Consider the following 144179-nt stretch of genomic DNA (forward strand, 5'->3'; position numbering starts at 1 on the left):
CTGGTGAGAGGAGTTACAGAGTAAAGAAAGAAAGAAGGATCTGTGGTCTACAACTACAGGAATAAGCCTCTGGTCTGGAGACTGGGGTAGTCTACAGACAGGTCACTGACTAGCTCTCATGACATGACATACCTGAGGCTCAGATAAATCTATGAAGGCCTGTTTTAGGGTGACATTTAGTTCCCAGATAGAAAAGTTGTCTTGCTACTTTCCTGGGACTTTTGCATTAGAATTAAGGTAGAAAACAAAGAAGTAGAAAGAAAAGTAAGAAGTAGAAAGAAGAGCAGCCAGGGACAGAGACCTACCCAAGTTTGTCAGAACTTACCAAGCAGCCTTAACCACCTGAATTAGGAGATGGCTCAGGGCTGTAGTGCCTCATGCCTGTGGGACATGTGCAAAGTGTGTCAGGTCTAAACTATAAAGTTTTCAGACTCAGAGTTCAAAACAATCTTCCAACATAGCCTTTATTTACCAGGCGTTGCCAGCAAGCAACAGCATACTGGCAGCTCCAAAATTCACTTCAATATTCCCCTGGGCACTTGCTGAGTGCTACGTATCTGCTGGTCTCCACCGCTCTAATGACGGATTGTAAAGAAAACAGAGAGATTAAGGGGAGGGAGCCGTGAAGAGAGAAAGCAATGACTGAAGGTCAGGGCTATGCCCACAGGGAAAGACAGCCCGTGTGAAGGACTGTCACTTCAGTCTTTCTCACACCCCTTAGCTCTGCCTCTCGAGCCGACCCCGAGCCCACAAGGGGAGGCCACAGCCGCCGGGATGCCTCCGGGCAGCCCCACTCCATGTCCCTGAGGCGGCAGCGGGCCCGAGGCCGCGGCCACAGCGTCGAGGCCAGGGAACCACGGGCGGCTCCAAACTTGTGTAACAGGCTGTGAGAGGAACCCGGCTCTCCGCCGCGCCCCCGCTGCCTCCTCCCCTCGCCGGAGCCCGCCCGTCTCCGCTCCCCCTTGGCAGCCAATGGCACTGAGCGAGGTGGCTGCATGTGGTGGCGCCGACCCAGCGCCCGGGCTGGGAGGAGAGGAGGAGGCAGCAGGCGCTGCTGGTCGCTCGCTCCCGTTCCCCCGCTCCGGGCTCTCCTGACAGCGGCGGCCAGCCGCCCCCTCGGTCCCTCCGCCCCGCCGGTATCCGCAGCATGGACTCGGACTCCGGGGAGCTCAGCGAAGGCGAGCTGGTCTCACCAGCAGGTAAGTGGGGAGATGCTGCCTGCGGGACCGCTGCCGGCCAGCCCCCGGTGAGGCTGGGGCTGACTGAAGGAAGGGGTCTCCCGCCCCGCCGCCGCCGCCTCGGAGCACTTCGCACGGCAGCTGCCGCGCCGGGCTGAGGGGCTGCGCGCGGGGGAGACTACGCCGCCGTCCCGCTGTGGTGAGCGGGCGGCTGCCGCCCGGCACCAGCCCCGCCAGCCGCCCGGCCTCTCGGGAAGGCAGGGACCGGGTAGAGGCGAGCAGCCTCCCGCTGCCCCTCAACCCCACTTAGGAGGGGTCCGGCCCGGCTCCTCTTTGCCCCCGGCAGCCTCCTGCCCCGAGTAGGGGAGAGAGCTGCCCTGCAGCTCATGCAGTTCAGGCATGTCGTGCCAGGCGGTTGAATTAACAGCGTTGGCATCAATCTGATCCATTGTGCCTTATGTCCAGAGGCTGCAAATTTCCCTGGGTTTGGCTAGTTTCTTGCTGCCGCTGCGGGACTCCAGCAGTTAGCCTGTTTGCAGGAGGGGGGACTGCTCCTCAGAGACCAGGCATGCCGGGCCCCCAGGCCGCTCAGCTTCTGGTTTCAAGAGTCCTAACTTGTCACCAAAAAACCATAAAAATGCTGCTGTTCAGCTGCAGCCTGCATAGTTCTTAGATGAGACAGAAGGAGAAAATAAAAACAAACATCTCTCTGCCATTTCCAAATCTCCACATTCCTAAGTCCTACGCAAAACAGCAGCAAACCGTTGCTGGTGTGCTGTAATCAAAGGGTGTCCTGTGTAAGCAGTAAATGGGGCCAAACTTGCCTCAAGCCCTGTACGTATGGAAGTAAATTTGTGCTATCAGCACAGCTGGCCCACTGGCAACCAGCTCAGGGCCACCCTGTACCCCTTCACGCATACCTTCAGTCGGCGGCGTTACCACCATCGGGATGCGGGCTGCGGTGGTGTCACACGCAGCTGGTACACGACAGGCACTGGGCGAGGATGGGCGCAAGGTGCGGGAGGGACATGCGTGACCCCAGCTTCCCACAGGGGAAGTCACAGGTACCTTCTCTGAAGGCGTTTAACTGGCAGGAGACAAGCAAGCGTAACTGGAATAATGTCAGGAGCTGTCCTAGAGATCATTGTAAACACAGATAGAAAGTTACTGTGCTACACCATGAGATCATCTTTGAGAAAAATCTAAGCTAGACAGATCATGGTGAAGATGTCATTTTATCCCAGCTGTCATCTCCTCCTCCTCTTCCTCATCCCCTTCCAAAAGAAGGTTTCTACACCAAACATTCAAACATTTTAACCATTAAAAAAAAAAAAAAAATGTGCCAAATATTCTGTGAAACCTTTTAACTGTCCTATTAACACAGGAGTGGTAAACAATTGAAGGAAATCATGTAGGGAACCTGCTTTTAGCAAGGGGGGTGGACTCGATCTCCAGAGGGCCCTTCCAACCCCTACGATTCTGTGATAAAATAAATAGGTGTCATCTCGTCTAGCCTAACATAGGCTTCAGACCAATCCAGTTTTAACTACTAAAGGTGTTTATTCTTGACATTATTTTTTTTCTTACTCAAAATCTAAAGAAATAAGACTTTTAAGAGGTTGTATAACTCCTTATGTTCGTAGAGCTCAGTTATGCTGAAGGTACTAACAAAGACCACCAACAGTTGCACTTTTCATCCAAATATACAGAGCAGTGCACGGAGTGTAAATTACAAGCATTACATTTATAGAGAAATTAATGTGATATAGCTCTTGCCAACAACTTGCTCCTGTTGCAAATAGATTTTTCTTTTAAATAAATTAAAAATAACTATAGATTGCCATGCTTTTTATGTCATCACTTGCTAGCTGCCAAGAGCTGATGTTCATCGTTCTTCTCTACACCTTTTCCTTCCTTGTACTAAGAGAAGAAAAATTTGGTATTTTGACCATACATGGCACGTGCCAATGCAGTAGAATAAAACTGGAACGGAGTGAGAACTTAGTGGTTTTGTCTTAATGGGTTGCCATCAGTCTTTCCTACACTAAAGAATTATTACATGCTGTTTGTATCCCCCATCATCCTCTTCTGATTTTTTTTTTTTTTTGGATTTCATTTGGTCCCTTTTCTGTACTCTGCCATATGTGCAGTGCTGTATCTCTCTGGCCGTGGGTGTTCAGGCCTCCTGCTGTCAGTCACTGCTGCAGTCACAGAAACAGAGGGGCTGCAGCGTGGGTTTCAGTCACCACCTTGCTCAGGGAACTGTCATACCCCACAGACCCAGTGACCGGAGGCATTCTGCCTGCAGATTAATAGGGCAAGCAGAGAACCTTAGATAAATATTCAGGATGAAGTCCTAGTAATGGTCCGATTGTGGCCAGTGATTTTAGAACAGCTAGGGTTTTGTACTGAAAGTGACACATCAACTTGAACATCTAGCTTATTCTCCTTTACCAGCCTCCACACTTAAAGTACATAAAGCAGTGACTTCACCTTGCACAGCTATAAGCCTCTTATGGCCACTGCCCACTTTTCAAGTTGTCCAACTGTTCAAACCCAGCACGATAATTTCTCTCTAGGGCTTCACGATGCTAATGCAATACAGATGTTTAAAAGCACATCCCACTTAAGGGCTTGTGTTCCTCCTACAGTACGTACTGAGCCTTCTGCCCTGTCCTGCTGGAACAGCCCCTCTACCATTGCTGGGACTTGGGCAGCGTGAACAGGACAGGACAGCAAGGTTCCTTGCACACCCCCACCATCTGCCACACGTGCTTAGCTTCCAAGAGCCAGCTGGAGTCTTGCTCTGAGATCCCAGCAGCCTCATTTCCTTTAATAGCCCACTTAAAGCTGAGTCTCCAAGGAAGCAGAAGTATTTTTTCCTGTCTTCTGAATCTGTTGTCATGATAGCATCTTTATATTTCTTTGGTGCAAGCAAAAAGCTCCTTATATGTGAGTATCTTAAGATACTAGCTGTACTTAAAAACAACACAAAACCAAAAACCCCACACCTCAGCACACAAGAGCATCCAGCTCCACAACCTTGGCGTCCATCAGACCAGACTCCTCACACCCATCCATTACTGCTTTGTATTGAGTTGGCTGCATAGTCAAAGATTACATTTTTTCCCCCCCTCAAAAAATTATTCATGAGATAGACCCTACTAAAAAAAAAAAAAAAAAAAGCAAAATAAGAAAAAAAGTATATGCTTACTAGCACTACCTTTGGTGAAGTTTCTCAAATTTTATTCTGTGACAGTAGTGTTTCTTGTCCTAAAGATAAGCTTTCAGAATATGAATGAGTAATCCTAGAACAGAACATTGTTCACATTTTATGTCCACCTATTCAGAGGTGTGGGATTTCTTTTTTTCTTTTTTTTTTTTTTTTAAAAAAAAAAGTTCTTCAAAAGAGCAATGGATTTTTTTTCTAGTTCTTTCACAGGCACCCTACCACATGAAAGTATGATTCTCTGTGCCATCTTTTAGACTAGCATTTCACAAAAATCCAGGTCATCTCCAGCAGCAATCATTTAGCAGTGGCTTTGAGGATTCTGCATGCAAGAGAAAGGCAACAGACCTTCATTTGATGTGCATTGTCCTAGGTTCCTCAGCTAAAACAGGCAGGAATTCTGCCATATAGTTCTAATGCAATATTGCTTTAAGCCTTTCTACAAGCTACTAGGTCAGAACATAGGTTTCCATGCTTATTTAATGAACTATTATGCTACACTAGCATATGATATCTAGATGCTTAAGTGCCTGTATTGTCTCTGAAACAATATTGTTTATTTTTAATAAGTTTACCATATCCCAGAGAATAAACTGTTGCCGGGGCCTTCCTTCCCACTGAAGTCAAGAGAAATTTGGCCTAGGAAAGAGAGCAACTTGTGCTCCAAGTAGAAATCTAAATTGGTGATAGAATTTTTTTTGGAACATTAACACTGTGGAGCCTACAGGTTTGTGTGATGCCAGGGAGAACAAGATGAAAACAGCCTTATCACCAGCCTGGCATCCATGAAGACAGTGGGAGTTTTATATTCTTCAGCAGGGCCAAGATCTTCCCCTGTGACTCCTGGCACAAAAAGATTAACACATTTTAAATTTGATAAATTATCTGAACTCTACCCTGAGGAATAAATATGCTCGTAGTAAAAACAACAACAGATTTAAATATTATTTAATGCTGTAAAACCGCCACGACAGATGTGACTAATGTTTTTGGACCTGTAATATTATTTGATTCACAATGCTTAGCAAATAATGCTTTCTGGAAATTATTTATCATGGTATATAAACTGTCTGTACATTTGTGATACTAATCTTTTGAGCCTTTTGCATATTTTAACAGCATTTTACACAGCTAAATGCCATTGAAGTGCTAACATATTCTTGTAAATAGAAGATTAATTAGAAAGATATAAGGTATGTGGCACTATGCAAAAACTGTTGAAGACATTGCATAAGTGCAAGTAGGCATTTTGTAATTCTCTTCACAGTATCTTGCTGGTCTTTTTTTTTTTTTTTTTTTAAATCATGACAAAGTATACTTTGCCCGAGGGAATGCCTGTGTCTTTGAATAGGGAGAATTTTAAGAAAATGCTTCACTTTTTATGTAAAAGGTCCAAGTCACATATGCAAAAAAAATTAACTGGACTTTAGACAAGCAGGCAGAAGTGGTAGATAACAGCATGTTGTAAGTTTTAAAGCTAGAAAAAAAAATAAAATACTATTTTTAGTAGAAGCTACAGACTCTACTGAATGTTTCTGAATTAAGTACTTTCTACCAGCTAACAAAGGATTCTCCCTTCCCTTCTGCTGAAAAAGAAAAAAAGCTAGTTGAAAAGAGATGGACGGACTAGAACTAGCATGTCTGAGGGTCCCATACCCTAAACCCTCTTAAAGAGCTTGGATCAAACTGCCAACTAAGGCAAGCATAGCAGAGACACTCAGATACAAGACAGAGCAGGCAAGAGACACCTCAGGATCATAAGGCACTTCCTGCGAAAGAGCAGCAGCCAGGGCAGGCGCGTGGCCTGAGAGACTGACTGGGTAAGTTTTCTCGGACCATTCTACTCTTCCCTCCAGGAAAGACATGGGCTTTCTGGGATTTACATACAGACCCCTCCTTAGCAAAATGACTGTCAGACTGGGAGCCTTATCCAAATGAAAAAAAAAAAAAAAAAAAACCTTCAAAAGGCAAGACTCCACTCGTGCTGTGTTGGTAGTACAGACCATAAATAATCCTATTTTTGTTAAGCTGAATAGACAATTTGGTTGAGTAGGTCAACCTCTTCAGGCTTCTGTTTTTTAAAATCAAGTGGAAATACAAACTTCATGAAGCACTTCACTGAAACCAAAGGTCACCTGCTTGAGCATCTGTGGACCAGACTGCTAAGCAGCAGCCGTGGACAGCATATGAAATAATACCCTTTTTCAGTAGCTTTGATGTGCTCCAGTAGGGAATTTGTACCTTAAGAAAAACTCAACCTTCCTGCACTTATCAAAAATGAAAAACAAAGATCAAGATTTTCCTCCTACATTTGATAGGATGGCATATCGAACCATGTGGTCTCAGAAGGACCAGTCATCATGAAGCAGACTGACTCTCGGGCAGTGAGAACAGGCACATGAAGGATCTCATGTTATCTTACTGAATAAATATTTGAGATTCTTAATCAGATTTACTCACTTTCAAGGCAGAGCATGCTAGTGCCAAACACAAACAAATGGCAGACAAAAGCCAGCCACGACTTCACCAAATCAGAGAGCTCCTGTTTCTCAGGCACAGAGATAGACTTTACACTTAGATGAATATATGAAGGGCCCTAAACTGAGGTGTTCACACCTAAACATATGTTTCTAGCAGTCTGAACAGAAAGTCTCTACTTTGAAAAATAAAATAAGATTAGTGGATATGGACAAACCTTGGAGCAAACATTTGACGCTAGTTCATAGATGGGAATATGAAGCTTTACCCTGTCACAGCAGTCAGTGATTATTCCTGTCTGCCCTGCCAAAAGCCTGGAATGACAGTGAGTTCCATTTCATAGGACATTTTGGCAATAGCATATATGCTGTATAATGCTATATATATATATATATATATATGTCTCCTCAAAAATAACTCATACTTTGAAGAGATGTGTCTTTCATCTTTCTTTGCATCTACACCAAAGACTAAAAAGTCATGGCAGGAAGAGTAGGTCACTTTTTTTTTTTTGTAAAGAAAGAAAAAAGAACAAAGCTATAAGCCCTAGGTAAAAAGGAAGATGGTAGGCCAGGTGGATTCACAAGTACATCAGCCTAGGTGGGAGGGAGTTCTAAAGACCTGGCCTTCCTGAGAAGCCATTTTGCTGTTTGCATTTTACTCGGTATCACTTGGGGTGACAGGCCCTGCCAGGTCCTAGGAAAGCAGGTGAACCCTCTAACTTCCTAAAAGCACTTATTGTCTTTTCTAATAAGCTAAGCGAGGCCTGGCTGTGGACCCAAGCAGCGGTACACTAAACTGTTCATCTATTAATATATATTTTGTCACTGTTCCAGCCCGTGCCAGATAGACTCCCACAAAATGTCCTGGCATGAGATGGAAGATAACAATGGCCAGTATGAATTAAACAACATTTGCAGTGTGGGAAAGAATTCAGCTTGCATCCAGATGGCAGTACTCTGGTGTGTACAACAGGTTCTGTCCCAGTTTACTTACAGATGTAGACCCAGTGGTCAGAGCAGGCTGCAGCCTTTGCCATGACAGTGACTTCTGGTGCACCACTCGCAGGTGTCCAGGCTGGCGGGTTGCTTGTGGGTCTCTCTCAGAGCAACTGCCTTGGGTTAAGACCAGGGTTTGGAGCCTTGCCCAGTCAGAGTTGAGTTATTTGCCGTTTCCCTGCAGAAATCTCTTTGCCAGTTAGCTTTTGGGAAGGCATCTTATAAGCTGACAGAGGTTTAGTTCAAGGAGACCTATGGAAAGCTGGGACAAAATTGCTGCGGTAATTATGATTTGGGTCTCTGGTATAAAACTTCCTCTTGAGAAGCCAAACTGAGCTCAGGCCCTGCCTGGTAGCCAATGATTTTCTACTCTAGATTTTCTACTCTTTTTCCCTACCCTAGGTTTGATTAACATCTATTAACATAATAACAGATGGAAGATTATTTCAACCTATGATATGAAATAATCATTTTGCCATGAAGACATTCCTTTGGTCTTCTTACTGGTGCTGTTTAATATGAAATGTAATCTTCTGAAACACAAATAGTATAAATTAGCAGAACACCTCATTACCACCAAAAAACATTTTATTTCTGGCATTAATTTTGTTTATCCAAGCAGCTTGTGTTACAAGGAAAAAAAAAAACACACAAGTTTTCCTCTCTTTGAAGACATATATTAACACTATTACTTCGTCACTGTTTCCTCTCCAAATAGTTTTCCGTTTGTTTCTACAGCATTTAATTTATGTGGTGAAATCACTGACAGATGCAGGTCAAAGAATTGCACATTTCTTGGACTTTTGAAAGTGAGGTTCTTGGGGAGGTTATTTATTTTAAAGACAACCATCTTTCAGATGATGTTTCCAATAAAAACTTTGTACCACAGTGTTATGTCAGACAAATGTCAATGCTTTATGTTTGCTTGTGTTTAATTTTAAACTGTGTGTATTTGTGCACTATTTCTCCCTCACTCTTAAAACAGAGGGAAGTAGGCAAGAGGTATCAGGAATGACCTTTGTGGTCACTTCAAAGCAAGTTATAGTTGGTGTCGCACTATTTTGATACTCATTACTATTTTGATGCATCTTTTCTTTAAAAGCTTCTCCTAACAGTGGAGACTATTAACCATAGATGCAAAAATAACCAGTACAGTCATGACGTGCAGCTACTGGATTTCTTAGAAAATAAAGAATCAGTGAGGGGAAAATATTAGCTTGCATTACAGATTTAGGAATGGAATAAAAAGTTCACAAGCCTACATATATGTGAAGACTACTTCCATGAACTCTGTGGAGTGCCAGTATGCCCTTTCTTACCAACTTGGACTAATTGGTGCCCTTTAAATATACCAGGCACTATAACAGTAAAGAAGGAAATGAAGGAAATGTTTGTTCACCGATTGTATCCGTTCTCTATCAGAAGCCAGCTTCTACCGTGTAAATCTAGCCAGAGAGAACTCCTAGCCAGGCTCAGGCTTTTTCCTCATCTGTATTTGTTTGTGAAAGTGTATTTCCATGTCAGTTCTTAAAGGCTGATGTCAGGTATCACCCTGCATAAGAAGGAATGACATAGCACTTTGTATCCTCGGAGCCGATACATCTGAGATTTCACTCTTACCAGCCCCCTGCTTTCCCCAAGAAGAGACCAATATGTTCATCCAAAACAGTCACCGCTGGTATGTCTCCACAGAGTACTTCCTTTACAGAAATCATACAGAATTGAAGGAAAGCCAAGAACAAATCATCTTTTTTAAGGACAGATGAATACCAGTGTTCACCATAATTCCATGATTCAAACGTTAAATTTTGGATTGAATCAGATTCCTAAGGGCTTAGAGCAGTCCCAGCACTCAGTTTTTAATCAGCCAGTACCCTCCAGACCAGGGTACCTCTTGCAGCCCAGAGGGCTATTTCCAAATTGTGAACTAGGTTTCTTTTTAATGGGTTTTTATCTAGCCCAACAAGCTTAAAAGAAAGTTTTGCTGATTTTTGTCAGTGCTAAGTGTTTAAAAAAGTATTAAAGAAAAGCTAGAAAGTAGCTACTTTCAATGTTAAAGTTGCTACTTGCAATAGCTTGTACCAGTAAAAGGGGATGTTTTGACTACACTAACAACAGTGAATGGAACTGCTCCCTGGGAGGATATACAGGGCTTGAAATAAAGCTCAGTGCATGCAGCCTGCTGTGGCACACAGAAGGGAAGGAAGGTCAAAAGCCCCCTTACACCCTCCCTTTCACTGCCACATGCTACTGAAGAGGTTAAGTCCTTTGTACAAATGGAAAAACAACCTTTTGGATATTTTCTCCAACTTCTAACCTCTGGAATCTTTTTTGCTTTTCTTTTTGCACAACCTTGCCTCTTGAGCTAAGATTGTGTTCCTTCTCCAAATACCCACAACTTTCTAGCCTTACTGATCTCATTTCCCCTGTGCATCAGTCAATACACTACTTTCACAAACCTCAATTCCTCCAATCTCAATCCAATTCCTCATGCTTAACTCATTTCTTTTCAAACATTCTTGGATTTATGAGTTCTGCCACTATGAAATAGGACAAACACTGTTCCCTCCATGAAAGGGAAAACTGATGGGAGTAGGATATCGTCTTGTCTTAATTACAGGTATTAGAAACAGATCTGCCGTGCCAGAACTAACCTGCCTCCTCTGGAAAACAAACAACCCAGACAGTGGGCTTGCAAATGACATAGGCATCATCCTGATTAACAAGGCACATCAAGTAAAGGAAAGTTTGATCTTGAAATATTGGAGCAGATAAATAAGATATTTGCTAGAAAATGAGAATACAATAATACCTCCACAGGAAACAGCAGCTTCTCTCTTACTTCCAGAATGCATTCCTGAACACCTACTTGGAGAAACAGCACACTCTTACCGCATAAGATCAGATCACTGGGCTTGAACAGCAGGTCCAGGGGCAGAATTACATTTTTCTGCAGACAGCAGCCTGTGGCTGTCACTGATCAAATGAGGTCAAAGGAGGACACTGCTTTCTAGTGACATAGCTTAATTACAAGGAATAAAGGAAAGCAGAGCAAAACCCCTCCCATGTTTACCAACATATTCTCAAGTGTTTTAATGAAAAAGTTTGAATAAATAGATATTGTGAGAGGATTCAGAAGTTGCCTCCAGGAAGCAAGCAGAAACTTTCAGCAGCTGCTAAGAAGCAGTGAAGGTGAGAGATGCTTATGGAAGCAAAATTATTCTGCCATCGAGATGAGGAGAGTAAAGACAGACACAAGGGATGTATTAAGGAAAGGTGGTGTAGCAGGGAAGTTGCCAAAGCGGAGCAGGTTCACCAGAACACCAGAATAGTAGCTGCATCCACTTTTCCTCTCTACCACTGACCTGGCTGAGCTGAACCAAACTAGCATCAGCTGAATCTGCCCCTTGAAGGGCCAGCAGCCACCCTGACACCTAGTCTTTGCCTCCAGCAGAGAGGAGTCCCTCACTCTTACTTTGGAGACTGCCTTATCTTTGTGGTTTTCCTTTGCCTGAGACTGAGTTTGGAGTAGATGTGACTCCTGACAGGTTAGCAAAGTTTAGCATGCATGTACAGCACTGTCAAGCACAGAGACCAAGGAAGCTACTCCTTGTCTCCCACTCTTCCAACACAAGGGTGATTGGAAACAGGGTCCTTATCTTGCACCGGGGTCTCTCTCTGGATCACGTACCTCAAATGCCAGGACCCACCCTCATTTTTCCTCAGTCAGGAGCATCTTGCAAGTGACCTGCCAGCACAGAGGAGGATACCTGGTCCTACCCAGCAGGCAGGGAGAGCACAGCTCTGCCCTGGGGCAGCCCCACACAGCATCTCTTCCCTGTTTACATGTCCCAGCACAACAGAAAGGTTGCGAAATCATATCATGTATTCATATCTTCAGATCTGTGCAGCTTCGAAACTCCCTCAAGAACCATGTCCACACTTTCCCATCCATACACAGAAGACAAGTAACAGTTGCTCTGCCTTGCTTAGAGCTCTGTGTAATCACCTTCTGGATCTTCTCTCGGAAAATATTGCCTTAGCAACAGCTGAGCAGTACTAAGAGAGCTATGTGCAGGAAGGGAGTTTAGGGTGATTGGGAAACCACTGTTCTATGAAAATGTGAAAAATATTGAATAGACTAATTTCCTTGAAGTTACTGTAGTCAGTGACAAGGAAGTAAAAAGCTACACATGAAATACCTCTGGCTGTGCACCATGAAGTTTGACTAGACATACCAAATAACCAATGCAGGCAGCCATGACTATAGGACGGTTTTTTGATTATATACTCATCACTGAAACAGCTTTTCTACATTTATAGAGTTCCTTTTTCCTCATAGCCACATTTGAAGGAAATTCCGATAGCATATGAGCTGTTATACTAAACACTAGTTGTGGAATGTTTCATTTCTTCCCTCACTTCTACAGAAGCTAAAGCAGTAGTTATGTTTCCTAATAGGGTTTATAATTTAGGGACAGCTGACACCTCTTAGTCAGTTTATCAGTGACCAAAAGACAGTTCTGTTTGCTCATGTGTTATTAAAGAGGTTGAAAATGAATCCTTAAATAAGTACTTAGCTTGCTTTTAAAGCAATACCACTTCTTTACCATGAAAGTCATAAAAATACACATGACATCACAGAACTTAAAGATTCACAACTTTGGTTGTTGAAAGCTTTACAGCTATCTGCTTCGATTCATTTGGTTTGAAACTTGGCTTGGTCTAAAATTTTTTGAGGCTAAAAACATTTTTTTATGGACAGCATGCGACACAGTATAGCTAGGCCTTTTTTTTTTTGCCTCCCTTAGAGTAAGCAAAAGTGATTTTCTTCAACTACTGAAATGCTATATGTAGAAGAAAAACTAAATAATTCCAAGTCACGGGCTTCAATAGTTCTTTATTTTGCTTTTTACAATAAAGTCTAGAGAGGAATGCAGTAAACAATATAAAAGCAATCTCCTTCATAAAAATGCATACAGCATCAGAAGCAGCTTAGTAGTTAAAGAGAACAGTGATCTGCAAAATGGAAGCCATTCTTCTGTTGGTTCACATTTTTTCACTCTAATAATGATCATACCCTGGGAGATGCACATCAGTAAATCAGATGTTTAAGATAAGGTTTAAGTACTTTTTAACAAGTCATTAGACCTAAATAAGGGGTAGGTTCTTCATCTCTCAAGAGGTACAGTTGGAATAACAGCTCTGGGGAAGAAGAGAATGTTACAGACCATTTTTGTGCCATCAAAATTGTACCCTGCTGGTGGGGATTAATCTCTGCCTCCCCACTCTTGCCTCTGAGGAGCCTTATGGCTGGGAAGCTGCCTTCCTGGGCAGCTTCCAGGAACACACAACACTGCTGCTATGCCACAGAAGTCCTGCACCTTGACACTTTGCAACTATTTCTCAGGCCTTGAGAGACTGAACTCTGCCAGGAGTTAAAGTAGATTCTCGTGGTGAGTTGGGTTTTTTGTTTTGTTTTGTTTTTTGGTGGCATTGTTTTGTTTTTAGCAGATAAGTATTTATACACATGCAAACATATAATATAGGTATTTGAAATACCAAAGAAGTGGCCAGTTCCGCAATACCACAGTCTGCCACATACAGAGACATCACAGATGAAGCATTAGATGGCTATAGGTAAAGGGTGTAGGTGAGATACTCTCAGGATACACACAGATGTCAGATCTCAACAGTTGGGATGCTGATTTGCAGTTTACATAATTTAGAGTTGTTCTAGCGGAGTACACATTGATACACATGTGCAGAGTAACAGGAAAAAAAGGCAATATTTAAGAAACTCCACTGTCTTTCATATGGAAAGAGAAGAAAATATTTATGGCCAAGATTTCCTTTTTTGTTTTTTCATCATTAAAATTGTGGCAGGACTCCTTTCTTCATGTAACATCCCAGTAGGAGTGTGTACTAATGATACTATACTCACATTAAGCCTGGACTTTAAAAATATATTAACTGTTTGGCTACCAATTTTATGCATTGGTGGAGATAACTGTCATCTGTATATCTTCTAACACAAGATTTGCTGCTTTAGTTTTCTAAGTAACACTTTCCTGAATTTCAAAGTGAAAGGGATTTGAAATTTAAAGACATGTATTAACATACTGTAAAGATATCAGTATACTTTCCCTTTGAAAGGATATCATATGGGAGGTTGTGCATACGGATGATAAATTACTGGACTGACAGCAGGGTCTTAATCACACCCTTAGGGAAGTATTTCAGTTGCATCTTTCTCCTCCTATTTCTGGTCTGCTTCATCCATTTACCTTTATCCTTTTTAGGTCATAAATATTTTTTGTTATGAGTCTGTGCAGTAAGGATCCCAATGGTTTATTAAGAGCTAGTAAAAACTAATACCAATGCAGTTCATGGTCACTGCAAGTACATTTACAGGTATCTAATAAGAAAGCTTCAGTCCCTAAGAACACCTCTGAAGTTGACAACTTGAATATGAAAAAATACATATGCATTTGACACTGTCTTCCAGAAGTGTTTTATAAGAGGCTGCAGTTTGAGAATTAATTTCTTAACCACACTTGACTTTGTTATGTTAAGCAGAAGACTGCAATTTTACTTTTTTTTTTTTTTTCTCCAAACTAATGCTACGGCATGTCATGAGACAGTAAAGGAATGTTACAAACCAAAGTAGAAAAATCTTACTACATTTTTAGCAATTTAGCTAGAGAGAAAACACTCATGTTCTTCCTCAGCTTTCCATTGCTTCCTATTTAGACCATCTAGCTCTCTGGCAATGAAAGCATGTGTAGAATAAAAATAGCTCCAAATTGTGGGTTCCGTTGAGGAGTAGTGTTTCTCCTCCCCCTCCTAATACACGAGCCTCTTACTGAAATGAAGAAAGCCTTTCACCCAAAGAGAATTTACCAGAACAAAAGAAATCTGCCAAAATTAATGTGCTCATGACTGCTGGCATAATTTCCAGTATAATTCTTTCAAAATACAGGGTGGGATCAAGCACAAAAAAGAGATCACAATCAGCAGTGGTAGGATGTAGGCTTTCTTCCATGACTGCGATGCACACACCATGGTCTAAGTCCGTAGTTCCCCCGAGAAACCCACTCTAAGTCAGAGCAAGAACTGTTTCCCAGAGCACCTAGATTCATTCTATTTTCATAACCTGAGCTCCTCACAAACAGTGTTCTACCACAGTTTGAGTGGACTTCTCATATTAAACCCAAAGTCCACCTACAGCATAATAAAAGATGAAAGAAACTTCTCTGGCCTGCTGGTCTTGTCTCAGAGAAAGGAATGCATTATATGATTGATAACTTCTTTCAAGCTCACATTTCTCTGTAAAATAGATACTGAAACAATGCACAGTGATTCAAAGCCTAGTTCAGCAAGGGAAACAAAGATTTTCTACACCAAACCAAATTGTTATCCTCACTTTACTTTTTATATGAGCAGACAATAACTTTTACCAAAGATGTCCTAAACACCTCATTTTCAAAACTAGCAGCCTGTTAGAGACAAGCTCCAATCTTTCTGAAAAAAGCTCACTACTCCAGTTAGTATCTATGCAGATAGCCCACCAGTCCTGACAATAGCCAAGCAACCCTTGCTGGCTTTAACTTCAGAGCTTCTGAACCTTGTTGATTGATCAGTTGCCTGAATCACCAAATTGCAGGTGATTTTAACACAAACATTGATTTCCAAAACATAAATACAGACAGGTTATGTGCATAGGCTCATCAAGACACAGCTGAAAAGAGATTAAGGAAAACCACTTGATTCTTCTTTTCCCCTAAACCAACCCAGAGATTTCTCTCCTCCTCTGCAGCTAGCTTGAAAACGATACACTGTGTTAAACTATGAAATCAAGCGTGCATCCCTTGTATCTTATGCTATCAGGCCACATTCATATGAGTTTTTAAATACATAATCCATTCTGACCTCACTAGATTCAATTGAGATTGTTCCCCCTTCTCACTCCGAACACCACCTCAGGTATTACTGGTTCTTAGCTGATACAGAAGGCATTGCCCTATAGACTGCCTTCACCTGTCCAGAAGCTAATGTTCCTTCAGAAAGCCAGGTGCAGCCACCTTCTGTGCCAGCTGGCTTTGTAAGCAGAAAAAGAGCTCATCTAAGTCATCAGCAAACTATACCTGGAGGTCTGTCGATAATATCTTCTATTTGCGTATTATGTAGCCTTGAGCATAAGAGCCATTATTGACAGCTAGATGAACACGCACACACTTTTAAATGAGAGAAGCCTATCTTTCTATAGGTAGTTGTAAATGAAAGTTGCCCAGTGCCTAGAGGCACTTTGTGGGTGTAAATTACACCTTTAAAAAGAGGAATGTGTTTTTCTGCTCAATTAGAAGTACACCATCTATTCCAAGCCTAGAGACTGATTACATGTTGTTTTACAGCATAACACTACAGTGAGGCCAACAGGCAAATTAATACTGAGTGCAGTTGCTGAGGAGCAGATACACTTTCTGGCAAACCTGAGTGTGTCATTTTATACATTAAACATCTGTTTTGTCTTTTTTTATGATTATAATTTTCATCTTGCTACAACAAAACCATATATGGTAGGAAAAAGTTTTACAAAACAGAGCTGTTCCTGAAGTGACTCAAGCTGGATGGTCTGTTTAGTCTATCTCAGAAATCTGATTTTCAACAAAAAAAAGGAATGTTAGAACTTATGAATTATACGTAGTCTTACTCTTTTGTGACAGTGCTAGAAGTCTCCCCTAGAAAGGAGTCCTGTTGTGAATGCCAGCCTCATCCTGACCCATATGGGAAACACTTGGAACTCTTCAGCCTTCCTCCCACAGACTTTAGTTTCCATGCAAGTAAGGGAGGTGAGGTCTTGCAGGTGGTTGCTCAGCTGAACACTCCAGGGATCAGGCCTTGAGGTGTTCTGCTGAGTCTGTAACCAGGAATACCAAACCTTTAATTCAGTTTTTATGAAGTCAAAATTTGGCAAGGCCAAGAAGGCAGCCTCTCGTAAACTCTAGACTACAGAAGGAGAAAGACACAGGCTGTCCTAGGGAGAGAGGATGCCAAACCAAGTAGTCTTGCCTTCCTTTTACCTGCAAGCCACTCAATAGGTGCAAAAGATTTGGAACTTCTGAACACAAAGATTCTTAACCTTTATCATATGAGGGGACAAGGAGGAACATATTTATCCTCTCAAAGTCAGCAGGCTACAAAGTCAACATGGCTACACAAGAAGAGTACCATAATTGAAATACAATGCATGAACAAGACTACTACAGAAGGCAATTGGCATGATGTTCAGCTATTCAGCTGCCAGAAATAAACTAATCAAGCCTTGATGATACTCATTTGAATACTAGGGGGGTTAGACATTCATCTGCCTCTTAAATCAAAATAAAATACCTCAACAGAAAGCAATTAAAATATTACATGACAGTACTTCAGGGAGCATTTTAGCTTACAGTACCAGGGAACATTCTTTCAGTGAACACCACTCAAGCATGAAGCATGTACTTGTTTCTACTGGTTAGCAGAGCAGCTTCCTCTCTCTTACCTCTGCTTCCCCCACCACTGCTAAAGAGAACCTTCAGTTGAAAAAAAAATTAAAGTTAAAAAAAAAAAATCCTTCAAATACGTAATCAAAAAGTTTAGTGGATCTGTTACCACACATAATGTCTCCAGAGGTCACTCCTTGGTTCACGCAGGACTTTGCAGAATGCCCTTCTGGATGCTGCTATCAGTTTGTAACTAAAGAATTACAGCTTGAGGTTTTTGTATGTTTAGGTTGGCTTCTTTCAGCAAAAGCAACAGCTTACATAGTCAATCGGAGCCATTTGCAGTTCCATGAGATAATGAAACAGAGCTATACTGGCCACCCAAACACTAGCTCCACCTGTACCACTTGGCTTCTTCTTTTGACCCAAAAGCCAGAACAACATGGCCAGACCACAGAAATCCTATACACACGCACTGCTTCCCATAGTGCTGCAAAGTCACTCTGTTACAAACATTTTCAGGGCAGGCCCCAGTAGCCATTCTGGGCTGCACAGAACACACACCAAGTCAGACCAGGTTCCCCTCCGGCCCAGCACCAAACACGAGGACAGAAACAGCCCCAAGAACGTCATGTTTCCTGCACAGAAACACTCACACAGCCTCCAACAACTAAGAGACCCAAAACCTCCCAGCTTAGACACCACACCAGTAGCACTGAGGACTAAGCACACACCCACCTCACAAGTTGTGTATCCCAAGTGCAAGTCTTCCACAGCCACCTTCTCCTCCCCACTCCCACCCATCTCTTCTATTTCAAGCACCAAGTGCAGCTGCTCAGTGATGCCCTTGTTGTGCTGATGGGCAGCACCTTGTACTACGGTCGGCAGCAATCCCCTTTGGCCCAGACATCAACCTTGGATGGCCCCAGTGCAGAAAGAAAGCCCTATGGAAGATAAATGCCCACACTGCATACTGGCCTCACTGTTCTTCCCTCTTTCTGTGGCAGAAACTCTGTGAAATCGGAGTGCCAGCTATCAGACTGTTTTTTGAATTCTGTTAATGTTTTTGAAAACTAGTCACACCATCGTTTGTCTTGCAGTGTAAAATTACTTAATATATAAAATAAGTATCTTCAGAATACAGTAAAACAATTTAAGTGCTCAAAATACTTTATTAACATCATGAGGAAAGACATAGTTACTAATTTTGCTATTAGTAATTATTTTTTTCTTGTGTGGTACTGGAACAGGGCCTGACCTTGCAGTTTTACTTTGGTAAAACTCACATCAAGTGAGCAGTTAGTGATAGACAAGTCATTATCTGAGAAGAAAGCAGAAAAATATTTTTCTAATGAAATTTTACAAGTTTTCTGGAGTGACAAGTAGCTAGCAGATATTATCATCTCAGTGGAAATTAAATTCTTAAGTGCTATCTCGGACCGTACAAATCACACTGTTGGAGCCTGCAAGGGACATAGCAGTGGAGCAGGAAAATGGAAGTCTTAAATTAATTGACTACCACATTAGCAGGTAATCTAGGTGGAAGTTTTCAATGTGGAAATGATGCTGTTTGGGTCTCTCTTGCACATCTTTCACCGTATCTTTGCTGGTTGCTAAGAAACAGCAGCGTGCCGGCACAGCAATCAGTCCTCCTCCATTCTCAGTGGTGGTTAACTGGCCTCTGTGCAAAGCTGGCTTCCGAGCATGAGAGAAAAACTTTGTGTTTACATACAGAAAACAACTGAAGAACAGAAGGTTTGTGCTAAGTAAAATGTTCAAATGGCGTAAAGCTTTGGAAAGTTCACGTTTACCGGAATATTTTATAATACTTGTGTCTAACAAAGGAATCGTGATTAGCTGTGTCCCAAAATCTGTCCTTTTGCAAACCTTAATGAAAATTCTCAGCTTGAGTGTGAAATCCAGTGGCTACAAAGACAAAGATTATGTGACTGGTTAAATTAAAAAATAATGGGGGGTGTTCTCTGAGATGGATAGCAGATACAGCATAAAGAGGTTTACAGCTTAAGAGAAGTAAAAGATGTTGCTGGTATTTTTTTAAGAAAATTCGAAGGTATAGTTTTTGTATGGAAATAAATGAAGAATCTGGTACAAATTATGTGGGGATACAAATGTTTAGGTTACATAAATATACCTGTTTATCCTTGTCATCTGCATTTCTGATTTGTTTGAATAAATGTAAACATCATGGTATTGAACAGAAGCCTTAGCTTTTTCATTTGCTAGGAAATTTTCCGCTAGTGCTTTTGTTGTACATAGTTGTAATCAAAGGATTTTATCATTTGATTTCCAAGCATGAGGGATAACTTTGTATTTCGTTATGAAAGAAGAATGAACAAGTGCCTGCTATTTTAAAGCTCAGGACAGATTTCTCATCTTTCTAAAAAACTTGTGGCAGCAGCAGTACTACTTTTATACTAAGTCAAGTAAGGGAATTTTAAATACCTCAGAAACCAGTTGCCTTTAAAGATAACCATTAAGAAGACATATACAGTGAATCAGACTTTAGGGTCTATAACTGTAATACTGCAAAAAAATACTGAAACTTGTCTAATGAGATCCTGCTAGATCCTGCGAAGTGAATAGCTGCTTGTGGGCCAGACGGATTTCTGCCTGCAGCACCCACAATGGACTTCCTGGGTGTCTCTAATGGCATCTAAAAAGAGGGATAAAGAGTGTCAGACTGCTACTGTCCAGGGAGATTACCAAATGAGAAAAGTTAGATGTTGTACATGAATGCTTGTAAAGATAGATAACTTACTTTCTAAAGTGACTGTGGGGGAAGTCCAAAATACAGGTCGGAATCACTTCATCTTGGATGTTATCTAAGGACAATCCTATAGGAAATGTTTTAATTAGGACATCACCTTTCCAATATTTGAGAAATTGGAATGTAGAAGAGGCAGGTAGCTCTGATTCCAGCTATGATATCAAACAAGAAATCCTGCTGTGTACGATTTTGTATGATTTTCATAACTTCTGCTTGGGGGAGGAGGGAGGTCACTTGTTTATGTTTCATTTTTCTTTTCCTAATGGGGCTATTATGGAATGACATTTCTAACACAAATGCAGTGGACTTCTCAGTTCTCACTGAGCAGAGATTCAGATTATCTAGGTGCTAAGTGTTAACATTAATAGCTGGCTAGGTCTCCACTCTGTTAGATAGCCTTCATTTTAGTGGCTATCTACTAAAGCTAACATGCTGTGTGGTGACAGCTTTTTAAGCAGGATGCATTCTGCAACCAGAAATAAAAGCTATCTGTGGTCAGTATGCTTTGAGAGCTTTCAAATTATAAAAATGTAGAAAATGTTTTAAATCCTTATTCAAAAGTTATCATTCGTTGTCAGTCAAGCCTCTGTTTTCTTTCCTCTCCATAAAGGTACAAAGATTGATACATCTTGTAAGAAATCAATGATTATTTCATTTTACTACTGATTGGGATGTCAAAGGGCTTTTCGGATGTATTGTAAATAAACAGTTTGACAGAGGCCACATTGGCAGTGACCCAAAAAGAAGCCATGATAATTTTTGGAGCTGCTGAGTGCTATTTTGGAAGTGAGCTGAAAAACTAGCTGTTGTCAAAGCAGCAGAGGAAGGTAAAACCATACAATCAGTGGGATGGCTGCAGCCCTGATGTAGCAGAGAAAGATATGTTGCACAGGCCCAGCACATAATGAAATGAGTGAATTGAGCAGAACTGGGGTGAGAGGGGGATAAGGCTTTCCCTTCTCCCACTCCATCCTCTATCTTGTCCCAGCTGTGACCACGAAATTCATAGGGGTAAAAAAGGTTCTCTGTTAGACATGCTTCAGTAAGGACCTAAGGTCCATATGCTAGTAAGGGCTTAAGTTGGCCTTAAGCAATTTGAAGTTTTGCAGGGATTCTCTACATGTTCCATTACTGCCAGATAACACAGTATTAAAAATAAAAATTGAAAAAAAAAAAAAAAACAACAACCTTCAATTCTATCTATAAATGACTATTTGTGGTTGATCTTGGTTGGTAAGAGTGTTATGGAAACTTGCTGGCTTGTGAGACCGCAGTTTGAAAAAGTACAGTGGATGTTCCACAAAAATCCTTTTAAGGGCATGTGTTTAAAGTACATAGAGATGTATTTTAATTTCATTGCCTTGTGAATGTCATTGTGGAGATGTAGTGAGGTGTGGTGCAATTCAATGGAATGGTGGGTTTTGCTGCTGATCCTCAAACCTGTGCATCACTTGATTGTAAGGAATGTTATCTGAGGGACTGACAGCCCTAACCAAGCCTAATGTAGTGGCTTTAATGTATCTTTTGTGAGATTGATCTGTGAGCAAAACTAACTATGAGTCAGAGTAGCTCAGCTGCAATAATTATAGTCTCATCCACTGACTTAGTGCTAATTGGTGATACCTGACAGACCGCCTGTCTTCTGGCTTGCTCCTAAGCTCTTTTAGAGTAAGAACTACATTTGTGGGGAACAGCCACAGTTCTTGCCATCCACATGCAATATAACGGAAAAGTAGAGATGCTCTGCACATGATCAGGATCTATGCCCCTGCTCAGGGTGCATCCTTCACGACCATAATTCCATCAGTCTCTGCAAGGCCTACCAACTTACAATCTCCACACAGAAACAGTTGCATTTTTATGAAAGCATCAGTTCAGGTGGTAGTTCTGTGCCCAGAAAACTTGAGGTTCTGAAACCAACCTAAAAAGCACATGCTGAAAACAGTAGATTGTTCAGTGAGTGCCAACCCCGTAATATATGGTCCCACAGAACAGCATGAGGGGATAATTCCAGTCAGTAGGAACTGCAGTTTGGGTAAACCTGTGCGCTGCCTGCACGTCCAAGTACTGTTGAACATTGTTTCAGGGAAGTTCTCATAAAGGCTGGTGGAGATGTGGATGCATGACAAATGGATTTGGCTTCCTGAATCCACTGGCTAAAACTCCTACGTATGGTGCAAGCAACGATAGCCGCTGTTACAGCACATGAATTGTCGTAGCAGAAAGGGAGGAGCTGGCAGGACATACATACACTAGGCAAGGACTGCATTCCTGCATTCCCAGTGGCATTTTTTGGCAGGTCTCTGTGGTCCAGTGTTTCAGCTTTCAAAAGGAGCTTTTGGAAAAAAGGCTATGGAATAGCCACTCGGTTTCCAGACAGAAAGCAGCAGTTCAGACCCACCAACTGCAGATTCTTTTTAGAGAACAACCCCAGAAATGAGTCAGTGAAAAGCAAAGCACAAAATAAGCTGCTGTTTCAATACGGACAACTGAGAAATACACTTGTGGTGGGTTATTTCTGTCATTCTTGTACAAGAATTGTTTCCATCATTTTAAATCATTTTTCCAAGTAACACAATCTGGTTTCATTTTCCAGCTAAATGGAGGAGAAACCTTTAAGTCTTGAAAACAGTTGTCAGTAAATAGATGCAGCTAAGTAAACGTGCCAGGTACCCACGTAAGCCTGCTATCTACTCAAAAGTGCTGGAAAAGGGAAATAGTTATTTGAGGGGCAAACTTAAAATAGGCAAACCCAGCAATAAAGACAGGCCTTATGTACTCCAGAGGAGACAAACTCCTTCAGCTAGAACAAAGATCCCTGTAGCAGCAATGACTATAGCCAGCTATGGGAAGACTGATCTGCCAAGGAGTAAACACTCACATCCCAGTTCTCTACTGCAGTGATTTTCAATGTTTTGTTTCATTTTTGCAGATTACTTAACCCTTCTTCAGCTGAGAGCATTTACATAGTAAAATTAAGCCAATAATTGGCTACGATTTCTTAGTTACCTTTTTCACTGACACCTTGGAAAAGGTTCATGAGCTGCTCTGGTCTGGGTCTACTCAGGTCTACAGTCTAGGATTACCTAGATAAGTAACTTTCTATAATAGTCTTTACTGAGAAAATAAACCTAAACCTCTGTGGAGGGTTATGATTTTTTTATTTTTATTTTTTTACTCTGTAGAGAGCTGGTACAAGTGCTATATAGCACATAAGCTGTGGTGCATAGGTGATGTAAAACCTCTCTGTAAGCATCTGAACTTCATCCAATACAAGTGGGAATGGAAGTGCTTTGTGGTTTGATTTCTTTTTTTAATGTTTAGCACTTTTGTTTTTAATTAATTTGTCTTTATTCCCCTGCCAATAAATTAGGTCATGGAGTTACACCTATTTCCTTCCATAACTTAAGCAGCGTAGGTGCTACCACAGAGGTCAGTGTTTTCTGCACTGCTCTGTTTTCTGCAGTTTTTTGAACACAGTCATTATCAAGGGCTGAACAATGCAGATATAAATGCGCCATCAGAAGTTATAAGCTTTGAAGCTCTGTATAAGTGGTCCTAACTAAAAGAAAGAACTTAAGCATTACCAGCAGCAGTTACATGGACAAGAAAGAAACCTTTTATGTAGAGAGCACCTACAGAGAGACTCCTACTGATCACCACTGCATGAAAGAATACCAAAGAGGAGATGTGTGAGACTTCTGTTGTACAAGGTTAATACATTGTCTACTTGAATCATGAACAACAGAAGAACAAACACAGAACACTGAGAAGTTAATAAGGAAAAGTCAGTCCGATTTAATTGGAAAGCATCATTTGGCTAACTTCTTTAGTAATTGTTGGAAGCCATCCCAACTCTTTATATATTTAGAAGTGATGTAATTCAACTCATAAATAATTTCTTAATAAGCAACAGTTCTTCCAAAGTATGTGATTTAATCCTGCAGTACTTGAGAAATAGGACTTATATTTAGTGCTTCTGCCATTTAGAACATTTTATGACAACAATAATTTATCCATTGTTTATTTTAGAAGTAGGGTAACCCAATAAATGCATTTGGTATCCTATGAGGTGACAAAGGCTTTGGACAGTGGATAATAAATGCCGAAGCAATTACTACTGTCAGTCCTGTGATGGCACAGAGATGAAGTTATAATATGATTATGGAAATCTACAGAAGTGTTTGCAAGATTAGACACAGTTAAAAAGCGAAGTCTTTACACTGCTGAAAAACTAGCAAAATCTAATGGTACTATGTTCTAATTAAGAATGAAAAGTTTCCTGAGAAAATTTAAAATACACATGTGTATGTATATGTATGTACACATGCACAGCTTTGTGTGTGTGCCAAAAGGGCACTGAGTCCTCAAACCAAGGTCAATATCAGCTCTGTTAGTCTGAAGAGGAGCAAAGAGCTGGATTCCCAATTGCACGACATGAACTCACTTTTTCAGCCAAAATCTATGCAGCAAAGCTAATGCAAACAATAGGCACAGGAAGAAAGGGCTGTCTGACAGCCTGGGAGAATGACAAGAAATCCTATGGAATTCTGTCCAAAAGACATGCATTTCCAACAATATGTCAACCCTTCCACATTTTCAAAGTAGTTTAATAAGAAAGTTCCCTGCTTATATTAAAGCTAGAGATAGCCTGTAATTTATGAATTTCCCTCTGCTCAATTGAATAAGTAGTTACAGCCATAATGTATGTCCGGTTTCAAGTCCTTTTAGGTCCGGAGTAATTACCATTCTTCAGTGAATCTATTAAAAGTCTGATGAGGGCAGCACTCCCTCCCTTGCTATACAACTGTAGTGGTTTATCAGCAGAGATGCAAGCATGCCAGTTTACACCAGAGGACTTGGCTTCATATTTTAGGAAGAGCAAACAACAGTTTCAGAGGCTGGAACTGCACCTTGGGGCAGGAGAAAAAGGAAAAACTGCAAACGCATTTTGATTCAGGAGTTATGTTTTCCTACAACTTCAGTGCAAATTTCAGCAATGCTCTGACTCATCTTTGGGATATTAGTCAATATGACAATTAAACATTAGCTTGCATGAACAGAGTTACCTTTGTGCAGGCAAAAATTTAAGACGCATTTGGAAGATACGGGGGGAAAAAAAAACATTTTTTTAAATTCTATTTTACACTAAATTCTACTCATTTCACTCAGAGTAACCTATAAATGACAAAGCTATTTACATGAGTAAGTTTAAGCAGGGCTTGGCTGTGAAGTCCCTCGCTGTTAAAGCAGTATGTTTTGATTAGTTTCAACTTTCGGTTTAAAAAAGAAAACAAATAGTACTGAAAATCAGCGAGGTGCCAAGGCTGGCAACCCGGAGTCCCCTGAGCCGCCAGTCTTTCCAGTCAGGGCACTGCTACAGAGCAGGGTTTTAAGAGCTGTTCTCTGGCGCTGGATAAAGAAATGGCTTTTCATTCATTTTCTTCCCACTTCGGGGGGGTTAGTCAGGACTAATGGAGTACAGTACGTTCATTATTGTACCTGTTTGGAGAAGAAGGATTTTATATTTCCACGTGCAGGTAGCTTTGCTGGTGTTACTAACCTCTTGCAGTTAGTCAGGGCTGCAAAAACATCGCTCCTTGGTTTGCCCCGCTCACGCTCAGCTCATTCCATTCAGTTCTGCACATCTCAATTAGGGAAAGCACACCAAACTGCTTTACTCTGCAGAACTTGGTCATTAACAGCATGCTGCTGCCGAATGTTGCAAACTCTGCAATGAATCAGAGGATTTTTTTTCCACTGAGCGTTTTAAAGGCTCCACGCAGACATATCTTGACATAAGATTGAGTTGAGCATTGTCACTTCCCCAAGTAAACATCAAGTCTGAAACATTCAGGCAGCGGTGGCCATCTTAAGCTGTAACTCCAAAAATACAGCAAAAGTCAGCAACTAGAGGTAATAGACACTTTGGGAATTGTTATAATTACAAACGCTTTTGAGGGGAAAACCACACACTCTGTTTTGCATGAGAAAGAAAGATGAAGCTGTTAGAGGAAAGTGATGACCCTTCTGAATTCAGAGCTGTACTTCCTTGTTAACCCGAGGATGGAAGTTGCATCTATAAATCTGCTGTTTCCCATGCCAACATTTCCGTACAGGTTCCTTACCAGTAAAACAAAGCATTTCCCTACTGTGTCAGTGATCAAGGTACAAAAGTGTACCAAGAACCCCATTTGTTAAATTCTGTGCAGTCTTCCTATCTTATCTGAAGCAGCCAATGTATTAGTGCTTAAATGGCATAAGGAGGTCCTCATGAAAGATACCTTATTGACAAACCTCAAACTGCCCTGTATTTAGCTGCCAATTACCAAAAGCAGTCCCTGGCCACTTGAATTGACCTTGGCCCCTGGAGCAGTAGCACAGCCCACTCCTGTGGCCAGAAGAGCAGCAGCTGTGGTGTCAGAGTTGTAAGCCCACCTTGGAACTGTTTCCACCTCTGCACTACTGCTGCTCAGGTATCGAGTATCGCGGGATGAATCAAAGCTGAAGCAGGGGATTATGTGTATACTGAATAATTAATATTAAACAAGCAATCCAAAAGAACATTATTTTGTAGAAAGCCTGTGGGAAGAAGAAATCAATTTAGCTTGCATCTTTGCAGCTAAAGAAAATAAAGCAGGTATGTTTTGCAAAGGGGATGAATAAAACAAGAAATGCTTCTATTAATGCAATACAAAACGTCTATTCAACAAAGAGCAAGCTAATGCACTATGTGTTGTTCAGTACTGTCTAATCTTTCCTCATCCAAATAGGGATGGTTTTCGGTTTGTTTGCTTTCACGATTTTCCTGGTCAAACAAATATCTGTGTGGTCCTACAATCAAGTAGGAAAATAAAAAAAATCACATTGAACTCCCTACAAGATACCGAATTTCATAGAAATACACCTTTATTATTTGGATCATGCAAGACATTGTAAGAGGTCTCAACTAGCTTTGGCACTTTTTTTTTGGTAAAAAAGTCCATTTTTTTCTACAACAAAGAAAGAGGGGAGAAGATTACACAAGTAGGACTTTTAGAACAGAGTGTGATTACAGTCACTCATATTTAACCAAAACACATTAACTAGCATATGGGATAAGAATGACAGCCAAGAAATTACATAGAACTAAGAGTTCCAGAGATCTTATAAATCACGAGAGCTTGGTGGAATTACCTTATATTATTTCAAAACGTTGTTATTATGGTGTTGGGGTTGTTTTTTGGTTTGGTTTGGTTTGAAATCATCCACTGCAGACATTTCATCATTCCTATCTCTCAGGCAGTTTTCTCATTTGCTGCTGTTTTGGTGACCCATGCCTTCTGTCCCTTCGCCTTTAAAACTAAAGGAAGGACAACAACATTGAAAGTCACTCTTAATCCAGCTACTGATACAAGTAATTTATAGTCCTGTATTCCAGATTAATTGCATTATAATCTTATGAAAACAAGAAGGAAGAATGAGGCAAGAACAAGCACAGTAAAATTTAAGATTGTTCTGTTTGAGAAGTTGTCATAGTAAAAAGTAAACATAACTAAAGGAAACCAGAAAGTCCTTCTCTGTGTTTACTGATCCAGTCTCCAGTCTGGAGGATCAGAACCCAAAAATGCCAAAGACAAGCTTTTGGAATTCAGGACATTAATTCAGGCAGAAGCCACTGTGCAATGCATGGTTACCCTCTGGTAGCTGTGGGAAATTAGAATGATAACAACAAATATCTTGTACAGAGATGATATAGTCTAAGAAATATGGTGCAGTGAATCACAAACATAAACCACACACTGGTTGAAATGCCTCACCTTTAAATAGCAAGTTCCCTCTAAAAAAATTAGGGAAAAGCACCTGCTGGGTATTAAATCAGTCATGGATGAAAAGTGGTTGGAGTCAAGCCTGAGCACACCATGGAAAATAGGGAAGCATCCTTGGAAAAATAATCTCCCTATTATCATATATAATATCAGAATTTTACATAGCCACCTTAGGCTATTACCATTGACATGAGCAAGCACTATTTCATGAAAGACTGAATACAGCAAAACAATTCTGTTCTATGCAAAAGGAGGTGGAATGATGTTCTAAATCTCCTTGTTAGTTTGCAGCTGTAGAATCTACAGGTATTTCAGAAGCAGATCCTCAGAAGCATTTCATCCAGCAAGTGCTGCATGATATACAAAGAACCTTTGTAAAGAAAATAAGAACAAATATTATCTTTAAGCGTTTTGTTTTCTGTAGTTTATCTGAGCAGATATCTAGATAACTGTCTTATCACATCTTAGCCATTTATTTCCATTTTCCTAAAATTATCTTTATAAAGAAAATGAAGGAGAGCTACCTCCAGATGCATATAGTTTCATTGATTCTTATGTCAATAAATAGGACTACATAATGCTTGGGGAGCTGAGTTTTTGTTTTTAAATAAAGGTCCTTTACATGTAAATGCAAATAGGGTAACTTAATAACACAAGAATGCATTATAGGCCTATCTAAACATTCAGGTGTATATTTTTCCAGTATTGAAATTTGCCGAATTATTTTATGGCTTTGGTCTGTATTTTTTGTTTGTTTTAGTCTGTGTTAAAGCAGGCAGCCATAGAATTGCCAAGCAGCTCTGGAAGTTTCTGGACCATACTCATCACAATGTTAGTGAGATTTATCAGCCTGCATTTTTCCAGTGTACAAAGCAATGCAATTAATGCAGCTGTCCAGATTAAGAAAATCAGTGCTGCCCCAATTAAATTCTTGGAGTATCACATTTATAGATTTGCTATAAACAGCACTGATATTTACAGTTAACCAAAAGTCACTGGGTACATCCCAAGACAGTAACTGAAGGGCGATTTGTATCTTTTGTGCAAATTCCAGGGGAAAAAAAAAAGCATCGGCCAACTCTGAACACAAACATGGGCCAATACTTAAGCAAAGACAACTGACTTGGTTCTTTTTAACCCTCACCCCAAGTGACGCCGTTTGTCAGAAATCTCAAAAGCTCTAACGTGCTGCTTGGATTTCACTGTGTAAGTCTCTCACCATGTAAGAGAGCACATTCTGTCATTGAGCTTTATTTCTTTGATAAAAACTTGCCACAAGTTTTTTGCCACACGTATATTAAAGTCAAGTAAGTGTCAACTGATGCAACATTATGCCAGCACCACTGGGCTGTGCTTAATGAGAGTTCACATAGTGGGAGGGTAGTCTGAGAGGCTCATGGGGGTGCCCATTTGCTGTAAGAAAACGCGCACTTTAACATTTATCATCACATTAGGGCAGGCTGTTACAGGTAAAGCAGTGTGGAGAGCTTTGCATGCATTTTCTGTGTAAGATGGAGCGTTTAACATCTGGGGAAAGGACGTTGAAAAGCAGGTAATGGTAAATCGATTGCAGGCTTTTGGCTTGAGGAAAGGCCAGACAGCCCCCCCAGGGGATGGGGGAGCACCATCATGGCAGCAGCACCCCAACCAGCTGTGAGACACCTGTAGCTAGGGAAGGCATGATGTTTCCAGCAGTCAAAATGCAGGTGAAACAAGCTCACCCCAAAGGCAGAGATCCTCAGCAGCTCCACCAGGCTTGGAGAAAGAGAACAGACTGCTGCAAAAAGAGATCATCTGAGTAGATTTGGAAGGTGACTTGGAAGGTTGGGGGGGATAAAAATAAAGCATACTAGCTCTTGAGTTTAGCAGCAAATATAGCCGGCCTCACCTTAGTGGAGCTGAGATATACTTCTGCTCAGCGCTTTGCCATGGGAAGCCTCAAGTCTATTGCAGGGTGGGGAACAATAACATCATGCTAGCAGCGCAAATTAGCAATAATTAAAATGATGAAAAAACAAAAGGGCTTCTATTACACACCAACATTAAACCTGTAATGTTGAATATATAGTGTGCTATATCTGTATGAGCAGGGCAGCAAACTTCTTTTTTGGCCTGTGTCATCCTAGAAAGTTTCTTTAACTTTCCTAGCAATTGTCATTCATTTAAATGATACGCTATATTTCAGAATATCAGTCAACCTGATTACTCAATAGAGTTTATTTAAATGTTACTGCTAACATTTTATTCCCTATGAGCAATACAGAAATATTTATATAAGTGGAGCACAAGAGCTGGATTATTCTTTTCCAGGATTTGTGGTACAAACAGGAAACTCTTGAGATTTTTGGTATGAGAATTCATAGTGATGAATGACACCTATGTGGCCATTCCTTCTTAATGTTCCATTCACCATTTAAAAGCATACAAATATATCATTTGACTGAAGGCTCCTCAGGCAGTGATTGCTTTCTGCTCCTTGTTTATGTAATTAGATTTGCATGGCCTTGGATCACTCTATGACAACCGCAGGAACTACAAAGATGCTGTTTCAGGAAAAGCTGAAACCTGCAAAAGCACATGAACATGGTAGTCTTCTTTCTCTAGACAGGCAAATCATATGGATCCCTAGACCCTCCTGCTAAAAAGCATCAGGCCTTTTGTCAGAATTAGGACCCACATGGTCTGGCCTATTCTTACCTGACAGGAGTTCCCCTAGGCAGGGTGCCTGTACTCAGCAGTACAGAGCAGAACCATGAAATCCCCTCTTCAAGAAAGGCAGCAGTATTTTTCTTCATTGTAGAGAAAGTTGATTGTGAAACATGAAATTGGGCAGAATCCAGTTTGTTTCTACCAGCTGGGTGAGAGCTAAGAAGCAGGGCTTGCCCCACTTCTTCTGGCAGAATGAGCCCTGGAGGCAGCAGATTCTTAAGAGAACTGAGAAATGCCGGCTTAGGTCTCTAGGAAAGAAGGACTCGCCAAGTCCCGAAAGCAGAAGAAACCAAGTAGTATTTCCCTCAGATGACTTCTGGAATGTCTAAGGAAGCCCCACACTGGGTGGCCACTCTGAATGCCATACCTAATCCAGCAGAGACCAGGCAGGTCAAACATACTCAGCAGCTTTCTAGGCCAGCCTCAAGGAGGTGCCTACGCTTAGAATCACCCAGGAGGAAAAGCAGCTTGTCCTTGGCTCTTTAGTTTGTTTAGAAAGCCTTGGTTTCTATAGCATGCACTGGAGAATCTAAAGATTTTGGAGATTAGAAACGCAAAATACAAAAAATACCTTCAGAGGTAGCAGTTGTTTTGCTGGAATTAATTATTTGAGTAAGCACAAACACTTTAGCAGGACTGAGGAATTGTTATTCTACTTCTTAACCAGATACAAAGGCAGCAGCTCTGCTGGCATATGAAACAGCAAGATGAGAACAGCACAGGGGCTGTGCTACATTTTTCTCCTAATATTAAGCTGGGCCTGATTCAGGATATGTAGTCTCTCTAGAGACTGTTGTGATTGCTGTATTCGGAGGTAACATTCCTGCATGATACTGGGTATTCAGCAGGATGGTTTTAGTACACGTGTAGTTATCAGCACAAATAATCTCAGTACATGTGTACTCAGGCTCCACAGAACTGAAGTGTCATGAGGGACGGCATTCTGCATAGCTGTGTTTGTTAGAGGCTTGTCTGAGGATTTTCTTTGGGCAACATAATCAGTGGATTTTTCCCTCTGCAAATTCAACCTCAATTCCATATAGGTGCATTAACGTATGAGAATACATAGAAAGCATCACTGTTAATCATATTCCTCATCAGAATGAGACAGACCTCCTAAGAGCTGTCTTGACCATTTCAATACTTCTCTAACATCTTTCCCCTTTCTGCTTTCCTGAAATAAAGGGTTGCACTTACAGTGAACCTCTCCACCATGGGTGGTTACAGCTACTGCTGTTAAACTGTTATTAGAGTCTCCTTGATGACAGAGGAAGTGTCCCTGTTATCAGGATGTTCCTCCTGGCATGATGTTTTACAACATATAGACAATGAACAAATTAAAAGCATGAAAACAGATTACCACCATTGGCATTTATCCTCTAAAGGAGCTCTGACTGTAAGATACTATTTATGTTACTTGGGTCAGTTACATAGCTGTGAAAGTGTCAATGCCATGCTTATCACTTCAGTTTAAAGCTGTAACAAGAAAACCATTATCTGTAGTCTAGTTTCTCCTCCCACTTTTTCCAGTACAGCCTCAGGATTTTTCCTTCATTAGAATAAGACAAGACACTAGCTTTTGGTAGATATTATTCATGCAGATTTTGAACCAAGGAGGAACAGAATCAACATATAAATCCACCTTTTTGAGCATTGTATCCTTCCACAGAAAATAATCTTTTGCTCTTCTTATTGTTAGATTTGGCTTTATTTTCATTTGGGTATACTAAGGTTTTCATGGTGTAACAATTCATATCCTTTACATTAAAGAAAAGGCTGGGTAAAACTGGTCTTTCTTTATAACAGGATTTCAGAGAACAATTAGGAGAATTTAGCAGGTGGTCTAGTTCATGTGGATAGATACGTAACAGTATCCATTTCTATACGCACACCCCACAAGCCATCTCCTATTCCATTTCAGTGCTTTGTGCATCTTGACTGGGCACTTGACCCATGCTGTGGGTGAGCAGCACAGAGCAGATCACCCAGAGGACACATCGAAGTCCAGATCAGACTTCATCTAAAAGGAGAACAGGATTATAAATCACATCTGAGGCAGGCAGCATTGTGGGCTTTCTTCCTACCAGTAAGTCCCCAGACATTTGGGCAAAGACTTGTAAGAGATGGAGAGTGTGATGAATCCCAGCTGCATTGCATTGACCAGTATTAATTTTTCCTTCAGGCAGAAGTTTTCCATTCAGAATCTGGGTTGGCCATCTCCCCAGCAACTAGTCTTCTCTAGAGACAGTTTAAAAAGAAAAAAAAAAGTAAAGGATTCCACAAAGCCTAATATTCTGTAACAGTAAAAATACTTTTAAATAAAAAGAAAAAATGACCAGGCAAACAGTGGAGTATTGTTTTAAGCACTAAGTAAATGGAGAAACTTCTAGATCTGTGGTCCTTTTGGGAAAGAGAGTAAACAGTCATAGCAGCTTCTCTTTAAGCATTCATGTCTTTTGACTTTTCAATTTCAGCTCTTCTGTTGTTAAGAAATACTTTTCTAAAAGTTTCAGTCTAAAAACAAGACATTGATTTATCCCTGAGCTGACAGTATTGAAAGATTCAGTTTAGATCTTACTTTTAAAGGTATGCATAGTGCCGTATGTGGGCAGCTATTTCAGTATAACGTGCTTAATCTGGTCTCAGCTGAAGGAAAAAAAATAAACTAAAAGGAAAAGGAATTTACTCTTAGGCTTCTCAGCCAGGATAAGCAGAGGACTTTTTTTTTTAAATTGCAACACTATTGGCTCATTTGTCACTATACCACTGAACTGTCTCATTAAAGATGAACTTTATGCTATCAAGCCTGAGTAATGTAATGATGTAGCAAGCAGGTTTTGTTTCAGCACAGGGTAGAATTCTAAGTGAATCTTCAAACTTTCAGTACGGGGGAAAAAACACTTAAAATGAGTTAAAAGAAAGCAGACCAGCCACCAGTCAAGCACTGATATTATCAGTTCTTACTCAGAGAGGGTGGGTGCCCTCAGGTCTCACGGACTTGCAAAAGCAACATTCCCATCTGGCATTGCACCTTTGTTATAAAGCTACAGCACAGAACATTAGCTAATTGCTGCTGAGCAAAATAAAACTTTCTGCTTCAAATAGCAATGAAATTTCTCCGTGCAGTTTACGAGGGCAGAGCATGGGCTGATGTCTTGTAGCCTATTATGGTAAAGGTAGTATAAGGGTTTAAAGCATAGGTTAGAGTAACCAAGGCAAAGCACCCCATCCTGCAGGCACCGTGAGTGGTAAACTGGGCAAAAACCAAGAGAGGTTCTGCAACCAGGAGGGTCACTACAACAGTGAGCAGCCAATTAGCTCGGAGCACTTGTTCACCCTGAAAAAATCACATAGTTACAATAAAAAAAGCTGGAGAAGTTAAAGTCCTTTTCTCTCCCTGAATACTCCCAGACTAGGAATTAAGATTTTTGACTGCACTTATTAATACTTTAAGTATCTTTGCAAACCTAGGCCTTCACATTCTTGGAAGGAAAAGCTTTTATAAATACACAGACATAGGCAGCACCCACATACCTTGTAAGTGATGATGCTGAGACATACAAAATACTATCACTAAGCATGACTCAAGGTATAGGTTCAAAAGAGTATTTCTTTCTTAATTGACTTACACACCTGCTGAGTCTCTTCTAACAAAGCTATTTATTTTTTTTAAATAAAAAGCCACAGGAAAAACTTAACTTCAAGCTCCTTCATACCCCTAGCAAGTCTTAACACTTGCAGCAGGTTTACCATCCTTTGTTTTCTTTAATGATAGGTCTCATCATAAGATGTCTGTTCCAGCTGTATGACTCAGCAGTTCTAAATACATTATGATCAGCCTGGAGTGTCTGCTCCTATCTTGGGAAAGTTGCCTGCTATCTTCCCCTCATTTGACTTTCTTTATTTTAAGCAGAGTTTGGAAGCATGGCTGGAGCGAATTGTGAAAAAAATCAACAGTTTCTTTGGTGTTTTATTTAGAGAGCCACAGTATTTTCTCCCCAGATATACCACATCTATGCCATTATTTAATTTCCCTCTTGTCCATCACATTCCTAATTCAAAACCTAGTTATCAAGCAGTTGTGAAGGAAGTAAAACAACAGCATATGGTATTCACAAAAATGTCTTCCTCATTCTCCAGATACGCTGATGCCATTCACTCAAACCAACCCCAAGCTGAAGCAGCCTTTCCCCTGCTGCTTCCCTTGGCCTCTTCCCATTTATGCATGCACCATTGTTCAGTGTTCCTCCTGCCCATCTGGGGTTTGCATTGTGTCAGTGTCCTCAAAACATTTCAAGCAAACAGGACTGCCCAAATATCTTCAGTTTAAAAATAGTGAATTACATTTTGCCTCCAATTGCTCCCCTTACGTGGGACAAGGTGGGCTATTTTGGATGCCTCTGAGCAGCATGATGGAGGACGGTGACGAGAACCATATGCTGTGCAGAGCTGCTGCTTCAGTTCCGCAGGGACATGGTGCCATCGACGCACCTCCCTGGGGAGCCTGCTTGGTCAGCAGCTGCTTGGCACCTTCTGCAGTCACAGCCTATTGGGTTTTAATCAGTTATTCACTTTGACCTTGTTCAGACATACTTTTTCCCCCATTTTCTTGCAGCCTCATACCACACTACAGAGCAATGCCATCTTTGAGTTTCGCAGCATCCTTGGACCAGCCGTCCTTGGGGTCCTGATTGCTTGCTTTCTCACGGAATTTTGTACATCCCTAGAGCGTAGATGTAGTTATTTTTCATGCCATTCTTAATATATCAGAGTCAAAAATAGAATTACTCCATGTAAAAGGCAAGGGGGTTGTATCTCTGGAGAAGGAGCAGTTACTGCAACAAGAAACAGCTTCAAGCACAAAAATAAACCCTCAATTTTCTTCCTGAGCACATGAGAAATGGGGGAAAAGAAAAATCAGTGAACCAGAACCCAATAGCCTGTTTAATCACACATACTGCACAGAGGCCTCGTTTAATATTTAAAAATGATATTGCCAAGCCTTGCTCTCCTAACATATTACTATATTCCTACTGAGAATCAGTGGCTCCCGTGTGATAAAGAGACTGCTGGGGAAGGAATAAAAAGCATCTGAGCTACAGATGCTCTGCAAAGCCTACACCTCCTGTTAGCCAGGAGTTATGAGTGTGGTAATTACTGAATGCAAACACCACAAGATCCTAAATAACTCCATAGCCCTCATCTTCGCTCGCACTACCAGTGGAGGATATTAAAGAACACGCAGGAAAGAACCTAAAGTCATTCATGAAATCGGGCTGAGCTCCCTTAAGAGCCATTACGAGCACCACAGCATTCAGACATCAGAGCAGGGTGTAGCTGCTCCCAGGCTCCAAATCCTCGCCTACACCAGGAAAGCAGCCAGAGATTGAATCAGGAGGTTTGCTTCTGGGCCTCTGCAAGCAACTGCTCAAAGCAGAGACCCAAAAGGCATAAAGCACCTGCCACACTGCTCAATGCTCTCAGTCCTGGCTCCATTTCTTCTTTCCTCCTCTTGGAGGGGCAGGCTGTTTGTTTTGAAGAGACAAGTTGTCCCTGCACTCCAGCAGCAAGAATGACTGTGTATTGAACACAGAAAGCCTCGACAGCTTTAGGTGAAGTGATTCTGGCTCCTGCATCTCCCATGCTTGGATGACGCAGGCAGGTTTTCTATTCTTCAGTGCTTGCAATTTTAATTTTCCCCAAGTTTTTGCACAAAATGGAATCTGCCAGCCTGGAAACTGATCATGAAGTAGCACTGCAAGCAAGTTCTGCCAGTCATCTACAAGGAGTTGCCACAATAGTTGCATCTATGTAAAAAAAGGGTAGTTACAGATCTTGAAAGCTTTATCATGGATTATAAGAGTCTCAGTGGCAAATAGTACCTTCGCAAGAAGATCTTTTCTAGGTAATCATTACATGTGTGGAAGAATACGTTGGTCATATCCTTCTAAAGGAGTCTGGCATGTTTTTTTCCCCTTAACAAGAGAATTGTCTTACTGTTCCTTATATGTAAGATGTTCTCCCAAAGAACATGTCCTGTCTAAGCAGGAAGCAGTTTCTTAGCACATAAGAAGGAACTTATTACTGTCCTGTTATGAAAGTCACATGTCCTGACATTAAAACAAACTTAATTTTCTATAGCAATTACTTGTGTAATTAGACTTTTAAAAAATAAGGTAATTTCGTGATTAACAAAAAGTACATCATCTTTAAAAAGAAGAGGGTGTAGGAATCACAGGAAATGTGATGAATTGTGGGGAAGATGCAATTAAGCACAAAATATTTCAGAGACTGTAGTAAAATGCTGAGTTGATGCCCAGGATTTGCAGGATAGCATATATTTTAAAAAAAAAATCACAGTTTGAAGGTGAAAAAAATCCCCACTAATTCTAGATGTCCTCTACTGCCTGCACAGAGCTCTCTGCTGGTTTCCAAGCTCTCCATATCTACTGAGGAACCTGCTCTTGCGTTGTGAGTACATCAGCATGTTTCTCTTCTCTAAAAGGTTTTTGGTTAAAGTTACCATTTAAAGAAAAACATTGCCATTATAACCATAAATTATTTCCATCTCAAAATATAGGAATAGGATCAATGATAATTGATGATTGCCACTCCTCCTGCACAGCCAGACCTGAGCTACTCATATGCAGGGCTGGGGTTTCCCATTAAGAGCAGTTTCCCCCTACAGTCCCATTCCCTAAAGCTCAGCCCCAGCAAAGTCTTGGTTTGTTATGGCTCCATCTGCTGCAAATATCCCCCTTATCGAAGCTTGCTGTCAGTGTGCAAGTGTTTTGTCTTGCAGCATCAGCCAGAGTTAAACTTTGTTGAGTATGGATGTTCAGTCTCTTTGATGTATTTTGCACTTGCTATCAATGTCAGTAACATTGAAAGACTTTAAACCTGTTTATAAAATAGTGATTAGTTTATCAAAAACTTTCAGTTGTATAGCAAAGCTTAAACACCACTATTTTATTAGCACTCGTGGCAGTGAGACTTACTCATCTCTGCAATACCTGAGCATTTCCAGATAAGAAAAAGCTTGTCCATGGTCTGTGTGCAGCACCCTGAGGCTCACGCAAGACCTCTGCATTGCTTACACTTGCCAGAAGTCAGCCAGACATTCGCTGCCTTGGCACAGCTTCCCTGTGTGTCACCAAACAGGAGGTGCAAAGCTTAAACCGAGTGTTTGAAAATCAGTCCTCAAAGATACCAACACTGCAATTAGACATTAGCAGCCTGCTTTAGATCTTGGTTCTGATATATGTTATCAGATTAGCAAAATTAAGGATTTGGCAGCCATTCTCAGAGGTGTAACTTGGCTGCCCACATGCCTTGCTTGTCCTCTGCAATCTGCCCCCAAGAGACACCCCTGCAGCAGCATGGTCACTGCAGCATCCCTCCACTTGGGACACAGCACATGAGGATGGTCCTCACTGAGCCTTTTTGTCAGGGGTTGGCTCCTGCCTCACAAGCTATCAGGACATGACTGGGGCAAAACACCTCATTTGTCTGGAGACACAGCAGCTGTGCAGTCACAGCACCGCACCAGCTGCCACGTAGCCAGGGCAGCTCCTGAAAGCTGCCACACAAAGGCCCAGTTCCAGCCATAGGACAACACTGTTATCCAGACTCCCCTTGCCAGCTCCTACCTTTAGACACAGCAGCACAGACTGATTCACATCCAGCTTCTGGGGGGCAGCAGGAAAAGCACTTGGCCAGCCCCAGCGGATCAGGTGGAAGCAACAACTGAGCTGCTCCTCCCTGGCTGCAGCCAGGAGGCCAGGCAGAGGCACTGGCAGCAGCTCGGCTGCTCCATCTGCACGGCTCTTCACTGCTGAAAGAGTTCCTCAGCTCCTCTGCCAGGCACTGAAAGGCTCACTCCATTATGCAGCAACATTATATTAGTAAAGTATTTCAGCAGCTGGCTTGTGTTTTGAAAATAAGACTATCACTAGGCATCTCCAGTTCTGAGGTCCCCAGAAAGTGCTTTTTTTAGTGGAGTGATTGCTGCTTGCACAAAGCATAGTGTTCTCCCCCCCCCCCTTCCATTCAGTGACATTCCCTCTGTACAGGACTGTTGCTGCCATTTCAGCCTGACTTCAGAAGTTTGGATACTGGTATTTGGCCCCAGGGCTGTGTAATTATCACTCCTGAACCTCCCGTTCCCCTGCAGAAGTGAGCAGCCCTCTTATGCTCGTGGTAACCATTTAGAAGTGCTAAAAGTTTGAGTGCGCCGGGCCCCCTGTGCTTACACATGTTTAAATTGGTCCTCCCTGAAGGCTGATATATTCCATCTGGTCTATTGGATTTCTTGGCTTAAAGTTACTGGAAACACTGAATGTTTCTTCTACAGTGATCCCGTAGCTGTCCAAGAGCAATACACACACTTACAGCCAGCGAGCTGTACTAAAACACTGTGGGAGAAGTACTTCTACACTTTTTTCCCCTGCCTGGTCTTAGAGCTATTTTGAAATCCCAAGTTCCACCATTTGCTTTTTCTAACCTATCTTACAGTGCTAGTGATACATGAAGGATAATTACAATGCGCAAGTTTGCTGCTTCCTACTTCTAAATGTTTTATCTGATGGTTGCACACTGAGCAATAAGAGGTTTCTGTTATTTATTTTACATATTCTTCTTTCTAAAATAGCACTAGCTTGTTCTTGTGTTGTGTTCTTGTGTTAACAGGTTAATAAAACAGGTTAATAAAACTTCCTGCTCTTATTTTCCACAAGTTTTATTTATGCTCTGTAAACTATTTATGTCAAGAAAGAGACATTACAGGCAACCAGGCTATACTTAAACAAGCTGTCAGCAACAGCAGCAACATTTGATCAGCCATGTAGTTATCCACTGCTCATTTAACTCCCCGTAGGAGTGGTATAGAATCATCTAGGTTGGGAAAGCCTTTAAGATCATCATGTCCAGCCATCACCCTGGCCTACCAAGTCCCATCATTAAACCACACCCCTCAGTGCCACAACTCGTGATACAGCCTGCACAGTGCCATGGCTTACAATACCACTGCCTCGTTCATTCTCATCAGCACCTGCACTCCCCAGGCTCTGGGGCAGGTGTAGCACTATCTTAAGACACACAGATGCATTCAAACTGGGTCACATGAATCACTGAGGTCATGAACACAGCACATCCCTTTTGTGTACCATTCCCACAGCAATTTCCACAACACAGATCTCTCTTACAGCAGCAGACTCAGAGGGTATATCTGTCCTTTGGCTTAGTCCATCTCCCCCAGGCCCGAGCACTGCTAGCAGCTGAATGGATGCCCACATTTCCAGCAGCTTTGCTGACTCCTTGAAGCCTGCTTCTTGCTGCAGATGCTGCATTGCATTTGAAAATTGAGGATTCAGGAATATTAAAAATAATTCAGCCTCTTCATCATCTTTGTTTTCTTATGTACTTCCCTCTTGTTCAGTTCAAGGCACAGCTCTTTGCTAACTTAGAGGACAGCTGCAGCACAGAGGCAGGGACCTTTCCTGACCCTCTTCTCCCCCCAGCCCCTCAATGCCCTCAGCCCCCTCCTGCAGCTTATCGCAGCCCCACTCACCTCTGTGGGACACACGCAGGCACACCAGGTGCCCCACAAACATGCACTTCAACACAGACCCAAAAGCACAGCACACCACCCACTGCCAGAGGCTAGCAGTGTAACTCAGCATGGTATTATACTCCCAGTTTCAATGGGCAATAACACACACAGCTGTCATTGGCTTTAGCTGAGGTGGAGTCAGCGGCCAAGCTGATTGATGAACTGGCACAAGCTGCAGCAGGCACCGTAGTAACAGCTCCCAGTGTCCCACAAGCAAACTTAACTCCACAGGTGGGACAAAACCAGATAAATTGCTTCATATCCCCTTATCTTCAAAGCAAGCCTGTTAATACACTTAGCAGAAAATCTGCAGTTGGCAAACTCTACCAAATCTGAAGATCACCTCCTTCCCTGCAGATTTTTACCTGTGAACAAGCCCTCCCTCCAGAGCTCACAGCAATACATCTTTCAGCCTCTTGCCAGGGAGAAAATAGCCTGGCTGCAAGACTTTTTTAAGGCTTTGGCTAAGGGAGCTAAGTGAGAGTGAAATGGATTCATCTGCTCAGGGTAGTTGTTTCCACGTCCACGTCATTGCTTCCAGAAAGTCAGCCACACTCTCTCCCATGCTTGTACTGTCTCTGCTGTCGTGTATATACTGGGTGAATGGCTATTTACATGAAAATACAGTCGCTGAGCATTTAGTTCTAACCATTTGTACTTGGCACAGCCATCATTTTGAGAATATTACAGATGCTCTTGCCTTTTAATCTCAAAAACTCTGAAAATACTTATAAAACTCAGATAGCCCCTCTATAGAGTCACTGAACTCTTTCCACACTTCTGCTATTAGGCAAGCCTGTTATTAGGCAAGCCTGTTATTAAGTTTAGTGGATGGAAGGCATCCTTGTCCCGCTCGGCATTGCATGCAGGAGCTGGTCCCGGCCAGTTGAGTTGAGCACGGTGCTGACTGCGTGCCGCCAGGCCCTGCCATGCCGGCTGTGGGGAGCCCTCCGGTCACCCCGGCTGCCCCGGCCTGGCACCAGCCAGGGTTTGGTATCGCCGCTGTGGAAATACGGGTCTGGGGAGCTGCGTTTTCTGAAGGGTGGGAGATTGCTGTGGGATCGATCCCTTCGCATGGACTTCTGGAATAGCTTTTATCATATACGTCTCTTCAAATGGTTTAGAGATGAGTGCAAATCTGAAGGCAAAACCCATCCCTGCTTTAGTGAAAACTCAGGTGCCAGGATTTCTGTAACAGAGGCTAACCACTACCCAGCGAAGTGGCATGCTCAGGGGCTGCATTTTCTTCTTCAGGTTTGGTGTAATGTTCCTGAAAGCTAATGGCATCTATAACGCTGTTGCTGATCTGTTTTGCTACAAAACAGAAAACAGAAGTGCTGTCTGTGGGAGGCAAAGGCGTTTAAAGGGAAATGTGCTGCAGGAAGAAAAGTCTTCCAATGTAAACCTGTAGTCCACACAGAAGCTAGACCTTAATGGTGTGGCTAACCGCCTGTGGGCTTTGAGAGCCCGCTGGTGGCCAGGCCACTGCTGGCCCCCCCCATGGACGCCCTGGTGTCCGTGTGTGGGGCTGTGTGTGTGTGCGGGGCCTGGCCAGGCCCCCAGGCTCCGCTTCACCTCACGCCACAGCCCAGCAGCATGCCAGCACAGCTTTCATGCTGCGAGGGCCGAGCACGGAGGGACCCAGCCGGGCTGGCGGCTGGGGAATACAACACAGCGGCTGAATTGGCATGAATACCAGTCAAATTAATATTTAAAAGCTTACTGCAGTTATTTGCAGGTTCTGATCAAAACAGATACTGAACAACTGCATCCACTTGATTAATAGCAAACACTTGCTACAGAAACAGACACTAATACTAATCTTCCATTTTACTATGTTTAATGCACATAATTATTCATCACAGATACTATTTATATACCCCTGTACTGCAAAGTGAAAGAAAGCTTTTGTCTTGTTTTTTATCATTTTGAGATTAAATCCAAGTTTTTCTATTTCCTCCAGTCAGCAGATCAGGCCCACAATTTTCTCTCCAAATGACAGGCAATTCTTTTAAGCGTGTTGAATTATTTTTTCCAGGTTGTGGTTCAGCTGAAATTAAATGATACTCTTTTCTGTTGCTCAGTGGTACAGCTGTAGCACAGAGGGAAAGATGACAACTTTAACGTGACATTCTAGCGAATGTGGAAAACAGCTTTTAAACAGAGAACTTTAAATTCTTGGTGCTACTTACTGCTGCCTCATGCGACAATGTAGGAAGCACTGAGAGGGAAGGGAGGCTGGGGTGAGAGCACAGTAGCATGAGCAAAGGCCATATAGAATACTGTGATACAAGCACACATGTAGAGTGCAATACCCCAGGCTCTACCACAACGACTGACGAATCCCTGCTGCACAACTGAACTGCAGCACAGCTGCTGCGGGCATGCATTCATGCCCTGATGGCTGGAAGTAGCCTCATGAGCTCAGCCAAAAACCCACTCAGGCTCCAAAATCAAATCAGCACAGGAAGGTTTGATTTTATTCTTTTTAATCTCTTAGTGGTCCAGTTCCCCAGCAGCTGGCAAAGGGCACAATTTCTCCATTCCCCTCACATCAGACTGAGCTCCCCCAGCTACACACACACTCGTCACTATTTTGGTACAATGACAAAGTGCCCTTGGCTCCTACAGGGACTCCACTGCTGCGGTACTCAACTGGGTGATTATTTCATATGAAACGTTTCTGTTTCCTTTAGTTTGGCCACATAGGGTCGGTTAAAAAACGTTAAGGTGAAAAGCAGAGGAAGGTCAAATTAAGCTCTACCAGTATTTATAGAGCTTCGTTGGATAAAGTTCATTAACAGTAGCCACATGCTCCAAAGGAACTATGTGGTCAGGTTCTATCCTGAGTGGAACCTGCAAAGATAGGTAAAAGGGAGAAAAATCCAAGATATTTACGTTTATTTGACAACTGTCCAGCAAATAGCTGAGGTATTTTCATCTGGCAGGAACTGCATGCACTGAAGCACCAACGTTTTGCAAAAATCACAGCCTAGAGTTTTGTAAAGTGGTAACAAACTGGAACTGTGGCGATGAAAGCAAAAGAAATGCTCAGCTCCGATTTACTAGCCTTTATATGCCGCTGCTGTCTGACCACGGAGCAACAGTGTCTCCTAGTGGCCAAAAGAATAATGCTTTCAGGTTCACGTGTGTGTTTGCCGGTACTGTGCTTTGCTTCTCCGTGATAGCTTATTTACCTTCATAAGCACCTCTCACTGGATCTCTCTGCCAAGAAAGCTTTAACATTGAACTACGGAATAGAAAAGGCCTTGCTATTGAACCGGTGACTAGAAAAGAGGTGGCATAGGTATCCCCCACCACAACACCTTATTCATCACTTGGAAGCAAAAATCCTCAGTGACAAGACCTGCAAAATGGATGTCTGAAAGCCTGTGGATATACTTGGGAATTCAGTGTTGCAAATGTTCCTGTTACTGCAAATCATGACCATATGTAACAATCAATTAAATAAGCAACACCTCAGTTAAACATGAGTACTACTTTTCTTACCTGTTTGTGAAAATGATTCACCAAATAAAATTAACATTTTCTCTTTTCTCTGCTATCCCGAAACAGGTCCTGATTGTTTCAGTTCCAAGAATCTTGCACTGCAAGCCCAGAAAAAGATCCTGAGCAAAATGGCCACTAAAACCATGGCTAACATGCTAATCGATGACACAAGCAGTGAAATCTTTGATGAGCTGTACAAGGTAACAAAGGAACACACCAGAAACAAAAAGGAAGCCCATAAAATTATGAAAGACCTGATTAAAGTGGCAATAAAAATCGGGATCCTCTATCGAAATAATCAGTTCAACCAAGAAGAAATGGAAATTGTAGACAAGTTCAGGAAGAAGCTGAACCAAACTGCCATGACAATTGTCAGTTTCTATGAGGTAGAATACACTTTTGATAGGAATGTTCTTGCAGAACTTCTGAACGAGTGTAAAGACCTTGTGCATGAACTAGTAGATCGACACCTGACACCGAGATCCCATGGGCGTATCAACCACGTCTTCAATCATTTTGCAGATGTGGAATTTCTAACTGCCCTGTACAGTCTCGATGGGGATTGTCGGCCATACCTCAAAAAGATCTGCGATGGCATCAACAAACTACTCGATGAGAAGATCCTCTGAAACTACGCTCAGAAACAAGAAATCAACCAAAAACTTCTGTGTAGAACTGGCCACCCTTCATAAGCTGTGGTGAGCACGTGAGCTTCCTTTCTACCGTTCTTGCTACAGTCTCCAGCAGGAGCCTGAAGGTGCTCACTTGGCTCATAATGAAGTGGAACACCTAAATCAGAAAGCTATCAATGTTAATGTTTTGTTCACAGATAATTGAGTCTTCTCCAAGGAGTGGCGTGAACAAGGCTGCTGACGTATGTTGTTCAGAAATAGATTGCTATACATCATGATCTTACTAGCTTTGTGGTCAAGGCTGAGCATAGGAAAGAAAGTAAGCTCCAATGCATGGCTATGTAAAAATAGGTGATGGAAAAAGAGCAATGCATGGAATTTACCCCCAGGCTGCCCTTGGTGTGTATGTTTTAATTATTCCCACACTAATTGAAAAGGCTTAGACAGAAGGCTCTCATGGATTAAGCTCTCCTTTCAAAAGGATCAGGAATCAATATGAGAATGCATCTCTGATTTCACATGGTATTTAAGTCTACTGGGGATAACAAATAATACAAATTGAGTAGAAGTGGTAGAAAATTTAAAGAGCTGTTCCATGAAGCAATGTTCTCATTAGAGATTTTTGGTTTATACCTTCTAACAAGAGAAGATTTCATTTTAATTTTGAAAAGCAGCTCAGTGTTTCAAGCTCAAAGGTAATTAGAAAATTAGACAAAGTAGTACAACATTGGTTCTCCCTCTCTCAGATTTTGGGTATTTGGTAACATAGCTGAGTTTAGGCTGAAGGTTATGCTGCTCTTTGTGCTCTTACTGTTTTGCCTGGCAGAGCAAAACACTCTCTGCAAAGATTTTGAAATTGCACTTGTGAAGAAATCAGTGGCTCTATAAAGCAATGTTAACATCTCATATCCTCAAAAGATAACATTCAGCCTAGGTAAAATGGTTTACCATATCCATGATGTGAATTTGTGCCTACAGTAAAACAGAGTTGTGACAAAAAAAGGACCTCCATTTGCTATGCTTGCAGTGCCATCTTAGTGCAGAATATCCACAGCCCTCTTAAATCCAGTGACTCTGGTGAGCTTCATAAACAAGCTATTTGTTTTGTTTTTAAATGAAATATACAGATGTCTTGAAACCAAAAACATTTTGAAAAGAGATACTGGTTTCTTGAAAGTTTTGTTGGGATAAAGGGAGAACCAGAGCAGAGCAGATACTCCAGCTTGCTGCTTGCAGGATCTCACAGCTCAGATGATGGTGCTGCCTGTCCCTAAGTAGGGGGAGCATGGGCAGAAATCTCTCCTCTCCTTGCTTTCTGCATCTTATCCTGCAGACTCACCTCAGTCTGCTGAGGCTTCAATGCCACATAGCATCTCCTTTACTATGACACAGAGAGCAGACAATCCCATTACCTAGAGATAACACCTTTCATCTTTCATATATTATAATACAGAGACTTATGTACTTTAAAATTGACATAATGCAAGAAGCCATTCCTCTCTAAGGAAAACTTCCAAGGGGTATCACCCATTACTTCAAGATAACAAAAATTTATATTTTCCCATTAAACTCTTAAATAATGTGGTGGTAGAGAAAACTTTTCAAAATTTTATTTTCATTCTTCTGTCTTTCCTCATCACAGAATTACTGTAGCTCACCTCTTGCAAAAACAACTTTAACCATTCTACTGACTTTCATACAGCTAAGAATACACATACCTAGATCACGTATTCACTACTGTTTGGACAAGAAGCATTTTTATCTGTTCCCAGGAGAATGCATTTTGGAGCACAGGAGGAACACTAAAAATGGCAGCACGAGACATTACCAGAGCAGTTTGTAATGATGTAATTTTCCCTCATGTTTCCTTCAACCATAAAAGTATATTTAGTAGCAATTAAGGTAAACTGTTCTTTTGCAGCACAGCACAGTAATAGTGAATGAACTTTTGGGATGGAAAGTCTATTAAGATTTGCCTTACAAGGTTGCAAGTTGAGACATTTGCAGAGCCATATTTACATGCACCATTAGCTGCATTCTTTCTCAGAGCACGTACTTGTCAACTGATGCTTTTGAATAGTAGTTATTGTATCCAACACTCCTGTCCCAGTGCACGTCAGATTCTGCGTGTTTGTTTCTCTTGTGGCAAACAAATATAAGATGTTGTTTTTTAAAGCCAGACAAAAAGATTATTCAACATCAAAGATATCCAACAAGAAATGGATATCCTATATATGTGACTTCCTTTTTGTGCATTGCAAGTATCAATATTCAAAATCTGATATTTTAGACAGGCCAGCTGAACATCTGTCATTTACAAATCTGAGTAGCCTTAATGAAATAAAATGTTTTTGAGCATTTCTCATACTTGCCTATCTGGTATATTCATTGTTTACTTTTGTACTAGTAGTTTGGTATGTAACGACATTGCTAATGGGCAATGTCCAGGTCACTTTAAGTATATGATGTATTATCATATTTGTGGATTAAAGATGTGTGATTACTGTCCTTTTTCCTTTTGATTTTTTTTTTCTACCATCCAATGTGAACTCAAATTAAACAATAAGATGAAGGAATGGATGTAATCTAACTTTTGCTACCTTCAACTATTCAACCTAAAAGGTCTGCCTCCACCAAGAAAGATAGAAGGGTAATCATCATAGGCGACTCCCTTCTCAGGGGAACAGAGGGCCCAATTTGTTGGCCTGACCCTACCCGTAGGGAAGTCTGCTGCCTCCCTGGGGCCAGGGTCAGGGATGTTGCCAGAAAGTTTCCCAAGCTGGTTCGCCCCTCTGATTACTATCCTCTTTTGATAGTCCAAGCTGGCAGTGATAATATTGAAGAGAGAAGCCTGCAGGCTATCAAACGGGACTTTAGGGGACTGGAATGGTTAGTGGATGGAGCGGGAGTACAGGTGGTGTTTTCGTCCATCCCTACAGTGGCAGGGAGGGGTACAGAGAGGACACGGAAAGCCCACCTGATAAACACGTGGCTCAGAGGCTGGTGCCAACACAGAAATTTTGTTTTTTTTGACCATGGGGCACTTTACTCGGCACCCGGCCTGATGGCCGCAGACGGGTCCCACCTATCTCTAAGGGGAAAACGGATCCTAGCCCAGGAGCTGGCAGGGCTCATTGAGAGGGCTTTAAGCTAGGTAAGAAGGGGGATGGGGCTGAAATAAGACTTGTTAGAGGTGTGCCAGGGGGAACAATGGTATGGCCGGGGTAGAAGGCAATGGCCCAACTGAAGTGCATCTACACTAATGCACGCAGCATGGGTAACAAACAAGAGGAGCTGGAAGCCATTGTGCAGCAGGCAGGCTATGACTTGGTTGCCATCACGGAAACGTGGTGGGACCACTCTCATGGCTGGAGTGCTGCAATATCTGGCTATAGGCTCTTCAGAAGGGACAGGCAGCACAGAAGGGGTGGTGGTGTGGCTCTCTATATTAGAGAGTGTTTTGATGTTGTGGAACTTGAGGCTGGGAATGATAAGGTTGAGTCCCTATGGGTTAGGATCAGCGGGAAGGCCAACAAGGCAAGCATCCTGGTGGGGGTCTGTTATAGACCGCCAAATCAGGATGAGGAGACGGATGAGGAGTTCTACAGGCAGCTGGCAGAAGTTGCGAAATCGTCAGCGCTTGTTCTCGTGGGGGACTTCAACTTCCCAGACATATCCCGGAAGCACAACACAGCCCAGAGAAAGCAGTCTAGGAGGTTTCTGGAGAGCGTGGAAGATAGCTTCCTGACGCAGCTGGTTAGTGAGCCTACCAGGGGAGGTGCCCCGCTAGACCTTCTGTTCACAAACAGAGAAGGACTGGTGGGAGATGTGGTGGTCGGGAGCTGTCTTGGGCAGAGTGACCACGAAATGGTAGAGTTCTCTATTCTTGATGAAGTCAGGAAGGGGACCAGAAAAACCGCTGTCTTGGACTTCTGGAGGGCTGACTTTGAGCTGTTCAGGACACTGGTTGGCAGAGTCCCTTGGGAGGTGGTTCTGGAGGGCAGAGTAGTCCAGGAAGGCTGGGCACTCTTCAAGAAGGAAATTTTAATGGCTCAGGAGCGGTCTGTCCCCACGTGCCCAAAGACAAGCCGGCGCGGAAGAAGACTGGCCTGGCTGACCAGCGAGTTGTGGCTTGAGTTTAGGAGAAAAAAGAGGGTTTATAATCTTTGGAAAAGAGGGCGGGCCACTCAGGAGGACTATAAGGATGTTGCGAGGCTGCGCAGGGACAAAATTAGAAAGGCCAAAGCTCATCTGGAGCTCAATCTGGCTACTGCTGCTAAAGATAACAAAAAGTGTTTTTATAAATACATTAACACAAAAAGGAGGACTAAGGAGAATCTCCATCCTTTACTGGATGCGGGGGGAAACTTAGTTACAAGAGATGAGGAAAAGGCTGAGGTGCTTAATGCCTTCTTTGCCTCAGTCTTTAGTGGCAAAACCAGTTGTTCTCTGGATACCCAGTACCCTGAGGTGGTGGAAGGGGATGGGGAGCAGAATGTGGCCCTCATAATCCACGAGGAAATGGTTGGCGATCTGCTACAGCACTTGGATGTATGCAAGTCGATGGGGCCGGATGGGATCCACCTGAGGGTACTGAGGAAACTGGCGGAGGAGCTGGCTAAGCCGTTTTCCATCATTTATCGGCAGTCCTGGCTATCAGGGGAGGTCCCAGTCGACTGGCGGCTAGCAAACGTGATGCCCATCTACAAGAAGGGCCAGAGGGTAGACCCGGGGAACTATAGGCCTGTTAGTTTGACCTCAGTGCCAGGGAAGCTCATGGAGCAGATTATCTTGAGTGTCATCATGCGGCACTTACAGGGCAACCAGGCGATCAGGCCCAGTCAGCATGAGTTTATGAAAGGCAGGTCCTGCTTGACGAACCTGATCTCCTTCTATGACAAAGTGACACGCTTAGTGGATGAGGGAAAGGCTGTGGATGTGGTCTACCTTGATTTCAGTAAGGCTTTTGACACCGTTTCCCACAACATTCTCCTCAAGAAACTGGCTGCTCATGGCTTGGACTGGCGTACGCTTCGTTGGGTTAGAAACTGGCTGGAGAGCCGGGCCCAAAGAGTTGTGGTGAATGGAGTCAAATCCAGTTGGAGGCCGCTCACTAGTGGCGTCCCCCAGGGCTCAGTACTGGGGCCAGTCCTCTTCAATATCTTTATGGATGATCTGGATGAGGGGATCGAGTGCACCCTCAGTAAGTTTGCAGATGACACCAAGTTAGGTGCGTGTGTCGCTCTGCTCAAGGGTAGGAAGGCTCTGCAGGAGGATCTGGATAGGCTGGACCGATGGGCTGAGGCCAACTGTATGAAGTTCAACAAGGCCTAGTGCCGGGTCCTGCACCTGGGGCACAACAACCCCAAGCAGTGCTACAGGCTGGGAGATGAGTGGTTGGAAAGCTGCCTGGCAGAGAAGGACCTGGGAGTATTGGTTGATAGTCAACTGAATATGAGCCAGCAGTGTGCTCAGGTGGCCAAAAAGGCCAACAGCATCCTGGCTTGTATAAGAAGCACTGTGGCCAGCAGGGCTAGGGAAGTGATTGTCCCCCTGTACTCGGCTCTGGTGAGGCCGCACCTCCAGCACTGTGTTCAGTTTTGGGCCCTTCACTACACGAAGAACATGGAGGTGCTCAAGAGAGTCCAGAGAAGGGCAACGAAGCTGGTGAGGGGTCTGGAGAACAAGTCTTACGAGGAGCAGCTGAGGGAGCTGGGATTGTTCAGCCTGGAGAAGAGCAGGCTCAGGGGCGACCTTATCGCTCTCTACAGGTACCTTAAAGGAGGCTGTGGCGAGGTGGGGGTTGGTCTATTCTCCCACGTGCCTGGTGACAGGACGAGGGGGAATGGGCTAAAGTTGCACCAGGGGAGGTTTAGGTTGGATATTAGGAAGAACTTCTTTACTGAAAGGGTTGTTAGGCATTGGAATAGGCTGCCCAGGGAAGTGGTTGAGTCACCATCCCTGGAGGTCTTTAAAAGCCATTTAGACGTAGAGCTTAGTGATATGGTTTAGTGGAGGACTTGTTAGTGTTAAGTCAGAGGTTGGACTAGGTGATCTTGGAGGTCTCTTCCAACCTAGACAATTCTGTGATTCTGTCTTTTAAGGACAGGTTTTGTGAAAGTAAGAGGTAGGTATGCAGACAATTTACGTGTTTAAAAGAAAACTGTAAACTCCCGTTTCTGTTGCACCACATGCACACAACACAAACACGCATCAGCAACAAAGGAGAGTTCTGTTTTCCACCAAGTTCTTGAGCAGTTGACCGGAGGGCCAATGCTGGCTGTATGTGTTCTGCACTATGGTCAAGGGTTTTGGGTTCAGAACCCCCCGCACAAACCCCATGGAGGAAAGTGCACAAGCTTCTGCCTTCAGGGCCCTGGCTGTCCCCAGGCACAGCCTGAGCAGTGCCAAGATACTCTCACAGTCTGTGTCAAGGTCAGAGCAGTTGTAACACACCCTGATCTAGCTCTCTACCAAGCACCTTCTTGCAAGTTTTCCATTATTTATTTAGTTCCTGTTCAGCTGTGACTTCAGTTAGAAGACACATCCCTGACACCTTTCAAATCCCTACCCTAAACAAGGTAGATACTGGAACTTACCAGAATGTTTTAACAACAGCGATCATACATTCCTCTGTCCTTATTCCCAGAAAAGGCAAACAGTTTTGGCTGAAAGAGCAGATTTGCAAACAACTCACAGGGCAATTAGACCAGAAGCAATTAAAGAGTAGCACAAATAGAACTGCAAACTACCTTAAAAGGCAAGTTTAAGGCGACCTTAGTAAGTGGTACTTCAAGTACCACTGCTGGTAAAAACATTGCTCTCAGGTTAATTTTATTAATCATACCATGGCAGGACACAATATTCTCTGCTTCATCACTGTCAACTTTATTACAGAGAAAAACATGAAAACTCAAGAAACTCTCAAGAGTAACCACTTCTGGCATCCTAATGAAATTCTACACATACCACAGAGCAGTACATTGCACTGAACATGTAAACTCATTTGAGTTAGAAAGACATTCTCATAGGAAGGCATATAAAGTACTGATCCTGAAAAGAACCAAAAGGTAAAACACCATTACCTCTTACCACAGCAACAGGATTGCAGAAGCAAGTCTTAACTGGATGACTTCAGCAGATCTATTTTTACCTGCTATGATACAAGCAACACCACAAAAAGACAATACAGATTCTTACCACACAGAAAAGATAACACAGCTTTTTATGCTGGAGAAAAAAAAATTAATAGTACAAGATAACCATCTTCCCAATATTTAGAATCATCAGTCGGTGTCATTTCTGAGCTACTCACAAGTACAGAAGAACCTCTAGACAGTCCCATGCATTATGTAAGTTTATCCTCTTAGCTCCTTACATGATGAGAAGGGGTTTGGAATACCCAACAGAAAGTACTATGGAAGTGGGAGATTAGATACACGTTTAAGGAAAAACACTGCATCATACTGCCCTGCTGCACTTCCACCAATTTTCAGACCAAAATGTTTCATTAAAAATATTTGAAAATACTTTGGGAAAAGGAAGAAATCGATAAAAACAGGTAAAATACTGATCCCATATGAGAATTTATCTGTTGACTCCAAAACGGTCTGAACTCCAAGATGCCCATGGCACACAGCAGTAAAACAGTGGAGTCTCCTGCTACCTAGGGTTTTTATGCAAAACACCGTTCAACTGCCATTTCAGAAAGGTCAGTAGGCTCTGAACAGCTTCTAGATCCTTCTTGAAAGAGATATCCTTCATGCTAACAGGATTATGTGCTCTGTTCTTTCTAGTCTACTTCTACACATTTTATTTCATTTTCCCAGAAAATGTGTTAATCCTTCAAGACCTAATAAGCCACAAAGAAAAGAAACCAACACACACATTTCCTCTTAAAGTCTAAACAAACTCCCTGCCTATTTCACATCTCCCAACCCAAGAAATTCTAGACAAGTAGATTGCAACACTATTTTACCAAGACATGCACAGGGGATGAAGGTCAAGGCCAAAGCCCACTACTTAGTAAAATTGCAAACAAGATTCCACATGGCATTTTTGCCAGGAACTACTCTCAGACATTGTCTGAACCTATACATTCAGGTGTTAATACAGCTGCTAATTTAGGTGCTTGCTCCCTTACCAGTTTGCCCCTTCAGCCTTCCCTATAATAGATAAGTTACTCACTCTAGAAATCTCACTCTAGAAATCTCAGTCCTGTGTAGGAAAAACATTTGATTTTTCTCAAGTCTGAGGAATATAACTGTAAGGCAAAGTATGCAGAAAAAGGCATAGAAGGACAGATTGCAAGCTTTGAAACCTTAGCCAGGAACTTCAAAAAATGTTTAATGACTATCAAGCTTTTTTGTGTGTGTGGTTTTTGTTTGTTTTATTAAACTGAATTTTATTAAGCTACAAGAAATGTAAAGATGGTAATAGATTAAGAAAATTATGTGCTGGGCACTCTAGAAATAAAGACTAGCACAGGTACAAATCCTGCAAAACCCTTTATGTGATGTAAGCACAACATTTAGAACTGAATATTTACAGCTTAACGTACAGTATTCATACAGTGAAAAAGGTCATAGGATTTACATGAGTTACAGAAGGTTGTTTTTTTTTTCACTTTTTAAACAGTAGGACATTGAACAACTCCGTGCTGAAATGGTTTAAACGCATAAGGCCAGAAATAGATGCTTCCATTACAGTTCATATAATTACAAAAGTCTAATTGCATAACACAGGTCTGATTTACCAGCAGAGAAACAGTTTGCTGGAAGTTATTCTACTATAAATCAGTTTTCATTTATATAAACTGTCTCAAAGTAACAAGTAAACATTAAAGTATGCAGAACATTAAGTATATTTACAGGTTCAGTGCACTTCAGATTTCTCAACAAGGAGGTACTGAAACAGCAATAAAAAGTAGCTTTGATTATAATACTACAAGTGGCTTGACTTAAACAAAAAAGAAACCATCAGCGCACATTAACATTCTTATGGTGATTTCATGAACGTTTACCAAAACACTAGCAAACAATACTTTATTTTCCTTTACCACCAGTGCTTATTGGGTGAGAATCAATAAAACTGAAAGATAACAAAAGAATTTCCTTGTTAGCATTCAATTTCATGTTAGTATACATGAAGGAGACAATTCTATTGTAGAATCCACTTACACCACGTCTGTACTGTCTGCACAACCTTTCATGTTTTAAAATAAAAACATAAGCAATTATAAATATTTTAAAGTACTAAAGATCTCATTTAACGTCTAAATAAAGATTGCTGGATTTTCAAGACTGAAATTATTTCAGGAAGAAAAGGAGACAATCCAAACATTTATCATGATTGCTGGACTGATTTAGATCTCGTATGCCTTACTGCAGCTAGTAGACACACACACACACCACATCTGTCATTCTCAGTCATACTCAAGCTATTAATAATTAGAAAATAAAAATGAGAGTTCCCTCCACATAAATTTTCATGGACGGAGATACAAGCCAGATTAAATACACATGATTAAGACTGACAGGCAGTGAACATACCCACAAGCCAACTACCCCACCTCACTGCTCTCAGACTTGATCTACACAATACATCTCTGGACATACTCAAGATTCAGTGACTGCTGCAGAGCCCTGGAGAAACAGAGTGTGACTGAAACATGACGCAGGAAGAACTGCAGACAGGAAGTCACCTGAAGAGCCTCAGATCATACCCGAGGTGCTTCCATACAATTTCACATGCCTGCCTCCTACCAAGACCCTACTTAGATGTCAACACTTAAATGGGAAGCAAAGGTCATGAGGTGTTACTCAAATCTTATTTTTAAAGCATGATTTTGTTGCTATGTAAGTTACTTGCATCTTGTTAGGTGTCTTGTTGCCAGCAATGTTTAAAAACAATTTTAGACAAGTTCTCAAAACAATCAGGTGATCCTGGGAAGTGTTCAAGTCTGAGAACATAATAGATTTATTTTCTTTAAAGTTATATTTAAGTAGTTGCTATGAGAAATTAGAGTTGACATCTACAAAAGCTGCGTAATGAAAATAAATATTTTCAGTCATTTACAGTAAAATTAAGAAATGTACATTACACTCAAACAGGTAACAATACTTTAATGGATTACTCCTTAGTCACTGTACAGTCCTGAGCATGTTTTTGCAGGCATATGTTAGGTCATCATTCTTCCCCCACAAGTCCATATGACATATGCCATTTGGAAGAAAGTTTAATACTTCTGAAAAGCAGTATCTTAATTTAGCTTTGGTAATTATCAGTGCAACTATAGAAATCTTTCATTTGCTTTTCACAAACCAATTAAGTTAAGGCAGGCACTGTTGTTATTAGGATTCTTCCATCACCTTTTGACACTGATAGAGCAGACCATCTGGAAGAGCTGAACAAGGCGATCTGAACCACAAAGCCAGCATCCCTGAGTATGTACGACAGTGCAGCAGACAGGGCACGGATGGAAGCAGCTGGCATGCCAATATTCCCTCATTACCTTAAAACAACAGAGGTCACAGAAAAAAATGAAAGAACAATTAGATATAGCTATAGTATAATTCACAAAAACTATTTTTCTCGCAAACTTCTGTTCTCTTCTACTCTCATCCCTGTTCTTCATCACCAAAAATGTATGCCTCCTGCATGTAATTCCAGATTCATTTGTCGAATTGTTTCATTCCCACATTTTTGTCCTATCCAAAACTCTTCAGTGGAATAGTTTGCTCCCTTGTAAAATCTGTTGTTTGCTGTACACTTGTACTTTGCTATCAACCTTGACAAAGGTCTGAGTAAGGCCAATGAAGTCCTTAGGAGAGCATCCCTGCATTTACCATACACTCAGATGTTCACTGCCTTGAACTCTAAGGTACCTGCTTCCATATATTCATTTTCCTAGGAAAAATGGTTGTAAGCAACCTTACAGGTGTATTTTCACTCACCTATAATATCTACTATGTGGAGTTTCAGCTTCTGTTGCAGCATACTCAGAGCTGCTGAGAGGGAATCTTGAGAAGGCAACATTTTTATATTCTGTTTCACATCATTGGAAAGGGACAACCACAGCTTCCCGAAGTCTTCTGTAGTCATTTCCATTGGCCTAAAGTTCAGCACAAATCATAGTAAAATAAAAAATTCTTCAGAATAAATTTGGTCTCCTAAAAATAAATTCCATATCCAAAAGCAACTGAACAGAGCAAGCAACAAACAAATGCAGATTAGTTTAAGGAAACCGCTGCTCTTCCCAGCTTATTGTTAAAAAGTTTCTATTTTTTTTTAATTTAGAAATATAGAACAATTTATTCCTTGCTTTATATAAGTAAAAGACCAAAGTGAATGACCTTGAGATACCTGCCCAATGAAAAAGTTCATCTAGCAAATAGCCTACTGAAAATAAGACTTCTCCCCCCCATGCAAGAGTTGTCTACTTCCTCACGTAATGTATGGGACTCTGCAACTGAAATAAGTGATTTGAGTAGACACATTTATATTTTGCGGTATTTTAAAACAGCATGCCCTTCTTACCTTCCTGTTCATTTAGTTCTCAAAACCACATTCCATGTTTCAAGACTATTCCAACCTGCAGCTACAGTCAGCATTCCTTCTGGGTTTGTACTTCTTCCTGGACCACCACCACCCCCCTTTTTCTTTCTTTAAAGTATGAAAATAACAAATTACTATTATTATTAGCAGTAATTTCTGTTGGATTAAAATTAGTTGCTCAAGATGAAGCCTTGTATTTTCATAGTCAATACCCAAACCATCCTGCACTTGTCTAATACTTATTTGAATAGACACATTTTTTTTAAAAACTGCAGCTTATTTACCTGATGAAATCCAACAATGATAAAGTTACTGAAAATTCAAGGCAAGATTCCATCTCTGACTGGTAACTAATGGAGCCAGGAAGAATTCCCTGTGTACAGATTTTGTCCATCCAAACACATTTCTGGCAATGTTCCACACTCTGAGCTTCAATTACAGAGAACTGGTGGGCAGGACTCTCCAAAATCTGCATTTTCAAAAGGAACGTAGAATATTTCAGTACTGCTTGTCAAGTTGTGGAAAGGGCTAAGGTACAGCTATAAAACTGTGTAAGTGCTTTTTATTTCAATTGATTTTTCTTGGACTGCGGTGGCCAGCAAACAGAGCTACCGTTCCTCAGTTCTCATCAAGGATAATCATTAGCATCTACAAAAGCAATATGAGAATAAAAACTGAGGAAATTGATCTCTTCTTGCTATTTATTTGCCCCCCCCTTTTTTTTTTCTGAGTGATTGCTCTGAGAGGCAGAACCTGAATTCTGCAGTTCAGTCCCAAACTAAACTAATATAGAAGAGCAAGAAGCATTGCAACATACCCAAAGCAGCTTCAATTATGAAATAAAAGCAGAATGTTGAGAAATCATCCCCAATAACGAGGATAACTTCAAGGCTGCTCAACAGTCCTTGGCCTCTCCAAACAAACTAGCAACACAGACCACAACCATAGATACGTAGGATATTAAACAAATTACTAGGAAAAAAAACAAACACTAGATGTTCGTTTCCTATCAGTGCTATGGCAGACTTGATGTAAGCTAGAAATCAGAAGGAAAAAGGCTTCCTAACTGAGGAACTGCTAATTGGTTAACTCGATTATAAACTGAACATTTGACTTAATTCTTGTCCTGTTATCACTTGCTGAGTGTCTACAAAAGGTTTTTATAATTCTGTCCTTCTTCCAGTAAAATTCATGGAGTCATGCCAATATGTGTTTCTTAAACAGCTATTAAAAAGTTTCGTTTAAGGCAATCACATGCTTTTACCAGCTGTATTTAAATCCCAGATGTAGCTGATCTCAAAAATAAACTGACTCCTCTCCAACATCAACCACATGCGTAAGAACAAGAATAAAATATAACCAAGGTCTTTGAAAAGAAAACCAAAACTTCACAATTTTATGATGCAGTTTCTTCCTTCACATGTCTGCCTACCAGATAAATACAAATAATGACCACACGAGCCCAATAGCCACAGCAATAAAGTTAGTGATTTTTCTGGCAACTCAGGTCATACCATTCTGAGTGTTCCTGGTTAGACTTGCATTCAGTTTCAAACTGAAGGAAGAAACTGAATTCAGAACTGAAGAATCATACACATTTGTTATAGAGAAGCAAACAGTAGGAAATGAAATCAAAGTGAATAAGAAAACTGAGATGCTAAATCAAACGACATTTTAAGTTTAGTACTGAGACTTCTTTCATTACCCTTTAGGAGGTAAGTAATAGCCATAACACAGGTTTTAAGGCCATGTTTAGGGAAAAAGGCACATCTATTATATTAAACTAAATATGACACACTGAAATGCAAACAAAAGCAAAAAATTCCAAGTAAATTTGAAATAATGGAAACTAAGTTTCTTACCTGAAAGTGTTCTGCTTTTTCAAACACTAAGTTCACAGCATTAAGCGCAGAACCCTTTTTATTTGAAGCAAACACAGCGAGCAACAAAGAGTCGTCTTTCCACACCTTACATAAATACAGAGCTAAGGCATCACTCTGACAAAGTTCCACTACTTCGGAGTGAGGGAGCTCTTCTAGTTCTTTTGGTAAGGAAGGGACCGACAATGTTTTGTTGGCACTTTCACACAAAGCACTTGGAGAAGGCTGAAAAATTTCAATATTAGTATCAGCAAACAAAGACAACGGTGACAGCCTACTATCTGAAAGTCTGTCATCCAGCCCAGGCTTTTTAAGGGACTGAGGTGTTTCAAATGCTAAGTTATCTTCCACGGTATCTGAAGAACAGAGGGAAGGTTTTCTTAATCTTGTGTGTTTATTTCCCTCACAGTCTTCCTTGTTAACAGGCACTGTATCAAGTAAGGGACCAAAAGTTGAAGCATCACCGTTTTGGATGTCTGATGCCTCCTCACTGTTTTGGGTTTCATTTATCTTTGATTTTCTTTTGAACTTCTGAGTAGCCACATCCATTTTCCCCATCTGAAAAAGAAAAAAAATGGAGATGGAGGGAGCTTCCAGCAATACGCTGTGTAACTTAACAATGAAACAGAAGCAGCAAAGGCAAATAATGACCAACATATCAGTCCAGATGACAAATACAAACAGATTGCAAACATGTTAATGGATCTAGTAACAGCTTTTGTTAAATTTCTTAAGGGGTGTTGGATTAGCCTATAATGCAAGAATGATGCTAGGTTCTCCACAACAAATTGACAGTTCTTATTAAAAGCAGCTACAGGTAAACATTTTCTGGTTAAAACAATAAATAAATGCCAAAACGTGAGTGAAATAATTTGGTATTGCTAGTCTTATAAAGATTACTTAATGGTGAATTCTTCAATCTTTGACATTATTATCATACATAAATAAATAAGGCGTTGAAATAGGATGCCAATCTAGCTTTACAGCCAAATGACTGCCAGCAGCTCTGCACAATTGGGGTCAAAGAACAGTTGTTGGTGAAAATTGAAAACAAAACCTGAAGGTAAACAGAAGGAAGTTCTAGTCACTGAATGAGATCTACTTCAGAGGTTGTTTGGTCAAGTAGTATCCGACCAGTTTCACGTTCATAACAAGTTATCAGATTACAAAGCTCATTTCATACAGTTTTTCAATGACATGGATCATTCACCTAGCTTTCCAAAATGCTGATTTGATCTCTATTTGCATAAAAGTATTTTTAATTGTAAATAATGTTAAATACGAACTTCAGGCTGGTAAGTCACAGAAGAATCACTTACCAGGCTGACACCAGCATTTGATCCCAGCCCAACAAACAATGTCGATGCTAACTGCTGCTTTTCTTTTTCTTCCTCAGAGAGGCTGGAAACTTGATCAGACTGAGATGCAGGAGGATCAATCACCCGTTCTGCTAGTAAGTTGCCACAAGAAGCAGCCTGTGGCTCATCTGGTTTCCCAGCTTTGCTTTCTTTCTTTGGAAGATAGCCTTCTTTGCCCCACAACTTCCTTATTCCCTCAAGTTTCAGAGTATTTGTCCTAAAAAAAAAAAAAAAGCAAACGAAACAGGACTCAGGACTGTGTGAACATCATTTTCATAAAAGCATGCCAGCACTCTGCTCTAAACACCATCTGCAGGCTTGATATTCTGATATACACAGGGAGTAGTGGAACACAAATGCTTTTCTATCTGCATAAAGTTCTACGTTAGTAATGTCATTCATCACTTAAAGCATCCTGCAAATGCAAATACAAACTACGCTATAAAGTAAGCATAGATACCTTCAGACAGTAGTAGACTGCATTTGTCAAATTAGAGTTTCAGATTACTTTTATAACATGCTCGAATAACATTTTCGGAGTGAATACAAGCAACACAGTATCTGTATTTCTCTCCAGGAGAAAAACTATGGGAATCTCTAAGTATATCTTTAAATAGTTCCACTGCTGATTCTTTAAAAACAACGTAAGTTAGTGTTAATATAAGAGGCTGAAAGTTATGAGACTTAGAAAGTATTTCTTGTAAGATGTGTTCAAGTTCTTGTACAACCTAAACTCCAATAGAGGTAAATTCAGACACAGGCTAAGTGCTGCAACTCTTTCACCTAAAAGCCTCACTCATTTTTTTTTTTTTTTTTTACACAAGGTGATTGAAAAACTCAAGAAAGGTTCCACAGTTTTCTGTATGCCCATCTACCACGGTATAAATGATGTAACTATTTTTTATGGAACTACAAAGATAGAATTTATTTGTACTGTTCTAAAACTTAAGAGTATCTTACACGGCAAATCTTAGCCTTATTTTGATCTAAGCAGGTTTCCTTAAAAGGCACATTACTTTAAGCCCATAAAAAGCAAACGTGGCCTATAAAAAACTGAAAGAATCCAGAAAAAACACTTAATTTAATCATCAGTTAATCCTGTCTCAATTTTACTGCATTATCATTTAAGCTGTTGCTCATGAAGAACATGAAAAAACAGTTTAACTGTGTTAGCCTATTTTCTAGTTATTTCAGGGAAGATGCTATCCTACATTTCTTCTTACATGATAGAAGTTCCCAAGTTAAATTGTATTCTATAGTTCCATTTAATGAAGCAAAGAGGCAGCAAAGGCATATGATAATGACAAGGACATAAGTTTAAATGTACTTCATTTAAAATGAAAAGTAACTCACTCTTTATGCCCAGTCTCAGCACTGTTACCCGACGCATCAGACCCAAAAGATAAACCAGTGGGGGACTGTCTACCAGTGATGCCAGATGAGGACACACTTGAAGCAAATGATAATCCATAAGGTTCAAAATTCAGAGCTGCAAGACAGACAATATTTTAGAGTTATAGTAAGGCACGAAAAGGTAAGAAAAATTATTTTTTTTTTCTGAAAATTGATATGCTGTACATGTCTCAAGCTTCCCAGTCAGGATCCCATCCTCATTAAAAACAGATGTGTCCACTCTGAAGTAACTTCCATTTAGACACGAAAGGATGTATCTAAAAACACGCATTGATTTGGTAGCACTTAATTTTAAATTTTACCATTTTAATTACTACAATTATACAGAACAAGCGACTTTATGGAGTATCACTAAAACAACTGCCAATCCTTTCTATTTGTAGAGTGAAATACTGCACCAGATCTAAATAAATAAGCTTTTCTACTTGTTCATGCACCTACGTAACACATCTTTGAGTCCACAGCAGCATGTCCATATATCACCATCTGTTTTGCAAACATTCTTGACACCTTGGGTGATAACTTGCTTTCAATAAGACTGGAAAATCAGGATGCAAGACCACCCATCTTACCCATGCTTTACCAATCAAAATGTAGTCTGAATACCTTCTAAAAATTGTTTTGGACTATAACAATGACTGTTTATGTTAAGTTATGTAAGAAGCAGAGCACAGACTCTTTACTACAGCCCTGAAACTACTAATGGGTGCACAGTCCCTTTCTCTCATCTCCACTCGGCCCTACACTTTCTTCTTCCCAAATAAAGAAACAAGGCAGAACTGCTGCGCATCTGGGATGAGAGAGGTCTGCTGACAAAGGAGGAGACAATACTAAGTACTAAGGAAGTGTCCCGTTCCATAAAAAAGCAAGAAGGAATGGATATGAGGGGCTTTGTGATAATCAGCAGCTGTATTCAGGTTCAAACGCTACCAACCTGTAAAAATTGGTTAACTATAAAGAACATCAAAATAAACTTAGCAAAGTCACCTTCCAGAATATTTATGAGCATTCTTCCTAACCTCTATCTTACCTCCAAGATTTCTAAACCAGTGGAAGATGCTAATCAACACTTGTGATTACTGAGAAAAAACAGCAATCCAATCTAATTCTTACAATGCTTTCACTGCAAAAAGTAAGAACATTGAAAACACTGGACTGTAAAATGGAAGTTCTGCAGTCACCTTTTTCCTGAGAAAGCTTCTCCTCTTGTCTCTGGTGATGAGGCTTATATGGCGCTGCACCATGGCTAAGTCCCTCAACCACAAACCCATCCAGAAAAGATAAGGAAGCATCTACCTACGCAGAATTAAGAAAAATGAGAAAGCGATGAATATATTTCCTATACACAAGCCTGACGTTACCAGAAGAAAACTGTCTTATCAGCAAGATTAGGATCTTCTGTCTTACTTCCCATAACTACTAGTAAAGCTGCTGTATTCCTCAGGCCTATGAAAATGTTTTATGTACAGAAATTATTAAGCAACTCTGTTGAAAAAGATTTGTAACTTAAATTAGCTCTTCCAATATTGACTTTTTGTCTAAAAAAGAAAAAAGCACAGAGGGGAGTTTTCTCAAAATGGTTGACCCACCATTATATGAAAATATTGAAGTCAAAAAAAAAAAGAGACTTACTCTAAAACACCAGCAATATCAATACTATTTTCCATCATTCCAGTGCAAATATTACTAGTTTCTAAATGGGAAGCAAAGCCTTTTAATTAGAAAGCTGTACCATATCACTATAACAGGTCTACCTATTAAAAAAATCAATGTATGCAGTTGTAATTTTGTTAAAGCTACTTCAGCTTACTGAATACCATGTTCTGTACTGAATGACAGAGCCAAAGATTCATCACATCTGAAAAAGTATATTTCTCAAAACCCACTTTAAGGGGACTAAACACTGACACTAGTCAGAACTGTCAAATAATTCATTTTGAAAACACCTTCTGCCAAATACTTAACCCCCTAGAACTACAAATTAGTTCAGGAACAACACACACTGCAGCTATCTTACCGCCACATCATTGCAACTAGCATCAAACGGAAGCAAGTTTTTCATCAATACTTTGTCTTCACACAGATGCTTCAATTCAAAGGCATGTTGTCTCATGCAAGTATCTAGAGAGCTGCTGAATTCTTTGATTAGTTTGTCAATTGTTTTAGAGCAGGAGGTGCGTGATGCTATCTTGGTGACTGCAGCCATAATCCATGCTTTAGTGTCAGAGGTAACAAAAGTCTTCTTCAGCAAGCTGTGTAGCCTTGTCAAAATAATTTCTGGATCAACATCTGTAGCAAGGCTGGAATATTCTCCCAAAACCTATGCACAATGAACAGAGAAAATACACGCTTAAGACACAGCAGTGCATTGAGTTTTTAAGTTAGTATGTAGGAACAAATAGTAACACAAAATCCACCTCACATTCGAAAAAGTATCACAAATACTGAAATAACTAGTATCTCAGAACTTCCTATTCAAATAAAATGAAAGCAAGAGATCCCGTGTAAGGGGATACCTCTCTACCAGATTTGGACTCCTAGCATTTATTTATTTTTTAACATCTTTTTCACTTTAAAGCTGCCTACATTAAGTACCTGACACATAACAGTACAGCAGTCAGTACCACCATGCTGGCTCCAACTGCTCCAATTTGCTACTGGTTTAATCACTGGTATAGGAAGGTCGTAACTGCTTTCAGTAGCATCAGAAAAGCAATCTGAACATCCAACTGCATATCACGAAGGCATTCCAGTCCTACCGCAGAAAAACAGCTCTATCAAGCCTACACAATTGACTAAACTGTCTCCAAACTGCTTGAATGACACAAGGTCTTAAACATGTTCTAAATGATTTCTCTATCATGGCAAATGCTTGAGATGATCTTTGTGTTTATCTCTGTAGTTTCAAACTCTGAGTTTCTTGAAGATCAAATAACTGTTCAAAAAGAAAGCTAAACAGTGATTAGGCCCTTACAAAAAACGGTTTGTTCATACTGCAGCCTCTTCCTTGGACGGTAGCTGAATATTAAACAAGTGCCAAAGAATACTATCACAGGACTCAGACAGTTAACTACAAGGCTAAAACTGCTTTTCACAACCACATCTGGCCTAACTCTGATAAAGACAGAAAGGCTCTCAGCATGCAGGCAGATTAGGATGGCTGCTAAGCCATTCCAATAGTAAACTGCCTTGAAAGGGAGCACATCAGCTTTTTGATAAACTAGGACAAGCTAAATAGTTCTCATGCACCAGAAGAGGTCATTATATTTCAGTGTATTATCTCAACTTCAAGTAAAAATACAATAAGCATTACTAAAACAGTTAAGAACATTTATTAAAAACATCACCACCTTTGTCAGTTTGTTCGCATCTGTGTACTCAATTTTCACCATGTGTCTACCTTACCCAAATCATTACTTGTAGGAATTTCTGTGGATAGAGTGTATTTTCCTCTTCAAGTAATGTTAAATAAGACCGTACTGCATACGTCCGTAGCTGTTCATCTTCTTTTCTATCATCAAATCCTAGAGAGGAAAACAATGCATATTTTGCTTGAAATGCAAATGCCACCTGCATCAACTACTATGTCAAAGTGTATTTTAAGAGAGCAAGCCAGACAATTAAGTAACAGATATAATTCTTCAGAGCACTCGGTGAGTTACCTTCAGCCAAAAGCCTCAGAAAGTTGTTTGGGATGTCAGGATGCAAAGCATCACCTCCAACTGAAAACACTGCATTCATTGTTTGGATGAACCACCCATTGTCAGGGGCATACCTGTCCAGATGTTAAGGAATGAAGTGCTGAGGCATAACTTTTTTTTTTCCTTTTTAGTTTGGTAATAAATACATCTTAAGTTGTGAATGAATAAATAAACAACAGAGTGAAAAAGAATGGTTTAAGCAGACTTCACACAGTAGGGAGACATTCACACAAGGACTTAGTTCTGAAAACCTGCTCTATTTTATTTCAAGCTCACATTTGTCCCATGCTAGCTTTCTAGAACCTTTTTTTTTTTTTTTTTTTTTGAGTTTATCAAGTATTATTTGATCAATGATAGATGGGCTCTTCTCTTCAGCAGCATTTTGCTGTTGTTTTGCTGAAGAAAAATAAACATTTAGAAGTACTCCATAGAAAGCAATGTTGCTTTTTATATATTTAAAAATTGAACAGCCTTTGCTAACTCTGGAGGTTAAGAAACATTATTTTTGCCTAACCTCAAACAAATCCTGAAAATGCACACCACTGAATGGAAATTTTCAACAGTACAGAAAAATGAGTACAGCTTGTTTGTTTGCTGGCTGTTTTGTTTTTGTACTACTGTCTGTGCCATACAAATGGAACGGTAAGGTACTTCCCCACTATAAACAACTTAATACCCAAATATCAGACAAGAATACACACAGAGAATCAAGCAATGGCAAGTCTCACAGCAATACCCACCATATACCAAATGCCTAACCATCATTTATCTTTCATGCATAGTTGATCAATCTTTATTTCCATGAAAATGTTATCTTCAAATCTATAAACCAATGAAGAGTTATCTAGCAGGGAGATCATTCTCACAATTACAGAACAGCACTCAATATAGCAATGAGGCATGTCTCTATACAGTAGCACAGGACTTCCAAGTTTTAAATTACAAATACAACGTTTAAATACTAAACCCCAAAGCCAAAATGAAGAATTTTGAGTGCTATTACTCCCAGAGAAATACAACACTCTAGTCATTTTTATACAAATTTTCTTTTGCTTATTTTTTTGCATTTGAAAGAGTGGAAACCACAGATATAACAACTTGATTAAAAAGATCATGAAAGATGCTTTGAAAGGTACAAATGTAATGATTGGCTGAGCTCCGACTCAAGGCTTCTAAAAAATAAAAGGATATTTCTCAGCAAGTTCTGCTACTTTGCCAGCTAAGGTGATGATAGCGTATTCTTCCTTGCTTTCTCTTAAGTAGTCAAGCATCTTCTGAACTATGACAGTAACATTCTGTCCATTTGTAATTCTATAAAGAATCTCTAAAGTCTGAAAGAGAAAGCAAAAGATAGATTTCATTGATTCTGATTACTCAAAACAGTAATCAGGCAAAACAAAAACACCTTAGCACAATGCCAAATTGAGCAACTGTCTTTACTTGGCAAGTTTTAAATGAAGCATGCTTCTTACCTGCACAGTTTGTCTCAAGTACTGATAGAGCGAGCAGTTATAAACAATATCAATGTGACACAATATGCTTCTTACACTATTCGTTTTAGAAAACTTACCACCCATCTTATACAGTAACTTCATTGGTTGTTTTTTGAAAAATTCACTGACCTCCTTTTTAATAATAGGATCTGGGTGGTCCAGACATTCAATTATTGTCATCTGGTGCTGAAGTGCCAGATTAGGATCCTGCTGAATAACACAGGTCAGAGCCTTTAAACCTAGAATATAAGGAATTGAAAATTATATACAAGAATATGCACCATTATGGCAAAACTGAAAACTTGTTAATGAAATCATCCTTACCTAAGTATTTCAAATTAATTTTGGGTGACAAAACAAATTTTCCAATACACCTGGCAGCCTTTTCGAGTAGTTCAGATTTGGGGTGAATTGTATAAATTGTTTGGACACATTCAAACAAGATGGCTAGGGAAAAAGAAGCAAATAATATGTATTAAATAATTCTATTATGTAAAACTTAACAAGCAAACAGACATACACGCTAGTATGATAAAATTACAAGACTGAATGCAGTCCACTTAATATTTTAAAGCAGTCTTGTACCTTACTCAAGTGTCTACTTCCAAAGAGCTGAGTAACCCATAATTTCAGCTTTTAAGCAGATACTTTGTACACAAATACATTTCTTTTTTGCAAACAAATGATATTCTCACTGTACATACTCTGTTCAACTTAGAAATACACAGCTAACACTACAGTACAGATTTAATTACATATCCTAACAGCAGACATATTCCTTTTCTCATAATCCACTAACATAAAAGAGCAAATCATGGTTATTCTGGTTTTGGTGGCTGAAATATTGCCACACACATGCAGTGAAGCAAGAAGAGTTTGGCACACAATTTGTCATTACTCAAAAAAAAGAATGAACTGAGAACAAAGTAGAATATAAAATGGCATGGGGACCAGTTCAGGTGTATGTTGAATCAAAATTTTTTGCATAAAAGCAACACGCACCTCAACTTTTACTGGGTGTCTGAAGCCCACAGAAGAGATTAAATTCTTACAGAATCAAAAAAGAAAACAAAACTAATACAACATTTTAGTTACAGTGTACAAAAGCATTTGAATAATTTAAGTGATTACATATTTCCATCACTTTGCATTTGGATCTGCTTTAGCTCATTGACTCTAACAAGGAACTGCAGTGCTGAACTAAACTGCAGAGTACCTGCTTATGTAATAACAGGATGAAAGACCATCTCCTTTTATATATATATTTTAATATATTATAAAATATTTTAATTTAATACCTAAATATTACTATAATGATTGTTATATCTATTAATATTTCTTCAATCTTGTATTATAAGATAATGAAATTATTTAATATTGTTAAATTAATATTATTTGTGCTATGTATATGTATACACACATATACATATGCACAGACACTGATTAATTTGATTAGTCTTTGCCACTCCATGTACAACTTTGTCTTTAAAAGTTCTTCCAACCTTGAAGTCTCCTATAGTAGCTCAAGTGAGCAGACTGTGACAGTCTTTAGATTACGGATTTGAGGCAAAATATTTTTCAATAATTCATGATTTCTTAGTTACAGCAGTAAACCTAAATCATCACAAGAAGAGAAATGCTGTTCCTGAGTTTAAAAACTTTGCATAGCTGAGAAAAAGGTAGAAGTGAACTGAACGATGCACAAAAAAAATAACTAATCCAAGTTAACTGCCTACAACAAGCAAGAAACATACAATAACTAAGGACTTTGTGTAAAAAAGAATAATCAGTTATAATCTTCTTTGATCTGGTATCACTGAGTAATATTTTATAAAGTGTTGATTGCACATGAACAAGAGTTAAATATCTAAATTCTGTCACTGAATAAATCATGATAAAGTGCTCACTTTGGCACCTTAAGCACTTAGCACAAGTCTACAGTTTAACTTACTAACTCCAAGTGCAAACTGTCTGTATTATAAGGAAACATTCTTCCCAGTATCTCGTATGTTCTTGTCTCATCGAAGCAATAAACTGAATATACAGAACATATGACAGGTACTTTCTCACATATTATTTACTACATGACAATACTTTCCTCCCTACCCTCCTTTTTGGTGGAGCTTACATAATGTTCAGAAAATAGGTACAAAGCAGGCATTACACTAGATCTAGAGCTCTGGTCCACATTCCCCTTTTAAAGTCAGTTATAAAACATCTCAATTTCCTCTCCATCCCATCAGCATAGGTACTTTGGCATCACCTATGGAGCTTTCCTTTAACAATAAAATAACGGGATGGAGTTTTTTTGGTCCTTAATATACTGTGAAGCAGCTCTCAGGTGTAGGGCTCTAGAACATCGGATCTGGGTGCTTAGATGCACTAAGGTCTTGCAGAAGGGAAGGCAAAGAAAAATCCAAATAAATTACTCTGCTTCTTATTAGAAAACCTTAACAATGCAATTATTCCTTTTGATTTTGTTCTAGCAAAAAATACAGCTTTCCCTACAGAAAGGATAACGAAATGAACATAGTTTTAAGAAATTCTAAACTGTGTGCCAAAAACATCTTTTCACAGGCACTGCTATCACTGAATAAAAACATTTCCAGAATTAACTGTTGCTAGAGAAAAAGCCATACACAGCTGTAAAGAGCTGATGCTGTCACTTGCACACATACTGCCTTTCTTAGAGCAGAGAAAATATCAATGGTTGAAGATCTAAGTATTTCTAATAAACAGGACTGTGTCACTAGGATTTTTCTTTCACTATTTATTTCAACTTGGACAATGTTGAGAGCTTTCATGAAGAAGCTAATTTCCTGTATTTAAGGGCAAGGGCAACGCAAACATAAGATAAAGGCTTTTCAGTCAAGATGAATTCCCTCTAAATAAGTATGTTTTACTTCAGTAATAAGAAACTTTGCTGTTCAGAAATATATCACTTGTTCTACAATTTACTAGTCAAACACCTAAGAATACATTTGTTGTACATTAAGAACAATTAGATTTTTCAGAAGCGCTGCATATGTATTTAGTGCAATCAAGTACTCATTTTCAACCTTTCCAAATACTGGTAATTATATAAAAGACCCTCACCCACCATATGTAATATTATGATTTATTTCTGCTCTTCTTAAAGATTCATCCAGAACATCATACATCAATTCGCTTGTCCTGTTTAACAAGAAATATTTAAAATTCTTATTTGCAGCATGTGGTCTTAATTTCCAAACAGCCCAAACACCAATATTAAAATCTGCAATGCAAATTATTTGTATCCACAGATTCAGTTTAAGATGTTAGAACTCTATAAGCTATCTCTAAATGACATACAACGTTTGCAGCTTTCAAAAGAAACTTTTACCATACAACAAGAAAAACGCTTCCGTTTTACCATATCACAAGAAAAACAAAAGTGTTTGGGTAAAAAAAAAAAAAAAAACACAGGAAAAAAGATCACAGATAACTAGGCAATCCCGAAATTATACCATTTTTTAAATTATCTTTACTGTGGAACTTTACCCAGTTGTCTCATAACCTAGTAACATAATTTTCAGAAAATATATTTCAATAATATTCCTTAATTAATTGCATAGCCAATCCAGAAGCTGAGAAACTAATTTCTCTATTTAAAAAGTATCTTCTCAGTGGTTAATAATGAATTAATGCATAAAAAGTACAACTCTGAAATCCTTTTACAAAAAGACAGAAAGGTTGTCTATGAGATAGTGTTCGTAACTATATTCTTTGTGCATTCAGAGTATTAATTACAGAGAAAGACCTGGTTACCTTGGATCATCTTTTCCTAACAGCCCTAATATTCTTAAAAGCTGAATCTGTAACCATGGCGCTGGCACACTGTGATAGTTGAAGTCAATAGGAAGCTTGCCTCCCACTACCTGCTTCAGGATCATTACAAAACTCTCCGTCAAGTCCTTATATCCAGATGAGTTTTCCTACATAAGAAAGAAATACAATGCAAATACTTTAATATAGCAACTCAAAGTACAATATATAAATTGAATACAATCAAAGCGGCCAATATTTTATTTCTTTAAATCAAACTTCTACTCTCATCCCTGAACATCTACAAGCTCCTCATTTTAAAGCATTTGTTTCTTGCACTTTTGCAAAAAAAAAAAAAAAAAAAAAAAGAGTAAATTTAACTTCAAGGCAATGGAAAAAAAAATTACAGTCAAATTTCAGTGAATCCTTTAACATACTGCGGAAGTTAATCTTGGTCTCTAGCTAAGGATGCAAATGACACTGAGCATTTGGATTATGCAAGAAGTCAAGCTGTCAAACTAGACTGAGAGCTAGTGTGAACAAATACAACATATCCATGATCACGTAAGGTAACTTGTCTAACAAGTATATTTTTGTAGTAAGATTTTGCTAAAAAGCTTCTGTACAGTTTAGTGTGCTTCAAATAAAGAAACATATGAATAGCTGCTGGGTTCAGATGTGCTTCTAATTCTTTGCCTACCTTAATCATTTCAAGATAAATATGCAAAGAAGCAGCCATGACTCCAACATCCCTGTCACATAAGGCTTTCCGGAACTTATCATGAATATGCTGGACTTGGTTAGGAGCAATGAGATAGAATTTATATAAAGCTTGAACAGCCTTTCTTCGGATAATTTCCCTGAAGAGAAATGAGATTTACACAAAACAAAATCAAGATGTTGTGTCCTTTAAGTACTTTACTTAGCAAAACAACTTGCACTTCTTATTTCTACAGTAAACTTACTCATAGTATGTTATCCGCTAGGTATGAGATTATATAAATAATCAAATTAAGGTTATGCATATCTGCAAATATACTTTAACCAATAAGGTTATAGAAAGAACTTTATAAAAAGAACAAACAAGCAATGACAGGATCCCAGTCTGATTCTCCACTTACTCTACAAACACCTACATATATTTGTTAAAAGGACTCCAGCAGACAAGGTAAATTACATTTACCTATCAAAAGTGGTTATTAAAAGAAATAATACCTCTTCAGTGCTCAGTCAAGGGTGCAAATAAATGAGACAAGAATAAAAGAGAAACTAAGAGGAACAATTTCTGAAAGTAATGACAAGAAAGATCAAATCAGAGAAAAAACATCAGTTTACTAAAACCACCTACAAGCTTAAGCCATTCAACCTTACAAGGCCACTTGCAGTTGTGTAAATGAATACGTACTTCGAATGTTGGAGCTTGTCTTCTATTAAGGGAAGAACAGCTGGAATCATCTCCCGTGGAAAGATCTGGCTGACAACAGTTAATGCCATGCACACCTCTACAAGATTAGTGCTCTGTAAGTCCTATTACAAACATTGAAATAAGACAGTCATTCTTCATTTAGACTTCAATTTTGTACAGACATAGCCCAAACTTTTTGCAAGAAGGCTGGATCCAGCTCACCTACAGCAAGCATCCTGCTGCCAGCCATGATATTGTCTACTTGAAGTGTTATCTCTCACTGAGCTAACCAGGCTCTTTCCTACTTTTATACAGTAACAAGCAACTTCTCACACTCACGTTATAGAACTACATTCTTACTCTAAATTTATGTGAGATCAACAGAGAGCTACAATCAGCATTTGCTTACTGAAAGAGTTTGATGATCATAAAACTAAACTGAGTCCCCAGTTGGAGAAGCACATGAGTCACTTTACACTGAAGTTAACAGTATTCTCTCTAGTGCCTTCGATCTAGCCCAAACAATTTATAAAGAAAAGATGAGCAAGCTCAGTCATAGTACCAATTACATATTTTTACACTAAATTAAGACATTATCTATGCCCTAAAAAGAGAATGCAAATTACACATGACATTCTACAAATGAGGAAGAATTTAAAAATTCCCTATCTGTCCCAAATACAATTAAAAATAGTAGATGCAGCTCATTGTAACCTTACATCAAAGGAAGCAAGGATGGATTCATGAAATAGGATTAGAATTATTTTTCAAAACAAATTAAACATGTTTAAGATTTCCAGCTCACATCAGTATTTACTCCAGCCATTTGCCACGGTGAGGTTTTAGTGCTCGTTTTGGTTTAGCTCTTTGAGGACTCTTATTTCTCACTTCTTTCCATACCCCTACCAGTTTCAAAACAGATTTTTAAAGATTATAAAAAGTTTCCATCACAACAGCAAAACAAGTACCATTTTCAGTCTATAAGTTTCCGTGACTTCTACCTACTGTAACATCAAAGTAATCGCTACATATAAGGGATGTAAGTTACAATTGTTCCATGTACTAACACAGAAGATGACACCCATGAAATATTACTAGGTAATGGATTTTCAGTGTCACTCCAAAGCATATTTTCAGTTTCTCTCTATCAAAATTATCAAAATAACTTAAAGAAGCCAATGGATACTTTATGTCAACTAAAAGCAATTCATTCCAATATGTATGCATGGCTCCTTCTGGAGTTTAAAACTATAAGCAAAGTTTGATGGTATTTCTCCTGGGTAAAATTTAAGAAAATATGGATTCAATAAAAGGAATGCCAAGATTAAACAAAAAAGAGATATAACTAGTGAGTACACAGCTGAGATGCGTGGCTTAAAATGGAAGAATTGGTCCAAGGTTAGTTAACCTCCAAACCTTCAAAAGCACTGTACCTTCACAACTGTGTTGACAAGTAGAAGCAGCAGTTCATGATTTTCATGGAGAAATAAAGAAACAGCCAAATAACCTATAAAAGAAAGCAGCCTCCATTACTACTTACAATCGATAAGCAACTTCAAGATAGAAAACCTAAGCATGTCTGTAATACAAGAGTTAACTCAAAAAAAAAAAAAGTAGTTAAAAAGCCACTGATGGATGGCAGTAACTCATGTTTTAAGTACCAAGACTTCCTTTTCTTTCCAAGCAAACCTACTGTATTTAAGTTGCAGTAAAGCTCAATAAATAATGGCTAAGAAACCACTTGCTGTGAGAAATAAGATACTGTTAGGAGCTAGAGAGCAGTAAAGAACATCATGAGAAATCACTTTCTGCATAGTGAATGTCTCCTCTGCTGACAAAAGTATATTCCTAATCAAATGCACTTCCTTATATTTGTTTCTCTTTCTTCAAAAGATAAAGTTCAAATATAATTCTGCACTCCAAGTTGAACATAACATTATTTCACCACCCTATGCCAAAGTCTCCCTGGTTATTTATAAACAAAGAAGAAACAATTCCAAAATCCCAGAAGAGAAGCCTACCAGAAACCTTTTTCTTCAGAGAAAGAAAATCCTCTTCCTTTCAAACTAAGGGAGTTAAAGCAGGGACTAGGAGAGTGTGTCACCACTCAGACATATACTGTAATTATTTGTATTAGACGTGAATCTTAGTCAGGAAAGGCCTGGCTCTTTTAAGACGTAGAGATCAAAATGAACAACTTAAATTTTAGCGTCTGGACTATCAGACAATTGAACCTATCTGCTTGTGGAACTACACTTCATCAGTTTAGCAAACCTATAAAAATGTAGTTCACTTTCATTCATCGAGGCTAATACTGGGTAAGAGAATAACTTAATAATATCTTAATTGAATCAACTGACAACGGTTCCTTAAAGACCTTGGTATATGGCACCAAGAACAGACAAGGTCAACCTTATGTATCACACATAGCTGCAAAGCAAAATAAACAAACAAACCACATACACTCTTGATAACATCCTTTTGTCAGATCAAAGCTTAAGGGCTCTTCGTGTCTGGGGAACTTTAAGTCCCTTCATTTAAAAAAAAAAGTTGCTTCACCAAAACCTACTTAAAAGGAACCCTAGCATGGAAAGGTCTCAAACCGATTAAACTGATTAATAACAAGACACACTGGTTCTTGACACTTACAGAGGTCATATAAAGTTTTCTTCAAAACAGCTTACCACCTGCCCTCCCAGGTTTGGTGAAGATTGAAAATCTTAGTCACTACCAGAGCATCTGTGCACTGGCTTTCATTATTCGGGGAAAAAACAACTTTAAATCATCACTTGTAACGCATTTTCTCAGAAACTCCAATACTTGAGTGGATGATCCAGACGAAATTCAAACAAAGGATATCAAACAAGCATATCCCGCAAGACACTGCCTTCCTTCTGTGTATGCAGACATAGTATTGCTTGGAGTTAAACCATTTTCTCTGCAAACAAGAAGAAACGTCTTCACTAGGCAGTTGAACCAGCAACTGCAAGAAATTCTCCAGACGAGACAGGCTCACAGCTACTTCAAACAAAATCTAGTCGAAAATGTTTTATAGCCACGCAGGCAGGCAAGGAAATCAGCTCCATGAAAATTCAAAGAAATCTGAAATAGCCTTTCATACTTCCTCAAGAACTTCTAGACCTATGCTCTAAGGATCTCGCCATTTGACTCATTTCTTACAACTGTTTCTAAACTAAAGAATATTACAATCACCAAAACAGATAAAAATATTTCATTTATTGCTGTTAGCAAAGTGGCCTTAAGCTCATTACAAAAATTCTAAAGAAATATCTGCAAGTTAAATGCTGGGAAACCAGTACTGTGCTTGCGGTAATTGTCTGACATCAACAGTTTGTTCTAACTTTGTACTCTAATGCTCAAAACAAAGTCTGATCCTGACAGAAACTCGTATTCAGCTTGGATTTAGTTTTTAGCTGTGTTTCTTGGAAATTACTTGTTTATTAGTGCTGCATTTCAAAACACTGAAAGAACAACCAATGACTTAAAATATTTTCCCTTACCTTCCGTTCTAAAAGTTCACAAACTAGGGATTTAGTTATTTCAGAAAAAGGAAAGACTACAAAATGAAACCATGAAAGTAGAAGAACACTTTGAATAAGCTGTATTTTTACATGAGTTATAAGTTCTAAGAAACTTTAAGAACACTGAAAATACCACAGGGCTACAACCACATACACGTACCAACTCTTTTCTCCAAAAGATTTCCTTGCTGTGCAAGCTTGATTGCATGGATATATCCAAAGGAAGATTCATATCCCAGCATTTCACAATAGATGAGTCTCACCATACATTCTTTCATCAGTCGCTGAAATACCAAAAATAAATTATTGAAGGTTTCCAGTCAGCCTTGTTTCACGTTCTTCTTCACTGCTCTAATGGAGTGGAGGAGTTTGATGGCAATATATGCAGGTTCACAGACGTTTCCTATATATACATACACAAAACCAGGGTGTTTCTAATTTTTTTGTTGTTGTTATGAACATTCTTTTGTGAATCAATAATGATTTTTGACCACAACAGCAGAACTCTCCATATAGGTCCCTCAAAGTTGTTATCTAATTTTGATTACCATGCATATAATCAACACCAAATTATAACTTAAAAAATATTATGAAGTTATCTGAAGTGTTAGATATCACACTGTTAATGCAATCTTTAACCAGTCACTACACTGGCCTAGGATGGATTACCACTATATATGAGGTAAGACTATTTTTCCCTTCAAACCTGCACTAATTAACCCAAACCAGACATATACATCAAATTCTAGAACTCAGACGTGCGCAACAGCACATATGACAAAGAAGAGCTTCTTACATTGCAGAAGCTACTTATAAGAACAATGTCAGACTGCAGAGAACATTGATAGAAATACTTCATCACACGACTTTTTTCCTACATTATTTGAGAGCACATCTGAATGTGATATTGTCCCAATTTGTTAATAAAGAACAGAATGACAGTACCCTCACTATCTTAACCAGGCTCCAAATACACTGACATCTGTACTTTTTAATGGTGATGATTATGTGTCTATGCTGTAGATAATGTGTTCACTAGGCAAAAAGAGAGGGGTGCACTGTTTCCTTCACTTTGTGTCTGCTGCTCCTGCAGACTAACAGGACTTACAAGTGTAGTGGTGGGGGCAGAAACCATTGCTTTCAAACTGGCTATCTCCTGCTGGATTAGCTTTTCTTCTTCCTAGAAAAAGAAATTAATCCTACTTTAAACCTTGCATAATTTTGGAGGCGAGACGTGAAGTAAATAACGGTTATTCGTTTACGAGGATCTCACAGGCTGCTCAGCACCAGCGCACCCTCACCACCGAGGGCAGAGCCACGCTCCCTGCTGCAGGCACGGAGCACCGCTGCTGACACCCACCCATGTTCCACGTCCCGCCCCGCAGCCCCCCACGATGTGGGGGCACATCCACCGCCGGTCTCGGAGCCCACCCAGCCGCGGCCCCGGGGACCCGGAGCCTCTGTGGGGCGAGAGGGAAGGAGGAGGGAGGAAGGCCCCGGCGCGTACATGCTTGGAGGTGAGCGCCGTGATGCTCCTGATGAGGCTGCCGAGCCGCGAGGTAGCCGGCAGGCGGCCGGGGCCGGCGGCGGGGTGCTGCGGGCCCAGCAGGGCGGGCAGCGCGCTCAGCGTGCGCTCCACCACGTCGCTCATGGCGCCGCCCGCCGCGCCGCCCGGAAGTCAGGGGCCCGGCCCGCGACGAGGCCGCGCCCACCTCGGCGCCCGCTTCCGGGGCCGCCCCGCGGCGGGACACGGCACTGGGCCGCCAGGGGGCGCTGCGCCGTGAGCCGGGGTGGGAGGGGCCCGGTGGGCGGGGCTAGATTCTGGGCGGGGTGGCGGTGGGCGGGGCTCGCGGCCCCGGGGCCGTGAAGGGAGGCCCCGCCCCTTTTCCGTGGAAGGGGCTCGCCGTAACGAAATTCACCCTCCTTTTTGAAAAAACTTCTTTGAAAAACTTCTCGTTTTTGTCTCAGCCCAAAAGAGCTTTGATGGGGGCGGTGGTTGGATGGATTTTTCTTCTAGCAGTGGTGGGGGAGAAGCTGAGGTGGTCAAATTGCAAAGAAAAAATCTCTGGAGAAAAAAAAATGGAGAAAAAAGATTCTCCGTCCCCAAGACACGGCTGGTAAAGAAACCGTGAAGGTGGTGGGAGCCAGGGGCTGGCTTCCAGTCAGAAAAACATCCGAACAGGGGCAGGCTGAGGGCAGAAGCTTTAAAAGTGTTAAATTTGGCATTTCCAGGACGCCGAGTTAAAAGATTTATACTGGTAGTTTTTAAAGGTTTTCTTTGTTTTAAGAAATGCATTGGCTAAGAATATCTCAACTAAGAGTCACTCATGCAAAGACAGAATACTATCTCACAGAAGCTGAAAAACCTTCTAAGCCTTGAGGACCAAACCTGTAAGCGCAGCAAGTTGGGAGAATCACAGAATCACAGAATCGTCTAGGTTGGAAGAGACCTCCAAGATCACCTAGTCCAACCTCTGACTTAACACTAACAAGTCCTCCACTAAACCATATCACTAAGCTCTACATCTAAACGTCTTTTAAAGACCTCCAGGGATGGTGACTCAACAACTTCCCTGGGCAGTCCATTCCAATGCCTAACAACCCTTTCCGTAAAGAAGTTCTTCCTAATATCCAACCTAAACCACCCCTGGCGCAACTTTAGCCCATACCCCTCGTCCTGTCACCAGGCACGTGGGAGAATAGACCAACCCCCACCTCGCCACAGCCTCCTTTAAGGTACCTGTAGAGTGCAATAAGGTCGCCCCTGAGCCTCCTCTTCTCCAGGCTGAACAATCCCAGCTCCCTCAGCCGCTCCTCGTAAGACTTGTTCTCCAGACCCCTCACCAGCTTCGTTGCCCTTCTCTGGACTCTCTCAAGCACCTCCATGTAGTGAGGGGCCCAAAACTGAACACAGTGCTGGAGGTGCGGCCTCACCAGAGCCGAGTACAGGGGGACAATCACTTCCCTAGCCCTGCTGGCCACAGTGCTTCTTATACAAGCCAGGATGCTGTTGGCCTTTTTGGCCACCTGAGCACACTGCTGGCTCATATTCAGCCGACTATCAACCAATACTCCCAGGTCCTTCTCTGCCAGGCAGCTTTCCAACCACTCATCTCCCAGCCTGTAGCGCTGCTTGGGGTTGTTGTGCCCCAGGTGCAGGACCCAGCACTTGGCCTTGTTGAACTTCATACAGTTGACCTCAGCCCATCGGTCCAGCCTATCCAGATCCTCCTGCAGAGCCTTCCTACCCTTGAGCAGAGCGACACACGCACCTAACTTGGTGTCATCTGCAAACTTACTGAGGGTGCACTCGATCCCCTCATCCAGATCATCCATAAAGATATTGAAGAGGACTGGCCCCAGTACTGAGCCCTGGGGGACGCCACTAGTGAGCGGCCTCCAACTGGATTTCACTCCATTCACCACAACTCTTTGGGCCGGGCTCTCCAGCCAGTTTCTAACCCAACGAAGCGTACGCCAGTCCAAGCCAAGAGCAGCCAGTTTCTTGAGGAGAATGTTGTGGGAAACGGTGTCAAAAGCCTTACTGAAATCAAGGTAGACCACATCCACAGCCTTTCCCTCATCCACTAAGCGTGTCACTTTGTCATAGAAGGAGATCAGGTTCGTCAAGCAGGACCTGCCTTTCATAAACCCATGCTGACTGGGCCTGATCGCCTGGTTGCCCTGTAAGTGCCGCATGATGACACTCAAGATAATCTGCTCCATGAGCTTCCCTGGCACTGAGGTCAAACTAACAGGCCTATAGTTCCCCGGGTCTACCCTCTGGCCCTTCTTGTAGATGGGCATCACGTTTGCTAGCCGCCAGTCGACTGGGACCTCCCCTGATAGCCAGGACTGCCGATAAATGATGGAAAACGGCTTAGCCAGCTCCTCCGCCAGTTTCCTCAGTACCCTCAGGTGGATCCCATCCGGCCCCATCGACTTGCATACATCCAAGTGCTGTAGCAGATCGCCAACCATTTCCTCGTGGATTATGAGGGCCACATTCTGCTCCCCATCCCCTTCCACCACCTCAGGGTACTGGGTATCCAGAGAACAACTGGTTTTGCCACTAAAGACTGAGGCAAAGAAGGCATTAAGCACCTCAGCCTTTTCCTCATCTCTTGTAACTAAGTTTCCCCCCGCATCCAGTAAAGGATGGAGATTCTCCTTAGTCCTCCTTTTTGTGTTAATGTATTTATAAAAACACTTTTTGTTATCTTTAGCAGCAGTAGCCAGATTGAGCTCCAGATGAGTTTTGGCCTTTCTAATTTTGTCCCTCCGCAGCCTCGCAACATCCTTATAGTCCTCCTGAGTGGCCCGCCCTCTTTTCCAAAGATTATAAACCCTCTTTTTTCTCCTAAACTCAAGCCACAACTCGCTGGTCAGCCAGGCCAGTCTTCTTCCGCGCCGGCTTGTCTTTGGGCACGTGGGGACAGACCGCTCCTGAGCCATTAAAATTTCCTTCTTGAAGAGTGCCCAGCCTTCCTGGACTACTCTGCCCTCCAGAACCACCTCCCAAGGGACTCTGCCAACCAGTGTCTGAACAGCTCAAAGTCAGCCCTCCAGAAGTCCAAGACAGCGGTTTTTCTGGTCCCCTTCCTGACTTCATCAAGAATAGAGAACTCTACCATTTCGTGGTCACTCTGCCCAAGACAGCTCCCGACCACCACATCTCCCACCAGTCCTTCTCTGTTTGTGAACAGAAGGTCTAGCAGGGCACCTCCCCTGGTAGGCTCACTAACCAGCTGCGTCAGGAAGCTATCTTCCACGCTCTCCAGAAACCTCCTAGACTGCTTTCTCTGGGCTGTGTTGTGCTTCCGGGATATGTCTGGGAAGTTGAAGTCCCCCACGAGAACAAGCGCTGACGATTTCGCAACTTCTGCCAGCTGCCTGTAGAACTCCTCATCCGTCTCCTCATCCTGATTTGGCGGTCTATAACAGACCCCCACCAGGATGCTTGCCTTGTTGGCCTTCCCGCTGATCCTAACCCATAGGGACTCAACCTTATCATTCCCAGCCTCAAGTTCCACAACATCAAAACACTCTCTAATATAGAGAGCCACACCACCACCCCTTCTGTGCTGCCTGTCCCTTCTGAAGAGCCTATAGCCAGATATTGCAGCACTCCAGCCATGAGAGTGGTCCCACCACGTTTCCGTGATGGCAACCAAGTCATAGCCTGCCTGCTGCACAATGGCTTCCAGCTCCTCTTGTTTGTTACCCATGCTGCGTGCATTAGTGTAGATGCACTTCAGTTGGGCCATTGCCTTCTACCCCGGCCATACCATTGTTCCCCCTGGCACACCTCTAACAAGTCTTATTTCAGCCCCATCCCCCTTCTTACCTAGCTTAAAGCCCTCTCAATGAGCCCTGCCAGCTCCTGGGCTAGGATCCGTTTTCCCCTTAGAGATAGGTGGGACCCGTCTGCGGCCATCAGGCCGGGTGCCGAGTAAAGCGCCCCATGGTCAAAAAAAACAAAATTTCTGTGTTGGCACCAGCCTCTGAGCCACGTGTTTATCAGGTGGGCTTTCCGTGTCCTCTCTGTACCCCTCCCTGCCACTGTAGGGATGGACGAAAACACCACCTGTACTCCCGCTCCATCCACTAACCATTCCAGTCCCCTAAAGTCCCGTTTGATAGCCTGCAGGCTTCTCTCTTCAATATTATCACTGCCAGCTTGGACTATCAAAAGAGGATAGTAATCAGAGGGGCGAACCAGCTTGGGAAACTTTCTGGCAACATCCCTGACCCTGGCCCCAGGGAGGCAGCAGACTTCCCTACGGGTAGGGTCAAGCCGACAAATCGGGCCTTCTGTTCCCTTGAGAAGGGAGTCACCTACAACAATTACCCTTCTATCTTTCTTGGTGGAGGCAGTCTTGAGGCGTGGAGTCGACTTCCTCACCCTAGTCATCCTCCTGGGTAGACTTTCTACCTCCTCCTCACCCACCGGTCTCTCAAGCTCCAGGGCCTCAATTCTGTTGTGTAAGGGCACCTGGGAAGGTGAGGCCGGTAGGCGGGGGTGTTGCCTGCGAGGTTGAGCAGGGACCTGTCTCCATTCCTCCTCAACTCCTAGGTCCCCTCCCTCTGCCCGACAGCGACAGAACAGGGGGTCCACCCCCATTTGGGGTGTCTCACCCCGGTACCTCTCCTTCAGGCCTTGCAGGGATTTGCTCCACCAGTCTATCTCCCGCTCATACTTCCTGATGGCCCTCAACCTCTCCTCCTCCTCCTTGAGCTCTGCCACCAGGCGGACCAGGTCATCCACCTGCTCACACCTCACACACACAGTATCTCTGCCTCCCTCAGATGACAGCAACAGGCTCAGACACTCCCTGCATCCAGAGACCTGAACTGCCGCATTTTTGAGTGGGTAGACAGTCTGGGTGGTTACAGACTTTCTAGAGAGAGCTCTCTGCCTGGTGTAGACCATTGCAGCCTAGCTAGTGGTAGACAGCCGTCAGATGAGTTGTTCTTATGGGCGGGACACCCATATGATGGGCCGCCCTTCTGATGCGCCACGCCCTGTTCACCACGCACCTGGTCACTCGCGCTCCCTAGGGGCTGCTTTTGAATGTCAGGGTAGAGGGGCATTGCTGGCTCCGCCTACACCTCGTCAGCCTTCCTCGCGAGGGCTGCCGGGTCCTGGCAGCTCCCTAGGCTGCCTCGAGTGGCCTCGATGCTGGAAAAAAAGCCCTGCCCGCCTCTATCCCCCGCTCCGCTGCAGAATGCGTCTGCCCCAGAGCCGATCACCTTGGAGAAGCTGCAGGTAAAGGTGCTGGAGCTTGAACCAGTACTGTGATGTCCCCAGCTTGGCACTTAGCACCGCTTTAAGGCCTGGAGTCCTAATCACCTGAGATGGGATACAAATAAACACTTTCTGTAGGATGACTTTTAGCGTACAAGCCCTCAGGCTTCTGCATCATTAATTTCTCGTAGTGTTGATGATGGCATTGAAATGAAGAGGAATATTCATAGTGCACACATATGTGCAAAATACGTGACTTACTGTCAGATGGTTAGAGATATTTCTAATGCCTTGCATAAAGATTTCCCAGTACTTCTTTACTTCTTTTCCAACATTTTTTGTTTCCTTTTAGGCTACAGAATCTTTAGCTTATCGTTTAGCATAGTATGAGCTGAAGCAAAGAAAGCAAATTCACTGAAGTATGAGAATTTTACCATCTAGGCATCAACTTGGCAAGGTGAGGTTTTGTTGTTGTTAGGTTTTCTTCTGCTTTCATCTCCTTTCTGTTTTCATCAGCTAGATGAAAAACCTTGAAGTGTGGTTATAAAACAACTGTAAAAATAGCACTGAGAGCATTTCAGTTATTTTTCTAGGCTCTCTATCAACTGCCTTCACCACAGTAAAAAAGCACTCTAATTGCCATTCCTGTAAGTTCTCCTTGGCATCTGATAGGCAAGTGGTATTCTTCCTGGCTCATGAATCATTACTGGAAATACATAGTTCTAGAATAGAAAATGGATTGATTGTGCAGGAGCCAAAATAGACTCCAAAATAGAAGAACTTATGCTCTTCTCTGGATTGTCTCTGCACTGTGAAGAGGAGTGTGTAATAGTATATGATGTAAATGATGCCAAATGAAAACAGAGATGTAGTGAGAAACAAAGGCAGCACTTTCCCCCAGTCATTTTCTATGATGATTAAACATATTTTCTTGCAATTAGCAGAGATGATATGCTGTCACGTGTCATACAAGCTCCCCAGGGCACTAGTAAGGAGCACTGAGTCAAATGCACAAAAGCAGACCACGGCACTGCAGGTGCGCTCGGTGCCTGCCCGCTGCAGGCACGCCTGTGAGTGCCTTGTCCCTGTGTACGGTCTTTGTTGCCTGACTGAACATGGAGCTGATTTGTGCCTGAAAATTTAGGCTCGGCTTTCCTGGCATGCTTTCTCACCTACAGTTTCAAGAACTAGAGTGGCTACTGAAGTCTTACTCTTTTTCAGTAAGGGCAGGTTTTGAATTCCTTTCTCTCCCCCAACACTCCCAGCTCCTACAGAGTCCTCCATCAGTTCTTGTTAGAGAGGCTCGGCAAAGCTGGAAGTGATTTAGCTCCAGGGAAACAACAACCCGTATGGAATTAGGAAATAATATAGGAAAGATTTCACATTAATAGAAGCATTTATCATAGAAACATAGTTGTATGTAAAATGTTTTTGCATACAACTTTTTTTACGTACAACTTTTTTTACATACAACCATGCTTGAAAAGTTTTTGTCTAAAATATCCCTGGTACAGGCTCCAAGAATAGGAGCTATGCGATAGGTGAGGATTTGGGGGTTATCAGTGTATTACTGAAAGTTCTTTTCTCTGGATCTGTGGATCACTGGCAGATTAATTTTAAAAAGCAAGTCTGAAATAACCTAGAGCTTCCGATGTTATCATTATTTAATGTAAATGATATGAAAAGCGTAAGTATTAAGTATAGTGGTTGCTAACATGGGAAAATAAAGGAATTGCAGTATTTTCTGGTGCTTATGGTACAACTAATTATCATTCTCCTGGTTTATGTTTTTTCCCAGCTTATTATTATAATAATTTTTATATACTAGTAAGAAACTGAACAGTTAAGCTGTATTCTTGGTTTTCAGGTGTAAATGCACGGATCCTCTTAGTGCCTTCAAAGAGAGCTTTTGGCCAATATTTTTAGCAGCCTCAACACCAAGTATTGTGGCGCTCTGAGATTTCTTGAGGTAGAATGTTTTCAGCTGACCCCTGCATGTCTGCAGTTATGGCTACAAGATGAAAAGGCCTTTTTTTGAAGAAAACTGCCGTTGTTTAGCTCCCACTCAGGAAGCAGACCCTACAGTCCTGAAAAGCGATCCCCCAGCCCTTCGGGAACTCCCTCACGCCTCAGGGCGGCCCGACCCGGCCGCGGGGCTCACCCCGGTGCCCCGGGGCGCCGGGCGCGGGGCGGGACGCGCATGCGCGGCCGGCCGCGGGCCGCCCCCGGCCCCTCCCTGTCTCCCGGGGCGGCTCCGGCCGGCTGCTGCCGCTTCAGCACCGCGCCGCTGGACAGCGCCCGGGGGCGGGGCGGGGGGCGGGGCCTGGCGGCGAGGGGCGGGGCCTGGCGGGGCGGGCAGCGGAGCCCCCGGCAGCGGCCCCGGCCCCGAGCCGCGCTCGCCCTCCGCGGGCGCCGGGCAGCAGCAGCAGCAGCAGCACCAGCATCGACAGCAGCAGCGGCACCAGCACCAGCATCGACAGCAGCAGCGGCAGCAGCAGCAATAGCAGGGGCGGCAGCAGCGGCAGCAGCAGGATGTTCCTCAAGCTGGCCGTCGTGGTGCAGGTGCTGTCGCTGATGGCGAGCCGGGGGCACGGCTTCCCGAAGCCCGGGGGCAAAGGTAAGCCGCTCCGCTCTGCCGTCGTCCCCGAGCTGGGGGGAGTGTTTTGCAGGGGACGGGGAGAGGAAAGCCAAAACTTTCCTTCTGCTTGGCTACAGGCAGGTGGATCCTGTAGACATGATATTCCTGGCGCGAGGCGGTGGGTGGCTGAAGTTGCGATCTGATACCGGCTTCGGTGTCTGGTACTCGGCTGCAAGTGAGGAGAGCGGTGCTGGCACTGGGAGAGGCTCCGAGTTTGGCGTTCTGTTCCAAGCTATGTTCCACCACTCTGCAGCAGCCTTCAGGCCTCTCGCTCTCAGTCTCCCCTGGTATTCTGGGTGTCACGGATTCTTAATCTCTGGGCTGTGCCAATCCGATTATTGCTATTTCAGTCAATCTCTTACAGCGTTTTCCACCCGATTCATCTATGAGTTTTCTCATCAGAAAGGGGTTACTGAGCATCTGTATTTCTGTCTTTTACAGAACCTCTCCCTCTGCCCCAAATAATCGTGCTTTGTTTAAATATTTGACATTTAAAATCCCCATTCTCCTAGGAAAACTGATTTTATTTTTTTTATAAGAACTCGCAGTTAGCATCATATTTAAGACACCATGTTTTATGTGACAAAACTACCAATTAAGAAAAAATGTGTTGCCTCTTTGGAGTCACTTGCATCATGTAACTGAATATATGTGTGTGTATATTTTTAATTCTAGATAAAGCTATACACAACAGACAATTAAGTGTAGAAAGACCTTTGGAGGAACAGGTAGGTAAAATAAAAAAATATTTTAGATTTTTTTTTTGTTTGTATTTTCATAATATTTTCAGCATTCAAATGCAAGATACATGAATATCCTGATGGCTTAACAAATGACATAAAAAGGGATTCATCACTAAAGCAAATACTGATGTTCTTTAGGTACAAAATAAAGTTTCAATAATTTTAAATAAATTCTTTATAGGGTTTTACTGTCCAAGATCCCCAAAGCAGGTCATCAGCTCTGGCAGCTGACATGCGTGGAACCCCTTTGTGTTGAGATCCTAAGGGAGGGAGTACAGTGAGAGCTTAGGCTGAAGAAGGGAAACATCACTGGTATTTGTCCTTAAATGAAAAGTCTATTACAGCTTCTTGTAATGTCTGATTCTGATCAGAGAATGTGGTGGTAATGATGAAAAGTGCCAAGAGTTTACACATGTTCCAATTATTAAGGCAAACTTCATGCTAAGAACAAAGATCAGGGATTAAGGCTTTTGCTGGTAAATAAAGTAAGAGATAATACATTTTAGTGTATTTATTCTTTCTGCCTCTGTTTGTTGTTGATGTTGTTTTAATTTATTTTATTTTCATATATCAGATTGCTGAAGCTGAGGCAGACAAGAATAGGAAAATAGTTCCCACAGGTAAAACACCTCTTTCCTGGTTTTATAGTGTGTTGGTTTTTGTTTTTTGTTTTTTTTTTTCATAATGGCATTCAAAGAGGTAAAAAATTTTATATCATGTGATATATTTTCCAGAAAATAAGCCAGAGTTCAGGAATTATTCCTTTGCTGATGACTTGAATCTGCTAAAGTCAGTAGCAGAAAGAGAGAGGAATGAAAAAGAAAGGGAATCAATTAGAAGCTCTTTGTATGAACAGCAATTGGCCATTGATGATGCGGACTCCACCAAGAACCGCAGGGTTGTGGATGACTATGACTCTACTAAAAGTGGACTGGATTATAAATTCCAAGGTATTCTATAATCACCTTTAAGTAACACTTAGGTTAGACTTCTCTTGCAAACTGATTGTAATAATGGGTATTGCATTCATCACTAAACATGAGCTGTATTTGTTCCTGCAGTGCAATTTCGGTTATTTCCAGTTGTAGAAGCCTGTCATATTGCAATTAGGTTTTGAAACATAATACAAAAGAATTGCTACTGTTGATTATTACACTCATCTTCCATAGAAGGAAAATCCAACTGTAATTTGCATCATGTTTTTTAGAGCTTTAGATTTGATGAAAGAAAATGGGACATATTTTTAAATGAAAATGTGATTTATTCTGGTTTGAAAGGGAGAAGTACTTTTATAGAGAGATAAATCACATACATTTATTTCAATTGTTATGTCTGTTAGATAATTCTCCTTATCACATAGCTAAAAGAAAAGAAGTTACTGAAAGACAAAGAATACTTGCCTTTACTATAGGAGTTGTTAATTGACTTGTAGTTTGAGTCCTCTGAGAGCTGAAAGAAGAATTTAGCTCAGGATATTTTTAATTATATGAGAGTGTACTGATCACAGATCAAAGCTTACTCATAGTATTCACATTCTCAGTGGTCACAATGATATTATTTAACAAAAGTAATGATTACATAATTAAAACTTAATTTGATGAAATCCAAACAAGAATATAATACGCTGTTTGTTATGACATGTTTTATTCTAAGTAGCCATACAATGAAGGCAAATACCAGGAAGAGGTACATAAACAGATATGTGAACAATATTCTCTCACTCTTACAAATTTTTCTACGAGCAGAGTATGTTCCTGACATTTGTATCTGCTCTTACAAAAGAGCCTGTTATAAAGACATTTTTCATCTGTAGAAAATGGACACGAAGAATGTTTCATTGGGACTGATGCATGCAAAGTGCGTATCAAAGTATGTTCCTAATGTGTGTTTAAAAATACAGCTTTGTTCTGAAGAGAAAAAGATACAGGCAAACATTTTTTTGCAAGATGTCTAATCCAAATGAGTTAGGACAGTTAGCACACAGTTAAACTGTAATCCTTTAGATGATCCAGATGGCCTTCATCAATTAGATGGCACTCCTTTGACTGCTGAAGACATAGTTCAAAAAATTGCTACGAGAATCTATGAGGAAAATGATAGAGGAGTGTTTGACAAGATCGTTTCAAAACTTCTAAGTCTGGGGCTAGTAAGTATCTTGTTAATACTTCATTCAGCTGTGTTGTGGGTTGGTTTAATGCTCTTTTAGACAGTTTGGATGAACACTATGCCCAGTGAATGATGCTGACTTGAAAGAAAATTAATGAGATTCAGGCTCTAGGCAAGCTTCTTGACTCCTTTCTGCACATTAGTTTAGGTCTGCAACAACATTGCTGCTATTGTGATAGCTTTGCAACAAAACATGCCAAACTGTAGAGTGTTCCTGATGTGGAGAAAGCATTTGTGGATTGTGCTCCTCCATATAAGCCCTAATTTTTTCCTTTTAATTTCTCTTCTGATTCTCAAGTAGGTCTGTACTATTATCAATTAATTTTGGACATTTATGGAGAAAGGTCTGAGCTCATTCCTGGTCCACCTGCTAATTATAATAATCAGAGGACATATAATGATGCTGATTAGCTGAGGATACATTTCTCATTGTTGCTGAATTGTAACAAGATTGGGTTTTACTCTGTTCTCTGGATATCTCAATGGTTTTAGCTATTGCGATATGGAATCCTTATATTTTAGTATACTAGTCTTATCTTTTCTGCACTAGAATTTGCAATCAGCTATTGCATGCTGAATCCCACTGATTACAAAGGGAGGTGTGTGGGGACAGCTGCATAGTACACTTGTCATTCAAGTGACAGCTGTTACGAAGCAAAGAAAAAACATTTTGAAGATGCTGCAGAAAGCTATTGGCGTTTTTCCTCCCTATATTACTGTATTCTGTTGTAGTAGCTCATAGATATGTATGTTGTTGCAGAAAATGTGTGTGTGTATATATATATACGCAGTTACACTGCACTTGCGGTTCCATCTTTCAAGCTGGACCCCGTTGTGTTAAGCCCTACAGGGTTATATTTTCCTTTTGGCTACATTGGAGCTGAGGGGGGGGGGGGGGGTTATGCACACATATTTGATGTGTGTTTGCATGTGTTTTTTGTGTGTCCATCTCTCTCAATGTATACACACACACAAAACAGTGAATGTATTACACCCAATTTGTCTATGCTCAGCTTTGAAGCAAACAGGTTTGAAGCAAACTGTTTAAAAAGCTCAGGTTTCATATTGGCATTCATTCTAAGAAAACCACAATATTCTATAAGTACTCTGCACAAATATTTTAACAGATCACAGAGAGCCAGGCCTATACCCTAGAAGATGAAGTGGCAGAGGTTTTACAACAGCTAATTGCAAATGAAGCAAAGGATCGTGAGAAGGAGTCTGAAGATTTTGATTACCCTCCAAGCACAGCAGACAGTGATACAAAGGAAAAGCAACACGAAAAAGTGGTAATTTCTTAGCTAATAATTTTGACTCATTCAGTAAACAGTACAAGTAGACTGCTTCGCTTTAGGGAATAATTAGTTCAATCTGGAAAGTAAAGATGTTCTAAAAGTAATTCCATAAGACAGAAGAATGAATAGTGTATTATGTTGAATTTTAAGCTAGATTCCAAACTGAAATAACTTTGAAAAAACAGTCTAGTTTTCACTTGGTAGATAGGAAAATGTTGGTGTAAGATGATAATACTATTTATTGCTCAATTATCTCTATCGCCAAATGCAATGTGCTCATCGATTTATCTATTTTTATGTCTTTTGTGGAGACATCAAGCAAAACTGATCAGGATAGTTTCACTAATGGGGAAATTGATGATACACTGGATAACACGTGGTCATCATCCAATATCTTGGAAAGAAGAAATGAGCTGCCTTCTGAAGATAATTTTGAAGACCTGCAATACTTTCCAAACTTCTATGCACTATTAAGAAGTCTAAATTCAGGTGAGCTTATCGTGGGTGTACAGGAACATTTAGGGAAAAAGTAGAAAATTATACTCTTTGTTTGTTTTCTCCAACTCTTTTCCCCTCCATTCTGCACAGCTCCCGTAATTGCTTTAAAAATGTTCTCTAAGATGCATAGCATAAACTCATTTTATTTGTGAATATGACAAAACGTTGGGAAGAATGTCACTCAGAACTGCAAACAGTGTGACCTCTGTTGCCCATCCAATCTTGGGCCACACGATTTAGGAATCCTGAATTCTTTGCATTGTTGATGGGCATGATGAAAAACTGGAAAATTGTTTTCTCCAGAGGCCTTTCCTGTAACGTCCTTTTCTTCTAAGCCAACAGAGATACGAGCAAGCCACAGTAGAATCCTCACAGTGATGCTACCAGTAAATGAGTCAGAGCCTCTCAGCCTTTTCACAAACCACAGGTTTGCTGTTTATTGCAGTGAAAGCTCTGCACGTCTCTTCCTATTCCGGTGCTAGACATTACTGCCTTCCAATTAGTGAAAGCAAGATCATGGCATCTCGCCACAGCCCCTTTGTCAGCATGCTCTGCCACACACCCACTCTTACTCTCTGCAGCCAGCATGTCTTCAGCACAGTCAGCAATAATTTATTCTGTGGATTCCTTGTCCTGCAGGAGCCTTAATCTGTCCTCAAACTGTCCCCATAAGTACTTGAGTGGAGAACCAGAATGAAAAACCTGAGGGCATGTTTTGCTGAAATCCAGTCTAGAAACCTCATATTATTCTTGTTGTTCTTTTAATTTTCCCTTGATAGTTTTGAATGCTATTCCTTCTCCTTTTTCTATTCACAAAGCAGAACAGCATAAGGGGTTTAACAGGTAATCAAGCAAACAGAATCAGGTCCCACAAGGCACATCTCTGCCTTGTCTCCTGCTTTATCCTGTTCACCTGCCAACTTTTATCATGGTGGAGGAGAGGAGATTCAATTGCATTCTACAGATGTGTGTTAAATTGCAGAGAGCAATTTTAAAACCTGTTCAGTAGCTCTCCAAAGGGGCTGGCCCTCTGCCAAGGCTGGGAGTATGTTTTTGACCATCCCTGTCTGCAAGTGCACCTGGCTCTGTTGGGTCCTGTGACAACCAGGGATGCAGAAAGAGCCTGTGTAACTCTGTGGTGAGAGAGTTTCATGCTGCTAATGCAGAAATAGCAGTAATAGTGCTCAGCAGATAAATGCAGTGGAAAAAGAAAGCTAAGAATCATTGCTCACGAAGATATTCAGCGATACATATGGACAAGAAACATGGATTTTTATCATAAAAATCATTGTTTATGTCCTATTCTGGAGTCATGATCGTCCCAACCATGTAATATTATATTTTTTCCCAGTTCCTCAGTCATGGTCTTGTGCACTATAACAATCTCATTTGAGACACTTGCCAGTAAATCCAAAGGGTCTCTGAGCCATCTTCATGTTAAAGAGCCAGATCAATCCACTGAGTAGTTCACTGACAAATAAAAGAAAAAGATTGTAGAAGACTGTGCCTATATCTGCTCACTGCTTTTTGAACTTTGTCAAGTCACTTATCTCAGTGTGCTTAACTTTCCTATCCACAAAATGAAATTAATACAATTTTATTTCTATAACATAGAACTTCAAGACAAAAAGCTGTAAAGAAGAGACAAACCCCAAAGTTTTAAAGTATGTTCAGATGTACTCTGCAGGAGCAGTTTAAAGGGGAACATAAATAGGATTTCTGTTTGGTAATCCAGCACAGCCTTCCTTTTAGTGTTTTTGTTTTGTTTTGTTTTGTTTTTTTTAATGCATGAAGTTTCTGCAAACAGTTTGCAGAACTGAGTTTTCTGAATTGGCTGAAGTCTTTGACTACCGTTACTTTATACCCTCACACAGAGACAGAGATGAAAGAGAAAGAGACCTTGATAACCATAATGAAAACCCTGATTGATTTTGTGAAGATGATGGTTAAATATGGAACAATCACACCAGAAGAAGGAGTTTCCTATCTGGGTGAGAGTACATACTTTTTGCAACAATATTGTTTATTAATGCTATGTTCTTACTCTACCAACAGTAATAATTATATCATCATCTCCTTTGCTCTTATGAGCCTTGTTTCAGACTTCTTCATTCAAAATGTTAAAGCTGTACTTCTAAATGATTGATCATTCATTATAGCAATGTTGAAATCCATACTGCTTTAATATTTCCATGTAATGATGGAAAGGTTATTTATCAGATATGTATTTAGAGGTTTATTCCACCTTCACACTTGTGAAACGCAATTGATTTTAATTGGTGTTATGTCAGAGGAAGGTTAGCATTTCACTCAGTTATATTCAGGTGGATCAGGTGCCTGAATTTTCCAAAAGGAATCCAATACTTCAGCACCTCTAATGTGTAATCTGTAAATAGCTAGAATAGACAGGACCTAGTGCTATGGACCAAGTTTTACCAAGTAAAACTCTCTCCATCTATGGAAAGCATTACATGTGGGCACAGGAGTAGCTTTTGAAGCTGTCTTTCCTGGATCCATTTTAGAATCTGTAAAATTTTAAAATTTGTACGTTTTTTGTAATTTTTGTTTATGTAATTAGACTTTGTGAAATTGTTACAATTTCCTGAAGAGGGATTTTGGAACAGCTGGGCTTGGTTTGTCTTTGTTTTGTTTTCTCACCAACCTCTCTTTCTGTCTTTTGCAAAATTTTATAATAAATGTTGATAGCCTTTCTACTTAAACAAGCAGAGCTACAGAAGAAGGGTACATCTGCATAAGCGCTCTACAACTCTTTTATTTTTCTAAAGTATTTCTGTTCTAGGCTAGCCTGATAATTTTTTGTTTACAGCAGGGCAATTTCTCAGCTTAATAAATCAGCCTGTCACAGAGTTAGGACTGGCAATGATCTTTCATGACTTCTGTAGATTTGTTTGATATGAATGGTTGAAGGTACGTGATTGATGCTACTGTAACTGTATAGATTGATTACCAATTACTTGGCTGCAAAAAATCCAGTGACTCATGATTCACATTCAGTGCATGATTGTACCTCCCCTCTAAAGAATTCAATATATCTCTGACCAATATTGTCCCTTCATTTTCATTGAGAAGTCCTTGAGTTTTGGAAGATTTGGACATTTGATGCGATACCTGCCTTCCTGTGTGTTTAAGGAAAGATTCACATAATTACACGGTTGATTACAAATGCTGTGATTTCAGTGTCATTCTACAAATTAAGGTAACATGACTTGCGTAGATATTGTCCTCACTGATAGTGTTATGCCAAAACTTAATAGGTTAAATTCATCCCTGACGTAACGTTGCTCAGATAATGGAGTTACACTAGGGATGCATTTTTGCCTGCTAAAATTCAGGGCATTTATTCACATTGGCTTTACTTTGAATAAATAAATACCGTTACTGTGGAAACAAATTGCTATGATGACACAGTACAGAAGGCAGGGATTAGGTTAAGAATTTGAGAGGTCTGATTTAGTCCAGACCAAAAGTAAGGGTACCAATGTAGCCAGACTCTGCCTTGCAAATTAGTGATTTATGGAGAGGTAGATTTTGTACTCCATCAAAGCAACTTACTGTAGTGGAAAAAGCTTTCTTATAGGTCTCACATTGCTTCTGTGGTATTCTTTTTTTAGACTTGCTGTTGAGAAATGACTGTAAAACTGACCTTCATTTATTGAGTTAATATTCTCAAATATTCAAGATCAGCAAACAAAGGAGAAACTTAGCTTCTTGCAGCATCCATAACCATAGCAGCAGTTTTATTGCCACCTTTATTCAACTAAAAGTTACAATATAATAATATACCTAGTATTACGTGAATAGGTACAGTGTTGCTCAATGCAGTCTAGGCTACGGGAATGATGCACTGCTGTGTTCATTTGCAGCAGATGAAGCAATTAGAATAAATTTCTGTCAGAGAGAAGAGATAATTCCAAAAAAAAAAAAAAAAAGGCAGCTTTTAATTGTTCCTTCAGTCCAGAATTAGTGAGCAGATCCCATGCTACTTGGCAGAAATTACCTGCTGGGTCTGGGCAAATGGAAGTATACCCTTATTCTGTTTTATTACAGTAGGAAACTACACAAATTACTTTTCATCACTCTGTGCGTGAAGCCATGCGTAAGCTATGTCCCTGAATTATATATTCAAAATAATAAATCATTTACTGAATCAATTCACAAGCTTTTGTGCCTCTCACACAGAGACAGTAAATTTGAATTCATATACCAGTAACAGCTGGCTTGGGATTTGGAAACCACAGCATTATGTCATCATCATTGTATCCTACTCCAGGGGAAAATATCTTGCTGCTGCAGTGAATGATGTTGTTAGGTTTAGCTTTAAGTTACAAAAGATCTAGCTGCAGTGTGGTGCAAGAAAAGCACACAAGCATCCACATACAAATGCAAGGGAAAGGAAGTTCATGTCTTAATACACATATTCAGTATTATGTAAGACATATTTAGAAGCTTTTCATATGCTAAATAAAATCTGTAACACAAAACACAGAAAGCAAAAAAGCAATTTATCCAGTAAAAGTACTGCCTGTCTTTTTACAGTATGCGTTCAGAAGGTACAGCTCTGGAAGCATTAAAGAGAGGCTGTAACAAACCGATATAAGATGTGCGTTCAGTCAAAAAGCATCATATTTGATAATTGCCCTGCTGATGGAGGACTGCTGCTATCTTCTATCACTTTCTTAGCTATGGATGATGTATTTTGATGTACTGGGAGCAAATTCTTCAGTGGAATAAAAGCCCATGATACATTTCTAGACTGTTCAGAGGCTTTCAGAAATCCTTCTAGAAACCCTTTCTGCCCTCTAAAGACTGAAAGCTGCTTTAAAATCCCTTTTTGCAATGAAAAGAATGGACAAACGGTGGTACAGAAGTCATAAGGTAATCAGTCATAGGACATGGGACCACAGCTACACAAGTGGCTTGTGAATTAGATCCAACTGTGCTATCAATTTATTCACCTATGGGCTGCTTCTCAGGATCCAGAAAATGCTACCCAAATAGCTGAGCTCTTCTTGCTTTCCCCAGCCTGCTAGATGAACAGGCTGTTATCACTGCACAGGTTGAGCATTGGGAGGGAATTAGGACAGTTATTGAAACAATGATTGCTGTTGGCAAGGGTGCAGTGACAGAGTGGACTGAAAGAGCTGGAATCTCTCCACATAATGACCAGAAAGCAGCAAGAAGCTTTCAAAGAAGTTGTGACCGATTCAGCATAAATTATTTCATTATTCATGGCAGTCATACTGTTTCTGTTGCATAAATAGCTGAATTTCCCATGCAGAACTGAAAAGGACTATATCCTTCATGGTGCTGAGTGCCTTGAGGGAACAGTAAATGCTGTTCGAGCCATAGTAAAACTCACTTTGATATCAGCAGAGCAGAATAAGGAATGCATTGCAAACATCCTTACGCTGTTTGAATATTACTTTGTGATTAATATTGCACTTGTCTTCATTTTCCTTTTCTGTCTGATGAGTAGTGTCATGGTGAAGCTTCACTCTTACAGCTTCTCTGTCAGAACCATCAGTCATAGGGCAGATAAGTGTTAAGGAAACACTTCATCTACACTGCATAGCAAAGAGGATTTTTTGTGTGCTGAGTGAGTTTTCCTGCCCGTCAGTCTGTTTTCTAGCTAATTTTAAAATGAAAGCGTATCAGTCCACTACCATCCTAGTAAAAGCTCTGTTTATAGTAAATGCATAAAGAAAAATAATTTTGTAATACGCTGATGTTAATAATATTGTTGTCAGCTTAGAAGCAGAAACAATGGTTTCTGCCAGTTTGTTTAGATATATTTGTAAATCATCTCCCACTAATAAGACCAAAATAACAAGTGATTTTTAGAACTATTCAAGGAAATATTTGTAATTAGACACTAGTGGACCAAAACAAAAACAGAGCTTTCAGAAATGACAAACAAATTCTTAAGAGGCACCAATGGGTATGTCTGAATTCTCTTACACAGCACAGTGATTATATTCTGCTACTGTACTCTGCTTACAAGAGTAGGTTTGTAGCAAAGTTATCCATTGCCACCCCAAGCAAATGAAAGTTGTATTATCCAATGAACTGTTACCTTAGAAACGCAAATCAGTTATGTGAACATTGTATTCTTGTGTGTTCTCATTTATTGACTAGTGCACGTAGCACCAAATTTTACCATCAGTACTTCTTTATCTCACATCTATGTATAAGTTTCACCTTGATACTGTATATAATGCATATTTTATTACATCTTATGATTGAGGTTGGTGGGTTTTTTTCAGTTTCTAAATCAGAGCTTCTATGTCTTCCACAACTGAACGATATTGTTAAAGAGAAAGGCAAAGAAGTGGGAAGAAAATTAAGTTTAAGCATTCTGGAGATTTGTTCTCTCTGAGGGGGATCCCGCTTTTCACCTCCTTGTAGGAGAGCATTTAGCTTAGCGTAGCCAGTGTACAACACACGGCCCTCAGCAGAGTGGTTTGGGAGCAAAGCCCCCTTAAATTAGGAGGGAAAATAGAGAGATTGCTCCAGCTCATCAGTATGCAGTGTTTGAGTCACAGCCGCCTCCTTCCCTAGACCAAACCAAAGCCACCTCTCATCCGCCTCCCTTTGGCTCTGACTCACTGTCAGAATCCACTCTCTCCCCCGCGGCTGAGTAGGAGATTGTGTTGGTTAGAAATGGACACGAACAGATGTCTCTATTTACCTCTTCTACCCCCTTGTCATTTGTTTCCATGGGCAATTCAAAAGGAGACTACAAACTGCAGGACGCACTAGCGCTAGGGAGATGGTCCCTTGGTGAGCTATCGCCTAGGTATACACACAGTCATTACTTTGGTCCTTTTTTAAATGTTACTGTTGGGGCATTGTTTTACTTTCGTATTCTCTTTGAGCCAGACTGAGGCTGCATGACAAAATTCTAGGGGAAGCAGAACAGGCGCTAAGTCCCCTGTGCTGCTTTTACCATGCCCCTCTCTGCTAAGGAATATGGACTAGCTGTTCAGTTTCACGTTCATACTTGGTACCCTTCACAGCTCCACCTCTGATGAAGGCAGAGCGCTGCAATTTCTCCGGCGTAGGCCAGTGCATACTAGACACAATCTGGCCTTTTCCTAGGAGACAGGAGGATTCATTCGAATACTGTGACTAATCCCTGAAGTTCTCATCAGCACAGATGCTCCAGGCCAAAGGTCTGATCCTGATATTTGTTTAGCTACGCAAGAACAGGCACTGAGTCAAGAGTATGAGGCAAAGAGCAGATCACAGCACCGACTGGCATCATCTCTCCCCTACTCACTGTCTCCAAAAGCAAATGCTGCCTGATACAGACTGTGTGATTTCAAAAGGGGTCAGGGAAGGTGTGGCTAATCCAGTGCCAGGGGCTGCAAGTGGTATATAGACAGCACCATGAGGAATTTTTGTTCTTTCCTTCATTTTGAGCTGAAAGGTGAAGTGCACTGACTATTTCATACAGGAAACCATTCAGGCATACTTTCTTTTTCTTTTTTTTAAATGTCCTTTTTCTCAAAGACCTCTTTGTTTATACCATAGATTTTCTTCATCAGCATTAAAATCTTTAATCAATTCTAATCAAATTCTTTAATCAAATCTATCTGAATTTCCCTTTGGTGATTTTCCTTCTCCAGTATTACTTTATCATATGACTGATGCACACAGCTACCGGTGGGAGTTATTTAATTTTAGGCAGCTCTATTTTTTCTGAGATTTGCTTTGTATCTGATGAACTAAGGTGACACAGATGGCAGTACACTGCTTTAAGAAACTACACTGTTCTTAAGAAAATCAAGGACTCTCATACATCTGAACAGTAGAAATCAGGAGCATCTCAGATTAGGGCAGTGGGCCAAATACTGAGGAGCAGCAGTGATGATGTGAGGTGTATGTGAACAGTTAAATACAAGATGAATTTGCGTGGCAGTGAGATGAAAGAATGTGGAAAGAGTGTGCCAAGGTCTAGCAAGTCTAGCAAGTGTGCTGACCACAGACCCTGTTTCAGCTTTAAAGCTTTTCTTTCAGTAGCTTCATCCCATGCCTCATCCATTTCTGTCACATGGTACTCTGTGTTTGCACAAACACATGAATGTTTTTCTGCCCTCACCATTTTGATCATCTTCTATTTTCCCCCATTCGTACTCTCACTGCGTAGATAAAAAAATGGGTAGCGATGATATCAAAAGTCTACTAACCTCAGAGTAATTGAAAAGCAGAACCACCACTCACTACGGCGAGTCATTATGGGCATCACTTAAGGGTGACAACTTATGTGAGAGCATAGTATTTCCAGTATCCATAGGATCTAATTTTTTTCAGCTACCTTTCTGAGGGAGATTCAGTAGTTTTAGTATTATTGTTTGTTTCTCCCACCACATTACATGGCTATCAAATCACGTGTAGAGGTCTGTAAACTAAAAAGAATATATTACAGTTAATTCCTTTGCTTAATTGCCATCTAACCTTTAAATTTGCAGCTAGTTCTTGCAAATATTTTGCCTCTTCTTCCATTTCCCTTCACTGCCTCCTCTATGCTTTCCAACTGGATAGTTTGTGAGAAATCTCTGTTTCCTGGTGGCGTCTCTGTTGACAAATAAGGATATTGCCCAAATCCTGAAAATCTAGGTTTTGCATCCTACCAAATGGTTTGTGCTTCTAAAGAAAAGAGGGCAACACTTTCCTTTTTTTTTCTCACTGTATTTAATATCTACATTTATAAAAATACTTTCCTAATTTAGTACATCTCTGATGACAGCTGAGCACTTAGATCATAAGCTGTGATTTGAGATGATGATGTGGGTGTCAGGTGAAGAGGGTGTCACTGAACTTTCAAAACTAAACTCCATCCCACTCCTGCAGTAGAGGCGTCTGCATGCTGCTTTAATCCCAAACCTTTTTATGCTTATAAAATGCATTTTATCAAAATACTAAAAAATGTGTGCATAGGCTTTGTGGCAACCTCAGAATGAGAAAGGTATTAGGAAAAGATGGTACCACACAGCTCTAGGAGACCCGGAGTAATACAAAGGAAATGCCTCTAGAATATTGAAAGGATAAATCCAAGAAACAGACTGTGAGGCAGGGAATTAAATAAAGACAATTAAGGAGATTTGGCCAGAGCTTTGCTCACCTCAAAACATACCTATCTAATTTTGTTTTACTTTTTCAATTGCCTTTCATCTGATTGCCAAGTGATACTGCTGCTGTTTTATTTCAAATCACTCTGACCATCTTCCTGTAACCCATTTACAAGTGATGCCACTAGCTGGGGTTTGTCACCTGACACATCGTTTCTCATGGCAGCATTAGGCTTCAGACACACCATCATGACAAATCAGTCAAAAGGGGAGATTCAAAATGAAAATGCCATATCTTGACAGGTAAGGCAGTAAGTTGGAAAGGAACAGGAGATTTGCAGGGCAAATTTGTAAGGTTCAATGTACGAACATTTTTACCCTTTCTGTGTTTCTTAGCAATTCTTTAAGGAGCCATCATGGTATTTTATTTATGTGCTTTTTCTAGCATTTTACATGACTTATGGGTATAGTTTAAAAGGATTATTTAAGCTGACAAAGATCATAATTAATAAAGGAATATCCAGGACAAGTGAGTTCAGACTACATTGTAGAAAGCACCCATTTATGATTTGGTTGGGTTTCCTTTCAAAAGAATTGTGATTTTTGTTCCCATTTGCTGTAAATTCATTTGGAGGGGGGTCATCTGAGAGTCTACTTCTCTGATGCTTAGAAACCTCATTCTAATTAAATTTAGTCAGGGCCATTTGGTGCCATTTGCTTTTGTGTCAACATTATCATCCACATTCAACACCTCATTTCCCACTTCGATGTTTACCCCTTTCCATGTTTATGGAGGGCAATTTTATCTTCTACCAGCCTTCATTTTGTCAGGCTAACAAGGCAAGCTTTGCTCTTTTCTGATAAATACACGCCTCATTTCTCTTATCATTCTGACAGATTTCCTTCGGTTTAATAATTTTTTCATAATTAGGGGTCATCACCTTCAAAATGTGACATCAGTATTTGGTACACTAGCATTAAGATTTCCATGATTCTACCAGAAATACCTCACTGACACCTGCTAGGATTATATATTCTCTATAGCTACCTCTCACTCATACCTCACTGTCATCTTTGATAACTGAAATGCTGTATCTGGAGCTTTTTCCTCATTTGATTCTCCTAGATTGTAAGTTACAGCAGAGCCGTTTTCTTAGATTCACTATTATTATGTGACCTGAATGTCCTTTGAAACGTCCATCGCTGGTCACAGTTGAAGAAAATATACTGATCAGATGAACCACAGGCCTCACCCAGAACAGCAGCTTCTCATATTTCTGACTAGCAATGAGAAAGATTGAGATAGGAGGTAACTAACGGTCGAAGTCTGCTTTTCTCTACATTGGCGAAAATCAACAGGATATTGACAGTTCTCATTCCCTCATGTAAGCTAAAAAGACAATTTGCCCAAAGAATTAGGCAGGTGTGCTACTCCTGACAGAACAGTCACAAATGAACACTGATATGTCCTGGATTTTGTCACAGATGAAAAAAGGCCTTGCAAATTCTCTAGGGTCACCTACTGCAGGAGACAGAAGAACCCTGGGAGAATTACTAGCAGTCATCAGCAAAAAGCTATCCATCTGAAGCTGCTGTAGTGCGTGAACTCATTAAGTAAACTCATTTTTTAGCTATGCTTAAGACTGATTTTGGCTACCGTGATGGTCCTTTTTCCTCCCTTAATAAACAGCCTTTCTAGTAGGCCTTTGTGCAGAAGTTTAATGACGTGAAATCTCAGCGTCAGTCAATTTGACAAGGATAGAATGTGAAACTGCCTCCTGGGCACAATACAATTATGCAGATAAAAAAGTCTTTGCAGGACAATTTCCAAAAGTCCAGAAAACACCATGAATCTATCTATGGAGAAGGGTCCTTGTCAGGGTTCCATTACCAATTCCATTAAATACTCAAATGGTAATACTCAGAAACTAGTACATTAGTTTCTGCCTCTATAATAAGAACAAAGTCATTTAATTTGTAATATTTTTTTCACATAATATCTTTTTCCATGGATTTAAAGGGTGTAACCACAGTACATTCTCACAGAGTAAGATAAGCATTCTGCTTTTATGTGCTTCAGATTTTTGGATACCCAACTTGAAAAACTTCAGTTTCATAAGTGCTGGGAATTTGCATTTTCAGATGCAGTCAACAGGATCTATCGTTGTGCAGTGCCTGTAGAAATTGGGCCCAGGGCCTCTGAATGCCTACCCAAAATAGGAGCCCTCTTGAAAAATGAATGCTTCAGTGAGTCATTTGAGATCAAAGAGGAAGTTAGAAAGTGAGGCAAGGCAGAAACCAGATCTTCTGACTCCTGGTGTCTGGTTCTAATGATTAGATTATACTGCTCCTCAGAAAGCCAGCCGCCATAGGAGTGACCTATTTTACCAACATAGGTCACTTCCATTAGCTTGGTAGTTATTATTCTGTTGTTTTACTTAGTGCCATTTCAAATAAGTGGCCAGCTCCGTGGAAAGGTCATTGCCTTTCTGAACTTTTACTCTGTAAAAATTATGTTGCTAGGGAAACGATACCAGAAAAGTAATCAATTCTTGTTAGACCTCCCAGTCCTACATTCAGCTGCTTAGCTGCTGGCCGGGCACATCTCAGTTCAGGAGATGACTCACTCCATTAGTGTAACTCAGAGCAAACATTGCTCAGCCATGGCCTAACCACATTTGACAAGTACAAACATGTTTTGAAACAATACCAGCTGTTAAAGGCATTAATTCTGAAGGGGGGAAGATAAAAAGGTATAAATCCTCTTCAAGAAGAGTTGGGATTCTCTTGTAAAATTCTCTTTATTATATACGTAGGTGCACCAGATGATCCCATAAACATGAACAAGCTTACACTGCTAACACTTCTCTGTCACACTGAAAATACATCTGCTTATGAAATCTTGAGATTCACGTCGATGTACCATCCAGCCATCAGGATAGCTTCAGTACTTCTCCTGTAAAATGTAGTCCTTATTAAAAGACCTTTCATATAAACTTGTCCATATCTCTACTGTTGAAATAAGACTTTGAAAATAGAGTATAGTTGTTATTATACTCAGTTTGAATTTGGTAACAAAGCTTGGACCATTAGTGGCCAATATTGCTATACTATTATACTTCATATGCAGATGTAGCTGTTCAATTTATGTGGCTGGAGAACAACGCATACTGCCATGTTACTGCGCTTGACAAAGTAGTAATCTATATTAGTACTCGTATACTGAACTAAACCAACATTGTTAGCCAAATCAAAAGACTCAGAAACTGTAGAATTTCTAATTTGTAGAAGTAACCAAATAACAGAGGAGCACAAATCCTATTGCCTTCAGTAGTACCTGCTGGGTGTGGGTATATCAACTCTTAAACTCTTTTGGGACAGAGCATGAAAGGCAACTTAAGAATCAATGCGCTTACATATGTGTGGCATTTTAAGCATTTGAATACTCCTATGTATTTTAACATACTATTTTACACTTAAAATTAAGCCTGATTTAATAGATTTTGCTGGGATAAAGCCTAACATCAGTGACATTTTTGCATTTGCATGAATTAGTGAGGGAGAATGTATTCACTTGAATTTACAAAGGGTTTTTAAGTGAATATATTTAAATGGTTAACACCAGATTAACACTCTGTTTTCATTAAGATGTTTTTAATGAAGCACAGAGTTCTTAGCTGTGTAATCTTATCCAAAAAACTGTGCCTCTTGCAACAGAGAAATCCTTATATTCCTGCCAGAGTGCTAGTATGGTACTGATTCAGAATAAATAACAGAATCTTAAGCTCGGCTGAAAGGAATGTTTACAGTCTTTTCAATAAGCTCTGGATCAAGTGATAAGTGAGGCATCAATACCACCACTATAATACTAGCTCGTTTCTTCTCTTCATCAGTGTGTCTGATCCAGTTCGTAACCCAGCCCAGACCTGCTTAGGGCATAGGGCAAGGTCAAGATTCAAATTAAAATGATATGTACCAAACGAAAATAGTTTTACACTGACCCTCCCCCCCCCCAAAAAAAAAAAAAAGAAAAAAAAAGAAAAAAAAATATGTGATGGAGAATTGACAGATTGCAGTCAGGCAGGTTACCGATAAAAACTGCTTACATTTCAGTTTTATGTAAATAAGAAAATATAGATGATCCAGGCAGACAGGATTATGTTGTTTCTCATCAGATGGCAGGCGGAATTGCTTATGGTGATCTGCCATGAAGAGAAGTGTGCTTGCTGAAAAACTAATCTTTAGGTTTCAGTGCTGAGCATCTTTCTGATTGAAAAATTTGCTTTCTAGCTGATAGATAAAATGTTGGCCTAACATGTAAGACATTATCTAAAATATTTACTACCCTTACATTATCTATTTGAAGGCATAGGCGTCCATCAGTGCTGGTCAGTCTTTAAGCACTGCCTCCTAAAAGCACAAGATCAGGCAATTCCAAAATATCGGAAGTCAGGCAGGTGGGGCAGAAGGCTGGCCTGGCTGACCAGGGATCTTGTACTGGAGCTTAGGTGAAAAAAGAAAGTGTATGGCTGCTGGAAGGAGGGTCAGACAAGGAAGGAATACAGGGATGCTGTTCATGTTTGTAGGGAGAAAATTCATGTGGCCAAAGCCCAACTAGAGTTGAAGCTGGCCATGTCTGTGAGAGACAATAAAAAAGTTTTTTTTAGATATTTTAACAGAAAAAGAACCAAAGAAAACATAGGTCCGCTACTTGATGGGGAAGGTCTCCTCACAGACAATGACACAGGCAAAGCAGAGACGTTTAATGTCTTCTTCGCCTCTGTCTTCAACACTGATGATGGGCTTCGGGACCCTGGGTGCCCTGAGCTGGAGGACCATGACGGTGGGAATGACAAACTCCCAACCGACCCTGAACGTGTGCGGGATTTGCTGCTCCACCTGGATCCATACAAGTCCATGGGTCTGGATGGGATCCATCCTAGGGTGCTTAAAGAGCTGGCTGACATCATCGCGGGACCTCTCTCAATTATTTTTCAATGATCTTGGGAATCTGGAGAGGTCCCATTGGACTGGAAGCTGGCAAATGTTGTGCCAATTTTCAAGAAGGGCAAGAAAGAAGACCCTAGCAATTACAGGCCTGTCAGTCTCACGTCAGTGCATGGTAAAATTATGGAGAAGATGATCCTTGAAGTTATTGAAGCGCACCTGGGGGACAATGCAGTCATTGGTCCCAGCCAACATGGGTTCATGAGGGGTAGGTCCTGCCTAACAAATTTGATTTCCTTTTATGATAAGATCACCCATCTAGTTGATCAAGGGAAACCAGCTGATGTGATCTTTTTGGACTTCAGCAAAGCTGGTGACACAGTTTCACATAGGATCCTACTGGACAAAATGTCCAGCATACAGCTAAACAAAAACATCATACGATGGGTGAGCAATTGGCTGACGGGCAGGGCTCAAAGGGTTGTGGTTAATGGGGCCACATCTGGCTGGCGGATGGTCACTAGTGGGGTCCCTCAAGGCTCCATTTTAGGGCCAGTCCTCTTCAATGTTTTTATAAATGATTTGGATGTAGGACTAGAAGGTGTTTTGAGCAAACTTGCCGATGACACCAAAATTGGAGGAGTTGTGGACTTGGATGAGGGTGGAAAGGCCTTGCAGAGAGATCTGGACAGATTGGAGAGCTGGGCGATCACCAACCACATGAAGTTTAACAAAAGCAAGTGCCGGGTCCTGCACCTGGGACGGGGCAACCCTGGCTATACGTACAGACTGGGCGATGAGACGCTGGAGAGCAGCCCCGCAGAGAGGGATCTGGGGGCTGTGGTTGACAGCAAGTTGAACATGAGCCAGCAGTGTGCCCTGGCAGCCAGGAGGGCCAACCGTATCCAGGGACGCATCAAGCGCAGCATCACTAGTTGGTCGAGGGAAGTGATTGTACCACTCTACTCTGCGCTGGTGCGGCCTCACCTCGAGTACTGTGTGCAGTTCTGGGCACCACAGTACAAGAAGGACATTAAACTGTTGGAGAGTGTCCAGAGGAGGGCGACGAAGATGGTGAAGAGCCTAGAGGGGAAGACATATGAGGAGCGGCTGAGGGCACTGGGCCTGTTCAGCCTGGAGAAGAGGAGGCTGAGGGGGGACCTCATCACAGTCTACAACTTCCTCGCGAGGGGGAGCGGAGGAGCAGGGGACCTATTCTCGGTTATCACCAGTGATAGGACCCGCGGTAATGGTGTTAAGCTGAGGCAGGGGAAGTTTAGGCTGGACATCAGGAAGAGGTTCTTCACCGAGAGGGTGGTCGCACACTGGAACATGCTCACCAGTGAAGTAGTCACTGCACCAAGCCTGCCTGAATTTAAGAAGAGATTGGACTGTGCACTTAGTCACATGGTCTAAGATTTTGGGTAGACCTGTGCAGTGCCAGGAGTTGGACTTGATGATCCTTATGGGTCCCTTTCGACTCGGGATATTCTATGATTCTATGATTCTATGATTCTATGATTCTATTCTGCCACAGTTATCACATTTGATACTGAGTATTTCAGCTGTTTATATAAAGGGACCATTGACAATTCAAAACCAAGTCTTGCAAAAATATACAACCAACTAGTTGACATCTATCAAATTTTGGATCCATGTTTAACCAAACCTTGAAATAAAAAACAATAAAACAGAAGAAAATTCTGCACCATATCCATAACATGACTAAGAAAATTGTACGATGTATTTGTGGATATCTATTAAGCGTTGTAGCAAAGGAAGGGTTTTTTTCCCACATAGGGATACAATTATTGTATCTGAAAAATCCATCTTGATGAAAAGGTTGCTTTTAGTTTTAAATGAGATAAGAGTTCAACCCTAAAATTTGCATAGAAAATCATTTGCTAGACTTGTAGAGCTGTATACATTGCCACTGCTGTCTACTGCATTTTCAGATAGATGCTTGACCTCAGCAAATTAAAAAATATTTGTTTTTAATTAATTCAGTTTAAGTATATATTTAATCTAAATATCATTTAATACTTTTTTTTTTTTGCATTTATTTTCCAGTGAAACTGTACAAAATACGGACAGATAAGCAGTTTGGGAGAATATTGTCCTACCAGGATGAAGTACATATTTCATAGTCTTGTTGTGAAACCCTTCCATTGTTTTCACCAGAGTAAATTGCTACAGATACTGTTATCTATATTTTGTGACTTATACGATTTAAATAATTAGAACCTATATCCACGCTCTATCCACATTCTCTACTTTTACTCTATCTGTGCTTATTGGCCCTATTTGGTACTGCTATTACCATGACTTAGTATTTTTTTCTCACTTAAGATTGATCAAGATTTAGTGTTGATTCTGCATTAATTCTTCAGAGACGAGGATGAAGACAGTTCTTTTAGAATTCCACTCACCGCTCAAACTGGTGTTGTGGAGAATATAGTATAGATTCTGTATCATATCTGTTGAAGAATAACTAGAATTTGGTTTTGTTTTGCCTCGATTTCTAGAAAACCTAGATACAATGATAGCTGTGCAGACAAAGAAGAAGCTTGAGAATCCTTCCACTGAAACCAAAACAAAGCTACCAGCAGGTACTTATTCTATATTTATCTCACCTGGAAATCCATATTTAATAATAATAATTTTTAACCTATCCAGTTAAAGCAGGTCAATTGTATTAGACTTGTATTAGAAATGTATTAGAAGAGGGACTGCTAGCTAAAGATATTGGTCCCTCAAGGACCTGTAGCCAAAGCTTGCATGTCTAAATGTACAAGAAGAGATGAGTTTTTACTTAATTGGCCAGTATTTGAGAAGTATATTCACTTGACTGTCCTTTTCAGAGCAGTGCAAATGTTACTCATATACAACAGCAAGCCATTTGAATGCTTTTTAAGGCTTAGGTTAAAAAATCACCTTGTCAACTTTGGATCTGGTGAATGGCAAATTTCATATCCCCACCCCCCCCCTTTTTTTTTTCTGCACAAACAAACGTACACTTATAAACTACATATTGTTGTATTTTAATTACCTGTATTCAGCTACTGTTTGTAAGAGCAGAAACAGACATTCCTATTTCCAGGGGTCTGGGGTAGAGATGACCTTTAGAAACCAATTTGATACAGTCTCCAATGAGTTTCTTCCTCAGTCATCAGTCAAAATGTTTTACTTCTTAGAGATCATACTGACATAATTTAGAAGTGCTTTTGGAACACAGGATACGAAATTGCTCTTATTATTATTTCCTTAGACAAGAGTAGTGAAGAAGCAGACAGTACAAAGGAAGAAGCAGCTAAAATGGAAAAGGAATATGAAATCTCAAAGGACTCCACAAAAAATGAAGAACAAAATGCAGCAGGAAACAGTGAAGAGCCCAGAGGTACAAAATAGCCATTGCTTTTGCTACACACGAATGCCTTGAGTGATTAGAATCCTTTACTATGTTTGGTCTTATTTTTCCATTGTGCTAGCATAAATATATTCATTTTATATAGTTACTAGGAGTCAACACACAATAGTTTGATTCAGAAGCATATTTAATTATTTGCTTACTTTTAAACATATAGAAACCATAGCCCATGCTGAATAAGGCCATAACCCTTCACAGAGTTCGTAGCCCCTTTTGAGAGCAATATGAAAAGCATTGTAGTACAGTAGTGCAGAGAGATTTTGTTTCTTTGCATTTGTAGCTTTTCAGTAAAATCAGATCATCAAGTTATCAATGGTTACAGTACAGAGCTCCAGGCTCAGGCATATATTTTGACAGAGTTAGTTCCATAGTCTAGATGTACCTCCAGAGTAAGTTCTTGCTCCTGTACTCAAAAACCTTCATCATCATCAATTTATTGACCAGACTTGGTGAACTTCCTTAGGAAGAGATGTATAGAGAGAATATTTGTCAGTTAATGAATTCTAAACTTGCAAAGTAGTATGCATGTTAGGGCAGAAACCTTTCAGTGGGTTCTTATTGCTAAATATCCAGCATAAACATCTATGTTTTGTAGTTATTTGTTAAAAAAAAAAAGGCATACAATCTGCTTTGCACTGATGCTGTTTTAATCTAATCCGTTTTTGTATGCACGTTTTCACTGCAAGATGTTCAATAATGAATTGCAGTGATCAAGGCTACAGATTGTAGTTCATTGGTCAGCTGGTTCAGTCCTGTGGCCAGTACATTACAAACTATTAGCCAGTCACAGATAGGAGAAGATATTTTTTCCAACAGAGATTTTTTAAGTACAGAAGATAAAAAATAGCTCAGGAGGGTTGTCCAATTTCACAGTAAAGAAAAATTGTCTCAGTACCCATAGGATGTAATAAATAACATTTCCCTTGTCTGTTGAAGATCTGAAGATCTGAAATCTGTTCAACTTGGTTCAGGTTATTTTACTTTAACTTCCAAAAAAAATGTTCAGCCTTTTTAGACATTTAAATTAGATCAGTATTTAGTTGTCTCATTATAAAATACTCATTGCTCTTTCACAGAATAGCTTACTATAAAGCTAGCTTTGCAGTCTCAGCTCAAAATTTACAGTATATCTGATACTGTATCCACTTACTAAAGTATTAGCTTTCTACAAGAAAATCACATTAGTTGTTTTTTGTTGTTGTTGTTTTTTCTTTCCTGACAAATATAAGAACATTACATCAATAAAGCTCTAGACAAGAATTCAGAATCCATTACCTGGAATATTTCCCTAGGGGCTTTATTAGGTAATCCTGGAACTAATTCTGTCCTGTGTGCTTTCTGGTCCAAAAATAGCCATCACTTTAAAATTTCAGCTATAAAAAGGACATATAATGGTATTTTTAATGCTTTTAATGCTTTCTTTTTCTCAGTAAGTATAAGTAGCTATATTTCAGCTCGTCTTTTCAAAATATTCACAATCTTCTATCTGCTGTATGCTGTTAGTACTGATGAATAAGCTTTTTTGATATTTTGTACACGAGCAGATAGTCAATGCTTTCAGTGTTAGTTAAGTCGTTTCCTGCCATCTGAACAGCTTCATCTGTGCTGAACAGTTCTTATGATCAAAAAGCTACAGGTTGGCTTCAATTCACATACACAGTATCTGTGGATGCCACCGAAAGTTATGCACACAGATCCAAAAAATAATAATAAAATCCATGATTCTAACTTTGTGGATGACTAATCTTGTACAGATAAAACCTGCTAGCCATCTGTGGGAATTTTGACTGACTAAGGTTGACAAGACTCGGCTTTTAAACAGAAACTAAGAATAGTTTTAATCTTCCTTTGCAGTAACCACCTTTGCTCATTTAAACAAGCTGCATCAATCATTGATGTATATGCTCTCTCATCCTTTCCTCTAGGGAAAACTGAGGCATATTTGGAAGCAATCAGGAAGAACATAGAATGGCTAAAAAAAAACAACAAACAAGGTAACAAAGAAGGTATGAAGTAAACAGCCTGGACATTGGGATGGGTACCATATACATTACAAAGCATGTAATTTATATTCCATAACTTAACATTATGTTACAGGCTAAATAATAATAATATGAAACTGTGCTTGTCTGTATTATAGTGATAATGGGTGATGTTAGAGTTAAATAATACAGGCCATGTAAAAGTTAAATCAATGTATGAAAATAGCAAACTAAGGCAAAGTTATATAAACTGTCTCAAACAGCCATTGGCCATAAAACGCACGGTGACTAACCAGTTAGAAGTTAGTCATGTGCTGTCCAGATAGTCATGGTGGTCTGCCTGTCACCAGGTAATAGTAAGTCAATTTTGTCAAGTGCTTCATTTGTTAGTTCAACATACCTTTTAATTATGATTTTACACACAAGGTAAACATCTTTTTAGATGCCTGGATTTGTCTACCGATGTCACTAGCACTGTAATATATTGGATTACAGCCCAAACTACGCTAATGAGTTGTATCTCTCACATGTAAAGCTGTGTAGAAGGAGAGCAGTGACAGAAGGAGCTATACAGGGTATGCTCACCAGCTGCTCCACTATTTGACTCTTCCTTGGAGGCAGGACTACGTGAGAGCTGGAGGGAGGAATCTAACAGCAGCAGGATTTCTAGCTTATTTTTCACAGATCTTTATTTATCCATGTCATGTTTTCCTTCAAGATCTTATATAAAACCAGCTTCCTATCCCTTCTCTCTGCTATTGCCGGGGCTTCTGCTGTCAGCTGCTCTTTAAATGAAGGTTCCTAGCCAAGGGATCCATCCCTGGGGTATGAGTGGAGCCTGGCGAGAAGAGTCCTTCATGCACCAGCCAAGCAGAAGGGGATCTGAGATAAGATTAGCCCTGGGTAATCTAACCACCCACTCTGTGAGTTGAAGCATATATGAATTACATTTCAGAGACAAGTGCATGTCTGCAGCCCAACACATTAATTTTCCTATACAGAAACTCTGCAATGGGAAGGACTTTTTTTTTTCAAGCCTACAGTTATTTTTCCGATCTGAAAACTGTTTCGTCTCAATGGCAACAAATGAAGTTAGCAGCAGGCATACACATTTGCTCAAGAGTTTTCCTGACACTTCTAATAAACATTTCTATTTATTGGTGTACTCATTATAATAACTATATCTCAGTCACATGTGATTATTTCTCTGTATCACACATACTGACAGGGCAGCCCCTCACTCCTCTTCATAGTAACATTTCTTCTTGCACTACTGCAGCCTGCAAATGGCTGTGACTCCAGATCAATAGCATTTTATCTGCCTGGGAATGCATTAAGATGTACTGATGTTAATACTTCCAGAAAATGGATCCACTGTGTTACTGCTGAATGCATGTCTTTCTGTGTAGATGGATTTTCATTTACACTAAAATATCTGTCCTCTGGCCTTAAAGTCAGTGTAAGTTATAACAAAATTAGAATACAGTTCTTACTCTTCCCATACATTATTGTTATTGTACCTTTTCCTTACTTTTTATTTTTATAAAATGCTAATTCAGTTCTCCTGGGATGATGATAAAGGAAGTACGGTCAGAGTAAGGTTATCTAGCAGTGAATGCATTGTGTTGTGCTTCTTCAGTACAAGATTAGGTGTCATTTATGTGCTTATCAATTATTTCTCTACTTCCAGCTAGTACCTGGGAGTTAGCAGAAAAATGATTCACAAAGTAATTCATGTATTAAAATGACCAGTCTTCTCTACCCTTATTCATGGATTGTTTATTCACAGGATATACATGAAGAGGTTTAGGTTTGCTTCAGGAAATGTTTGTAGATCTTTAACTTCGGATGAATTTCACTGGAAGTTAGTATTCATTGAATGACTAATGACCTTGGAAATGTTCATTTGCAGTTTCACAGTTTAAAAATATAAATTGCCTTTTTAGGAGGCAAGTAATCTTCAGTGGTCTGGATGATTTAGAGAGAAACATGTAAAGGCCTAGATTTTGGCCTGACTGGCTTTTGTGTCCAGAATTTGTTTTGCATATACAGGAAGAACAGAAGTCTGTTCCTCTGACTGGCTTGATCTCCCAGACCTGGCTTCATCTCTGAAACCAATGCTAGTTTAAGACAAGCTCTCCTGTGTAAATAAACATCTCTCCCACTGCTAGGTGTAGGCTGCTGTGTATTCTATTACTTTTTAGTGTCCACAGAACACAACTGTGAGTCATTTAACTAATACATGCAAATAGCACGTTTGAATTTTTCACAGAATACTTAGGCAGTTTATAGTTTCATGATGCTAACGGTAGCCAATAAGGAACAAAAGTAAATTCTGTGATTAATGGTAGGATGCAATGGCAAATGGCAAGATTTGAATATGCAAACAAGATCTCACTTCATTTACTATAGCCATTTCACAGCTTAGTGTAATGCTGCAGCTGTTGTGGTGAATATAAATTGAAGCTGATATTTCTAATTCCTTGCGCAAATTAATAGGTTGTAAATAAGCATTAGAAATTAACAGACCGTTACCAAGTTCTAGGAAAAAAAAAAACTGAATTATACTGCCATGAGATATACAAATTAGCCAGAACTGGATAATATCTTAATGGTTATAATCTCATGTAGAATGTATTTGTTTAGAAATTAAGCCTTCACATCTCCATGTAATGATCAGAGAGTTGTAAATACTATTCTATTTTAAAAAATAAACCTAGGAATTTGAATGTGGTTAATGTGGATATTATATTATATTAATTTAGTATTTATCGTTCCATCCATTTTCATTCCATGGAATCTTTCACTGGAGACTCTCATTCTATCAACATGAATCAAATCTCACACCCATATTACTAAATGGCTATTTAATTCCCTATTACTGAGATAGGATGAAGAGACAAACTGGTTATATTCTCTTAAGTAATCCCAATAACAGACTGGAAATGAAATCCTGGCTTCAGTACAGCAAATGGTAAAATTAACTCAGATATGGACAGGACGTCCCTGCAGCAGTAGAGTGTTTTGAATATCTATTTTCTGTATTAGTCACTTGAGATTACCTTATACTGTTATAGAAAAGATCACAAGCATTAATTTGCTTCTTTAATATCTATCTACTTCTATCTGGTTTTGGTCACTTAGCTGTAAAAAGACAGAAAAATTATTTTCTGTTTTGTTAACAATGTGCAGTTTGAAAGAGTCCTTCCATTTATATATGATGGTATACATTGGACTACATTACAAAGTTAGTATTAATACCTCTTGAAGGTACTGTCCATGGAATAAGTCACTTCTACTGAAATTTTCAGGATGAATCTGTTTTTATGAGAGCTACTAATTAATTTAACCTAGTATGAAACCTTAAGACATTGATGTTATCCCGACTACTAACTTGTGATTCTAACAAATTAAGCTTTATATTTTATGCAGTAAATTATGTAACTGAAACATTTATGTGTTTATGTGGGAATATACTGGATCTATGCTTGGCAGAGTTAAAACTACACAATAGGTTACCTTTTTAAGTTATTTGAAAGATTGCTCTAAAGCAGAATTCTCTTCATGGAAAATAGTGATGTTTTCTATCATAGGAAAATGCTGTTTAATGCATATACTATGAATCATGCTGCATAGATGCAACCATCTATCAGAAAATGAGAAAGGATCTGTCTGCACTGTATTGCAGATTGACATACAAAGACTGTCAAAGACTACTTTGAGAGTAACACTGTCATAAAGACTACTCTGCAGTATTTTTCAAGTCAGGATACTATGTTCTGTATGAAGGTAAATAATTATATCATGTCCATTTACTTGCAGAAATTTGCTTTTCTGAGTTTTCTAAAAAGTCAATTTTTACTGCAGGTGTCTGTAATAAGTGTAAATTTTAGTGGGATTTTTATAGGAAACAGTCAATTTAATACTTTCATTTGAATCCATGACAATTGTGAAAATATTAGGGTTTTTAAAACAGCTTTTCCATGCAGACTAGGACACTGAATCTCTGGACCTGAAAATATTCTTACTTTAGCATTTACCAGCAAGCAATCAAGCACAACAGATGATTACTCTTGAATAGCAAAAGAACCAAGAGATGTAAGAAGACATTGTGTAGGTGTTTTTCTTTTTTTTTTCTTTTTTTTTTGTTTTTACAAGTTGCATTTATAGTGAACTCTCTCTTGTTGGATAAAATACATTTATTGGTAAACTTTGCAATGGCATTGCTTCTTAAGTGAAGCAATATAATGGCGATGACTCACTGTGTAAATGAATTCTTATTTTTCAGATTATGATCTTTCAAAGCTGAGAGATTTCATTGATCAGCAAGCTGATGCGTATGTGGACAAGGGCATCCTGGACAAAGAAGAGGCAGATGTAATTAAACGCATATATGGCAGCCTGTAAAAAGCTGATGGCTGCCAAACATGTAGAAAACTAGTATAGCTTCCCCTCCTCCCAGCTCAATGACTTATGATCTGTTATTTTGAGGATATCATTAGAAATGCTCTGTTTACATTGTACTGATAACTTTCTAGACAGAAAAGAGGAGCTGTAGTGCTTCGTGCACAGACTGCATACTGTATTTTCCTACACTCACAAATCAAACCTAAACTCCAAATTCTGACACTGAATTTCTATTTCACAGGGTAAATTATTATGTAATGTTCTCTTTGATTTATTTTTTGTGTTTGGTTTACTTTTGTAGATAAAAAAATCATTTCTGATGGACAGGTCTTTTAATGGTACACCTTTTTGCTCTCACTCCACTAGCTTTCTATAGATGCAACTATGTAAAGGGCATTATTAGAAAATAGTTCATAGTTCTCTAAATAAAATATTTGAAAATAATTTACCTATTAAAGTTTTCATTAATATTATTTTACATCCAGAAATGTTGTTTTAAATCCTAATATCATTTTTTCCTTGACCCTTTTTCTGTTCCTTTATGTAGTATTCTCTTACTTGAAGCATAGTGTCATTAGCTAACTGATATATCTTTAACACTACAACTGCCACCTTTCATATTAAAAAAGAGCTGTATTCCCCCTATTGTGGCTTCATTCAGCATGTATAAATGTTCTTTGGTACACCATTTTATGATTGTATGCATTAGTTGAATCCCTTATCTGAATAGCCTGATAATGAGTGTAAATAGCCATTACTTTCTTAGGGGGAAAAAAATAATTAAAGCCATTTTGCAGGGAAAGGAGAGCTTTCAACTGGAGATACTTTTAGGAACATGGGTCCTGTTTTTCAGAAAGACTTAACTTAAAAAACCTATCAGATCTCAGCATCCTTGAATATCAAGGCCATGGTCTGCTTACTGACTTTGCTCTGTGTTGAGCAATATAGTTTTGGAAAACTATTTTTGGCAAATATATGCTATCACTAGCCAATTACTTGGTACACAAAGGGTGAAAAAGGGAAACAAAAATGTCACCCTAATTCTTCTCTCTCACCTTACAGAGCTTATGAAGAATGGTTTAAGAGATCTTTTCATATTTAAGCGGATGGATGATTGTATGCATGAAGAACTCATGAAACAAGAGCAAAAGTAAAGACATTTTTTAAAAAGTAAATTCTAGACACAGTTCCTGAGATGCAGATCCCGAGACTTATCCCATGCAGCAGTCATTTGTCTAAATGAACTCCAGGAAAGTTCTCTTCTCTTTACTTACTGGTTCTTCATTGATCATTGAGGCTATCCCTCCTATGATTTAAAAAAAAAAAAAAAGGAAAGAAAGAAAGAAAAACGATACTTCCAAGATTGCTACAGTCAAAAAGTGTTAGCTGATGCAGAGATCAGTAACCATCTACCAGTGAAGGGAGACTTAAAGAGTACTGCTTGCATAGCACAAAGTTCTCTACGTGTTAAATGGTCAGATCATTTCCTTTCTTATTTCCTCAGCACATTTGGACACAAAGGTGGATGAGGAGATTTGAACAATATCTCTCAACCAACGGAAATAAACATTGGCATCCCTGCAAAACATAAGTTATCAACTGAACATTATCAACAGAACATTATTGGTAACAAATATTAAATAAATGTGATAGCAAAGAGGTGTAACAACATCTCTCTTTGAAAACTGATGATACATAAGCCAACGAATGCATCCAAAAATTACATCTTGATGTGGATCATTGAATTGCAATATCGATCTCTGACGGTGATATTTTTTCCTAAAGTCAAAAATAATACTCAGAAATTTAGTCAATGTAAACTTTTCTTTGAAAAACAGTCCCTTAGAAAAGCAAGAGAAAATAATTAGCAAAAAATAATTCATGTTATTTTGAATCATTGTATTTGTTTTCTTCTAAACCCTCTATTTTTTATTATTATTATCATTTGCTAATGTTCCCAAAGAACAGAATGTCTTCTTGTTCCTTTAGATCTCATTTTTTGTCTGAAACAGCTTGTGACTTACTTTCTTCTGTGACTATCACAATGAAAAAGTGGACTGTTTCCCAAATCTGGATTTACAAACAACATCAGGAGAAGAATAACTATTGACCTTCACAGTTGGGGAAGTGATAGTGATTTGAGATCTGCAATTTAAAAAAAAAAAAAAAAGACAAGGTTTCCTTCCCCAATGGCTACTTTGTAAAAAGCAAACTTTCTTCTCCTGTCAATATAATGAGTAGTATAATAATATTTTAAATTTTTGTTAGAAATTAGGTTCTCCCTTTGGCCTCTCAGGCATCTAAGCAGGAGCCTGGTACTAACGGAAATATATCATCAACCAGCAACCTGTGATTATAACAGTTTGTGTCCACAAAAAGATTGGTGCAATATTTTTTAATCTCTCCTTTTGCCAAATCACGTAACTTCAACAAAACATAGATGACATCATTTAGCAAAAATGTCCAATTCAGAGCATGCACATTCTTGGTCCTGTTCCATGCTTACCCTGCTCCTCTGTATCATCTATGGTACATATGTAGACATATTAGACCTACGTGATGTCTAGCTGACAACTGAGCAAGCCTTTTGATGGCTAGATAAGCAGTCTCAGCCATGGTTCTTCAATCAAGATTCACTTCCCATCCTGTCCAAACCCATTTAACATGTTATTTGAATTTTTCAAATACTGGTTTGATTGCTGGTACCTCAAATGAATGTCTATCATTTACATCACCTTTCAGAACTAGACAGTAAAAACACAGCCAGCCAGATGAATCACACTGTATTTCTGAAAGGTTTTGACTTATGCTAAATAAAATGCAGCTTAGTGACTTGAGTTTCAACCTGCAATACAGACCAGTCCTTATTTTGAAGGAACACTTGGAGCACATCGACACCAGACATCTGATGCCAGTGTATTTAGTACATAATTTGTAAATCTTATCCTGTCAGTACTTTTATTTTTCTTGTGAGAAAGGTATTTCAACACCTGCACAACTCTGGTTCTAAGACTACAAAAACCAGTTTCTATGTTGTTTGTATCTCTGCTGGATCTTTCAGAAAGCCTTCACTCTCAAAATTATCACTGAAAATGTAACAAGTACGATATATATGGTATTCACATTTTGGACTTTTCTATTAGACTATTGTTTCTGACACTATATTAAACACTTTACTACAAGCTATGATAGTACAAGGCTGCTTTTGTGTGTTAAGGAGAATGCATCTTTTCTTCCCGATGCCCGGCCTTTTGAGGAAGGCCTCAGCACGGAGCAATAGGAGTTCATCGCTGATGTCTGCAGGAAGGGGGAGGCTCCTCTCTGAAAACGTTAAGAGGAACTATAGCACCCAATAGCTGCAGGTTTGTCCACCACAGAATAGCTGTAAAACAAGGAATATAATCTCTACTGCGTGCTTTACTTCTGCCTAAAATTTCCTCATTGGTAAAAATGCGAAGAATAAAGTTGAAGTATGGGAAGAACAAAGGTGGAGTGAAAAACCAAATCTACAGGAAATATACAGGATGATGTATAAATAAAATATATAGGAAACACTGTCATTTTATTAAGTAATAATGTGATGGTGGGGATTAAGATATTAAGACATTAGTCACCTTGGAGTCTTAGGAACCTGTTGTTTATGGAGTAGAGAAACTCCATCTTGAATTACTCTTTCTGTATTACAGAAATACTATTTCCAGGCATCATTTTCTCTCAGCTTTTTTTTTTTTCTTTTTTTTTTTTTTTCTGTGGGATCAGCACCCAGCCAGAAGCCAGACAACTCGCCACTGCTGCTGAGAAGAGCCTGAGGGCTCGTCTGGGCCCAGCTGCGTGCTGGGCTCTGCAGGTCCCATGGCCTGCTGGGAGGCCCTGAGGACACAAAGAGAACTGCCTTCGGTGGTGTGGGAGTGCAAATAGAGGTTGAGGTCTTGTTTGGGTTTAGTTTAGCGCTGGGGGCTGAGCAGTGTGCCTTCAGGGTGCTCCAGGTGGGAAGAGAGCTCTGAAGAAGTGTCTTCATGGCTGCAAGACCTGTCCCTGTTGTGTGGCAGGCAAGGAGAGGAGCAGAGGAGGCCTGTCCTGGGCTGCGGCTGGCAAGGTAGGGCCTCCTGCAGGCAGCCTTTGTTGTGGTTAATGGTGGTGCTGAAATCCTCCCTGTGAGAATGTGCTTGTTTGGAACAGGGGAGATTAGGTAGGTGGCTCTGCTGAGCTACGTCCGTGGTCTTGCAATGGGTGCTGTGTTGAGTGCTGGTGCAGTTGGGCTTCCTGTGAGGAGAGGCTCTGTGGGTCCATCCTGAGGACTGCTGGCCTGAGCTGTGGGTCTTGATTGAAACCTGCCTGCGTGGCTGCTCCTGTCTGAGGAGAAAGGTGTGTGGCAGTGGGTTTCTGCCCGTCTCCTGTTCCTTCTGGCTGGCAGAGGAGCTGCTTCTAATATCCTTCTGTGTGGCTTTCCCAGTCAGGAAGACTACACGTGAATGGTGTCACTGATACCCTGTTGCCTTTTTCATGGAGGTCTTTCAGCCTGTGAGCATGGTAGTGCTCCTGGGAAGTGTGAGGTGAAGTACAGTTGTCGGTAGCTTGACTGGCCTCATATGGCTGCTGGAAACTGCTTGTGGTGCAAGGAAAGCTGTATTTCTGACCTGTTTAACGAAATATGCTAGTCCTTGGGGGCTGGATAAGTGGTATTAAAATTATAAATCTTCAGCAGGAAAAGCTTGATTTTTTTTTTTTTTTTTTTCTAAAAGGTTACAAAAACACATCTGGGCCTTAAGCTGGAATCTCTTTCAGAAAAGTTTCTTCTGGCTCTGGTAATGCCCTACTAGAATTAACTGAAAACAGTGGAAATTAGTATCTAAGCAATAGATGTAAATCCCCATTTTAAAAATACAGAAAGAGCTAAAACTAACTCAGCAGTCTCCACATGAACGAATGCTTTCTTTATTCTCAACTTTCCCTGCTTCTTGGGAATTTGTGTACCACTACACTGGATCAGAGCTGGAGACATCCTGAATGAGTCTCCTGGATTGAAATTCCTGCAAGCTCTAGGGACGTACTAATTCCTGCCTAGATTTGAACTTGTATTTCCAGGGCTTTTAGAGGCTTATTTCTAGTGTTAAATTTTGAAGCAATATTGAAAGCTAGTTACTGTGTTGCAGGAAGTTTTCTCTTCATTTGAGCAAGCAATAAACTATACAGGTGAACTGATGAACAGGTAACATCTGTCACAGCAGGGATGCAGCAATTCTTTACTGAAGAGTTTTGTGAAGCTTGTTAAATAATTGAGGAAAAAAAAAAAAACAAGGATGATTAACAAGAAGTTGCTCACATTAACTATAGGGTAAAGAATGAATGCAGTTTGCATTCAGCATTCCTGAGCTTCAGGTGAAATCAATTTGCGGACCTGAATGCTGACATCTTAGAATAGTGAAGGCTTACCAGTGTTTTTCATGAACTTTAATGAAAGGTTTTGGTTGACTGCACAAGTAGATCAATTAGTTTCTAGGAGTCTCACTATTGGTAAATATTTCTCAAACAGTAAACTCTTGGGTTAAGAAATGACTTCATGTGTTTAAGGGAAGAGGCAAGGGTAGAGCTTTGTATATAGTAAAGGAGCACATTTGCCTTAAAATTAACATCTAATAGTTCATGTAATTAGATAAATCTTCTTCACAAAAAAGTCTAGAACCAAGCTGACTTCATAATGAACAAACATTGAAATTTATTTATTAAATTAAAACCACACAATGTAACTGCACACAAGAACACACATCTGATATTTCAATGCTTTATCTTACAAAAGAAAAATCTCTTGCTGTAACGCTTCCCTTTTACTAGCCAATGTTTGTAGACAGTTCTTTAATAGTAAAGGCTTTAAGTAACGAAAACAAGCCAGACTCCCCTTCCTAGAAATAAAGGATGTTCTTATAACCACACAGCCAGGTACAGTTCAGAGGCAAGTTCTGCAGCCCTGAAGTAGACACAACTTCCACAGCGAGCTTGCCTGTGTCTGCGGAATAAGTAAACTTCCACTTATGGTTTTGTCATTTACAAGCAAACTTACTTAACATCTTAAATACTTAAAACAAATTTCACTTTAACAAGTATTTACAAAATCTTTACTAAAGATCAACATCCTGCGTAAAGGGTGACCTCAAGGATATATTGTTGCTACCATGCTACAGTTTGCACAGAAGGGGTATAAAGGCCATTGCTAGTTTTGGAAGGCTTCAACCCTTTGTTTGTATAGCATAAGGACATTAACCTATGGAAGGCAGAAGAGGTCATAATTTCAGTGCAATTACCCATTCATGACTTGTATAAAGTACATCATGATGATGAGTCCAAAAGACTTTTTTGAGTTATTGACCATTTAGTTCTGTAAGAACTGATTTCATGGAAAGTTTTCAGGCCATCGCATCTGTCTTCTAGTGGTGATATGAAGAAGTTGCATAGGGACCTTCCTCATTCTCCTCCTCTCTAGAAAGGAAATGATCATAATCATCAGATCAGGGACAGATATCATGCCTCAACGGTACAAACTTATTAAAATGTGAACAACCACTTTTCCTAACTGATCAAAATAGTTAAGAGTAATTTCCTAAGAAGAACACTGTTGTATACTACTGTTCATTATACATGCCTGGAATTCTCATTATTTTCAAGAACAGAAGGCTAAAAGTAAGTAAAGCTGTAAAGGTTCCACAACATCAGGATGTTTAGAGCTTACCTATTTGTGGTATTATTGATTTGGCACTATTATAAAGGATAAGCAAGTAGAGAGCATGCTGGAGTTCGATTGTTCTATCTATATCTATTCTATTCTCCCTTTTCTCTTCAAAAATAGTATTTCAATTCTACATTTGCTTAAAGCCTTTTGAGTGGCAGAGGATGCAGATGGGCAAATGAGGCAATAAGGGGAGCGATCCATCAGTTGTATCTGTATCTGTCTTGCTGCTGCAAGGATTTTCCCTGAGTAGATCTGTTAATATATACTCCCTGTGCATCACTCAATATTGAGACTGATCACTTGTATTTTCTTAGTGGGAAATAGGTGCCTACAAGCTCTAGTGTGATGACTGGATAAACCACAGTAGTATTGCTATTAAAAATCCTCAGGAAACATTGTCAAGTAAACAGTAAGCAGACTGATACCGCCCTTTTAAAAAAGTGTTCATATATAAAATGCAGTGCAGCAACTGGTACTAATATGAACATGTTAAGTACTACAAAGACTATCATTTTCTAGTAGTATGTCTTTAAGGATAGGTTCAGTAGCATAACTTGGAAGCTGCTGTCAATTCTAGCGTGTTGGTGAGGACTGAAAGACTTCAGTTGTTGTACTGTGAGCTTCAAAGGATTTATTATTCTTAATGCTGTACATGCCTGCATACAAAGGTACTGTTACTCAAATAACCTAATAATGGTACAGGGTATATTATGCATTTCAGTCATGTTCCAAATGCCATCATGCTGACTTCTTCCTGCTAACTTCTAAACACCATTAACTACTGCTTAAATTTTGTATACCCCCCTAGAATACAAACGGGGGAAAGCATGGAGTAACCAAGCAGCTGAGTAACTTGTTCTCATTTTCACAATCTTCCTCTTTTCCTGAGTAGTCCAGAAAAAAAAAATCTTAATCCAAAGGTATTTCTTGAATTGAAACAACTTGTCAAAAAATTAAACCTCCCAGAAAATAAAGTTTTGAGTTAAACTTGCAGTTATTGCAGGGATATGTGTGACAGCAGTACTAGAAAATTAGCCTATCAAAGTAGCAGAACAACTACAATCTAAGCTGTTCATACCTACTTCTCCTGTGAAATATGTACTTAAACTATGGGCTCACATGGCAGTCTTCAATACAGGGCAGAAGACTGGCATTTGGGTCACAGCCAACTTTTAGGGGTTTCTGTATGTGGTGGGATGTAAGAATTATGTAGTGGGTGACTGTGCTTGAAGCTAAGCAAAGCTGTGACTTGCTGTAATGTGCACAATAAACTTCTAACCAAGGCTCAGGAATGCTGCAGTTGGCAAGACAGCTTCTAGCATTCTGTCCCAGGCTGCAGCGCTTTGCTAAGCGAAGAGGTTGACATGTTACTCCAAACCAAGGTAATGGTCAGGAAGTACTACTACTGTAGATCTTCAGAGTTGTACATAGCAAGTACAGTTTATTCCATACAGTCTAAAACCAAGCCAAGCTTTATATGAAGTAAGATTACACAGTAGCTTTGGTCCATTGTCCACAAGCAGCAAAATAGCAGTGTGTATATGTTTAACGACTGAATCTACCTTTACTTTTAAGATGCTTAAAATAGTGAAGTGGTAAGTCACTGTAACATTCCCCTTGAGGCAGAGGGAAAGGTACAGCAAAGCATTACAGTGTTTTATAGTTCTGTCTCTTCCTGAATGCTGCTGCCACTTGGCCCAGCAGGATGCAAGCATAGAAAAATGCCTACTGCAAGCTATTGTATGCATCAGGCCACAATAACAAATGCTAATAACCGCCTTCATAAGACTGAGCACACTTGTGACTGAACAAGGAAATTTCAATCCAATCCTTAGATGCTTCTAGTACCCAAACTTAAACAAGGCAGCAATATGAGCTCAGCTTCTGGAAATGTGGGTCTCCACAGGTACTGTCCTTTATTGAGGTATCTCTTTTGTGAGCTGATGGCTAATGATGGTGAACAATTATTGGACAAATTAACTGAACTTGTTGAAGCATTTAAAACTTGTAACACCATATTCTTTCCTAGGCTCAGTTCTAGGCAACAAAGCTGGTGACAACATAAGGTTCTGTTCCAGTGCTGCATGCCATTTAATTATATTGCCTCATATAAGCACTGATGATTAGAGAGGCTCTATTCAATTACAAGGTTTTCAAAATCAGTCACTGAAAAATGCAATTGCAGAAAGGTGTGATCTGTTCCAGACGCATACATTTGGCCTTAAGTGTTCTAGCCTATCACGCTCTGAAATCCTAAGTACCCTACAAAGAGCTTGCATTAGATCTCTGGTGTTCTGTCTGGTATAATAAGCATCACTAAACTCAATTTCAGTTTCAGCATCCTAAAACATACCTAATAGCATTTTGGGCAAGATGAAGCACTAGCATTTTCTCAAGCTACTAACTTGTGTGCCGTGTGTGGAATAAAACTAGTATCTTCCATAATATGCAAATATTAGAGTTCTCTAAATATGCTACAAACAACTTGTGCATTTTTTGGCCTATTATAAAAATACTGTCCGAAACAAAAACAGGGCTTCCTGTCTCAGGCTGCTCACCTAGGGCTGTATCTTGAATAAATCTGTTTGCTGCAGGGATTCATTAGACAATGACTTCTTGGTCAGTGAAACTCCAGTAAAAGTAATAGTATGTGTAGGTCTAGATGTATTTTTCCATAAACTATCTAAGAGCAAAAGGCAGTTAGCACAAACTGAGTAGATCACATTCTACAATCTCTAGCACTTGTCTGCTTGCATGGCTATTGAAGCTTAACTTATCTAAATCTATACCTGTGTGCTCCTCACTCTTTTTACCTAACAGCGAGAGGCTTTTGTTGGGATGAAGTTAACTTCAGAAGTTAATATACTACATTCCTTTGAGAGCATTGAAAGGAGTAACTTCAAGAGTTATAATTAAAGAACAATTCACCATAAGCTGCCTTTGTAGCACAGGACTGTTGCTGACTCTGAAATAGATACCTGTACCTAAGACAGATACCAGGTAAATGTGATCAGAATTGGTGCATGTATGTGCATGCATTCTTGGTGACTTTAAGGCAGACCAAAGTAAAGAGCCATTTGAGATGTCATAACATCTGTCAGATCAGGCTGACAGGTATGGTGAGATGTTATGACTTCAAGTTTCGGAGCTGATTTAAAAAAACTGCAAGCAGAAGCAGATGTTCTTGGTAATGTGACTTGTCCTACTGCATTCCTTGTTCCTGGGAAGGAAACTTTGTAGTGGACCCTCGCTTCCTAAACTGTAGGTTAAGTAGTACAGGAAGTGGGTAGTAGTAGTGGTGTGCTGCCTGTGCAGTGTCATTTTCACCATATAAACTTTGCCACAGCATGAGCAGCGCCAAAGTGAATTTTCTTCTGCAAACTTTGTTGAAGGGATGTTAAAAACAATTGCCTTCCTCTGACAGGGACCGCAGTTCAATTTCACTCACCTTAACTTCTGGGTCAACACCTGCTCTAATGAATGGTAGATACACATCTAATGATCTGAGTCTCGTCAGCAGCGCATATTTTGATAGGAATGCTCTCCATGGTTTCAAATATAATAATGTAAATGAAAGAGTTTGAAGGAAGAGGGATTTGAGGTACAACAGCATTTTTCTTTCATGTGATCCAGGCAAAACAAAGTAAGTGTGCTAGCAAGATGTAACACTAAAAGCTGTCCAGCCTTCCCTGAGAGAGCAGCTCTAAATTGCTGCTGTTCTAGCAATGGGGAGCTGTATATGGAGTACAACAGATCCTTCAGTTGTCTTACAGGATATTTTTCCCAAATGAGGCTTATCCAACTGCTAAATCTGGTTTACTGTTTCCCTTCAAGTTTTTGTCTGTTGAACTTAGTTCAAGTTGATGAAATGACCCCTTTACCCTTTGAAAAAAAGGGACTATGCTCAACAGATTTGGTCCTGGAAGGTATCGGTATTTGAAGTGAACTGAGATGATGGAAGAAGCTTTGTATCAAACAACTTTCTGAAAGCAAAGTATGTATCTGCTGGCACAACCTCTTTCCAGCTCTCCGTGTGAAGAGAAGAGATGCGAGGTCCCTGCAGTCATACCAAACAGGGTTTGCTTAAATAGTGCTCACTTACATAGCGAGACGCTTTGGAGAATACTGGCCTTCTAGCTTTCATAGGATGCTATTGCAATTCTATGAACAACATACACTGAAGCAGCCTTTAACTGCCATGTCAGGGCATCTGCTAGTGGTGTACTGTAATTATATCTTGTGCATGATGATTGCATAGACTTGCTCTTGACAAAACTACAGCTGCTATCTGAGATATTCCACAGAGAGGGTCCAGCTTAGACTAAAAAGCCTTCAGGATGAAATTAAGATGCTTAATACTAAAAGTTGCATTTACCTGACACTGTCATCTTTTAGTTTTCTGGCTGCTTGTTTGGATAACTTAATCTGCAAGTCCAATCTCTGTAGAAAATCTTTGGCAGACAGTTCTTCTGGTGCAGTGGGCTGATTGTCAGGTTCTTGAGGACTGGGAGAAGAACTACTTTCTTCCTGAACTGTCACTGGGCCTTCTTCACAAGAAGGGGAGCTGTCAACAGTTTCATTCTCAGGAGACTCCAGTGAATTAAGTCCATTGAACAGTAATGGTTTCTCTGATATGACAGGAATATTCAGGGTTTTCCTCAGAAATATACAGTCATTAGTGAACAGTTTATTTGCCCTCTTTATTTGTTCCATCTGAAAAAGATAGGAAAAATGTAAATTATTAGGTTTTGGCAAAGTATAAAATGCCACCTTCCTGAAGTACTACAGTAACCTTTAGTTAGAATAAGACTATACTTTTGCAATGATTTCATTAAAGGATTTTTTTGCATTCAGAGACTTCAGAGCGGATAGTAAATCTTAGCCTTGTTAACTCAGTGTTCTAGCTTCTTCCTTGCATATAGACTTGATTTCATTGTATTGGTCTTCCCAGAAGTCTTGTACTAGCTGAAGATGCATTTCTTGAATAGTCTTCCAATCTCTATACAGGCTTACATGAATAACTTATGAAAAAAAAATTATATGGCAAAAGCACTGCTGGTTTGGTTTTCATTAGAGTAAGGCTCAGAACTGCTAGCAGCTGCTATAGCTAAACTACTTTAAAAAGCATGGATAAACAAGGGGTGATGGTTACCTTGAGCATCCTAGGACTTGCTGGTTTTGAATAGTGAGTACCACAAATGTTGAAAGAGCTGTATATGCTTCATCCATACTGCTCTCCTCTATCCACAGCTGATGTAATACACTCAGATTCAGCTGAAGTCCTGACTTTCAGTGAGGAGTCAGGCAGTGAAAGGGATGGGAGATTCTAAACAATTTCTGACACAGTTACACACACCACATGCTGCATGTGTCCAGTAGGCTGATTCTACAGCATGATTAACAAGCTGTTGTGTGTCATAATGCATGTTAACAGCTGCTGCATAACTTAAATACTACTTAGGCAACTTTTACCCACAATACTCCATAGCCTACTCATCAGCAAATGCTACCTCAGGACAGAAGCAAGAATTCATTAGATGCATCTCTCTCAGTACTAATGTATGAAGACCTGATTGTTCTGTACTTAATGCTATTTTTAATAGCATCTCAGGTTGTTCTACAAAGAAAAAGCCCCAGCTGCAGTTCATACTGCTTTCCTACTAAGAATATTAAGTTCTTACTCATCAAATTTTCTTCCAAGTCAGTAAGTTAATGGCATGGTTGGATTTAATAGCTGAGTAACATCGAGTGTCAGAAACTCTTCAAGTAAGAAAAGCTCATTACTGTCCCAGCTCCTGAAGACTGGAGACTATTTTTGGTGAACCTTACGTAGTTTAGAGCCTGTTTAAGTCTCCTCCCAAGCAGAGTACCATCTGAAGGCCAATAAGAAAGCTATGTGACTTAGTAACAAAATCAATAATGGCCATCAGGTGCAGGTTTAAATGTCTATTTTCAAAATTTCTGAAACTTAATGTCTTTCTTGATAGTTATCAAAATAATTTAAAATGCCAGCTGGAGCTCTTCTCAATTAAAAATACAATATAAGATGAAAAAATAGCTATTTCAACTCCAGTTCTCTTTATCAATGGGACTAGGAAGCTGGTTATTCAGTAGCTGATAAATAATGCACTGTACTGCTCTTCTCTATCCTACTGCACTGTAATTCTACCTCTGGTTAATTCTTCCTGGAATATCTTTTAAGTAAGCTGGTGGCATTCTGCACTAAGTAACAATGAAACAGGAAATATGTCTCTAAAGAATGTCCTGTGCAATCCTGAACATGTTACTTCATAGTGTGCACTATATTCTACTCTTTCTACAGCTCTTACTCATACATTCATAGGTGTATTGCCTAAGTAGCAGGCAGTTTACTTAGCGCTAGGAAAACTCAACTGATTTGTTAGCTGCAGACCTATAATAACAAATATTGCTCTTAATACTGTAACTGAAAATGCACTAATGCATAAACTGGTGCGGAATTCATCCAAACCACTTCCACCAACAGTGAAACAAGTAGTCCTCATCCTTCTCACCCACTAGAAGGGATACCTTTGTATGATGGATACAGTACTCTAAGTGAACCATAAATATGATACTAAACGTGTGAGCTATTAATTCCAGAGTTAATCTACCCAAGTGTTCAAAGAAGATCTAGTAAACATCATACAAGATCAATGATATTTGGGGGGAGAAGGGCAGCAGAAGCTGAGGCCAAACAAAGCACAGTGAACTCCCTCTGTTCAACGAGGTATTTTCATGCATCTTAAATTGCCTATACATATGTCAACTCAGGCACTGGACAAGGATGTCTTTTGCTACACAGTAATCCCCTCTGAGGAAAAGCACATGGGGGAGCTTCTAAAACTAGTAATGCTGGAAGTAATGGCAGCCTAAGATAATTCTGATGTTCCACAGTACAGCAACTCTCACTTTCAAATCAGTATACAGGACACAGGAAGCAAGTGTAATGGCTCCTTAGAGGAAGCCAGTCCTTGTCATTGTGTGAATGTGTAAGATTCTTCATTTTGTTTAAAGCAAACATGTCTGTATGCATTCATACCCTGGGCTGAAACCATCAAGGCATTAACAAATGACTAACTTGGTAGTACCCATAGGATAAACTGACATGGAATCTCCCTTTCTCAGTTTCAGTCTAGTGATGCAGCTCCCGTTCCTAAGCAGAATACTGGCAACACAGAATCAAACAACAAATGAGATCTTCAAAGCCAGCATTCATATTTTAAATGCATCAATAGCACAGCAAAAGTTTATTAATTTTGTTCACATAATGGGTTTATGGTTTGTAAGTTAAACACTTAAGACTGGTTAAGTTTATCTACAACTTTAATTTAGCTGAGACTGTAGAGTGTTTAGAAATGCCTTTTTTGAAACTATTTTGTAATTCGTGTATGTATTTTTCACTTGCTGCACAGTGCAAATACTTATGTTTTGTTCTTCTCTCAGAAGTGTAAATATTTAGGCCAGAGACTATCCATCATGGAAAGTGTTACCAAAATGTAGTAGTAATAAAAAAAAAAAAAGCAGCAAGGGTCACTTTGCTCTGCCTCAGTACTAAGAAAACCTTTATTTTAATGTAGACCACTGTAAATTCAAAATGCCACTAACTCTGTCAACAACACTTGGTTAAGCTACTTTCTATTTCTTCCCTTAAATATTCCTTTCACAATGAAGGCTGAATGCTGTTGAAGTTTGTTGAATCTGGAAGGCCTTAGTAGATCCTTCTGAGCCAGAGAAGGAAATGAAACCCGTTCCAGGCAGAATCTCCTAATTCAGGACTGCAATGTACCTCTTTCTCTGGAATGAGCCCAACTGGGAGGTGCTCTTTGCAGGGAGCGTGAAAGTGACATTCGCTGTGTTACCAGTGCCATGCTGCTGACTACGATCAATTGTTTGGCCCCCAGCGGTTCTGTATGTTGGGACTACTGAAGCTGCATTTAGACAGCTCAGCTGGTAGCTCAGTGAGCCCCAGATGAACTGGGACGACAATGTGAGGAGCGGTGTCAGAGCCTGCTGATAGACCAAGTGGCCTGTGCATGGAATGGGCTGGCCTGAGCCTCCCCGTGCTTTCACAGGAGTAAAGTCTCCTCTGCGTAGGGAGCAAAGCAGCACCGCTTCTTTAAGTCACCTCGGGCTGGCGGTGGTTGGCCGATGGGAGGATTGAGCCCTGAAGCTGCTGACAGATACTCTCCGGGTCACAGCTATGTGTCAATCTCGACACAAGGTGTCTTCTCCAGATAACCGTAACGGCCCCGTTCTTCACAGTCTGCAGCGAGCGTAGCGGTGGCTTGCCGTGTGAGCAAGGGCTGGCCGCCGCGCTGAGGTACGCAGCCCGCGGGGTGCGGGTGCTGCGGACACCGAAAGCAGCAGCAGCGGCGCGGCTTCACGGCGGCCTCGGGGCCCAGCTCCCCCGGCTGCCGCCCCGTCCCGCCGCGGCCTTACCGTGACGCCGTACTTGAGGGCGATGCCCTGCAGCGTGTCCCCGGCGCTGAGGCGGTGCTCCACGTAGCGCTCGGCCAGCGGCGCCGCCACGCTCGCCGTGCTGCCGTACGAGCGGGCCTTGGTGCGGGCCAGCCGCTGCGACAGCTCGGCCTCCGACTCCGGCCCGCCCGGCGGCTCCTCCCGCAGCGACTCGGCCATGCTCCCGTCGCCCCCTCAGCGCCCTGCGCCCCGCCGCCCCCCGGCCATGGCGCGGGGCCCGCGCCCCCCTCGGCCGCCGCCCGCCGGCCCGTTAACGGCGGCAGCGGCACGGGGCGGGCTGGCGGCCGGCCCGCCCTGAACTGCGCCGCGAGCCGCACGGCGCCTGCGCGGGGGCGGCTGAGGCGGGGCGGGAGCCGTGAGGGGAGCGGGGCGCCTGAGGGGAGGTGGGAGGGCGGCGGGGGGACCCGCGAGGGGCTGCGGGCTTCTGCCTGGTGTGAAGAGGCCCGGGGGGGCTCCGGGTTTTCTGTCAGTGCTCGTTACCTAGAAATCTGCACACAGAGCTTCTTTGGAAGCTGAGCCCTTATTAAGTAATAAGCTTCATAACAAATGGTATGGTCTGTATATATGGTGCTCATGTGCATGCACGCAGGGTACCAAAATACTAGGGCCACACATACACATGTGCAGGGTACCCAAATACCAGGACATGCCCTATGCAGCCCTCTCAGGGTGGCTGGACGAGAGCAGGGCTTCTGGACCAGCTGCCCTCCAGGCCTCAAGCCAGTGTGATGCTGGGAAGTGGTGGGTAACAAACACAGTGCTGCGTTTCTCTTCTGGAAGCTCCTAGAAAGACAGACCTGGCAAAACAAAAGATATGTAAGAGCTTAATTAGTTTGTGATAACATCAGCATTCCTTAGTGCAGTGTGTATCCACATAGTTACTTATGGGTATTTATGTCAGCTGACAATATCTAGTTGTGGCTTTTAAATGGGTTGTGTTCACTGACTGTATCGTAGTCCCTTGAAGGAATAAATACAGAAATGAACAAAAATGAATGATCTGACAGAGGCTGCTGTTTAATCTGGCCACCAGTTTCCATGCATGTGTCAAAGCTGCCCTGCGAGATGCACTGGTTACTGGTAAGAACTGACACAGCAGCACCTCACCGTCACATGAGAGAAGCCAGTGTGACAGTCCCAGAGTGTCTAAACAAACAACTGCAGGCAACACATGGATAGAGCAGAAATTGATTGCAAAAGTGCTTAGCTTTAATTTTTCTGCAGCTATAAAGCATGTTTGGGAAGTTGTAGGAGTTGTAGGCTACCTTGGGATATCCAATTGAGACTATACCGGCTCTGTAAAAAGCGCCAGATTAATTCTGAACTCTGTGCTTCCAATTGCTTCGGAAACTAGTCAGCCTGCTGACCTGCATCAGCTTTCAGCTGCGGCCCACCTAGCGGGAGAGCTGAAGAACTGCACGGCAGCCTTATTAAAAAACTCTGCTCTGGGCAGCCATGGCTCAGTCTCAGCCCCTGACAGCCGATCAGCGGAAGCTACGAACATCTGGATGCCTGCCCGGAGCTGGAATTACTCTGACCAGTTACTTCAGCTAAGCAGCGTTTAGCACAGGGGAGCTGCAATTCAATAAAATGAAAATGCCATGCGGTGTTTCTGATACAGTGAGTTGAATGTGTAATATCAGTTTGAAAATACATTGTATGAGTGTAGTAATATTAGCTATAATGTTATCTTAAACTCTATGTGGAGTGTGTGCAATACACTTTAAATCACTGTCACACCTGAGAGCAGCAGCAGCCCCTGCATTAATATATGGATACTATAGTTATTTTGATGCTGAAAGCTTTATTGTAGTAATAAAGCTTTTGAAGGATGGGTATGAGTGATTTTTTTTTTTCCTGGAGTTGCCAAACTGTGTTCTCTACATCAGCAATTCATAGAGATGTTTGTTTCTTACCCCTCAAATCCACAGTATAGCTGGGAGAACACTTGGATTTGAGATGTTGCCAAGATACTTGATTTGACTAGCTGTCTGCCTCTTCTCTAAATAAAGTGAATATCCTTGGAAGCAACAAGAAAAAGTTAAATATTTGAGCCAGAGCTTAAATTAGGAAGTCCATTTTTACCTGCAAGCATTTCTTATATGCATTGAAAACAAGTTACAGAAGAAACTAGAAGTGCCTTACTGATGACACTTTGTTTTTTAAGGAAGGAAAATGTTAGCAGTGAGAACAGGGTGTCTGTTCTACTGAGATGTCTTCATGTCTGTGACCTTCAGAAATTTGAGGGAAATATTAGCTTGCACAGGGCTTTTTGGTTTGGGGTTGTTAGCTGTCCCGTCTGTGGCTGAAGCTCACCAGCTTCCCAGTGTCATGCCAGCTGGGCCTGGAGTCAGTGCTGTAGTATGATTCTGCATTGTGCCTGTGCTGCCTATTTGTTGGGTTGCCCTGTCTGACTCCAGACAAGGTAACGAGTTCCTCTGGCAGGCTGCAGGTCTGCATTGATTACCCATCCCTAAAGGTCTGATGTAGGGTTACCAAAATCGACGCACTAGAAATAACTCCTGCTGTAGCTTTGGGATTCTCATTTCCCATAGTAATGTTCTCTCTACTGACCTCCAGATCAGCAGCTTACAGACATATCCGGGTAATTCCTGATGGATGGGGCTATGAGGCAATTAAAGCTTTAATTGCAGGGTTTAGTGCCTGGTCATGACCTCAGTTCAGCAAGGAAGTTTCTTGGCAGTACTGTCTGCTTCTTTCCTCCCTGTTCTCTTCTGCCCTTCCTGTTTCTGTGCTACAGCTTCTGCTGTCTGAGCTCCTAGTTTGAAGGAGCTGTACTTGCCCAAACCTGTTTCTTGCACTAATCAGTAATTCTTTAGGTAATGCTTGCACTGAAGTCACATAACTAGGGGCTGGACTTGCTGCTCTAATCAAGTTTATATGGGATGGAGGGGTTCACTCCTGAGTCATTCTGAGCCTGTCTGCAGACATCATTGCCTCTATTACTCATTTCATGTTTGGGAGGTTATTGCTGCAGCTATAGCGGTTGGAAACATAGTTTTTTAAATGAAAGCTTTCACTTTGGACACCTCAACTAAGTACTGTGGAGTGTCTGCCTGACATAAGAGTTTCTTAGAGTTAAATCTGTGGAGAAGTGAAAACCTCTTTTTGCTTTTTCCCTGGGGACATATTCAGACCTAGATAATGGGCCCTGCATTCTTGTATAAAATCAATGTACAGGAATTGCCTATGGACAAAATATGTTTAACTACTGCTTTGTAAGTATTGTAGCATTAGCTCAAAGGTAACTGGTAATGAGTAATGCATTCAATTAGGGACTTCTGTCTCCTCTTGTCTATCTAAATTAGCTCTGAGGATGAATTTTCAGTAGAGCTTCATGATGAAACTTTAAGTAACCAACAGTATTTAAGTGTATGCGGTCCATTAACTGTCAGTTAGCATTGGGTATGTAGCTGCCCTTTTATCTTTGAAAATCATCCATACCTAGGTCGGTAACTGCACAGTGGTTTTGATTTATTTACTGCAGGTTGTTGACCTATATAATGGTTCTAAAGGTTCAGGAACTAAAGGTTCTAAATGGTTCAGGAAGGTTCTAAAATAGAGATCAGTATCAACTGAGTCTAGCTAAGGCAGCCTATACAACTTAATGGCCAAGTAGAGAAGGCAATGCTTTTTAGCTAGGTAATCATTCTGTTAATGATCAGGTATTCATCAGCTGCTTTGTCAGTAAAGAAACCTTGGGCCAAATCTACATTTTGAAGGGTTAAATGAAATAGAGCATTATCTAACTTCATTTATGAAGCAAGCTCAGACATTACAACTTACAGTATTTGTACTGATGGGGGACAGGGTTGTTTTAACTTCAGGAACAATATACAATCATCTTCATGGGTTAAATGTGTGGGCAGGATCACAGTAACTAGGACAGAATAGATGAAAATAAGGCTGCCCTTGGCAATGGGCTGTGTATCAAGCTGTGCTGCCCACCTCTGCTCATGTTGCAACCTCTGACCAAAAAAAATGGTGCAGTGTAGGACAAAGATCAGAGACAGTTTCTGCCTTTAAAAATAATAGCCCTGGGTTCTGGAAGTAATTGCAACAAGGAGAAAAGGTCCTGTATGAATTTCAAAGGGAAAGTAAGTTTGTCTGAACTGATGCACGTTACTTAAGCTGTTCACATATTCCTCATCAAAATAAGCCCATTATGTTGCAGTAGCAGCTGCGAGCCATTATTAATATTTAACACCCTTAGCAGGGGTTACTATGGGTTTCCATATTAAGGTTATAAGAGTGTTGCAATATGTGCTGTGAGTTTATGTTCTCAGAGCTTTTTTGCCTTATTGTGTAAAGTGCCAGTGAAATCTCCTTTGTTCCTCCTTTCCCTACCATTTGCAGCAGCTGAATACCTTTCCCAGCTGCATGCTGGGTGCGTGATTACCCATGGAAGGACCCTGCACTTCTTCATTGCCTCTGGTTTTTCTTGTACACCATCTGCCACTTAGGAATGTGAATGCTGCAAGTCCCATGCTGATGGGAGCAATCTTGCACAGGAAAGCATGTGAGTGGTTTGGGTTGTGCTATTACAGACATGTTCCATTTTCTCAAAGCATGTGGCTTCTGGTATCAGCTGCTGGAGAATGATACCAGCCAGTTTCCTCTTCCTAACCACATCTTATGACTGATTTTTGTTTATGACCTGTGCATGTTGAAAGGGCAGACAGCCCTTGGGTGATTCATAGTTGTTCACACTGAAAATAGGTGGGGTGAACATGTAGGGTGGAATCACTGTTTGGCACACCTGTGAGGAGGCTGTCCATGGCTGTGTTTGACCTTGGGTTATGGGGCCAGAAGACAGTACCAAGCAGAGCACTGCAGGCTTAGCAGACGGGGGTTGCTGCTGACATTGCGGGAGGAGTGTGGGACAAGCTATCCGATGACCCTGGAGGGACAGCCACTGGCCCCAAAGCTGTGTTCCTGTCCAGGTCTTTTTTAGCCTTTGTCAACTCTTCCTTTAGGTCATAAAGTCCTTGGAAATCAAGCTGTGTATAGCACTGCCTGGCTAATAAGTTGTCAGGCAGGGAAGTCAACAGCACAGGAGGAGGAAACATTTGGAGCAGCAGCATATGTCCATTAGCATCACAAGTGCTGTTCACTGCACTGACTGTTAGGGAGGCACCCAGGGGCACGAGCTGCTGTCCCTCGATGACGTCCGAGTTAAATGTGCTGTTCGCAGCTAAACCATCAGCCTATAACCTTCTTTAACGCATGCCTTGCTGATTGCTATACATAACTTGCTGCTGCACACACAGATGGATACGTGTTGACTAACCTCTTCATACATCAATAAAAGCTCCCCTTCACATTGTGGTGGTTTTACCGTGCTAGGCAGCTGAGCACCACAACTGCTCTCTCACTCCCCCTCCTTAGAAGAGGAGGGGAAGAAGTAAAGGAAAGAACAACTCACAGGTTGAGATAAGGATAATTTAATTAAAGGGAAAAAAATAATTATTAAGGAAAGATTATTATTAATTAAACAATTTAACTAAAGGGAGAAAAGGGAGGGGGAAAGGGGAAAAAAAAACAAAAAAAAAAAACAAAAAACAGGTAAAGGCTATGTGGAAATGCAGAGGAAAAAAATTACTCTCTACCTCCCACAAATGAGCAATGCTTGACCACGTCCTTGAAGCAGGGCCTCAACACATGTAGCCAGTGTTCAGGAGGACAGACGTTTTTGCAACGAGAGCCCACCCCTCCCCTCTTCTTCCTTTTTCCTCCTTTTATTGCTGAGTGTGACATCATATGGTATGGAATATCCCTTTGGCTGGTTTAGGTTAGCTGCCCTGGTGATGTTCCTTTCTCACTTTTTTGCCCACCCCCTAGGGGAGTCAGAGAGAGTCCTGATGCTGTGCCAGCACTGCTCAGCAGCAGACAACACTGGTGTGATACCACTGCTGTTCTAGCTACAAGTGCAGAGCACAGCACTGTATGGGCTGCTGCAGGGAGAGTTAACATCCCAGCCAGACCCAGTACACACATTTAGTCAGACTATCAGTGACGGGAGATACTAGCAGCAAACCTTTTGCCTCCCAAGGTGGCTCATAGATTCACAGGTAGCAATGCCTTGTGCTGCTTATCTGCAGTGAAGTCGTCATTGAAAACATGGAGATAGAGCTGTGTGAGGACAACTTTTTGAGCAATTCCTGGATAGCTGTCTATCACTGGACCCCATGACACCATTATTTGATTTCAATTCCCAGAGTGAAACTAATGTCAAAATTATTCTTGTATATAGCATTAGAAAGTTAGTCATTGCAAAGTACTTCAGTGGTTCAAAGTGTTTTACTTGGCTTTCATATGTTTCTATTCATGCTGCCTTGCCTTTCTGTGCTAACTGCTTCTTCCCAGGTGCTTCCTCTGTTCGCGTGCACCTGCACCCAACCAAGCCTTGTATGCAGCATCCTCACTGTCAGCCCACACTGCTGAGCCTCTTGGTTATTTGTGTGCTGACTTAACATCTTCCTTCCACCACTGAATTCAAATTCAGTACAATTAACACCTGCTTTTGCATTTTAACTAAAAAAAAGCAGTTAATACGATAAATCTGACTGTCACGTGATAGTGGCACCTCCACTGGTGTGTAAATCCGGCAATAAATGTAAGGAAGACAGCTCTGTGGTGAGGGAAAGCTGTGCAGAATTACCAGCCCTCTGACCATAAGGGAATCTTTCCTTGCCCCATTGCTTCTCTCTGAGTGGCTTTTTCAATCTGAACATCTTTGGAGAATGTTTTATTGGAAAATCTGCAAACAGATGCCTCACCACAACAAATGTTTTATTTAGACAAAAACAACTTCTTAATATTCATTTGCCAGAGTAGGTGTTTTTTAGTGTCATTCTGCACCTCACTTGCTGAGGTAGCTCCAGTCACAGCTGAGCCAAAGGGAGCTTTCTTAATTAAAGGAAGAAATGCAGAGGAGAAGACTTGCTTATTATATATTGCAACTAGTTTTAGGTTTACTTTTTTACAGACAGATTTGTATAACCTGTTTCAACAGGTCAAGAATAACTTGTTAATTTTATATAGGCTTTTAACTTTGCTTAACTTTGCTTTAGTTCAGAGAGACTTAAAAAGCCTTTCTAATGCTTCCCTCAGTCAGAGGGTTCAGTAAGGACTGTCTTCTATGGAACTGTATCTCAAACTGATAGTCAGGGATCCAAATAAGTTGTCCAGAAATTCCCTAAGAACATGAATGAAGTTAGCAGACATCCAGAAATCCAGGTCGGCATATCGAGCTTTTCATCCCTATATGCTGCCTATTGAACTACGCCTGCTCTGCCTTACGCCTCCTTACTGACCCTATTTCTCTCAAATGTCCATCCTCATCTTACGCTTCCATCATTTTCTTTTTGCTCTGTCATCCTCTTCAAAGAGGATCTGGCTTCAGCTCTGGACTAAACCTAGTGTAGGGCAGAAGCTGAACTACCAGTAGGCTTGGTTCCCTAGACGGAAGCAAACAGGAGTCGGTGACTCAAGTGATCAAGAGTGCAACTCTTCTGAAACTTAAGCTGAATGTTTTCAGCCTCTCCCAGATACCCACTGCCTCTTAAGCCTGCAGAAATCCCACCAATGCCCTGCCCAAATGAAAGAAGATCTTGGGCAAGCATACAGATGTCTGCCCTTGCAGTGTGTGCTTGCAGGGTATGTGTCTGGCTTTGGGGTGGGAAGTGCTTATAAAGAACAGCAGTTGAAAATAAGAGGGATTTTTGTTTGCTTTCCTTGAAGGAAGCTATTTGCAAAGCTTAACAATTGCCTTGGAAAGAACAACTCTCATTAAGTTTTTCCTGTGAGTCTCTTCCAAAATTGCCTGCCTTCACTGGCCGCAGATGAGGCCCCAGACTACAGCTCCCAGGCCGAATGGATGTCCCTTGTGGCTGCTCCTCTGGGGCAGCCTGCCCTGCTGCAAAGGGAGGAAGAAGATGACAAAAGCAGTGATGAGGGTGCATTTGAAGCTGGGCAGCAAGTTTCTATTCCAAGAGCTTTTTGCCCTCTGAGCTGTTTACTAGTGCATGTTTTCTTCCTGTGGGAATGCGTTAATTGGGCCTAATCAGCCTTGTGGCTCATGTTATCACTTAGCGTCCAAAGCAGGAGTGTGTTTTTGGTGTGTGGCTATTTTTAGCTGGTGTAAATAGGGCACTAAACTAGCAGTGTTCATACTTCTTGTAACAGGCTTCTCATCTGGGGCAGTGAGGAGTCAGTCTTAAAAGTACTGCAGTGGTGTTATGGGAAGTGAGGTGTGATGGCGGGTGAAGTGGATCCTTGTTTTGCATGCTGACAGTTTCTGGGTGCTGCTCCTTAACTTTTAAGGTGACAATTATAACAGCAGTCCTCTGTGATGTGGTAGAGGGGACAGCTGGCAGATCTGAGTGAAAGCTAGCTTGTTGTCTTTGCAGTCAGCTCCCGGCTGGACATGCTGCCCTTGGGAGGAGATGGAGTCCTGAAGGAAACTGGAGGATTCAGGGCGCTGCTTTGACCACAAGCACTCTGAATGTAATCCGTATGAATGCTCCCAGCAGTAACTCATGCTGCTTTGTCTGGACTCATTCCTGCCTTTAACATACACTGCAACTTTGTAGAAGAGTATTTTCTGTGACAGGGTAAAGATCTCTATTCCTCTCCAAGCAATACTTAGTTGTGCTCTGTCTTCCCACTGCATTTTCTTCTTCTTCTTCAGCATTTTCTTCTTTCTTCTTCTCTGTTAAACTCTGAGCAGGCTCAAGTCAGAAGCCCCTTACAATGACACCTGCCGAGGGAATGTCGTGTAGCCACGTTCCTGTGTGAAGGTAGCCACTGAACAACTCCAGAGATCTGAGCTGAAGTCGGAACACAAGATGAAGAGGTAAAGGGATAATGGTGGCTTGCAGGAAAGCAACTCAAGGCATTACTGCGGTTTCATGCTGTGCCTCTCTGACGGAGGTTACCATCTGTACAGCAGTGTTGCTGGAAGCAAAAGGACACTGGCTCCTCCATCAGTAAGTCATAGCTTAGTGCTCCAGATGCTTGTTTTTCTGGGCCACTAGTAGGTGTGTCAGGGTGTGACCTGTTTTGTGTGTAAATTAAAAATCAAAAATAGGAAATGAGGAAGAGTTTAAGTGAAGGGAGTTGTGTCTTTTGGGGAGTACTTTGTTTTGACATTCATGGTATATTTGAAGAATATTCTGTTTCCACACTTCATTAGAGACCAATTGTCCAAAGGGATTATATATATCCCACCTAAATGTTATCCCTGACCTTACCGGAGGAGCTTATGTCCTAATGAGAACGTTCTCAAGTCCTTATGTTTTCCAAAGGACAACAGATTGTGCAACAGGATGGTAGCATGTAACAGTACATCAGAAAAGCACTATGTGCAAACACCTGACTTTCTTTCTGCATTGGCACATCTAATTAGTGATAGACTTGTTTGTTCAAGCATTGGTATGGTTTGTGAAGTCAGATATAAATAATTGAATAAGGTTCTTATAATTAGTTTCTTCCTCCTCTAAGAGTTTCAGCTGCAGAATCCCTTCTAAGGAGTCCTTCAGGACTGATTATTTCAGTGCCTGTGTCTTCCCTACCTCACTTTCCATCTAGGTCTCTTTAAGTGCCAGGTTGACTTTTTTCAGCTGCTTTTTTCGCACTCACTGCCCAGCCCTCATCCTGTAAAGTACTTGCTGCAATGAGCAGCTAACTCTTGCTCACCACCCTTTGAGTGATTAGTCTTTGTAATTGTTGTGTCTGTGTATATGAAATACAGCATATCAGAGTGTGTGAAGGTCTCTGTCTGTGAAATGTCTGTCAGATATTGCCAGGAAAATAATCTTTTTTGATGACTTGGCCCATCTGAAGACTGCCTGTACTGAGAAGATCTCTCAATGATTTACATCTCTATTTCCAGTTGCTGAGAGCTCCTTAATTAAGACTCTGGTACTGGCCATAAAATGTGATTATTTTCCAGATGATCATAATGGCACTTCATGTACTTCTACCTGGCACTCTCTGAAGTCTCATTAAGCCAGAGTAGATTATGGGAATACTGTCTGGGGCATTTACACCACAGGCAAGAATGCAGGAAGGAAACACTCTGAATATTATGGTAGTATGTCCAATACTGGCTTATGCTCTGAATTCATAAACATGAGTGTCAAAGTTGCAAGCAGATATTATGAACATCTAATTCTAGAGTGGAATGTAGTAAGTTGGTGTTTGAAGCAGTGGTTAGCTGTGACATTAAAACAGCAATAGGTCAGATGTTGAATGTCAATGATTAGGCTGCATATATATGGAAGTTTGGGTGATGGTAGTTCCTGGAAGCAGTTAATTTTTACTGGATTTGCAACCAGAAATACTGAGCTGGTCATCCAGGGTCAGACACAGGCCAGGGCTGCAATGAGAGGAGCCAGAGCCAAGTGTCCCTGAAATTCTCTGAGGTAGACTGCACTGGTTATATTGGATTTCCCATTTACTTATAATGCACGTGAATGCATTTTGATGCATTTAATTCATTCACATTTATTGTGAATTGTAAATGTGAATGAATTAAATGCATTGATATAGAAAGCAAACATGTGATTTTTGTTAAGAAAATCAGTCGCTGTCACTATGCTAAAATGAAAAGCATCCTGCTTGTTTCTATCAGAAGTTGTAATGACATCATGTTACCATGGAACTTCCGGTTTTATCTACTCACAAATGGATTTTTGGTGGGCAGGTAATCTAAATAAGGCCATAATAACATTACACTATAGCAATGTTGGACATAGGCCCAAACACCCATGAATATATTAAGTAGATTTTTACGCTGAAATAATGGGCAAACATAAGCAGTAACTATACAGTGGCAAGGAGTAATAAATAGGAAAAATAGGTTAATATGCTCACTTGGAAAGGAACAGGCAAGCAGTTTCGTTGTTAGGATTCATATTTGAATTGCATCCTTCTTGTGAAATAGGAATGAGATTAAAGGAAACGTTTTGCTTGGTGGGTGGGATAAATTGAGGATTTTTGTGAAAGCTTTCTATAGTGTTTTCTATAGAGTTTAGATGCAGCATGGTGGCAGAAGATGTGAGATAGTGAAACCTGAATTGCAATAGAGACCCGCTGATTTCTTTGCTTACATCAAACAATTGTTTCTTCCCTTAAATTTCAAATTTGGTGATATATAGCATCTATGCTGGTGTCTTGTCTTTAAACGTTCATTTGAAAGGAAACAAAGGAAACTGGAGAATATTAGCAAAACACGCATGCTCACTCCTTGCGATGCAGAAAATGCTTTTCCAATGCAGAAAAGCTTGTGACTTTTTTGTTCCCTTTCCTGGCTGAAATACTCAATTACTTTTGGCTTTAGTTTCCAAGCTCAGCCCAGCATCCATTTGTTACTGTGCAGTGAAACTGTGTATGATACTAACTAGACATGGCAGCTCTCTTCTAAAATAGACTGTTCCAATCTGTCACTCTATTCTTTGGCACCAGGGATTTTCATTTTCCTGAGATGAACTCTGCTGCTGGCCATGAACCTGATGGTGTGGAAGAACTGCAGAACAAACTGCGGCAATCAGCTAATTCACCTGAGCAGAGCTGCAAGACCTACCTCATCCTGTGAGTGTTCTCATCCTCAGCAGCTGAATAAACATTTCCAAAACAGTGACTGAGCCATTAGGAGGAATTAAGTGAGAGCCGAAACACACTTTGCAAACACCTGTGCTGTTCTCAGTCATACAAATTTGCTGAAACTTGCCTCACATCATCCTTCCTGCTAAACAATTCTTTCAAGTTGCTCTGAACCAATTCCCAAACTTCATGTCATCTGAATAGGCGAGTGAGCCTGGAAAGGTATCTTCAGGTTCTCAGGGCCATCATCTGCTTCCTGGTGAGCATCCCTGGTAGGTTTGTTTCATGGAATTCATTAGCATTTAGCATTAGGGTTGACATTACTTGTAAAATTATACAAACCCATTGAGGTCTACCTGTTAGTTAAGCTGATTACAGTTGCTGGGGTTCTTTTCTACATCAAAAATGCAGCTCGATCACTAATGTGGTGCTGTGAAGAGATGCCTTTGTTTATTATACATGTTGCAGTATTGCTCAGTTTCTTGCTTGTAGAAGAACATGTCTCCTAAAAAAGGCAGAAGGTAAAGGAGAGGGAGCACGGGCCAAAGGAGTCCATCTGCAGAGCAAAGTGATGAGTTGTCTGTACCCTACAAGTACAAAATGCAGAACTCACCTCAGTTCCAGAGCTGGAAACAAAAGCTCAGAGACCTTGGGCATGTGTCAGGACTGGAATTGGCATAGCCTTCTGAAGATGGATGCTTTGTAAAGCCATGTCTCTGCCACTCTGATTTTGTGTAAGAAAAAAAGTAGTTATTGTCATGATTTGGTCCCAAGTTTGTCTGGATCCTGAGGAGTTAGGAAGGTATTGTGGGATGGATGTTCAGAACCTTGTTGCCTCAGTCCTCTTCTGCAACACAATACAAGGTGATCTCTGCAAAGAGATCCTACTAGATTTTTTTCTTCCCAGTATTAGTCATAAAGATTAAACTCAGTAAGCTGATTGCCAGGATTTAATGCATGAATTCAGAAACAAGATGTACTGAATATACTAATTTCTTCAGTGTTATAAGTGACCTAGTTGCCATCTGCTTTCATTAATTACTATTTTAATCGTCTTTCGCATGAAGGGGGCTAACTTTCTTTCATTAAAAGTAGGATTTTTTACAATCACTATTTCTACTTACTCGTGACTGATTAGTATGAAATTTAACTTGAGTACAGAATATGCAAGAAAAAACTAAGTAGGGTATCACATATTGTTTTTCATGTTGAGGGAGATGTCTGTTAATGTAATCAATCCAAGGTAGCACTTGGGGAAAAATAGATTAAATCCAAGAAAAAATTAGGAAATATCTGCTAAAATTGTGATTCTCACTGAAAGATATGAGTAGACATCAAGTGGTTCTGAGGGTATAGTTTCTGTGAAGCTGCAGGGTTTTTCATGTATCAAGTGCACTTAGTCATCTCCGTGAGTATTTGTACAAATGGCTCAAACAGCATGAGAACTCCTATAGTAAACAATTATATGCCTCCTAGGGCAAGAACGAGTGCCTTAAAATTAGTAGGCAGAAGGATAATGTTCAGTAGTAGCTCTGAGATGCTGGCTCTGAATTAGATACTAAAATTGGAATCTTACTTCACAGCTCTGAATAGCAAAAAGATGGATTTAAGAACTATTTTTTAACTGGCAAAATAACTGCTTGGGTTTGGCAAATAATTCCTACTTGATAGAAAAGGTGTTGTGAATTTCAGCTAGCTCAGTTATACTAAGATTCTTCAGCCCATACTGTTGTACTGAAGTAACACAAATACAAATGTTTAATTGTCCTGTGAACTGAGATCACTGTTAATGTAGTCATAACTGCAAAGAAAAATAATGGCAATCACTGAGGCTGGGTTGTGCAGTGACCTTTTAAATCCATGGAGTTTGCAGCTATTGGAAGGTATTGGTTGGAAAGCCCTTTCAGTAGTGGACTCAGAAATATGTCCGGTACTGAACTAAATGCTTCTGTCCAGAAGTTAATCAAATTAAAGAAAATGATGCTTTCTCTTATTGGTTTTTGGATTCTTCATATAGTGCATGCTGTGAATACAGAGGATGTCCTCTAGTGTTTCAGTAAGTGCTCTGAAACAACAGCTTTCAGCTTTTTCTTGATAAACTTGTGAAATGCTTTTCCTTTTTTTCTTGATTAAGGGGAGTTGATGTTTTGGTTTGGTATTTACATTAAATCTGAAACTGTAAATGAATCCCAGGTTCTTTCAGACAGATCTTTCTCCGCAGCAGAGCGGAGTTGTAGTTGAGTTGGCTGTGCTGGTGCTGGTCCCCCGCATGGGATTTCAGTGGGGAAAGCACCGGCCAACAAAGAAAGGGGTCTGTGGAAATAGAAATAATAGAACTGCCATTTTATTTTGAATCTATTTGCAACGGTAGTCACATGTTTGCTATGTATTTGTGCTCTGTATGGCACACTGGGGCCTCCCATTCAGATGAGGCTGCTAGGCTCTATAAAACATAAATAGCTGTCACAAATGTGCATGCAAGCTTTAGAGCTAGTTTTGTAGCTTTTAATTGACCCAAGTGATTATCTATCTACAGTGAGAGCACTACCCGAGCTGTTCCAGCACAGGGCTTAGACTCATCATCTTAAAAGCTTCTTTATTAATCATAACTCTGTGTCCTTGAATAATTTAGAATCTAACAGCATTGCAAATCTTAAGATTAACAGACCAAACCTTGTAACGATGGTTGGTTTTGACGCACATCTGAGATAGGTACTATTACTCATCCTCACTTGGACTGTAACCCTAGGTCCACTGTGTAACATTGTGTAGCTCCGTTCCTTCATCACCAGCTCCTCACCTAGCTTTGTGAACAGGGAGGCTTCTGGTGCTGCATGCTAAATCTGGCTCACAAGGAAATCAGTAGAATGTGTATTCAGAGCTCATGTTTCACAGGTGAAGCCTATGGGGATCAGAGTAGGATACCCATTGAATTTATTTTTCCAGAAGCGATTGCACTAAAACTTGTTTGCAGCGGGTGGTGCCATGCCATATGGGTAAGTTGGTCACTTCTGACTGATCGGCAATTCTCATAACAAATGCTTGTTTGCAAGGATTTCTGCTTGTCGTATGTTGTCAACATACACAAAATCAACTTTTAGTTTCACTGACAGTCCATGAAGTTTCATTTTAAAGTATCAGCTGTTACCTTTAGCATTTCCATGCTGGCCTTGTCTGTGCTCTGTCAGGTTCTCTGGTCCTGCTTAAAAACTCAGATTTTCTAGAGTAGCAGGATTTCCTTAGTGACCTCTGTCTCCCTCCATCTTCCCTGCTTGTGGCTTTGTTCTGGGTGGCTGCACCTGGTTTGGGGGTGAGGCAGCTAGTGTTTTGGCTGGGCTATTACATCCAGCAGTGTAATAGTACCTTGCAGCTGAATGGCAGCTACTGTTGACACTGAATTTCAGGGGACTTAATGCTGGTCTGTCACCACAAACTGCGTCAGTGTTTCCTACCTGTTCCTATACTTTGTCTCCTAATAAAACCATGAACTCTGATTAGTCTGGGGTGTGAAATACAGCAAATCTCAGGTCTCTCTGAACTGGTTTAAAACAAAAAATGTGGTTCTTCTCCCAGTTCACATATGTAAATGGATGAGATCAAGACGACAAAGCATGTTCTTTATTACAACTGGACTGGTCATTCTGAAAAATAAGCATCTTGTCAGCGTCATCCTGGCAATAATACCTGTAAATAGGTTACTTGCACCTTGTTAACATCAAACCCCACAGTGTCTCAGGTCTGAAGTGAAGGACACGTCTCGTTGAAGAGAACGCTTCATGTTAGTCACATTTTTCATCTGTACCTAGACTGGTTTTCCTCAAACTGGCATTCAAGAGAAGGTGATCTTCTGGGGGAAGAAAGAATGTGTCCCTGCTCCTCCCTGAGCCAAAGTCACTCCTCAGCTCTGCGGTCTGCCCTCCGGGCTCCCTGCTGGGCAGGGCACTCACTGCCCTCAGTGATCGACAGGAGCAAGTTCAGCAGGAGCTCAGCCTTGGCAGAGCATCTTCTGGGAGGCAGAGCACGCTGCACCTGAGTAGTGGGGTAGGGAGGGAAATCCAGGTGCTGATTTACATCCCTCAGTGCTCAGATTTCAAATGGGTAGCTTGGTACAAGCCAGAGCTTTTAGCTAAAGGCTTGGCTGTATCTGGAGGAGTCTTTTCTTTTGTGTTATCTGCATTAAAGGCAATCACCTCAGACTTTTAACCTTGAAGCTGAATTGTGAAGTCTTAAAAGTGACAGAGCTGTGGTTGTATGCCTCACCCTCAGCGACTGCTGGCCACCTGCCCGCACGCTGCGCATCCTTTCTTACTGTGGCCATCCGGCAATCAGGGGAAGATGCTGCTCTCATTCTGCATCCTGTTACATGCCTTAGTATCCATTAGCAGCACCATTTATTGTAAAATCTATATTTTATGCGTAAGGCAGAGATCAGCTTAAAGGCTGCCTGCTGCACACCACGCTGGTTTGCTCTCAGCTGCTGTGGCGGTGCTGCCCAGGGTGCGGGAGCTGAGTCAGGCTGCTCCTGCTGCTCCTGCTGCCTGCGCCCGTGGGGTGACGCCGGTGCTGCTGTCACCCCCACCCTGGCTGTGAGCGGGGGCTTCAGTGACTCACTGCAGAGGTGTTCCTGATGAGCTGCACTGGGAGACAAATATGTGACTAGTAGATAAATCTTCATGGACAGGGAAATGCATGAGGCTTGGCAGGTTAGAGAAATGTGCAAGGATGCATCACCCGAAAATTATTTTTAATTTGTGATGCTCTATGTATTCCTCAGCTCTGGAAAAATCTTAATGCGTGTACAGCGAGGTTCGCGCGCACAGCCCAAA

General features: G+C 40.8%; 4 protein-coding genes across 8 annotated transcripts; 2 read left to right on the plus strand and 2 right to left on the minus strand.

The window, feature by feature from the left end:
- Positions 1–753: 753 nt before the first annotated feature.
- Positions 754–46934, plus strand: TNFAIP8L3 (TNF alpha induced protein 8 like 3). 2 transcript variants are annotated; one of them, XM_035553991.2, is made up of 3 exons: positions 945–1199; positions 37089–37144; positions 43860–46934. In XM_035553991.2, exon 3 carries the CDS (start codon positions 43922–43924, stop codon positions 44420–44422), a length of 501 nt encoding a protein of 166 aa, XP_035409884.1. In that variant the 5' UTR covers positions 945–1199; positions 37089–37144; positions 43860–43921; the 3' UTR covers positions 44423–46934. The 2 variants fall into 2 exon arrangements, with proteins under 2 accessions (XP_035409881.1, XP_035409884.1); XM_035553988.2 differs by lacking the exon at positions 37089–37144 and having other exon boundaries at positions 754–1199.
- A 5985-nt stretch (positions 46935–52919) lies between these two features.
- Positions 52920–76233, minus strand: AP4E1 (adaptor related protein complex 4 subunit epsilon 1). Of its 3 annotated transcripts, none has more exons than XM_035554038.2 (21): positions 76067–76233; positions 75668–75739; positions 74720–74843; positions 72451–72524; positions 71018–71139; positions 70313–70472; positions 69616–69782; positions 68927–69000; positions 66151–66273; positions 65956–66065; positions 65525–65664; positions 64295–64407; positions 64038–64156; positions 62650–62952; positions 61814–61928; positions 60573–60708; positions 59181–59436; positions 57844–58419; positions 56266–56450; positions 55381–55538; positions 52920–54938 (listed from the first exon to the last, which is right to left on the minus strand). In XM_035554038.2, exons 1-21 carry the CDS (start codon positions 76208–76210, stop codon positions 54778–54780), a joined length of 3432 nt encoding a protein of 1143 aa, XP_035409931.1. In that variant the 5' UTR covers positions 76211–76233; the 3' UTR covers positions 52920–54777. The 3 variants fall into 3 exon arrangements, with proteins under 3 accessions (XP_035409931.1, XP_035409933.1, XP_035409932.1); XM_035554040.1 differs by lacking the exon at positions 76067–76233 and adding an exon at positions 73702–73955 and having other exon boundaries at positions 75668–75685; XM_035554039.1 differs by lacking the exon at positions 76067–76233 and adding an exon at positions 73667–73955 and having other exon boundaries at positions 75668–75685.
- Positions 76234–83651: 7418 nt separating this feature from the next.
- Positions 83652–113811, plus strand: SCG3 (secretogranin III). Of its 2 annotated transcripts, none has more exons than XM_035554128.2 (12): positions 83652–83924; positions 84621–84673; positions 85263–85308; positions 85423–85638; positions 86692–86834; positions 87982–88143; positions 88461–88638; positions 90522–90638; positions 105212–105295; positions 105955–106083; positions 108039–108119; positions 112384–113811. In XM_035554128.2, the coding sequence occupies exons 1-12, from the start codon at positions 83840–83842 to the stop codon at positions 112500–112502; spliced, it is 1413 nt and encodes a 470-aa protein (XP_035410021.1). In that variant the 5' UTR covers positions 83652–83839; the 3' UTR covers positions 112503–113811. The 2 variants fall into 2 exon arrangements, with proteins under 2 accessions (XP_035410021.1, XP_035410022.1); XM_035554129.2 differs by having other exon boundaries at positions 108039–108107; positions 112384–113670.
- Positions 113812–117936: 4125 nt separating this feature from the next.
- Positions 117937–127973, minus strand: LYSMD2 (LysM domain containing 2). Its single transcript, XM_035554139.2, has 3 exons — positions 127687–127973; positions 123602–123939; positions 117937–118976 (listed from the first exon to the last, which is right to left on the minus strand). Exons 1-3 carry the CDS (start codon positions 127882–127884, stop codon positions 118925–118927), a joined length of 588 nt encoding a protein of 195 aa, XP_035410032.1. The 5' UTR covers positions 127885–127973; the 3' UTR covers positions 117937–118924.
- Positions 127974–144179: the final 16206 nt, after the last annotated feature.

This window comes from Cygnus atratus, chromosome 11, assembly GCF_013377495.2.
Source record: "Cygnus atratus isolate AKBS03 ecotype Queensland, Australia chromosome 11, CAtr_DNAZoo_HiC_assembly, whole genome shotgun sequence".
NCBI classification, from domain to species: Eukaryota; Metazoa; Chordata; class Aves; order Anseriformes; family Anatidae; genus Cygnus; species Cygnus atratus.

Bases quoted from the DNA above. Each gene is read 5' to 3' on its own strand.
- TNFAIP8L3 (XM_035553988.2), top strand. From the start codon at position 1,148: ATGGACTCGGACTCCGGGGAGCTCAGCGAAGGCGAGCTGGTCTCACCA. The intron at 1,200-43,859 runs GTAAGTGGGGAG...ATCCCGAAACAG, and splicing joins CGAGCTGGTCTCACCAGCAG to GTCCTGATTGTTTCAGTTCC.
- AP4E1 (XM_035554038.2), bottom strand. From the start codon at position 76,210: ATGAGCGACGTGGTGGAGCGCACGCTGAGCGCGCTGCCCGCCCTGCTG. The intron at 69,783-70,312 runs GTAGGCAAAGAA...TTTCTTATGTAG, and splicing joins TTTATCTTGAAATGATTAAG to GAAAACTCATCTGGATATAA. The intron at 58,420-59,180 runs GTAAGTGATTCT...TTTCTTTTTCAG, and splicing joins CAAATGCTGGTGTCAGCCTG to ATGGGGAAAATGGATGTGGC.
- SCG3 (XM_035554128.2), top strand. From the start codon at position 83,840: ATGTTCCTCAAGCTGGCCGTCGTGGTGCAGGTGCTGTCGCTGATGGCG. The intron at 84,674-85,262 runs GTAGGTAAAATA...TTCATATATCAG, and splicing joins AAAGACCTTTGGAGGAACAG to ATTGCTGAAGCTGAGGCAGA. The intron at 85,309-85,422 runs GTAAAACACCTC...TATATTTTCCAG, and splicing joins TAGGAAAATAGTTCCCACAG to AAAATAAGCCAGAGTTCAGG.
- LYSMD2 (XM_035554139.2), bottom strand. From the start codon at position 127,884: ATGGCCGAGTCGCTGCGGGAGGAGCCGCCGGGCGGGCCGGAGTCGGAG. The intron at 123,940-127,686 runs GTAAGGCCGCGG...TATCTTTTTCAG, and splicing joins CCCTCAAGTACGGCGTCACG to ATGGAACAAATAAAGAGGGC. The intron at 118,977-123,601 runs GTAAATGCAACT...TTTCCTTTCTAG, and splicing joins CTAAAAGATGACAGTGTCAG to AGAGGAGGAGAATGAGGAAG.